Source organism: Rhineura floridana, chromosome 11 (assembly GCF_030035675.1).
Source record: "Rhineura floridana isolate rRhiFlo1 chromosome 11, rRhiFlo1.hap2, whole genome shotgun sequence".
NCBI lineage: Eukaryota > Metazoa > Chordata > Lepidosauria > Squamata > Rhineuridae > Rhineura > Rhineura floridana.
The window spans coordinates 33944066-34053218 of record NC_084490.1 but is presented as its reverse complement, the minus strand read 5'-3'; the positions used below and the strand labels follow the sequence as shown (position 1 = coordinate 34053218).

General features: G+C 42.0%; 9 protein-coding genes across 11 annotated transcripts; 4 read left to right on the top strand and 5 right to left on the bottom strand.

Annotated features, from left to right (window-relative positions):
• The first annotated feature begins 11345 nt into the window (after nucleotides 1–11345).
• Nucleotides 11346–12287, top strand: LOC133367860 (olfactory receptor 6N1-like). The gene has a single exon (XM_061591950.1). It carries the CDS (start codon nucleotides 11346–11348, stop codon nucleotides 12285–12287), a length of 942 nt encoding a protein of 313 aa, XP_061447934.1.
• A 9467-nt stretch (nucleotides 12288–21754) lies between these two features.
• LOC133367859 (olfactory receptor 10A4-like) lies at nucleotides 21755–22723 on the top strand. Its single transcript, XM_061591948.1, has one exon. It carries the CDS (start codon nucleotides 21767–21769, stop codon nucleotides 22721–22723), a length of 957 nt encoding a protein of 318 aa, XP_061447932.1. The 5' UTR covers nucleotides 21755–21766.
• A 9442-nt stretch (nucleotides 22724–32165) lies between these two features.
• LOC133367858 (olfactory receptor 5V1-like) lies at nucleotides 32166–33116 on the top strand. Its single transcript, XM_061591947.1, has one exon. It carries the CDS (start codon nucleotides 32166–32168, stop codon nucleotides 33114–33116), a length of 951 nt encoding a protein of 316 aa, XP_061447931.1.
• Nucleotides 33117–36916: 3800 nt separating this feature from the next.
• Nucleotides 36917–46749, bottom strand: LOC133367857 (olfactory receptor 5AR1-like). The gene is made up of 3 exons (XM_061591946.1): nucleotides 46645–46749; nucleotides 39332–39466; nucleotides 36917–37912 (listed from the first exon to the last, which is right to left on the bottom strand). The coding sequence occupies exons 1-3, from the start codon at nucleotides 46747–46749 to the stop codon at nucleotides 36917–36919; spliced, it is 1236 nt and encodes a 411-aa protein (XP_061447930.1).
• A 6874-nt stretch (nucleotides 46750–53623) lies between these two features.
• On the bottom strand, nucleotides 53624–62138 carry LOC133366597 (olfactory receptor 5V1-like). Of its 3 annotated transcripts, XM_061589861.1 has the most exons (4): nucleotides 62088–62138; nucleotides 61477–61623; nucleotides 59842–59914; nucleotides 53624–54661 (listed from the first exon to the last, which is right to left on the bottom strand). In XM_061589861.1, the coding sequence occupies exons 2-4, from the start codon at nucleotides 61612–61614 to the stop codon at nucleotides 53709–53711; spliced, it is 1164 nt and encodes a 387-aa protein (XP_061445845.1). In that variant the 5' UTR covers nucleotides 61615–61623; nucleotides 62088–62138; the 3' UTR covers nucleotides 53624–53708. The 3 variants fall into 3 exon arrangements, with proteins under 3 accessions (XP_061445845.1, XP_061445846.1, XP_061445847.1); XM_061589862.1 differs by lacking the exons at nucleotides 61477–61623; nucleotides 62088–62138 and adding an exon at nucleotides 61209–61284; XM_061589863.1 differs by lacking the exons at nucleotides 61477–61623; nucleotides 62088–62138 and adding an exon at nucleotides 56139–56186 and having other exon boundaries at nucleotides 59842–59912.
• Nucleotides 62139–69926: 7788 nt separating this feature from the next.
• LOC133366412 (olfactory receptor 5V1-like) lies at nucleotides 69927–70853 on the bottom strand. Its single transcript, XM_061589470.1, has one exon. The coding sequence runs from the start codon at nucleotides 70851–70853 to the stop codon at nucleotides 69927–69929; it is 927 nt and encodes a 308-aa protein (XP_061445454.1).
• Nucleotides 70854–78643: 7790 nt separating this feature from the next.
• On the bottom strand, nucleotides 78644–85280 carry LOC133367856 (olfactory receptor 5V1-like). The gene is made up of 4 exons (XM_061591945.1): nucleotides 84656–85280; nucleotides 81397–81425; nucleotides 80308–80326; nucleotides 78644–78897 (listed from the first exon to the last, which is right to left on the bottom strand). The coding sequence occupies exons 1-4, from the start codon at nucleotides 85278–85280 to the stop codon at nucleotides 78644–78646; spliced, it is 927 nt and encodes a 308-aa protein (XP_061447929.1).
• A 5894-nt stretch (nucleotides 85281–91174) lies between these two features.
• Nucleotides 91175–92110, bottom strand: LOC133367855 (olfactory receptor 5V1-like). Its single transcript, XM_061591944.1, has one exon. The coding sequence runs from the start codon at nucleotides 92108–92110 to the stop codon at nucleotides 91175–91177; it is 936 nt and encodes a 311-aa protein (XP_061447928.1).
• A 9733-nt stretch (nucleotides 92111–101843) lies between these two features.
• LOC133365988 (olfactory receptor 11L1) lies at nucleotides 101844–108676 on the top strand. The gene is made up of 3 exons (XM_061588554.1): nucleotides 101844–102097; nucleotides 103394–103496; nucleotides 107598–108676. Exons 2-3 carry the CDS (start codon nucleotides 103405–103407, stop codon nucleotides 108622–108624), a joined length of 1119 nt encoding a protein of 372 aa, XP_061444538.1. The 5' UTR covers nucleotides 101844–102097; nucleotides 103394–103404; the 3' UTR covers nucleotides 108625–108676.
• The last annotated feature ends 477 nt before the right edge of the window (nucleotides 108677–109153 follow it).

Sequence of the window (109153 nt, the reverse complement as noted above, 5' to 3'; positions counted from 1 at the left end):
TTCCATTTGTTTCACAAGTCATTTTCAGGGTATTTCATTTCATCACATGACATAATAATTGACCTATGCTCAATACGTCACTCTTTGTTGTTTCTTTAACTGAGGTATAGTGTTCAAATTCATTTTGGTTATGAACAATTCACAAATTGCATTTGGAAGGGATGAACAATGATTCGGAGAGTCTACTACAGTAGCACCATTTTAGGAAATAATTTAATATGTCACTTACTTTCCTTTAATTTTGAAGAAAGCAGAAACCTCACCATAGTGCTTCCTTTCTTTCAGAGCTTTTCTGGAAAATATTGTTAAGGAGATGAGAATGTGCCAATCTTCTTTGGAAAGCAGCCAGAGAACTCAGGAGCCTAAGGGCAGTTCTTGTGGGTGTTGGTCTTGCTTCATGAATATTGATAACTGAAGATGTTGTTTCGAGAATGTCATGAAGAATTAACACAGCTCCTTCTAACTCTGTCAATGTGAAGGGAATGTGGTAAATATAATAGGTTTCATTATGTGTCTCAATTCTTTTGGGAGGTTTCAGTCCACAGAGGACTTTTCCTAGGCTTGGTTAATTAGTAGGCTCAGCTTTGGGGAGGGGAGAGGTACTCTGAAGTTTGTCCACCTCCTTACAGAGAGGCACCATATCTGCATTTTCCCCCTAATCTTGTGATCCAATACATGTCTGCTTGGTCCCCCGGGGTTCAATGGACCTTAGATCCAGTTAAATTGATATAGGACTGCAGCCTAAAAAGAGGTGGTGGTGAGAAATCACAGAAATAGGCCTCCATGCAAGTACTCAGTTCATGGCTACCAGGCTGTCTGTCATAGAGGAGTGGGCAACTACATATAAGACATAACATATGAAGAAGTGCCACAATGTTGATTCATGTTGTATCATATACATAGTTGGCCATTCTATGGTAGTTAGGAATGAAGACCAAGTATTTAAAACAACTGAGATTCCCACCTTGTAGTATTATCATATGAAGGCACCATAATAGGTGTTTCTAACTACAGATGAACCACAGAGATTCTTTACCTCACCCTGACATAATAAACTCATCTTAAGATGCCGTAGTGGGAGGAGAAGGAGAGCAGCTTGTTCTGAACACAAATAGTAGCAGCATAGGACAGGACTTGATTTGAAAGGAAAATCTATCACAAACCCTAACTTCAAAGTGAGCAATTACTGCCCAACATGAATTTCCATAGCAGGCCAAGTTAGCCCATCTGGCTTGCCAAATCTTCAGGAAAGCTCACTGTCATGGCATAACCCCATGCCATTCTGATGCTTCCCATAAGCCCCTTTCAAAACAAAACCTTACAAAACTTATAGTCCTGAACTCAGAAACGCTTGCTTAACAACCCTCTCAATTTTCATGGCGATACACAAAACAGACAGAGAGAACAGAGAGTTCAAAATCTAAAAAGGGGGGGGGAACCCAAGAGCCCTTTTGGACATTTTTTCCCTGAGAGTTCTCATAAACTGTTGAAATTCATTAAAAATCAGCCATGCTCACAGAGTACCTGTAATCCTGATACTGACCTTGTCCCATACTCTGACCTTCATCTTTTGCAGTTTAAAAGTTTAAAAAATGCCTGGCTGATTTTTAAATAATTTAAGAAATGTTGGCTGGAAGCCAATGATAATGCGGGGCATGCTCAGTAAGAACCAACTGTCAGTGTTCTAAAAGCCTCACAGCTGCTGGGCTTGGCTAATCAGGGGGCCACACCCACACCAGACTTTGATTTCACTTGAGACAGTCATGGCTTCCCTCAGAGAATCCTGGGAAGTGTGGTTTGTGAAGGGTGCTGAGAGGAGACTCCTATTCCACTGACAGATCTCCAGTGGCCAGACTGGTTTAACAGTCAGCCACTCCGATTGAAGGTCTGTGAGGGGAACAGGACATTTCCTAGCAACTCTCAGCACCCTTCACTAACTACACTTCCCAGTATTATCTGAGAGAAGCCATGACTGTCCAAAGTGAAATAAAGGCCTGGTGTGGATGTGGCCAGGGACAACTTTGGTTTAAATTTGGGTAGGAGGCTACATGTGCCTGATGTAGAATAAAAATGTGAGGGAAATGCTGAAAAGCAACAATACTGTTCACAATGTTTTCCTTTTGGAAAGGGTTTTCCTCTCTGCCCAGTGCCCAATGTCCTTCCCTTTTCCTCCCTGCCCCTTCCCCGGGGTCAGTGTTGAACTATGAACTGGGAGACCAGGGTTCAAATCCCCACACAGCCATGAAGATGACTGGGTGACCTTGGGCCGGTCACTGCCTCTCAGCCTCAGAGGAAGGCAATGGTAAAACCACCTCTGAATACCATTTACCATGAAAATCCTATTCAAAGGGTCGCCATAAGTTCAGTTGATTTGAAGTCAGTCAATTTTCATTTTCAAACATGATTGCACAGAAATACTTCTATTGAACTCAAAAAGTATGCAAATGATCAAACTAGGGTTGCCAGGCCCAGTCTCCAAGAGGTCTTCTGTATCTTTAACAGTTGTGCAGGATGAAGGGAGAATTTCACCTTGTGGTTTTTCCCATTACAGTGTTGCAAGAAAACCTGTACTTGGCTGAATTTTCTCAGGCCCTGAGCCTGGCAATCCTAGATCAAACCCACCCTCCCTTCTCCCTCCTATCTCCTCCCTCTTGCCCCTTCCTTCCCACTTCCTTTGCCCCTCCCTCCCCATCTCCTTCCAATCCCCTCCTTCCCCTTCATCCCCCTCCCCTTCCTCCTTCCCATGGTCAGTTTTACCTATCTTAAGCATGATTGCACAGAAGTAAATACCATTGAACTCTATAAGCATGCAAATGATAAAACCTGCCCTCCCCTCCCCCTTCCTTTGCCCCCCTCCAGTACACTCCTTCCCCTTCCCCCCTCCTCCCCCATGGTCAGTTTTTCCTATCCTAACCATGATTGCATAGGAGTAAATACCATTGAACTCAATAAGCATTCAAATGATCAGACCTGCTTTTCCCCTCCTTCCGCTCTCCTCTCCCTTCCTCCTCTCCCCTCTTCCTTCTTACTCCTCTGCTGCCCACTCCAGCCCTCCCTCCCTTGCCCCCGGTCAGTTTTACCTATCCTAAGCATGATTACACAGGAGTAAATAGCACTGAACTCAATAAACATGCAAATGATCAAACCCGTCCTTCTCCTCCCCTCCCTCTCCTGCCTGCTCCCATCCCAGTCCTCCCCTCTGCCTTTCCTTCCCTCCCTTCTCCTCTTCCTCCTCCTCCCCTCCTCATCCCTTGTGGTCAGTTTCACCCATCCTAAGCATGATTTATTTATTTATTGTATTTGTATACCGCCCCATAGCCGAAGCTCTCTGGGCGGTTTACAGTAACTAAAAACATTAATAACAAACATACAAATTTAAAACACATCTTTTCAAAACAATTTAAAACTCAATTTAAAAATTTTAAAACAATTTAAAAACACATTCTAAAATGCCTGGGAGAAGGGGGAAGTCTTGACCTGGCACCAAAAAGATAACAGTGATGGCGTCAGGTGCACCTCGCCAGGAAAATAATTCCATAATTTGGGGGCCACCACTGAGAAAGCCCTCTCCCTTGTTGCCACCCTCTGAGCTTCCCTCGGAGTAGGCACCCAGAGGAGGGCCTTAGATGTAAGGGAAGTAAATTCCACTGAACTCAATAAGCATGCAAATGATCAATCCATTCTCAGCAAACTTGCACAGGATCCCATTTCTTACCTCCTGGATGAAAAAGCAGGGAAATTCACTAATAGGCAAAAAAAACCCTTGTGGTTTAAGAATGTACCTATAGCCCACAGCTATTTCTATCAAACTTTAAAAAGCAGGGAAATTGGGCAGCTATAGTGAATGCACCAGGGGAGCAGGAGACCTGAACTCCTCTCTGAGATATTGGACTACTACAAAGTTGTCAAACACAATTTGGGTTGGTCTTTCATAGTCCAATCCACTTGCTGTGTAACTTGGAAGAATTTGGTAACATGTGCCTCTGAGCATATGGTGAGTGGTGGCAATCTGATCTGCCCAGACCTATGTGGGGATCAAGGCAGGCCTTTGCTATGGAATCCATGTATTGCTGGATTCCCTGTCTCTTAGAGATTTCATTATAAAGTGTTTCAAGGGCTGCCTGTGTGTCTTCTTTAAAAAACAATTTCAGCTGCCAAAGTTCAGTTAGATAGCATGCAGGACTCCTGCAACTGTGCAAGCTGAAATTAATGTAGCACACCCCACTGGGAGTGGTGGGTCTTGATGATGCTCCATCACTCTCAGCAGGAATTTTATACAATTTATTCTACATACATGCAATGCATTTTATGTGCTTTTAAGAGCAATCTCCCCAAACAGTAAGGGAGAATTGGATGTAAGATATGTAGAGTGCACATAATATGTATAAAATTACATCTGAGAGTGATGGCACATCATCAAGACTCATTGCTCCTTGTGGGACTAGCTGCTTTGTTTCCACAGTGTGTGGTGGCACTAGCTGCTCTTTCAAGCCTGAAATCACTTTTTTCAAAACAGCGAAAGACAGACAGCCCTCAGACCATCTCATAAGCGTCCATAACTTGGGCCACCCTGTATATGTCCCCCACCCAATTTTCCCATTAAAAATATGGATGGATTTTTAAGGATTTATATGAATTTGTCCTTTAAAACATTGCATGGAAATAGGATATAATAGACTTTTTTCCTTTCTCATGATGAACTGGCCTTATATCAAATTTGTCCTAGTTGCCTCCAGTTGTTGCTGAATGGCAGCTCCCATCTTCCCTGAATATTGGCCATGCTGGCTGGGCCTGATCAAAACTGGAGTCAAACAACATCTGGAGGGCCACAGGTTCCCAATCGCTTGTCTAGGCTGATGGGCTCTACAGAGTCTCAGCCAGGGTGCGCAGTCCATCTCTTCCTGGAAATACCAGGGATTAAATCTGGGACATGCTTCATGTACAGCATGCATGCTAACACTTAGCTACAGCTCCTCAGGAGGCACAAAAATTCAGATGAATGGATAGTTGCGTTTTCCCCCTCTGAAAGACTTTCTTATTAACCCAAATGCAGCTAGAATATTTTTAAAACAGGTGAAACCATTTGTTCATGTCTGATATCATTAGGAATAATAAAAGCACACATCACTTTTTTTTGCTTAGTTATAGCATTGTCATCTTTAAAATATTAAAAGGCCCCTTGAGAACAGATATGGCAAAACTGTACAAGCCTGAATCATTTTGTAATTTCAGCTACTAGTATTCTAAGAAGTTATGTCAGCAGAGAATAAGTCCTTTAGGTATTCCCAGATGAAAGCAGCAGCTTAACCACAGCCAGAAAGATAAATTACTACTAAGGGAATTTATTAGTCAGGGTGGAATCTCAGGTTTTCATTGTGTTTTAACCCCAAATTACCCATTCCCCCTTGCTCTTCTAGATATAGTTGTGGTCAGATGAATTTTGGACCTATGCTGACTCCTTTGGTCACTATGCTAGTTGAAGAAACCTTATTTTGTCATGTGTTGAATGAACATAAACTGAGTGAATGAACACTGAGTGAATGAACATTGAGTACAGCCTCTCTAAAAAAACCCAGACAAGAGTGTGTGATTAATCTTCAGGAAATAAAGATTCTAATGAGTACAAGAAAGTTTGAAAGAAAGGTCATTGAAAGAACATTTCCCATGGAGAGGCAATAGATGCAAGGAATTATATAATTGTCATTCTGCTGTCTTAGCATATGAAAAATCTTATTATGGTATCTTTCCTCTGAGGATCCTCGTTGTATGCAACTGTTTTGTTTATTAAACTCATAAAGTAGCTCACATTATTATACACTGACCACCATGGAAAACTGCTTTAAGTGCATTATCTGAAAACATTCAAATTGACATTATGATAAATACAAAGACAGGCATGGTCAGGCATATTTATATTGTAATCCTATGCATGTGTGCTCAGAAGTATGTCCAAATGTGGTTAATGGGACTCCTAGTTAAGTGCGTACAATGGACATGTGTCCTATTTTGGTGATGACAGCCCTGTATTTCAAGGACCAACTGACTCACATCCAATTTGAAGATAAAGAATCATAAGATGGGATGGCAGGTGCCAATCAAGAATGAGCAATTAGCACCTGGACAGCAGACTGAGCAGGCACACAGATCAGCTGGTTACAGTCTTCCTCACTATGCTGAGATGCATCTTGATTTAAATTATAGTAATTGTCTCTAAATATTATTTTATACAATAATAATAATATGCATCTGTTCATATACATTATCACATGCAAATTTTAGGTGTGTAGGACTATTGCCCCCGAACTGTGGAACAGCCTCCCCGAAGAAGTATGCCTGGCGCCTACGCTTCTATCTTTTCGGCGCCAGGTTAAGACCTGGCTATGCTCCCAGGCATTTTAAGTGTTAATGTTATAATTTAAATTTTTTCTTTTTTCTTTTTTTCTTTTGTTGCTGCTTGTGTTTATTGTTTGTTGTCTGATTTTATTGTTGATATTTTGTATTTTAACCTTTTTGTACACCGCCCAGAGAGCCACTCGCTATGGGTGGTCTATAAATGAAACAAATAAAATAAAATAAAAATAAAGTGTCATTAATATTAATCAGAGAGAATTGAGCACATGCTTAATCCTGTCATTGACATGAATGGTATTTAAATATGAGTATCCATTATGGGATTGCATCCATTTTTTTAAAAAATGTGAACACATTTTAAAACATAACTAAGAACAAAAATTTGGTTTTTCAGGTTTTAAGCAGCAGAAAATCCAATATTTAGGCATTGGTGAGTGTGGTGAAAGCCTCTCTGCTTTTTTCCTCTGAGTGTGGTACCTGCACTGTGGAGTAGGTGCTAAGGAACATCAGGCTTCCAGTGCCGATTGGGCTGGCCAGGGCTGGCCCAAAACATTTTGTTGTCTGAGGTGGAACAGCAAATGACCTTCTGAACCCCCCACTCTCACCAAGTCAAAGTGCATAATACTCAAGGCTGGTCAAGTTATTTTGCCACTTGGCCCAGAAAATTCCTTAAGCGCCTTCCTTTGGGAACTAAAATGCAACTATAATGCATGAAATAACTATTTGCTGCCCTTCTGCATCATTCCAAATCAGCCGCCTGAGATGACTGCCTAACAGCAAGGCTTGTCCTGAGGCTTTTCGGTTGTTGAAATATGGCCCTGTATGTGCTCTCTGTATGTGCTATGGAGTCCTGATCTGGTGATGGTGGTGGTGGGGTCTGACTGATTGAAACTTAGGCACTGAACCTGGGACTTTTTGCAAGCAATTAGCTGCTCCACCACTGAGTTCCGGCCCTACCTGGAAAATGCCATTTTATTTATTAGGATAGTTTTAATCACACTTTTCTTTTTCATTTCTAAAATACCAAAGGCAACATACAAAACCCCAAATACAAAAGAACTCACAAAGGAAAAGGAGCATAGGAAACTGCCTTACACCGAATCAGACCATTTGTCCATCAAACTCAGTATTGTTTGCATTTACTAGCAATGAGTCTCCAGGTTTTCAGACAAGGGTCTGTCCCAGAATGACCTGGAGATGTCATGGATTCAGCCTTGGGTCTTTGCATGCAAATGCATGGTTCCACCACTGACCCATGACACTTCCCCATTGTGAATATGAAAACAGGAAAATCAATATATATGAAAAGAGTGAAACGGTGTACATAAATCATGTTGGGGGGGTTAATACATTCTCAGCCAGCTAGACCCCGTAAGATTGTGAATTGCAATTAATTTTATCATATTGTTTTGATGTCTGCCATAGCTCTGTCACCAAGTAGTTTTATGTTAATATTTTTATATTGTATTGTGGTCGGTTGACTGAAATAAAATTATTCATTCATTCAATCATGTTAGGGGGTTAATACATTCTCAGCCAGCTTGGCTGAAAGCTTGTTGGAACAGTGAGGTCTTCCAACTGTGCTAAAACAGAATCAAAGATTGAAAACCGACCCATTTTCCCAGCAGAACTGCCATGGAAAAAGCCCCCCCCCCTTGTAGAGCTGGGCCACAGCTTCTCAGAAGACATATTTCTGAGAAAGTTTCTGAGTTTTTTCTTCTTTTTCTCAACACCTCTCGATGACTTCTGAGTGGATATGTATAGAATTACACTGTAAGACATACACATGCACAGAGTGGCTTTTATAAATTGCTAAGTCAGCTAGTAACATTTTAACTTGTATTAGATACATTTGCTCTGTTTTCACATTAGGATGGATCCAGACTAAGTTAGCTCCACTTAGGTCACATTGAAATCAATGTGAAAAGTTAGCTAAGATGCCTTACTTGTTGTATTGATTTCAATCAGAACTAAGTGCAACTGTCTTTGCATCCCACTCATTGAGTTTTGCAGGTGAAGGTGTCAGTTTATCAACTCCCTCTTTAAATGTAGCCTGGGGCAAATGTCATGAGAGGGCAAAGGCCTTTATTATGCAACTTTCATAGGGCATTAATTGTATCATGAGACAGGAGCTGCATGAACATATAACCCTGTATGGGTGTGTGCTCTATTTGCGTAATCTTCCTCTCTGTGGTCATGGAGAGCAAGAATTGTAGAAATGTATGCAAATGAATATAACTCCTTTTTTTGGTATTTTACATCATGCTCATGACTGCTGGAGTTCATGCTGTCACTGACCATAGCTCTTCCTAAAATGAGGGAACACATCTAAACATTTAGCTTGAATTAACCCTTCTTCAGTTAGATAATGGGCAGCCCTCTTCTCATTAACCATACTCCAAAAGTCTCATTGGCTTCTGAGGGACTTCTCAGAGCAATTAAAGATGGTGGGGATATTTTCCACCACTTGTATGAGCACTGTTTACAGAGTCTCGCTGATAAGGATGCCTAACTTTAAGCTCTAGAGTTTGATCCTTTGGAGATCAGGTTCCCCTGAGTTTGGATACACTGATGAAACAGGTTCAATGTATAAAGTACATATACACATCTTCATGAGAAAAGATAACAGATACTCTCTTTGGGGCAACATTTGAGCATCTGTCAAACATCCATATCCCATTCCGCTTTGACATTTGTTACAGCACTCCTTTTTACTTAAGACCAACTATTTTCAGACTCATGGTCTGCATCATTTGTGAGTATAGCCACATAGTGTTCTTTTTAGTTGGAAATAAGATCGAAAATCTGCAAAACATTTTAAGATGTACTTTTTTTCTCTACAAGGTTGTTTTCTCAAGAAACATTTTAATTTGTATATAATTTCTTGATTTTAATTTCGACTGACAAGAATGAAAGAAATGATTTTTTCTTTCTTCTGTTCAGCCTTATTTTCAAAGCATAATACATGTAATATCACATGAAATAACATAAATATATTTCCAAAGAAATGTATAACTCCAGATGGATTGTAGTAGTTATTTCTAGTGCTGGGGAGAACATTCAGTCCAGTGGTGTTCTTTTGAGCTGTTGGGGGAAGAGTAAATACACAGAAGGAAATAAGGTGGACTTATTTTTAAAAGATGATGTGTCCATTTTTTCCCCCAAAGCATACCACAAAGAAAATATGGGTACGGGTCTTAGCATTTTTTCCCCCTTAAAATAAAATAAAAATCAGAAAACAGGGATGGGTGAATGTGTTGGTTTGGGTTTTGCTCAGGTTCTCATTTTTCCATTCTTAAATTCAGTTTGCCACATTTCCACATCAGTTTTCAAATTCATTTTTTAAAATTCCTCATGAAATCTTTAGTGCACATGTCTCCTGATAGGCTCCATTTGCAAGCAATTTTCCTTAATATAACTTACAATATGCATTTTTATGCCCGCTTCCCCCTAATATGAAGTTGTACAACACTTTGGCAACCTGCAAAATTTGGAAAAGTGCACATTTTAAAGGATAGCTGTATTTTGATCTGCGTACTATTTCAGGGAATGCAAATTAGGTAGGCTTGCTTTAAAATGCAAACAAAACCAAATCTGAGGCTGCTTTACGATAGAACCCAGCTCAATGAGATGCTGAGTTTTTTCATCTGCTCTTTTCTCCCAGAACTGCAAGCTTTGTCTAGCTTCAGCTGGCAGGCTAGCCATCAAGTTAACTGAAGATTTTTCCCACTGTAAAACAAAACGGGGGGGAAAAAAAGACACGCTGGCCACCCATCTTTAAATGTAAACCACCTGAAAGTATTGAAGATTTGCCTACTATTCCCTTTAGTTGCTATCTTTTCTCCATATTTGGTGTGAGCAATAAATGACTCAGCAAAAAGGGAGGATTCCACTCTAATAATTCCAAATTATTAGGGCAATATTTACCTAAGTCATACCCAGAGTAGAAACAATACGATCAATGGTCTTAAATTACGGAGGTTACTTAATGGGTCTATTCTGAGTATAGCTAGTGTTGGATAGCACTCTCTGCATGTTGTTGAATTTTACAAACAAGGGGTGTGTGTGTGCATTTTAAAACTTTATTCTATTTTTTTTTTAAAAAAAATTCTTACTTTTGGGGTGGTGGTGGTGGATGGGAATCCCAGTAGTTATTTCTTTACTTCAGCAGCAAAGTATAAAATTCATGCGGAGGACCTAGCTATGAAAAAAATAAAAACATACCTTATTTTTCCTTAGCTACACACACACACAAAGGAAATTTGGGGATAGTATTACTCCAGATGGTAATTTGTGAAATCAAGAATATTTTATTATGTCCTTCAGGACAAAATGATTTCTGGCACACTGAAAGTGTTGAAAAAAGAGATGGCATAACCAATGTACAGCATAAGCTTATGTACATTAATTCAAATATGTGTCCCACTCAATTCAATAGATTTACTCCTAATTAAGAATGCATAGAATTGTGGCATTAGGCAGCAATTCTGTGAAGTCATCACTGTCACTGAAATCATTGGAAGAGGCATGGTAATAGCATTCAGGATGCTCACCAACATGACTAGAGAAATGCAAAATGTAATTCCACTGGCATTTTCCCATTCCCAAATTCCATTTCCCAAATACTGTCATTCTACCATCAATAAATATAAATGGAAATAAATGTATATCCTGACCGGAAATATAGTTTCTTTACTCCATCACACAAGGCTACAGCATTTCTTAAGCAGGCTGCCAGCTTTATTTTCTTTTGACTGCCATGAGTGAAATCAAGTGTTGGCACTTAATTCTTTGATTATTTATTTCAAACATAGATTTCTTGGATTCCATTGGTTTTGCCTTACATTCTATTCCTGAAAAGTTTCATCTGAAACACTTTCTGAGTTCTTGTAAAATATCATAAGAAATGTGCAGATAGAATGCTTCCACTTCAGGGGGGATAACAAAGCTTATTTACATTTTCCCCCTTCCACAGAGGAACAACCAGTCATAAGATGGATCTCTCCAACCATACGACGGTGAGTGAATTTATTATCACAGGATTCCCCAACCTGGAAAAGAGCAGAGTTCCAATATTCCTCATAGTGTTGATCGTGTACACACTAACAGTGACAGGAAATATGGTTATAGTCTTCATCACCAGGTATGAAATCTCTCTTCGCACCCCCATGTACTTCTTCCTGGGCAATTTTTCCTTGCTGGAGATCTGTTTTATCTCAGTCACAGCCCCAACAATACTGGTTGACCTCATTAGAGAAAAGAATGTTGTGTCCTTCAATAACTGCCTTGCCCAAATCTATTTCTTCCATGCTATTGGTGGTATTGAGTGCCTCCTTTTGGCTGTCATGGCATATGATAGATATGTGGCTGTGCGTTCTCCTCTAAGGTACAACACCATTATGAACAGTGTTGTCTATGGTCACCTCGCTACCTGGTCCTGGGTCACTGGCTTGGTTCTGCCATTAATCCCAGTAATTCTCATATCTCGGCTCAACTACTGTGGGAGTAATGTGGTGGATCACTTCTTCTGTGACATCTTGCCATTGCTGAGGCTGGTTTGCAATAGAACCCAGCTCAATGAGATGATGAGTTTCTTCATCTGCTCTGTTCTCCTTGTTGGCTCATTCATACTAACTGTGGCTTCTTATGCTGCCATCATGATCACTGTTCTGGGCATTCGTTCTTCAGATGGACGCAAAAAGGCCTTCTCCACTTTTGCCTCCCATTTGACAGTGGTTGGTATCTATTATGGAACAATGATGTTCATCTATGTCAGGCCCACCCGAAACCTCTCCTTCAACATGGACCAGGTGGTGGCTGTCTTCTACTGCCTGGTCACTCCACTCCTGAATCCCATCATATACAGTCTCAGGAACAAGGAAGTGAAAGAAGCCCTCAAAAAAGTGCTCTGTAGAAAATGGGAAGAACTGAATTGATGAACAAGTATTCTGGAAGACCTAAAGAGCTAGAGTAGAGGAACAAAAAGTAGATTGCATAACACACCATATATATATATATATATATTGCAAGCACATTTATAACATTCTGACTAGTAATATTAATGTGACTTTCATTGTACTATGGACATTTACTGAAAAGTGAATCTACCTGTAATCAATACAGAACTTAAGTACACATGTGTATCTTTTAATATCCAAAAGCTTCATCATGTGTATGTTTACTCAGATATAAGTCCCTATGTAGTTCTAAGATATGAGGATTAAGATTTCAGCTTTCAAGATATACATGAACTGCATTGTTATTAATGATCCATTAGACACAGTATGCTTCTGAATACCAGTTAATGTAATCCATTGTCTGGTCTTTGACTGTAATAAACTTTTACATTTACATATAATCCATAGGAGGGGAGAGTGCTCTTGCACTCAAATCCTGCTTGTGGGCTTCCCACAGACACCTGGTTGCTCTCTATGAGAACAGGATGCTGGACCAGGTGGTCCACTAGTCTGATTCAGCTGGAATGTATTACTACGCTAGACTATGTATTTCAGTATGAGTTTTGCATGCAATTAAAAGCATAATCTGTCTTCTATTTCCAATGCCTACACAAAGTGCAAAATTTTTGAAAATAATATCTGCAGCCTCAAGAAGGTTGTGTAGTTTCCTTTCATCCCTATACTTACACATACACATTTTGCCAAAGTTCTAAGCCCCCAAGGATTCATTAGTGGAACATTTCCACGTGTTACACTTAAAACTTAAGATGCATTAATCATACAAGGACATAAATGAAAATACCTTTTCTGGCTACGTTGCAGTGTGCTGCTTTGAAACAAGAAACATTTCTTCGGTGGCCAAAATGTGATTTGTGTTAGTCGGATTATAAAGCCATGAGAGTGGCTGTATACTATACCCAGTGTGGAATTTTCACATTCCACAATGTTAAATTGAAAATACCCCCATGACATTCTGATGCTTCCCATAAGCTCCTTTCAAAACAAAACCTTACAAAACTTATAGTCCTAAACTCAGAAATGCTTGCTTAACAACTCTGTTAATTTTCATGGTGATACACAGAACGGTCAGAGAGAATACAGAGTTCAAAGTCTAAAAAGAGAGGGGGAAAAAACATGAGAGCCCTTTTGGATTTTTTTTTTCTGTCAGAGATCTCATAATCTGTTGAAATTCATTAAAAATCAGCCATGTTCACAGAGTACCTGTAGTCCTGTTACTGACCTTGCCCCATACTCTGACCTTCATCTTCTGCAGTTTAAAAGTTAAAAAAAATGCCTGGCTGATTTTTAATTAAAATGTAAATATACTGCCTTCAAGTCAATTCCGACTTATGCTGACCCTATGAGTAGGGTTTTTCATGAGGCTGAGAAGCAGTGACTGGCCTAAGGTCACCCAGTGAGTTTCATGGCTATGTGGGGATTCGAACCCTGGTCTCCCAGGTTATAGTCCAACACCTTAATCACTATGCCAGACTGGCTCTCACAATTTTTAATTAATTTAAGAAATTTTGGCTTGAACCCAATAATAGTGTCAGACATGCTCAGTAAGAACCAACTGTCAGTGTTCTAAAAGCCAGACTCACAGCTGCTTGGCTTTGATTTCACTTGAGACAGTCATATACAGCTGGTATAGCTGGTATAGAGCCTGGCTGGGAGTCCAGAGTCTGTGAATTCAAATCCCCTCTCATGTCTCCTGGGTGTCAAGGGCCAGCTAAAGACCACCCCCACAGTGAGTTGCTCAGGGGTTACGTGTCCTGCCACCTATTCAGCCGTGGGCCAGCTGCATCATCCCAAAGAGCCCAATTGCCCCCCAGCTGGCAGTTATGTACAAGGAAGCGTCGGACTTGTGCAGCTGTGGGAAGCTGAGCAGGCCCTAGCCAGCCAGGGAGGACTAGCCTCAGAGAGACGCAATGGTAACCCCCCTCTGAATACCACTTACAATGAAAAACCTATTCATAGGGTTGCCATAAGTCAGGATCGATTTGAAGGCAGTCCATTTCCATTTTGAGACAGCATGGCTTCCCTCAAAGAATCCTGGGAAGTATAGTTTGTGAAGGGTGCTGAGAGGAGACTCCTATTGCCCGAAGAGCTTCAGTGGCCAGACTGGTTTAAGAGCCACTCTGATTGAAAGTCTATGAGGGGAACAGGGCATCTCCAAGCAACTCTCAGCACCCTTCACTAACTACACTTCCCAGGATTCTTTCAGAGAAGCCATCACTGCCCAAAGTGAAATAAAGGCCTGGCGTGGATGTGGCCAGGGACAGCTTTGGTTTAAATTTGGGTGGGAGGCTACATGTGCCTGCTATAGAATAAAAAGGTGGGGAAATGCTGAAAAGCAATGATACTGTTCACAATGCTTTCCTTTTGGAAAGGAAAGGGGCTTCCCCTATGCCGAGTGCCCACCCACCCAATCTCCTCCCCTCCCCCTCCTTCTCCCCTCCCTATCCCTCCCCGGGTCAGTATTGGACTATGACCTGGGAGACCAGGGTTCAAATCCCCACACAGCCATGAAGCTCACTGTGTGACCTTGGGTCAGTCACTGCCTCTCAGCCTCAGAGGAAGGCAATGGTAAATCGACCTCTGAATACTGTTTACCATGAAAACCCTGTTCATAGGGTCACCATAAGTTGGGATCGATTTGAAGGCAGTCCATTTCCATTTTCAAACATGATTGCACAGAAATAAATTCCATTGAACTCAAAAAGTATGCAAATGATCAAACTCACCCTCCCTTTTCCTCACTCCTATCTCCTCCCTCTTGCCCCTTCCCTGCCCTTCCTTTGCCCCTCCCTCCCCATCCCCATCCCCTTTCAATCCCCTCCTTTCCCTTTCCCCTCCTCCCCTCCTCTTTCTCCTCCCCATGGACAGTTTTACCTATCTTAAGCATGATTGCACGAAAGTAAATCCCATTGAACTCAATAAGCATGCAAATGATCAAACCTGTCCTCCCCTCCCCCTTCCTTTGACTCCTCCAATATGCTCCTTCCCACTTCCCCTCCTCCTCCCCCATGGTCAGTTTTACCTGGTTGGCAATCACTCATGGCCAAGTAAGATTGTCTTCCAAGATAATTTGGTTGGAAGATGCCTGTGCATGAATTTGTTCTATGTGGGGAGATCGGCGCACGATGATCAACACACAATCTTGACAAAAAAAGACTTTGATCCAACGGCATGGGTACCACAATGATTGGAAGTCTTTTATCTGCTGCAGCCTTCATCCACCTTCACAGCTGTTGAAACATATGCATTGTTATCCTCCGCCTGTTCTGCTGTTGAGGATATTCTTGGATTGTTCTTTGTCTGGTTCCTCTCCCTCGATCTTACCACCATGGGTGACCGTGCTGGGAGCACACGACTCCCGACGGCATCACTCACAAGGTTCATTGGAACATACAAGCCCACTCACCACTACAAGGTGACGATCCAGCGAGGGGTCAGTTTTACCTATCCTAACCATAATTGCATAGGAGTAGATCTCACTGAACTCAATAACCATGCAAATGATCAGACCTTCCTTTCCTCTCCTTCCCCTCTTCTCTCCTCTCCCTTCTTCCTCCCCTCCCCTCCCCACTTCCTTTGTCCTCCTTCCCTGTCCACTCCAGCCCTCCCTCCCTCCCACACACAGTTTTACCTATTCTAAGCATGATTGCACGGGAGTAAACCTCACTGAACTCAATAAACATGCAAATGATCAAACCTGTCCTCCTCCCCTCCCCCTCCTGCCTGCTCCCCTCCCCCTCCTCCCCTCTGCCCTTCCTCCCCTCCCTCCTCTTCCCCTCCCCATCCCCTGTGGTCAGTTTCACCTATCCTAAGCATGATTGCAGGGGAGTAAATCCCACTTAACTCAATGAGCATGGAAATGATCAATCCATTCTCAGCAAACTTGCACAGGATCCCATTTGTTACCTCCCAGATTAAAAAGCAGGGAAATTTACTAATAGGCAAAAAACGTTGCGGTTTAAGAATGTACCTATAGCCCACAGATATTTCTTTCAAACTTTAAAAAGCAGGGAAATTGGGCAGCTATAGTGAATGCACCAGGGGAGCGGGAGACCTGACCTCCTCTCTGAGTTATTGTACTGCCCTACACATTTTGGGTTGATCTTTCACAGTCCAATCCACTTCCTGTGTAGCTTGGAAGAATTTGGTAACATGTGCTTCCCAAGAAGCAGATGGTGTACATAGCAAGGAAGAGGACAAAAAGGAAGCTCTTTCCTTCGGTAAGATTCAAAAATCCCAGGAGCATGAATTCCATGGCACATGTCCGATTTTCAGTGTAGGGCAAGCTCATGATCTTTAATCTGAATAGTATAAATAGATGAGTGATGTTTAATTTTTTTTCCAGAATAGTATGTCATAATTACTGCAGTAGGCAATGTGTGTAACTGTAAATAACTGTGGTTAACAAAACAGAGGTTTTTATTTTACCAGCAAAATGTTTTGGCTTCCACCTTCATCAGTTGCTTAGATGGAAATGCTGTTTTTATAAATACTATAAAAATCTGTTTTGTTAATCACAATTACATGTATAAATTTTTAGGTGATTAACAGAATTGGGATCTTATTGGGATCCAGAGGAAATATATATTCAAGACATAGAAGAAACTGCAGTGCTATGGTGAATTGGTTTTTGGACCATTCTTATGTGTTAGCATTAACATGATTAATGCCAGCCCCTTAGCTCCTAATGTGGTTCCAGAGCCCATCTCCTCAGTCTGTGGCCTTTGAGTTCTCTTGACCAATGTCTGTTAGCCCAGTATTCTTTTTGAATATGAGCTTGTGCCTTGGAATGGATTCAGACTACAGTGCTTCATCCTTTGCACCACTCCTTTTGAATATAAAAACCAAGATGCAAGCTACTGTATGTTAGTCCCTAACTACTATCCCGAATGATTTTTTATCTCAGCACCCTGTGTAACACTGGACCCTCAAACATGGAAAATTTCTAACATTATTAGTTCTACAATAATTTCCTCAGTTTCACCACACAGATAAAGAAAAGCAGGGCTGAACATCAAAATTGACAGAACCTTCCTTCCTTAACAGTGTACCTCAGGTACAATTCTATGCGCCATTACATAGGAGTAAGCCCTACTAGGACTAAACTCTGATTAAACAAATCGGATTGGTGTGTGCATTTATCAAAGAAAGGAACTTTGACAACTGAATACTATTGTTAGGGGCAGGGATGAACAGATCTGTCAATTGCAGTTCTCCAGTTTCTCATTTTTCCAGTCTCAAATTCAGTTCTCCACATTTTAGCATCAATCTGCATTTTCTCTGTAGAATCCTCACAAAGATTATTCAGCATTTTAGTGTGAATTTGTCTCAGTAAACACATTTTTGTATGCATTTGGCTAATATACACATATTCACAAGCAATTCCTTATTTAATGCATTTTGTATGCTTTTTCACTAATAAATTCATTTTTATGCCCATTTCCCCCTAATATATGCATTTTCATAATCATTGGTTGGTTGGAGGACTGCATTGCAAAATTCAGATAAGTGAGAATTTCAAAGGATGGCTGTGCTTCAGGTAGCATTGTTTTGGAAAGTGCAAATATGATAGATTCAGTTTAAGCGCAGACTGAATCTATTTTCTCCCATATCCCTAGTTAGGAGCATCCCAGCTGTAAGATTGTTTCTGTGCTTATTGAGATTCATTTTTGTTTTTACAACTAAGAAGGTACAAGCTCAGAAACAGAAAATAAATAAAATGCAAATAATTCAAAGCAGACACATGATTTGGCCTTGGCATCTCTCTTACATTTTATTATGCCTGCAAAGAGGTTGACCTTAGAGAAGGACACGTAGAGGGTTACACCCACTCTGCACAAGTAGAATTCTGCTTATGCAGAGGGACTTCACCTTCCTCTCCTCCTCCTACAAGTCCCCAAACTCTACTCCAGAGTGTCCCACTTTTCTCCACAATAAATTTGCAAGAAGGGTGAATTTTTTATTGTATGAGTAAACTTCAGCTTAAATGGGAGATTGATGTGAGCCAGTGTGATGTAGTGGTTTAGAGGGTCAGATGAGGACTTGGAAGACCAGGGTTCAAATCTTCACTCAGCCATGAAGGTCACATTGGGACAGTCACAATCTCTCAGTCTAACCTACCTCGCAAGGTGGTTGTGAGGATAAAAATGGAGACGAGGATAACTATGTATGCCCCTTGAACTTCTTGTAGAATATAAATGTAAAAAAAATCAAATAAATAAATAAGCAACTAGTAATTCCTCACATTTCTCAAGGTAAGATCACTTATTTTCATCCACTGTTTCATCATTAATATTTATGGGGTAAATATTTTGTTACCATTCTTGTCCCTGTGGATTTATCAATGGAATAGTCCCAAGGACTTTCCTTAAAATTTAGTTTCATCAAGGGTGAGACAACATAAATGTGCATAGATTAGTTTACAACATCACAGTGTACTGCTTTGGAGAATGAAAGAGTGGCTATTCCTTGTGCAAACTAAGATTTTGTGACAGTGAGGTATGTTTGTTGCACCTTTTAATCACAGAGTTTCAGTCTAATTTGTGGGTAACGAGATAAAAACAGTCTTCCTTCCTTCATATTAGAATGAGTAGAGAACCAACTTGGCCATATATGTGCACCTTAGATACAATGATATGTGCTATTACATGGGAGTAAGTCCTATTGAACACATGGAGATTTAACTTCTGAATAATGCAAACAGAATTGATTGTAGAGTAGTGTTGGTATGCGTGTGTTTATCTGAGGGCTCTTACAGACTGTTGATATTTTGGTGTGGGATTTGATCACATACTGGAAAATTCCGTTTGATAATAGTTGATTGGGAAATCTTGGCAACCTGCTTCCCCTAAATATTTGCCTTTTTATATAAGGAAAGAGATGGGGAAATGTACTGGAAAGTGTGGGATAATACTTGCTTTGACACAAAGTTTGAGGTTTAGTTTTTGTTTTAAATTTTGTATACTAATTTGTTATCATTGTAAGACACTCTGAGATCTAGATGGTGAAAAAAGCAGATTATTCATTTGTAAAATAAATAAATGAATGAAGGTAATCTGACCTCAGCAGCTTTTGATACCATTGACCATTGTACCCTTCTGGGCCGACTTGGTGAGATAGAGTGGGCAGGGAAGGAGGAAGAAGGAAGAGGAGGAGGAGAGGAAGAAGGAAGAGGAGGAGGAGAGGAGGAAGGGATGAGGATGGTAGAGGAGAGGGGAGGGGAAGGGGAGAGGGAGGGGAAATGCAAGTCTGATGATTTGTATGCTTATTGACTTCAATGGGATTTACTCTGATGCTATCCTGCTTAAGATAGGTGACATTGACCATGGGGGAGGAGGAGGGGAGAGGAGAATGGAGGAGAAAGGAAGGGCAGAGGGGAGGGGAGGGGAAGGAGAGGGAGAGGGGAGGGATGAGGAGATAGTTGGGGGAAGGAGAGGGGGAGGGGAGGGGAGGGATGTGGGGACAGTTGGGGGAAGGAGAGGGGGAGGGGAGGGGAGGGATGAGTGGACAGTTGGGGGAAGGAAGGGGAGGGGAGGGGCAGGAGGAAGGGGATAGGAGGGAGGAGGAGGGAAGGGTAGGCTTGACTATTTGAATGCTTATTGAGTTCAGTGGGATTTACACCTGTGCAATAATGCTTAGCATAGGTGAATCTGACCTGGGGGAGGGGCAGGGATGAGGGGTAGGGGGGAGGGTAGGGGTAGGGAGGAAGGTGAAGTGGAGATGGTGGACAGGGAGGGGGAGACTGTGTGGGTGAGCACTGGACAGAGGGAAAGCCCCTTTCCTGTACAAAAGGAAATTATTGTTTACAGTATGATTTTGGGGGGTTTCCCCCACCTTTTTATTCTACTGCAAACACGTGTAGTCTCCCAGACAAATTTAAATCAAAGCTGTCCCTGGCCACATCCACATCAAACCTTTATACCACTTTAAACAGTCATGGCTTTCCCCAAAGAATCCTGGGAAGTGTAGTTTGTGATGGGTGCTGAGAATTGTTAGGAGATGCCCTATTCCCCTCACAGAACCAGAGCTTGGAAAAGTTACTTTTTTGAACTACAACTCCCATCAGCCCAATCCAGTGGCCATGCTGGCTGGGGCTGATGGGAGTTGTAGTTCAAAAAAGTAACTTTTCCAAGCTCTGCACAGAACTACAATAATAAGAATTCCCTGGGAAGAGGGGTTGACTGTTAAGCAACTCTGGCCACCAGAGCTCTGTCAGGAGAATGGGAGTCCCCTATCAACTCTCAGGACCCTTCATAAACTACACTTCCCAGGATTCTTTGGGGGAAGCTATGACTGTTTAAAGTGGAAACAATATCTGGTGTGGATGTGACCCTCTGATTAGCCAAGCCAAACAGCTGTTAATCTGGTTTTTAGAACACTGACAGCTGGTTCTTATTGAGCATGCCCTGCACCATTGTAGACTTCAATGTTAAATTTCTTGTATTAATTCAAAATAAGGCATGCATTTTTTTAATTTTTAAACTGTAGAAGATGAAGGTCAGAGTATGGGGAACGGTCAATAACAGGATTCTAGGTACTCTGTGAACATGCTTGATTTTTGATTAATTTCAACAAATTATGAGACCATGGACAAAAAACCCTCCAACAGGGGTCTGGATTTTTCTCTCTTGTTCTTCACTTTGAACTCTAAATTCTCTCTGAGTATTTTGTGTATCACCATGAAAGCTTAGATGGTTGTCAAACAAGCATTTCTGAGTTCAGAACTATAAGTTTTGTAAGGTTTTGTTTTGAAATGAGCTTATGGGAAGCAGCAGTATGGCATGGGGGGTATTTTCAATTTAACATGGCAGAATGTGAAAAATCCATGCTGGCTATAATATACAGCTGAGAGCATCCTGATGATTTGCATGCCACAGTAAGAAAAGAGCACAGCATATGAATAAGCATGTAGTTATCTTGACAGACCTTGATCAATATCCACTTCAATTAATATAAATGAGGTCTTAGTCATTTACAAGTGGCAATATTAAAAGTACCTAAATATTTGTTTTGCAGTGGAATAATCAATTTTTCAATCTGAAATCACTCTGAAAATCGCAATGCTTATCCTGAGTGGGCAAGTAGGAGAGTGGATGTCTGGAAAGCCCTTTACAGAAAACCTGAATAATCTTAGTACATGGAAATTACCTTCCATGTAACCTTGATTACAGCTTGTAGTTACTCTGGAAGGAGCAAAAAAACAAGTCTTAGTTCAGATGACATGCTAAGCCAAACCATGGTATAGCCTAGCATGGTGCTGCAGCAAACAACCAAGAAGAAGTGAAGCAGGCACAGTCTCCTCCCAGAAACCTGCATGCTTGTGTATTTGCACTAGGACATGTTTTGACAGTGTGAACTAGTCCGGTATCTATATTATCCTTATCTGATCTAATTAATATTCAATATCTATGTCTTCCTCTCCCATCCAGGCGATCCGTCCTATGGAAGAACTAGGTGAGAACCAGACCAATCTAAATGAGTTCATCCTGGTAGGGTTTTCATACCTAGCTGAGCTGCAAATCTTGCTGTTTATGGTTTTTCTGGTGACTTACATGATCACCTTAGTGGGCAACATGCTCATTATTCTGCTTGTAAAACTCAACCCTTCCCTTCAGACTCCCATGTACTTCCTCCTGGCGAACCTGTCATTCTCAGAAATTTGTTACACCACTAGTGTGGTGCCCCAGATGCTGATACATTTGTTAACAGAGCGTAAAAACATTTCCAAAGCTGGATGCGCAGCCCAAATGTATGTCTTCACCATCCTGGGACTGACAGAATGCTGCCTCCTGGCAGCCATGGAATATGACTGCTATGTTGCCATATGCCACCCTTTGCACTACACAGTCATCATGAACTGCCAGGTATGCACACAGCTGGCAGCTGCATCATGGATTACTGGCATCTCCGTGGAAGTTGCTCAAACAACATGGATCTTTAGCTTACCTTTCTGTGGTTCTAAACGCATCCAGCACTTCTTCTGTGATATCCCACCACTGGTGAAAATGGCATGCACAGACACCTCTAAAAATGAGATTGTTGTCTTGGCAGTGTCCATCCTTTTTATCATGACTCCATTCTTGATGATCATCCTCTCATACATTTGTATAATATCAACCATCCTTAAACTTCCCTCAGCAGAGGGTAGGAGGAAAGCCTTCTCCACATGCTCCTCGCACCTCACAGTGGTGACATTATTCTATGGTATAGCCCTTTTCACCTACCTAAGGCCCAAGTCCAGCAACAGTCCAGGGAGTGACAAAATGATTTCTCTTATGTGCACTGTTGTGACTCCGGTTTTAAACCCCATAATATATACCTTAAGAAATAAAGAAGTGAAGGGAGCATTTAAGAAGACAGTTGTAAGAATCTTCTCCGCAGAGGATCCAGCTAGTTGAACATTTGAATAACAGAGCAGGGAAGCAAGAAATAAATGGACACAGGAAATATACTTGCTGATTAAGGACACAATCCAACTTGTATTCACACCAGGCTGAGGGGAGTTGGATATGGCGGACTGCTGGCTGAGCTGGCAGGGTCCCGGCTCAGCTGGGCTCTGCTGGCAGAAGCCCCTCACCCTGACTCAGCCACAGTGAAGCTGGAACTCTGCCAGCTCAGCTAGGGGTCCACTGGGAAAGCCAAGCCCAGAGGAAGGGATGCTGTCGGAAGCTGGTGTAAGGCCCCAAAAAGGGGCGTTCTGAGGACATGTCAGAGGAAGGATTGGAGGACTTCCTCCTGATGGGAGGAGGGGCAGGATATAAATCAAATGGTAAGTAAGTAAGTAAGTAACATCCAGTTCTTGTTCAGAATGCTCCTATGGGTCTCAATCCAGGCCAAAGTTACACTGAGAAAAAGGTTGGTCTAAGAAAATAATTATAATGGAAGTCTATGGAGAATGCTTACTCCCCAGTGGGGGTATTCATGAGAGCTGGCTTTTACTTTCTGGTCCCCATGTGCAGCTACCAGCTGAGCCTGTATTCAGGTGGCCTGGGGGCAGATGGATGCCATGGACCTTCCTGCTGGCTTCTACTCTGCCTTCATCCCTTCCACCAGCTTCCCACGAGTTGGACTGTTCTGTAAAGAGTTCTAACTATACTTGTAAGTGCTAGCTCATAACTGATCTAATACAGAAATCCATTCTGATTCTAAGATGTTGAAAGGAGGAGAAATGTTGAGAGCTGTAATTTGATAGGGAGAAAAATCCTGAGAACTGTTAATAAATATTGAATGTATATTTACTCATAGACCTAATTCTGATAGACAGTAGATGAGTAGTAAAACTTTTCTTCAGATTGCATGAAGATTTCATACTGTATAAATATTCCTTGCATGATGAAAAAAATATTTTATTTATTTATTTATTTTATTTTTATTTTATTTATTTATTAGATTTTTATACCGCCCAACTAGCAAAAGCTCTCTGGGCGGTGAACACAAGAAATACAATAAAATCACATAATATAAACAACAAAGCATATAAAAAAAAACATTCTAAAATCAGTACAAACATTAAAATTAAGTTAATTTGAATTAAAATGCCTCGTAGAAGAGGAAGGTTTTAACTTGGCGCCGAAAAGATAGTAGTGTCGGCGCCAAGCGCACCTCCTCGGGGAGACTGTTCCACAATTCGGGGGCCACCACTGAGAAGGCCCTAGATCTTGTCACCACCCTCCGGGCCTCGTTATGAGTTGGAACCCGGAGGAGGGCCTTCGTAGCAGACCGTAGTGTGCGAGCCGGTTTGTATCGGGAGAGGCGTTCCGCCAGGTATCATGGTCCCGCGCCGTATAAGGCTTTATAGGTTAATACCAACACTTTGAATCTAGCCCGGAAGCATATTGGTAGCCAGTGCAAGCGAGCCAGAACAGGTGTTATATGCTCAGACCGCTTGGTTCTTGTAAGCAATCTGGCCGCCGCATTTTGCACTAGCTGTAGCTTCCGAACTGTCTTCAAAGGTAGCCCTACGTAGAGCGCATTGCAGTAGTCCAGGCGCGAGGTTACTAGAGCATGTACAACTGATGTAAGGTCCTCCTTACTCAGATAGGGACGTAGCTGGGCTACCAACCGAAGTTGGTAGAATGCATTCTGAGCCACCGAGGCTACATGAGCCTCAAGTGAGAGGGAAGAGTCCAAAAGGACTCCCAGGCTACGAACCTGCTCCTTTAGGGGGAGTGTAACCCCATCCAGGACAGGGTATATATCCACCATCCGATCAGAGAAACCATCCACCGACAGCATCTCAGTCTTGTCAGGATTGAGCCTCAGTTTGTTAGCTCTCATCCAGTCCATTGTCGTGGCCAGGCAGCGGTTAAGCACATCGACAGCCTCACCTGAAGATTATGAAAAGGAGAAGTAAAGTTGCGTGTCATCAGCATACTGATGACAACGTACTCCAAAACTCCTGATGACCGCACCCAACGGCTTCATGTAGATGTTAAAAAGCATGGGCGACAAAACCGACCCCTGCGGGACCCCATATTGGAGAATCCACGGTGTCAAGCAATGTTCCCCAAGCACTACGATCTGAAGACGGCCCGCCAAGTAGGAGCGGAACCACTGCCAAGCAGTGCCTCCAACTCCCAGCTCCGCGAGCCTCTCCAGAAGGATACCATGGTCGATGGTATCAAAACCGCTGAGAGATCAAGGAGAATCAACAAAGTCACATTCCCTCTGTCTCTCTCCCGACAAAGGTCATCAAACAGGGCGACCAAGGCCGTCTCAGTGCCAAAACCAGGCCTAAAACCCGATTGAAATGGATCTAGATAATCAGTTTCATCCAATAGCACCTGGAGCTGGCCAGCAACCACTCGTTCCAAGATCTTGCCCAGGAACGGAACGTTCGCTACTGGTCTGTAGCTGCTGAAATTTTCTGGGTCCAAGGAAGGTTTTTTCAGAAGTGGTCTCACCGCCGCCTCTTTGAGACAGCCAGGGACCACTCCCTCTCGTAAAGAGGCATTTATCACTTCCTTGGCCCAGCCAACTGTTCCATCCCTGCTAGTTTTTATTAGCCAAGAGGGGCAAGGATCCAGTACCGAGGTGGTCGCACGTACCTGTCCAAGCACCTTGTCCACGTCCTTGAGCTGAACCAACTGGAACTCATCCAATAAAACATGACAAGACTGTGGTCCGGACACCTCATTAGGAACAGCTGCTATAAAATGGGAGTCTAGGTCCCGATGGATGCATAAGATCTTATGTTGGAAGTGCTCAGCAAACTCATTACAGCGGGCCACTGATGTATCTACCATGTCCTGTGGGCCTGGATGGAGTAGCCCTCGGACAACTCTAAAGATCTCCGCTGGGCGGGAGAGAGATGACTTAATTGTGGCAGCGAAATGTTGTTATTTTGCCACCCTCACCGCTCCTACATACAGCTTGGTAGAAGCACGAACCAGCGCATAATTGCATTCGTTGGGAGTTCGTCTCCATCTCCTCTCAAGCCGCCTCCTATCTTGTTCCATCGCTCTCAGCTCTGGAGTATACTAAGGAGCTGTATGAGCTCTACAGAGGAGAGGGTGCGCAGGAGCAATCGTGTCGACAGCCCGGGTCATCTCTGCATTCCACAGATTAGCCAGGGCTTCAACAGGAGCGCCAGTCTTATCAGCCGGAAAGTCCCCCAGAGCCCTTTGAAAACCTTCAGGATTCATTAGTCTCTGGGGGCGGACCAATTTAATAGATCCCCCACCCTTGCAGAGGGGAAAGGCCACTGAAAGTCTAAACTTCAACAAGCAGTGATCTGTCCATGACAAAGGGAGAGATGTAAGACTCCCCACATCCAGATCAGTATCCCCATGTCCAGTAGCAAAAATAAGGTCTAGAGTGTGCCCCAACATATGTGTTGGACCACTAACATATTGGGACAGCCCCATGAAGTCATGAAGTCCTGAGCTGCCCGGACAAAGTAGCCTCAGCATGGATGTTGACATCCCCCAGTACTAATAGTCTGGGGGATCTCAACAATACCTGCGAGACCACCTCCGTCAGCTCAGTTAGGGAAGCCATTGGGCAGCAAGGTGGGCAGTACACCAAAAGGATTCCCAGCCTGTCCCTCTGGCCCAACACAAGGTGCAAACACTCCAGACCGGTAACTGCATGGACATGGTGCTTGGTGAGTGAGATGGAACTCCTATAGACAACAGCAACCCCACCTCCCCGACCCTCAGATCTACCATGATGCTGAACCAGATACCCCGGTGGGCAGAGCTGGGACAGACTGACTCCTCCCTGCTTGCCCACCCAGGTCTCGGTTACGCATGCCAGATCGGCTGCTCATCCACAATCAAATCGTGGACAAGGGAAGTTTTATTATGTACCGATCTGGCATTTAAAAGCAGCAACTGGAGATCCGAGAGTTGGCTGAGAGGACAACCAGTGACCCTGCGGGTATGGGAAGGACCGGAACGAGGCACAGCCACTACATGTCTGGGCCGCGTTCCACTTACCTGGCCCGTCCTTCTCATAACACCATACCTCCCTCTGCCCGTCACTATGGCAATTGGGGCCCCCTCAAGTCTCCCCGCTTGATGGAAAAACCTCTTCTCCAGGCACATAATAAAACTAAAAATACAAAAAACATATATACACAAACATACACACTCACTCACAGCACACACTCATACACGCAGTCACTCATCCAATTCGAGCCAACACGACAGATATAGTGCACACAAACGCCAGCTCTAAACCTCTGAACCTCTCTTCTTCCCACGAAACGCCACCTGGGGCCTGGTCCTGCCAGGCAGAAGTCCCACAGGAAGGGTGGTGGAGGTGGTGATCCGCAGCAGCAGCAGCAGCAGCAGCAGCAGCAGCAGCAGCAGCAGCAGCAGCAGCAGCAGCAGCAGCAGCAGCAGCAGCAGCAGCAGCAGCAGCAGCAGCAGCAGCAGCAGCAGCAGCAGCAGCAGCAGGCTCTCCTTCCCTGGGGGCGATGTCCTCTTCTCCCTGCAGGTACTGGGTCTCCCAGGCCACCTCAGCCAGCCGGCTTATGTATCCCTCCAAAGAGGGACAGGTGGTGGAAATCAGTCCTAGCTGGCTGGGTACCTGGGGCCTGGTCCTGCCAGGCAGAAGCCCCACAGGAAGGGTGGTGGAGGTGGTGATCCCACAGCAGCAGCAGCAGAAGCAGGCTCTCCTTCCCTGGGGGCGATGTCCTCTTCTCCCTGCAGGCACTGGGGAGAAGAGCTCAAACCTAACCTTTTATCTGACCCGCTTATTATAGAGATTTTGTTTTACTGCAAAACAACATTCATCTATATGAACCCAAAAGTTGTCATCTGATGCATCACCTGGAAGTAGAAGGGGTGCATTCCAGATAAAGGTTTTACTTCCTAATATTCTCTTTATGAGAACTAGGCTATAATATCTGATACATCTCTTCACTATTCCTAACCTGCTCCTTATGACTTTCCCTTGCAAAATTGCATTGTGTTACCGTGGAAACAGAAGATAAATTATTAAAGAATGCACTTAGCTTGCATAGCTCTTTTTCATCTCATGATCCGATTAGGGAAGGGCGAAAATTTCGATTCAGTTCGCATTTCAAGCAGAATTTATCAAATTTGCACTTTCCAAAACAATATAAGAACTGAAACATAGCCATCCTTTGAAATTAGCATTTATTAGAATTTTGGGATGCAGTTCACCAACTAAACAATATTTACAAAAATACATATATTTGGAATATGCACAAAAATGAATATATGAGTGAAAATAACAGGCAAAAAGTCATGATGTGATGAGAAATGGCTTGTCAAAACTGCCTACAAAATGTGCTTATTTGGAGGAATTCACACTAAAATGGTGGCGAATTTTCATGAGGATTTTGTTTTTTTAAAAAATCACAGATTACTGCAGAAATGTAGAGAACTGAATTTAATATTAGAAACGTAAGAAACAGACAGAACTGAAACTGACAGATCTTTCCATCCCCAGATCTGATTTATTTAAATATATGCATATTTCAAATTGTTCTATTTCCTAGCACTGAGAATGATCATAACAGAAGGAAATAAGCATCAAGGACACATTCCACCCAGGTAAAAATGCTCATGGTGGTGTGGACCAGGGTCATTGAGGGTGTAACCTGAGGACAGTTGGTATGACTGGGAGATGATGTGGTGCAGGGAGAGGGCTAGATAGAGAGGCCTGGAGGGCTACATTCTGCCCTGGGCCTGACCCCCCCATAGGACTGCACAACTAGTGATCCACAAAGCCAAATACATCCCATCAGCCAGAGATGGTAGTCCTCCAGATACTTGATATTTATTTATTGTGAATATTATATATTTTCATCCCAGCCTTGTCTGAAGGTGCTCAGGAAGGTAAAAAAAAAAAAAAAGTAAGCAAAGTGCATCTCCCCACACACATATCTTCACAATAACCTCACAAGGTAGACAGGACTGAGATTCAAGGCTTTGATCTTTGGTCATACTCTAAAAGAATAAACATTACACCACAGTGTTTTGTGATAATAGACTACTAGGGACTTTTTCCACTCACTCCGCAGGGGACTATACAAACAGAAAATTTTCCAGCACCTAACATACCAGGACCATATGTTGTGCTCGCCTTTTTGGGTTACTAATTGAGTTGATCCAATCTGTTTGATTGCTTATAGCAAATAAATACTTTGATAGGCTTTCTAATAAAGATATTGGAGCATGACAGTGTATACTTCAGAGCAACACAAGTTCTAACAGTTATGCATTTATTTATTTGTTTATCCCACCTTCCAGTCCAGTAAGATCCCCAAGGTGGTCTACATTAACAATATATCAAATACAATTACACTAAGGCTACTTTTATCATGTCCCAACCCTGCCATTTCCCGGGGTAGTATCCTGCCCCACATCACCTGAATTATCATAGGGATATTGTCAGGGTCAGCCTTAGGCATGCCAGGGCCCTTGGGAACAAGCCTGCCCCGGTCCTTGGCGCTCCCTTTCCATGATTCATGGCAGGATAGCTGCCACATATCACAGGGCAGGAACATCGGAGCCCCCACCATTCTCTCGCTCAACCTACCTTTCTCGGCTGTGTTGTGTGGCTGTGCATGCAGCGTGCACAGTGCTGCCTTTAACCAACATGGCAGCTGAGGTTTCCCTAAGGGGCTGAAGCCTCTGCTGCCATCTTAGCTGATGGCAGGGTTGTGCATGCGTAGCATGCATGTGTGCCATCAGCCAAGATGGCAGCAGAGGCTTCAGCCCCTTAGGGAAACCTCAGCTGCTATCTGGGTTAAGGGCAGCACTGTGCATGCTGCGCACAGAGCTGCACAACACAACCAAGAAAGGTAGGTTGAGTGAGGGAATGGCGGTGGCTCTGAAGCTCCCACCCTGCTATATGTCACAGTGATCCTGTCGCAAAACACAGAAGGGGAGCAGAGGGGCCCCTCAGGAGCCCCTGTAGTCCCAGGGGCCCTTTGCCAGGGCCCCACCTGGCTGACCTTTGGAGCCGGCCCTGGATATTGTGGCTGTTCCTGTGGAATTCCAACCCATCTCACTCCACCAAGTGATGGCAGTTAGATGTTCGATTTCCTGGTTGTGTGCTTATATCTCCCTTCCTTTCAGGATGCCTGGTCATTTCACTCAATGTCATAACAACTTTTAATTTATCTGATATTTCAGATGTTCAGTTTTGCTCAAAATCTATTCAAGACAAGCACTTCGTCACATTATCCAGTTTACTAATGTAGGGATGTGTAGAACCCTAGAAAATTGGCCTCCAATATTGGCATCCCTTTATTGTTAATCATTTGAGTCCCTAGGAGAAGCAGAACTTTTACATCCAAACCAATGATTTCAACATCTCTGGGTACAATGATATGTTTTGAATAATGATAGTGGAGAATCATGTCTTCAAAATCCTGTGAGATGAGAAGCAGTATAAAAACACACACATACACACACACTATGTCTACTATTTATATATATCTTCAATTGGATAGCCATAGCTATGTCAGAACTGCAAAAACACATGATAGGAAAATAGGATAGGCTGACCATATATTTTTTTTACCTACAGTGATCATCAGTCCTGCAAAAGTAAGAGCTTGTTTCTTTCTATTTGAAACATGATTTAAAAAATCAGTAATCAATATCTTTATTAGATGGACTTCAATTATATTGATGTCTATACAGAACTAATCCCCAATAAATTCAGTGTGGCTTATTTCCAGGTAAATGGATATAGGATTGTGACTTTAGGCTTATCTGGGGGAATCAGCCCCATTGAAAACAGTCGGACTTCTGCGCAGGCATATATAGGGTTACACTGTTAATTGCTGAGCTATTACACAGCAACAACCCTCTGGTGCTGAAGCAGGCTTTCATATGTGGAACTCAGCTGGGTGATGATATAACAATGTACTACAGGCATTGTGCAGTTGCCATTCCTAAAGCAATACTGCAGGATGCATACAGGCCCTTTAAAAGTCCATTCCTTTTCATTTTCACTGGCACACAGTCATAAATCTGTTCCATCCTATTTGATGTGCACTGTTTGAAAGAATACATGAAAAGTTCATATTTAACTTGTATGCATTATAGAACAATTTTTTCCAGAATATGTATTTTTCAATATTTCCCCATGAAGGTTGGATTTTACATACATTTTAACAGTAAAATGCATGTTTTGGGGTACACTTTTTGCACAAACTGCATCTGGACCTGAAAAAGATTAAAGGAATGGGGACAATTGGACAGCTTTCAGTGCAATCCTAAGTATGCTTACTCAGAAGTATGTGCCTCTGTGTTAAGTGGGACTGACTCCCTTGTAAATGCATTTAGGATTGAAGATTTAGACATAAATTGACAAAGACTGAACTTAAGATTGCATAGCAACACTGAGAAAGAAATGAAAGTTCAGGCATTTGGCGAATCGTGGTAGTGTGTGCTTCTAACAGAATTATGCACAATGTCATTTCTGCCTTTACCCGCTCTCTTATACAAAGACGACTTAGGAGAATCTCTCCTGAAAGGGGGGTGCTTGCAAGAGGTCACATGGTGGGTTTTACCCTATTACACAGGGGTAGAGCAGGACTTAAAAGCCTGCTCCATCCCTGCCTCTCCCGCTTTTGCACTCTTTTTCTACTTGCCCTCCCTTTCTCTATGTAGTACATGCCAGTTGCTGTATAGGGGCTGAGTAGGAGTTTTGTTGATGTTAGATTCGGCTTTTAAGGCTCCTTCTCATTTTGCCTACTTCATACTGCAGGGGTTCTAATTCCAATTGGCTTTTGAAGGAGCTGGGTGCCTGCTTTTGGCATGGGGTTTGGGCAGATGAAGAAATTGGTGGGTAAACAGGAAGTATACTGAGGCATTTGGGGAGTTAAGGGGCACCCATTAGGCAACCACCAGTGCTTTATGCCTGGGGGGAACTGAGGGGGGTGCTCTCATGGAATGATTTGCATAATAGGGTGAATGCCAGGATAGTGGGGCCATGGTGTGCAGGTTGGGTGCATACCCTGGGCTCACTTAGCAAGGAGGGAGGATTATCTTTCCCATATTTGCTAGGGAATCACAACCTTTGGCTGAATTACATATCCAGCGGGCTGGAGGGATATTTCCCTACAGAATGAGACTAGATCCTCATCTGCCTGTACAGTTTGAATTTGGTTAATTTGGTTTAATTGGTCTGCAGGTGCTTCAAATTTGTTATATTTTAATAAATATAACTTTATTCCATCTTTTCTGTCTCAGAAGTTTTCTTTGAGGCGTGGGGGCAATAGCTGATTTATGGTAGTCAATGCATAGTAGCTCTTCAGCTACAATCATAAAGGAGAAATGTTGTTCAAGGGCAAATGCTGCATAACACATAATAAATGCTCTTGTATTTATAATATTCAGATTAAACATCATGAGATCAACCTACTATGAAAATGAAACAGTTATCTTGGAATTTATGCTCCTGGGATTTGTAAATATTACACAAGGAAAGAGCTTCCTTGTCATCCTCTTTTTCACTATATATATTGTCTGCTTCTTAGGAAACTCACTCATAATCACTATGGCTGTGTTCAATCGGACTTTCCACACACCCATGTATTTCTTTCTTGGCAACCTCTCTTTCCTAGACATCTGTTACATCTCTGTGACTGTACCCAAAATGATAGCAGATCTATGTGCTGAATCCCCACACATTTCCTTCATGGGCTGTGCTGCACAGATGTATTTCCTTGTTGCCTTGGTGGGCACTGAGGGATTCCTTCTGGCTTCTATGGCTCTGGACCGCTATTTTGCCATATGCTGTCCATTGGGTTATACCAAACTCATGAGTAAAAATAGCTGCCTCCAGCTAGCTATGATATCCTGGGTTTGTGGCTTCCTCAATTCTTCTCTTCACACAACACTCACATTTCATCTGTCTTTCTGCCAATCTAATGGGATTAGTCATTTTTTCTGTGATACTCCTCCATTGCTGAGTATTTCATGCTCTGACACATCAGCCAATGAAGCTGCCCTTCTCACAGTGGGTGTGTTTGTAGGCCTCAGCCCTTTCTTCTTCACCCTGGTCTCCTACATTTTCATCCTTCATGCCATTTTGAACAACCACCGGAAAGGACAGCGACACAAAGTCATATCCACCTGTGCATCCCACCTTACAGTTGTGATTCTGTTCTATGGGTCTAGCATCTTTACATATGTCTGTCCTACTTCGAGCTATTCCCTGGAACAGGACCAGCTTGTGGGGGTTCTATACAGTATCTTAACCCCAACTCTTAACCCTATCATTTACAGCCTACGGAACAAGGAAATGAAACTGGCTATGAGAACATTTCTCCCAAGAGCATCCTTCCTCAGAAGTTAGGGACTGAAACTACATGTTTTGTGTAAAGACTTGAAGATCAATGGGAGAGTATGGAAATTTTCATTAAGCATACTATTTTGATGTACTTTATGTGGTGGCATGACTTGAGGAACTTACTTAACACTGCATAAGGACAAATGCCTCTATGAGCTGCTATGCTTTGCTTAATTGACATTTTTTTTAAAAAAAAAAATCTCCCCTTGGAACTACTCTGATGTTCTGGTCTTAATGGGCACAGATTTCCAACAGCCCCTACAATAAAATAAATATTGTGCTCTTCCCTGATATTTCTATTCCCAAATCTGCTAGTATTCATCCTTCATGCCATCATTTCAATCTCTTCTGCTCTTTCTTCGAAGACTGTTGTGAGCTTATTATCTGCCTTGAATTCCTTTCCAGTACTGGGTACCCAAACATGCCTTCTAACACTGGTTTATTGCTCTGCCGCTGAGGTACATTCCAGCTAGCTTTTCATTTTGACTACTGCAAGGAGTGGGATTTTCAAAAGAACCTCTGAATGTATTTAATCAGTTTCCCCTCACTTCATTTCAAAAGGGAAATACCTGTATGGGATGTTGTAGAAATATCCTACAGCAGAATCACTTGTAGACTAAAGTGACTGTTGCTATCTGGAGAGGTGCAAGATCACATCGAGTTTCAAGGCTATTGAAAACAATTTTAGCTTGTCTGAAAACTTATTGCTGTTTTTTCCTGAGTAGAAACCTTCAAATGTGCCACAGAATATCAGGATTTCATTTCAGACAAAACTGGTTAAATGATAGGGTTACTCATGTATGCATGCCTAACAGAAGCATATTTTGGGAGCTATTTCATATAACTATCTCCAAACAGGAAATACTTACTGTAGTGGAGAGTAGGTGATTCTATATTTTAAATAAAAATAACTAATAAAGCTTTTGTATCTGGCTTTACACTAAAACAGGAGAGAGAGGGACACAGATTCAACACCCCTGAACTAAAAGATCTGTTCCAATGGGTGATTTGGCAGAAGACCAAGTTATGAGAATTTGAAAATCTGAAAAGTGGTGTGCATTGTGATTTGGTATGAAAAACAGTGGTCTGGGTAGCTGTCCTTAATTGTTCCCTTAGAATTTATTTCCTCAGGCATTTGTTCTTGTGGTGAAATTCTTCTGCAAAAATAGGCCTTTTGCAGATACAATCTCATAAGGAGGACTGTTTTGTATAATGAAGGAATTGGCCTTTATGGTGGTAGCACCTACTCATTGGAATTCCCTCCCATTACATATCAGACAAGCAGGGCCGGCTCCAGGCATGTGGGGGCCCTTGTGCATCAGCTTGCCCTGGCCCCCCAGTGTGTGTGTGCGTGTATGTGTGTGTGTGTGTGCACGCATGCACACGTGCATAGCCTCCCGCTCCCCCCCACAGCCCCCCTACCTGTCTGGGCATTAGCATTGCCCTTAATGAAGGTCTGTTTTAGCATTGCCCTTAATGAAGATGGCATCTGCAGTTTCCCTAAGGGGAATGAAGCCTCCGCCACCATCTTTGTTGATGGCACATGTGTGTGCTATGCGCGCACATCTCTGCCATCAACTAAGATGGCAGCAGCAGCTTCAGTACCTTAGGGAAGCTGTGGCCGCCATCTTCATTAAGGGCAATGCTAAAAAGCCAGCTTACAGGTAAGTGGGGGGCATGGGGGGCACAGATCGCAGAAGGGGGGCGGAGGGCCCCTCAGGGGCTCCTGTAGCTCTGGGGCCCTCGGGCCAGTGCCCAACCTGGCCACCCTTTAGAACCGGCCCTGCAGATAAGCACAGTTTTTTCAGCATCTATTGAAAATATTCCTTTTTCAACAAGCCTTTTAAGTGGAGATCGTTATCCCAGTCTTTATTTGTATTGGATATGAAATTCTTTATTATTGTTGTTGTTAGTCACCTAATACCAAATGGTTTCTAGATAACTTACAACAGATTTAAAACATACACAGATTTACGACATGAATCATAAACACACACAATCAATAAAACACATCAATATGTTAAAAGCCATACATAATAATCAATAAAAACTTAAAACCCAGAATGAAGAGGAAGGTCTTTGGCTGGCTCTTAAAGATGGATAGATAATATCCCAGGCATGCCTCCCTGGGGAGAGCATTCCACAGTCAGAGAGCAACCATTGCAAAGACCCATTCTCATGTTGCCACCATTTGAGATTCATGTGGACGGGGCACATGGAGAAGGAACTATGGTGACAAATGCAGGATACTGATCAGTTCCTATGAGGAGAGGCAGCCCTTCCTATATTGAGGTCCTGAGCTAATAAGGCTTTATAGATCAAAACCAGTACTTTGAAGTGAGCCTGGAAATGTATTAGTAGCCAGTGCAGATGTGCCAAAATATATTTGTTTTGTTTGTTGATGTTTTGATATATTTTTATGGCATTTTTATTTTTCAAAGCTTTGGGATGTTTCATGGGAAGCAATTCATAAAGGAAATGAAAATAAAAGAACATGCACATTGGTAGTTCACAGAGGAAGATGGTATATGTACGATAATGTAATATGTAAAATATATAAGCATGTGAATACCATATTTAAAATTCCAGTTTAAATATAGGAAGAGGGAAGCTTTGAGTTGTCACTGAACATTCAGGAACCAGAACTGTAAAATATATCAACATTATTCTACATATTACAAACGTATGGGTTATACTTGCTAACACATTTTTCACATCAACTTATGATAACGGAAGACACTCCTGCTCATGGCTGGAAGCTTTCCAGAAACATATCAGGATCCACTCTATGGTCAATGGAGGCTGAATGCCATTCATTATTGAATATGCTCAGTGACAGATGCTTTGACACCACATCCCTACAACACCAGTTTCATCTTTAGTTGATATTATACAGAGTATGCAAGCAGAAAAACCATATTGACCAAAATTGGGCAACATACACCACACTGAATCATATCTCTTTAATGTACATAATATGCATGGCTACACTGGCTTCATCCTCAAGCAGGTCACAGACAACTGAAGTTTCACTGATCACTGAACATCTACAGAAAAAGAAGGATCTGCAAAGTTGAGGAAAGGCTGTGAATAGAAACCAAGATGGTGTGGAGCAGATGACCAGGATCCCCAGGACCACTAGGAGCCTTGTGTCAGACCATGACATTAATAGTAATGGAGAGATGAGCCATGTAGTAGTAGTAGTGGTTCCCATAGCAGTCTAGATTTCTCAAGCCTGTATGACTTGTGACCCACCAATCTGAGCTCAGCCCATCAGACATCGACATATACCTTCTGCAGTGCCCACAGGGTCTCTTCCTCATGTTAAAATTAGATGTGAAATAAGAATTCTATTGCAGGCATTAGAATAGGCTGTGATGTGTGTTTGGTTGTGGTGTCCACAACGGATTTCAGGTTTGCTAACGTGCCCAAGGGGCAAAAACATTGGCAAATGCAACTTAGCCATTAAAATTATTACAAATATATTTTACATTTTGTACTCTACCAAAGCTTGGAGATGGTTTATTAAGCAAACAATACTTTTTCCTTGATCAAGCTAAGCAGATCTCAGGCTATTCTGTGCTTTGACAGACAATTCCCTAGGCGTTCCATAGAAGTTGCCAAATACTGTATATAAGTGTAAAAGTATTTAATTCTAGTTACAATATAGACAATAAATGACAAGTCTTTATCCATGTTTTCCTTGGATCACTTTTCATCCATTCAGCTAAACCCCTTTTAGTAGACTGAAATTACCCAATGAAAGGTAGATTTTGGAATATTGTTGAGCCAACTTTTATAAAGTATTAACCTCCGCTAAACCCATGCTTCTGTATCTGAGATGTTTGTTTTCCAAGACAGAATCTCCTAAAAATCATTTTTTCCAAAGCTTTTTTGACATCTTCATTTCTCAGACTGTAGATGACTGGGTTGAGCATAGGGGTTACCACACTATAGATAAAAGAGACCACCTTGTTAGTTTCCATTGAGTGCTGGCCTGCAGGGTTGACATATATGAAGATTACTGTTCCATAGTAGAGTGTTACTACAGTCAGGTGGGCAGTGCAGGTGGAAAAGGCCTTCTGCCGTCCCTTTGTTGAAGACATTCTCAGAAGGGTTGCCAGGATGCAGGCATAAGAAAGCATGGTCAACAGAAAAGTGCCTAATACTATGACTGCTGAATTGATGAAGATGATGGTTCTGCTGATGTAGGTGTTAGTACATGACAGGCTGAGCAGTGGTGGGACATCACAGAAGAAATGGTTGATGATGTTGCCACAGAAGTGCAGCCTGCTAACTAAGATGGTAGATGGGCAAGGATTTAGGAATCCAGTCACCCAGGAACCTAAGGCTAAGTAGACACATATTTTGTTGCACATCAGTATTGGGTATCTCAGTGGGTTGCATATGGCCACATAACGATCATAAGCCATGACAGCAAGTAGGAAACACTCTGTGGAACCCAGAAAGAAGAAGAAATATGACTGTGCAAGACATGCTGTAAGAGAGATAGCCTTAGCTCTTCCTAAGGATATTGCTAGAAGTTTAGGGAGAGTGACTGAGGTATAACCAATCTCCAGGACAGCAAGGTTGCTCAGGAAGAAGTACATAGGTGTGTGGAGACTTGACTCTGTCTTTAGTGTGATGAGCAGGATGATGTTTCCCGAAAGAGTAAGGAGATAAATGAGAAGGAATATTATGAAGTATATAACTTGTAACTTCTTGGTACCTGTGAATCCAGCAATGATGAAAGTTGTTACTTCTGTATAATTTAATTTCTCCAAGACTATGTCGTCTTCCATCTAGAAAACAAACAAGAATAAGCAAAATTCTGGAAATACATTGGCAGTGATAGTGATAGTGGGTCATATGAAAAGTAATGCTGAATAATACTGGCAATATTTAAAACTGTGAAAATGCTGTATGCACACCTTAACAGTTGCATTTCAAATGAACTTTTAATTATTATTATTATAAATGTATTTTAATGACATTTCAAGTGAAATGGTGTGAATTTGGAGGTTCTTGTTTGGCTGAAACATCTGAGAAATTACAAGAAGAACAATGAAGAGTTTTCAGAAGAGACTGTCCCAACCAAAGACACACACTCCTTTGAAGAATTCATTCTGCAAACTCACATAGTTGATCAAATAGACTAAATAGTTGATTGAATCAGAATGTAATAATGTTAGCTATGTCTGCTTTATATGCAATATATTGCAATATTTTGCTCAGCACAATAACAAATGTTGGCAATGATATCAGACAATGATGATGAGATCCTTTAAGATAGCATCTTTCCTTAACATCTTAAAAATAACATTTTACACTGTGCCAATCTCACCATTGCCTCCCCTCTCTCCCAGTAAGAAGCAGTGATTCACTTGCCAGGTGATCAGGTAAGTATCTCCACTCCACCTCACCATCCACTACTGGCCAGAGCCTTTTCCATATGCATGTAACCAAGGCTTTGCAGGCATAACACCATAGCTAGCTCCTTCTGCTGTATCTCCTACTACTTGAAATCCTTTATAAAAATGAGCACCTCTGAAGAAATTGGCTACTAAATGCCTCACTATTTTTCAAAAAAGAAGTGACAAAAAAGTTCATCTCCCTACAACAATAATAAAATAAATTGTAATATCTACAAATGCATTAAGCAAAAGCATAGATTATGAACCGCTCACACGTCAGTGTTCAGTTTACAGAAGGGAAGAGCAACCCAGGGTGCTTAAATCTCCAAAACTGTCTAGATCTCCAGGTTCAAATATCAGGCATGAGAGAAATAAACCTACTCAATATCTTTCAGCTGTTTTCCTGTAATATGACAGAAATACAGCTCCCTTTATGTTCTGTGAACTTTATTCAAAATGATACAAGGTATGCAGTGCTGGCTGTAGAATTTTAGGGTACATTGAGTAAGGCAAGGTATCTCAGAGGGGTCTTTTTACCTGAATGAGGTGGGCCATTCAATTCTTTTAAAATTATTTTACACTGCTCGCAGCCCTCATGGCTGAACTGTGCAAAGTCACAATGGCAGCAGTGTTTGGGTGACTGATCTTTTGGCACTATTAAGGCCTGAAGATCTTTATGCTGTTTTGAACCAGCCATGACCAGAGGCAGGATGCTATATGTTAAACGGCCAGTTTTGTAGAGGTGATACTAAAGAGCTTAGGGTGGCAAATGTCAATGGACCACTATTGCTGAGAAACAAAGCATACCTTCTTTGGACTGGGCTGCTTAGCAGCAGAAAAACCAAATATCACAAGAACAGTGGTTTTCTCACTTTGTTCTCTGTAATGTATTCCACCTTCTTGCTGAAGCTCTGCCTTGCATGGACTGAAGATAAAATTCATCTGGAACAAAAAATGTCTTTAATGGTTCCAAAAGTATATGTTAATAATTCATGGGGGAGATGGAAAGATTTTTAAAAACAACAACAGATCTAGTAAATTAATATAAAATGAGTGCAATGAATGAATGAATGAATGATTCTTTATTTTTACCCTGCCCTTTTTCCAAAACTGGAACTCAGGGCGGCTTACAAATAAAAACTACACATAGGTAAAAAACATACAAAAATATGCAATTGAAACAGAATTAAACTATTCGTAACATTAAAATCATGAAACATACACTTAAGATACTAAAACAATTTAAAACATTAAGAATAGGACCATAGAACAATACAACAGACCTTATGAAGCCCTATCTTAAACATCTTCTAGTCCAAAAGCCTGTCAGAATAAAAAAGTATTTGCCTGCCGACAGCAGGATAGCAAGGAAGGGGCCATTCGTGCTTCCCTAGAAAGAGAGTTCCAGAACCTGGGGGCAGCCACCGAGAAGGCCCTAGAGATAGGGCCCCACCAATCACGCTTGCGAAGGTGTTGGGACTGAGAGATGTCCTCTACACTTTCTTTCAGTCTGATTGGGTGCTTGTTTGAAGTTTACTGAAATATCTCAGTATTTTTGTTTATCTCTCCTGAGAGCCAATAGATTTAGCAGTTGAGGGAATAAGAAAAAGAAAAATATAATTGAGCTAGCATAGAGTAGTGACTGAGGACCAAAACCAGATTCAATTGCATCGCTTCCATTAACTTCTTAGTCTTTATCAAAATTGTTGCACCATGTCTGAACATTCCATTCAAAAATTCCCAAGGTAGGTAACATAATAAAAATCCAATATAATGTATTTAAAAACAACAGGACAACATAAAATCATCAGCAACTCAAGAAGATGTTAGACCAATTGATATTAGGAATAGAAATACAAATTAGAGTCCAAGAAATATAATTACCATCATATATAAGCAAGTTCTCCCCACATATAAAGAAGAACAGGGAATCTTGTTTTAACACTGAACCTAGGGATGGAGGGAGAATTCATTTGGTGATTCTGTCTGACATACTTAAACTTGCTTACTGATTGGAACACAAGCCCCAATCAGTTTGCACACTTCTCTGCATTTTGCAATGTATTTAGTAGTGTTAAAAGTGGACAGATATATATAGATATAGATATAGATATAGATAGATATAGATATAGATATATATAACAGATGCATATTTTGCTGGTGAATGCTTTAAAAACTGTGTTATTTAAGGCACAAATGTGTGTTTCCTGTAACAAGTGCAGAAAACTACTTACAAAATGTGTGTAATGGTACAGAATTAGACAGAATGGGATGCAATGCCACACAATGGGAATGGAGCTACAAATGAGTGTTAGTGAGACCAAAAGGAAGGACATTAGTTATTTTGCCCATCTATAAGCAAACCTTCTTCTTCCTGTCCCTTCCTTTCCTTCAGTCCATTGCTCTGATATTATACAGCCACAAGAGTGGTTGTATACTATACTCGGCATGGATTTTTTTGCATTCCGCAATGCTAAATTGAAAATACCCCAATGCCATTCTGATACATCCCATAAGGTCATTTCAAAACAAAACCTTACAAAACGTATAGTCCTAAACTCAGAAACACTTGCTTGACAACCTTCTACATTTGCATGGTGATACGCAAAAGAGTAAGAGAGAATTGGAAGTTCAATGTGTAAAAAGAGAAAGAAAACCCCCAGACTCCTTTTGGACTTTTTTCTGTCAGATAATTTGTTGAAATTAATTAAAAATCAGCCATGTTCACAGAGTATCTGTAATCCTATTACTGAGCTTGACCCATACTCTGACCTTCATCTTCTGCAGTTTTAAAGTTTAAAAAATGTCTGGCTGATTTTTAATTAATTTAAGAAATTTTGGCTTGAACTCAATGATAATGTTGGGCATGCTCAGTAAGAACCAACTGTCAAGTGTTCTAAAAGCCAGACTCACCGCTGCTGGGTTTGCCTAATCAGGGGGCCACACCACCACACCACTATTTCACTTTAGACAGTCATGGCTTCCCCGAAAGAATCCTGGGAAGTATAGTTTGTGAAGGGGGGGGTTCCGGTTCCGGTTAGCAGCGTTTGGTGAGCTCTTCGTCTCTATCTAGGTAGCGGCAGTAAATTTACTCCTTAAATATATTTTTCAACTCTAAAACTTGCACTTTCAAGCTATAATTTTTCGTCTTAGAAGATAAAGACTCTTTATGACCTCTTTTCCTTACTTTACGCCCACGCATAAAAGAAGAATCTTGGCGATTAACTGCCTCACTTTGATGCCATTTCCTTCATTACCTTGTCTTCTCTCAGACAACATAGTTGAGATAAGACGTAATGGTATTGACAAGAAATGTGAGGAAAACTCTAATTCCCCCTCCTCCCTTGGAGTGCTTAACTGAAAATGACAAGCCAAAGCCAAAGAAGAAAAAGAATAAGACAATACAGATCCCCTCTTCGTCATCCCATCCGAACGTAGTTTCTTCCCACAAGATTAAGGGGCAACAAACAATTACCAAATATTTTATACCTCTATCCCAAATGCGAGCTGGACAATTTTGCCAACAAACCACATATCCTCAAATGGACTGGTCTTTACCACTTAAAGGCTTCTCTCATAGCCTGAAAAGTGATTTGCCGATAACGAACTTGGCTGAAGAAATAGCACAGGCAGACAACCAAACATCTACAACCTTAACTCCATCTACAATCCTTAAAGGGGAAACGTTGTGCCCAGCTGTTCCTTATCAAAACAACTTTCTGAATGCAATCTCTCAAGTGAAAATGGGAAAGTTATATGAGTGCCATCCAGAGCCAACTGTTTCCCTACCCTGTGCTAAGGAAAATGAAGCTCCACCTAACAAAAATTTGCAACAACAGGATACCCTTGTTTTGGATGATACTACACCCTATCCAATCTTAAAGGAGGATATCAATGGCCTGTCTCTGAGAGGTTGGCTTCTAATGTTGGCAACAGACCTTGAACATATAAAAGTCTATATGATCGAATGCAACTCACTTTTAACAACGGTAGTCACTTTACAAAAAGCTCTTCAAACAACAGCCTTGCCTATTACCCAGACGCACATGGATAAATCTTCAGGTCACATAGTTGCCAACCAACAGAAAACTGCCCAGACTAAGAGACGTCGCCCGATTTGCAAAACAAAAAAGACCAAAAACATGAAATCAAAAAAACTGTCACGCAATAATGGGATGAATTTTAAGAGACTCTTTAACTTACTAGACAATCTGGATGAAGAGAAACGAACTAAAACAAAACAGAGTCAAACAAAACGCACTGAAAAGGAGTGCACTAAAACAATTCCAGATGATGACTCACGAGCTGTTACATTACAATTTAAAAAGACGACACAGGACACTTCCCCTCTCCCTATTCCAACGCCTTACATCCCTTGCCAGGATCCCTGGATGGATGTTTTATATGAGGCACAGTCAAAACAAAATCATTCGTCTTTAAAGTTGCAGTCCCAATGGAATCTTATTCTTGTCAGAAATAAGTTGGTCCTTGAAAATTATCCTAAGCGACTTCCGGGAAGGGTGACTTAGCCTGTGCCTGCTTTTGAGACGGGCTCCTGCCTCAAAAGAAGCTTATTCAGATATATCAGTCAGTTTTTTCTTTTTTTTTTTGACTGATTAAACTTCTCCCGGGTAGGGAGAAACGAAGAGATTAACCTCAAAGCCTATTTTTGTTGGGACGACCAGATCTCATTAATTTATGGGACGAGGTCCAGCCGACGAAGGTGGGACGGATTTTTAACAGCAAGCTCTATCTGATAAAGCGAACGTTCACCTTATCTTCTAAGAGAGAACGCACTAACAGGCAAGCACCCTTCTTTCTATATTTTTCTTTTACTTGACTTAAATTGTTGCTGTTTAAAAGAGATTTGCCAGATTGATCAGTTTTTGACATCTCACTGGGGAGCCATAACTTCTCTCTGCTACGCACTAATTAATAGCTTATCTCTGTTTTTGTTGCAAAAAGCTGTCCTGGATTTGCATTCTAAAGATATACACAGAAGAGGGATTTCTATTCCAGATTTTTATTTTGAAAAATATTATACTGTTTTGAGACTACTCTCTTTTTGGTCTATTTTATTTTGACGAATCTGTTTCTTGACGATTGCCATTAATTGTTTCGATCCTGGGAACTGCATTTTGTTTACTTAACTATTGGAGAGATAAGGCTGTCTGCTCTGTTTATACTGTGATGTCACCAAGTTTGGAGTATTAACCCAATTGTTGCTGAAATAAGAAGTGGTTTTCCTATATTTTTCTTTTAAAATGGCAATTAAGAAAGTGGCTGAAAATCTGGAAATAACTATGTTTCAGAAAATAATGGATGAGATTGAGATAATGAAAATTGAATTGAGTAAAATGAAGCAGGAGATTAAAGATATAAGGGTCCCTGTGAGAGAGGTGACCCTGGAAGGGGTCCCTGTGAGAGAGGAGACCCCGGAGATTGGAACAGGGGTCCCTGTGAGAGAGGTGACCCTGGAGACTGGAATAGGGGTCCCTGTGAGAGAGGAGATCCCGGAGATTGGAACCAACGTGGAACAGGAACAAGATTTGGAGTCTATGGACTTTAGAAATAAAATCTATTGTTTGGAACTCAATGTTATCTCTGAAGAAATGAATGAAGATTCTAGAGATAAAGTTATCAATGGCATGGATAATCTTCTGGACTGGAATGATGTGATGGAGCCCAATATAGAGAAAATCTATGGAATTAACTGCAGCCATGTGACAATGGAAAAACTTTTAAGAGATGACCCAGTGTATTTTGAAAAAAAGAACAGAGATATGATTTTACAGCAGTATTTCAGCAACCTATTCAGAATGGATGGCAAGAAAATATTTGGGATAGAGGTAATCCCCATCAGACTCTTACTATATGACTATGGCTTTGACAGCAAGATTATTATGGAATACTGATAATGGAAGATTGGATATTGAAATTACTGGACTTAACAAGACTACTGAAGATGGAAGATGGAAAATGGAACTAATAGAGATAATAGAACAATGGCTACTGAAATTATTGAACCTAACAGATTCTGATGTGATGGATTAATTGAAATGTTTATTTTGACTATGGTTATGACAATAAGATTATCATAATTAGTAATGAGATGGATTAATCGATATGCTTATCTGGAAAAAAAAATTGATAGATATATTTCTTAAAGAATTGAAACCTCTCTTTGACTTTTTGTGGAAAGAATAAAGTAATGTTTATGAGATTTGATGATTAAGTAAGATAACTACTGGAGGAAAGTGATTTTATAATATGACTTAAGAGACAGGATTGTTATATATTATAGACTTATAACTGATTTGATCTTTGACAAATGGGAAGTCAATATTTTACTCTTTATTTTTTATTTTTGTTTTTTTTTTCTTTTTTTCTTTTTGTTTAACTATTTTTGATTTTGTTTTTTGTCTTTGAATGTTTTATGATTTTGTCTTGTATGTTTTATGAAAATCTGAATAAAAATTATTGAAAAAAAAAAAAAAGAAAATTATCCTAAGCCTTGGGGCCATATAAAGCCAACTGCTAGAAAGCAACATCTGATTGATACTTTATATTACACGCTACCTCAGCCAATAAATATATATATAAATATACAGGACATTGACCATATCGATTATCTCTATTTTAACAACATTAAGGCTCGAGCGGTGGTTACTTTCCACTCTCAAGGAAAAGCCAACCTGATTTGGTCTAACAAAGAGGCACTAGCAAAATTGGATATTCGTATCCTTCGCTTCTTCAAAAATTTAGCATCACCCATGGCTCTACAGACACATTCCTATTTTACTCAAGGACAATTCCTCCCACAAGACCATATGCCATCGGATCCTCTGATAACTTTTAATGCTCAACCTAATTCTGAAGAAAGAATAACCCTCCAAAATGATACAGATTTCCAGAGTCTGATTAAAGAAGAGCAGAGCCCTTTTTATGCTCATAAAAGAGTCTCTCTGATACAAAAGAGTCTACAAAATCTGACTCCTAAGTTGGAGGTGATCGAAATAGTTGACTTGCGTGAGAATGACCCCCCTGGAACTTCTCGGTTAAGTTCCAGACATACTTCTACAATCTCACATAACAGACAGAAGGATGTACCGTTTGACCCTCCTCTGGACGAGGAACAATCCTTAATCTAATCATTCGGCTTTCTCCCAAGTCTAGAAAGGGATAACATTTTAAATAGTTTGGTACAACTTTCTCTTCGCCTATCAGTCATCCACGAGTATTTAGAAGGGTCTCCTCACAACTCCTCAGAGGATATAAAGGAGGAAGCTGAGAAACAGGAAATACAAAAGAGAATGGGCCATCCTCTGTTTCTAACTCATCAACCGGCTTTGGTATCTAATATTGTACCTAACATGTCTTCACCAGCTCGGACATCGTTTGGACCAAGGAGGGAAAACTGTTTAAACATATCAAATAATTCGATGTTAACATCTAATACAAACTGACAACTTATGCTAGTGTCATGGAATGTTATGGGATGGCTTAACAAAATAAGTGATGATGATTTTATTTCTTTTCTTCAACAATTTAAAATAATATGTTTGCAAGAAACCTGGATAACTAAGGATACACAGATGTCTCTTCCCGGCTTTCGAGCCTTTTCCTTACCGGCAAACAAACCAAATTCCAAAGGTAGAGGAAGTGGTGGCCTCTGTATTTTTATATCTGATGACTTACCTGTGAATATCAATGTCTTAAGTCCTGACTGTGATTATTTAGTTCAGGGGCTGAGGATTACTGGTCCGGTGACAGGTGCTCTTATTATTATAAATGTCTATCTACCCCCGCATAAGGCTAGGATTATAAATACGGATAATATATGGAATCAACTATCGGCCTTTCTAGCGACGCTGGAATGTTTATTTCCTACCTATAAAACGATTCTTTGCGGGGATTTTAATGCTAGGAAGGGCCCTGGTTGTCTAGATGACTTTTCAACTAATCACAGACCGCCTCCTTCCCCCTCTCCAAACGCTAGATCTTCTTGTGTCCAGATTACAAATAAACAAGGCCTGAGGTTAATAGAATTAATATATGAACATCATCTACTGTGCCTACATGGTTCTTATTTAGACCACTCTAATGGTACACTTACCTACCTTAACAGCCGAGGAGCCAGCATGATCGACTATATAATGATTTCGACCATGCTGGCCCGTGTAGTTCATAGGTTCTCGTTTCTTGATAGAACCGAAAGTGATCATTTTCCTTTGCTATTGGTATTACAGCTGGTTCAACCTCTGTCCCTACCGGCTTTGCCATCTTTGAACGGCCTCCAGTTAGCAGAACGTAGAATTCGGTGGTCTCTAAATTTACATACTTTAACGACCCAGTTATTCAGAAATAACTTTCTTGTTGAAATTCGTCAAGCGGTCATAGACTCGAAGTTAGACGCCCTTGAAGCATACCACCAGATTATAGTATTGTTTAAACCTTTACTAACCAAGGATGCTTCTGTAAATACCACTCACCATAGAAAGGAAAATTGGTTTGATTTTGACTGCAAAATAGCGAAACGCCAGTTATCTAAATACACACAGATTACGATAAGAGATCCTTCTCAATTTAACCATGATCATCTCCGACGCCTACGAACCTCATATAAGGAGCTAATTAGACAAAAAAAGGAGCTGTTTGCCAGAGCCCAGTGGCTACGGCTCACTCAAGCACAGTTGGAAGGCAATGACCGTTTGTTTTGGGAGCTGGGAGCCAGAGGTACTGGTGATTATAAACAATACACCACAAGCCAAATATCTCCTTCAACGTGGAGTGACCATTTCACCAAACTCTATGAAGCACCGATAACTTTTAACGTGCTTCCCCAATTATATAAAGAGGTCAAAAATACTACCTGGCCCCCCGTTACGCCAGCCCAGGTTAGTTCACTTATTGCCTCCTTAAAAAGAGGCAAGGCTCCCGGAGAAGATATGATCCCTCCTGAGCTTTTTACCAACTTTCCCGAGTGGTGGGTCCCTATCCTGGCTAAATTATTCACAAGAATTAATAACACAGGGGTCATTCCAGCTGGCTGGAAATAGAGCATAGTCATACCTGTCTTTAAGAAAGGAACAAAAGACGATCCAAATAACTACAGACCTATTAGTCTACTTGACATAGGAGCCAAACTATATAATAAGCTCCTATTAACAAAATTAGAAGACTAGGAAGCAGAAAGTTCAATTATAGCACCAGAACAAGCAGGGTTCCAAAAGGGACAATGTACTTTAGATCACTGTGCTACCCTACTTTTCCTGGCTAGACAGTCAATAATGGGTCCTACTAAACATCTTTACGCCGCGTTTGTCGATCTCGCAGCGGCTTTTGATTCTATTGACAGAAACCGGATATGGACCAAGTTGGCCTGTTCTAATATAGACAAACGCCTCCTCTATTTAATTAGAGAATTGTACTCCAACAATTCCCTTAGAATCAGGATAGGCAACAATCTAACAGACCCAATAAGGATTAATAAAGGCGTTAAACAAGGTTGCCTTCTCTCACCTTTGTTCTTTAACCTATACTTGAATGACATCGTTACCGAACTTAAGGGCCCAAAATTTTTCCCTTCTTCAGCCGGGACCAGGAAGATCTCTATGCTCCTTTATGCCGATGATATGACCCTCCTCTCCCTTACCCCTATAGGCTTGAGAAGGCTTTTGTCGAGTTTAGACATCTATTGTAAAAAGGAAGGCCTCTTCATAAACTATAAGAAAACAAAAATAATGGTATTTGGTAAGAGACACCAAATGCATAAATGGTCTATTGGATCTCATGTAATAGATCAATGCCGCTCTTTCAAATACCTAGGTATACACTTTCAAGATACTCTTGCTTGGACAAGACATCTGATAGCCACCAAATTAACAGCTGCCAGAGAGGTAGGGAAAATCCTCAGATTCTACAGGACTTTGGGGGGGCACCTCATGGCCCCTGCCTTAAAAATCTTTCAAAGCAAGGTAATGCCTCAGATTACCTATGGAGCAGCAATCTGGGGATGGATAACTCCTTCTCTATCACAGTTAGAAACGATCCAAAATAACTTTTTGAGACGTCTTCTTTGCCTACCCCCTGGCATGCCTGCCGCTTTTTTAAGAACTGAAACTGATTTTCTCCCAGTTCGTGCTCGAATACATAAATCCCTATTGTCATACTGGACAACCTTATCTAACTCAAACTCTAAGATTTTGGCGAAGGCTTGTTTTGAGGTGGCTATATATGATAATTTCTGGTCCTCTAAATTCTGGGCGATCCTAGCTGAATATCATATTCCAGCAATGTCTATTAAAGCACTATATAAGTATAATATTCATGAGCAGCTAACATGTCACTGCGCTTGGCGGGATGACTTGAAAATTTCTAACTCAAAGTTTTCAAGATGGTATAGCCTTTTTAAACTGGATCACAAAAGGGCAAACTATCTAACTTTCCATCTATCTGTCCACTTAAGACAGGCCTTTACAGCCCTGCGACTCCAAACCATGCCCAGCGCTATGCTAACCGGGCGCTATCATAATATTCCCTATGAACAGCGGCTTTGTATTTGCCAAGGAGGGAAAGTAGAAGACTTGATCCACTACTTATTTGATTGCCCGATCTACGAGCACCCCAGATCTAGATCTAGATAATAACTAACCGGATCGGTCCTGGAACGGATAACCAATATATTTATTATCTTTTAGCTGATAAAGACTACTGGACCACTTATCAAGTGGCCCACTATGCCCTCGCAGCCCAAAACCTGAGAGTTAAATATTTAGTTAAACATGATGCCCAGGTCGGCTAGAGTTCATTATTTTATACAGCTTTACACAGTTTCACATAGTTTTGCTATGTCATTTTAATCAATTTTATTATAAAGTTAATTCTGTAACTGTAAATTTGTTATATTGATGTTGTTTAACTGATTGGTTTATATGTTGATTGCGATGGCCTATGGCCTGCAATAAAACTTTGATTGACCTGTTAGTTTGTGAAGGATGCTGAGAGGAGACTCCTATTCCCCTGACATAGCTCCAGTGGCCAGAGTGGTTTAACAGTCAGCTACTCATTCACTAACTACACTTCCCAGCATTCTTGGGAGAAGCCATGACTATGTAAAGTGAAATAAAGGTCTGGTGTGGATGTGGCCAGTGACAGTTTTAGTTTAAATTTGGGTAGGAGGCTACATGTGCCTGCTGTAGAATAAAAAGATGGGGAAAACCCTGAGAAAGAATGATACTGTTCACAATGTTTTTGTTTTGGAAAGGAAAGGGGCTACCCCTCTGCCCAATGCTCACCCATCCAATCTCCTCCCTTCTGCCTTCCTCTCTCCTCCTCCCCTCTGCCCCTCCCCTAGGTCAGTTTCAACTATCCTAAGCATGATTGCACAGGAGTAAATCCCATGGAACTCAAAAGGCATGTAAATGATCAAACCTGCCCTCCCCTCCTCCCTTTTATTTCCTCCCTGTTGCTCCTTCTCTTCCCCTTCCTTCACCCCTCCCTCCCCTCCCCCTCCCCTACCAATCCCTTCCTATCCTATCCTCCTCCTCCTTTCCCTTTCCTCCCCTTCCTTCCCCTTCCTCTTCCAATCCCCTACTTCCCCTTCCCATTCCAATCCCCTCCTTTCCCTCCCCATCTTCTGCTCCCCTCTCCCCTCTTCCTCCTTCCCTCTCCTCCCCCCTTCCCCATGGTCAGTTTTACCTATCCTAGCCATTATTGCATGAGAGTAAATCCCACTGAACGCAATATGCATGCAAATGATCAGACCTGCCTTTCCCCTCCTTCCCATATCCTCTCCCTTCTTCCTCCCTTCTTCCTCTCCTCCCATCATCCTTTTTCCTCCTCCCCTGCCCACTCCATGCCTCCCTCCTCATGGTCAGTTTTACCTATCTTAAGCATGATTGCATGGGAGTAAATCCTACTGAAATCAATAAATATGCAAATGATCAAACCTGTCCTGCTCCTCTCCCTCCTTCCTGCTCCCCTCTCCCTCCTTCCTGCTCCCCTCCCCCTCCTCCCCTCTCCATCCCCGGTGGTCAGTTTTATTCCACTTTAAACAGTCATGGCTCCCCCCAAAGAATCCTGGGAAGTATAGTTTGTGAAGGGTGCTGAAAACTGTTAGAGAAGATTTCTGTTCCCCTCACAGAGCTACAATTCCTGAGAAGACGAAATGACTATTGAACCACACTGACAAATTGTAGCTCTCTGAGGAGAATAGGAGTCTCCTAACAACTCTCAGCACCTTTCACAAGCTACACTTCCCAGGATTCTTTGGGGGAAGCCATGACTGTCTAAAGTGGAATAAAAGTGGAATAAATGTCTGGAGTGCATGTGGCCTAAATCTGCTATCCAAGTGCTAACTGTTGGTGGGCAACTTCAAGGCCTTTGTTCTCCTTTCTTATATTTATATTTATGAGAAGTGGAATAAATGTCTGGTGTGAATGTGGCCTTAGCAGGCACATAAGTCACTTGGCCAAGGCCTTAGCCACTATGCTCATATGTAGTTTATTTATACTGAAGGAGAAATTAGGGCTGTACTCCCTAAGGAGTACTTGATGGACCAAATGAATTATGAAACTACCATTAAGAGATGTTGTAGGAGATAGAGCTACTTTACCAGATATGTCATAAAGACACCAAATGACTTATAATGCTTTATGACAATAACAGGTTTCCTATTAGAGAAGATAAAAGCTACTTAGCAGAAGATATAACTTGTGTTCATGGTATCTCCAATGGAAGGATGTTCATATTGCACAATATACTCTGAAAAAATGTACAAGCAGAGAAAGGAATATCAAAAGTGTGTTTTTTACATCTTACCTATATAATTTACATAAGTAAATCCCTTTGCAACACCTGATAATTGTTCATTTCATGGTCCCGTCATAATTTCCCCAAGTTTTAATTTCACATTTTCTCTTATGTTGGAGAAGCAGTTTTAAAAATGTGATGTGCTGATCAAGTTCATTTTTTAAAAAAATATTTCTGGATAACACAGAGACAGCAGATATGAATGAATATAATTAGAAGACAGAATGGTACTCTCCCTAATCATGGGAGGGGGGAATTAGACAAAACACACGTCAAAGCAAGGTGGACATAAGCTACATATACAAAGGAAATATTTTTGTAGCAGTCCCATGAAGGTAATGATGGTGATCGAATCTTCAACCAGTGATGTCACAATGCCACTTCATTGTTGGATGCAAGGTCAAGTTCAGAGACAAGAGAGCGATAGTTTTCATTAGCAGGAGATGGTCTATGTTTGTTTGCATTGGAGTATGTAGCATCTGCAGGTGAACTAGGATTGGGAAGATGAATTGCAGATAATTGTAAAAACAAGTACACTTTGAGAGCCAGTGCAGCCAGTGCTCTTCTTACATTTCTTTCTTCTTGACATCATTTTGGAGCACAATGAATATTGTGTTTCCCATACATGCACACTTAACATAAGAACATAAGGAAAGCTTGTTGGATCAGGCTAATCGTCCATCTACTCTAGAATTCTGTTGTCACAGTGGCCAGTCATATGCCTATGGGAAGTCCAAAAGAAGGATCTGAATGAAATAACATTCTCCCCATTTGTGATTTTCAGCAACTGGCATTCAGGAGTACACTGCCTCCGACAATGGAGACAGAGCATACCCATTGTGGCTAGTATCCATTGACAGCCTTATCCTCCATGAATTTGCCTAATCTTCTTTTAAAGCCATGTCTGGCTTTAGAGAACAATCCCCCTTATCCTACATAAGCCCCATGAGAGCTGCACAAATGCATCACTGAAGAATGAACTACTGCTAGACTGTAATTCAGATATGTTTATTCTTTAACAAATTCCATCAATTTAATGGCTCAACTATCAGAGAAGGCAGATTCCCAATAAGCACGTTTGAAGCCATGTCATTTCTACTACATACTTCACCTCCCAATAAGCACATCTAGAAGGTAGACATAAAATGGAGTCATGCCAACACTGTCATGCCTTGTATTCACACATGTACAGAGGTACAGAAGTATTTTAATTTAACCTCACAAACCTATTATTAGTAATTTACCTGCTGGTTACATAAAATCCATTCCAGCTGCTATCAGTTTCAGATGGGGTAGATTCCTTATGATGTGGTATAGAATTGGTAGCAACAATTGCATATAAACTTGGAAGCAAATCAATTCTGCCCCCAACAGCCAAGGAAAGTTTGGAAAGACAGCAGTAGCAGGCTGGGTAAGGAAGTTCCATGCTGTGAGGGACTTTATGATCTGGCTGCTTTGACAATCATTTCCAGACCAAGATTTTTTCACTTCTTTTTCATCCCTCTAAGGGCTATTTCAGATGACTGGTTTATTAAAAATGTAAATGTACTGCCTTCAAGTTGATTCCGACTTATGGCGACCCTATGAATAGGGTTTTCATGAGGCTGAGAGGCAGTGACTGGCCCAAGGTCACCCAGTGAGTTTCATGGCTGTGTGGGGATTTGAACCCTGGTCTCCCAGGTTGTAGTCCAACACCTTAATGACTACATGACACTGGCTCTCAACTGGTTTATTCAGTATTACTATAATTTTTTCAGAACATTTGTGTGGAGGTTAGCATCATCCTACCAGATCTAGCCAGCATAGCTAGTAGCCAGGGAAAAATGGGGGTTGAAGTCCACCAAATCTGGAGGTCACCACATAGCCCCTGCCATAATTTGTCTTGAGTAATCTCTGAGGCTTTCAGAGTTAGACTAGTTAGGTAAACCTAGGCTTTTGTGACACAACAAGCTTATTTTAGCAATGCAATCCTATGACGATCATGAACAGACATGGACTTGTCCATGGAGCTGTATAATATGGTTTGAATACATAGGATGCATACAAAAATATTAAATGGGAGATCTGTGTAAGAATTTGTTGGAGGAGATATTCATAGCAAGCATTTCATCCATCCAAATGCACAAGTTTATCAATCAAGAAGTTGCACAGTGACAAAGCATTCCCAAATGAATATGACTGGCATATGAGTTTTATGAACAAGGAATGGTACACAATGAGATACCCAACAAATTGGAAAACAGTTGGTAATTTTCAGAAGTTTTGATTAATTTAATTCATAGCAGAGTTAAGGTGTGAATATGAAATTCTAAAGACAAAAATAAGTGTGAAAATAAGTATGGCTAATCTCTGTGTATGTTTCTCCCAAAATTCATCTCTTTCTAATCATACTTTTCCAGGCTTTCTTTACATCCTTGTTGCGTAAGGTATATATGATAGGATTTAAGAGTGGTGTCAAGACAGTATATATAACTGAGACAAGCCTGGCATGATTTGAGGAGTGGCTGTTATTTGAATTCAAGTAGGTGAAGATGGAGCTGCCATAGTACAAAAGGACCACAGTGAGGTGAGAGGAGCAGGTGGAGAATGCCTTTTGTCTCCCTTCTGAAGAGTGCATGTTTAAGACAGTTGAAATGATGTAAGTGTATGATAGAAGGATGCAAAGTAATGGGGTCCAAGCTATAAAAAGGCCAATGGATAAGAGAATTTGGTTAAGGGAAGTGTCTCTGCATGATAACTTCAGCAGTGGAGGGATATCACAGTAGAAAGCATCGAGGTGGTTCTTCCCACAGAATGGTAGCTGGAAAGCAAAGGTGGTGTGCACTACTGAGTTCAGGAAGCCCCCAGCCCAGCAGGCTGTGGCCAGCTGGAGACAAATTTCTTTGCCAATAATCAGTGTGTAGCGTAAAGGGTTGCATATGGCAACATAGCGGTCAAATGCCATCACTGCAAGAAGGAGGCACTCAGTGCCTACAAAAGAGAAGAAAAAATAGACCTGGAGCACACAGCCCATGTAGGAAATGGTGCTTCTCTCTGAGAGAAGGTGAGCCAACATTTGGGGGATAGTGGTGGTAGTGTAGCAGATATCAAGAAATGAGAGATTACCAATGAAGAAATACATGGGAGTTCTGAGCCTCTGGTCCACTAATGTCATTACAACAATGAAGGTATTCCATAGCACAGTGAATAGATAGGTGATTAAGAACCCATTGAAGAGCAAGAGATGTGCCTCCTGAAGATTTTTAAAACCCAGGATGATGAACTCAGTCAGGTCAGTTTCATTTTGTGCCTCCATGTCTGGACAAAGAAACAGAGTCTGATTTTCTGTGGGGAATAGTGAAATGAATTGTGATAATGTAAATAAATTTTATGACATTGGCATTAAATATACAAGATAACCAAGGTGTGATAGATCTTTCCTTTCAGAGGACATCATTCTTTTGTCTGAAGGATAACTTTCCTGTAAAATCACTACGGATTTATCACATCAACAAGGAATCATATCACACCATCTTATACAGTAAGACTAACCTCTATTTTCAAATGAGAGGGAAACTAGAGTGAAGAAGTGGATCAGTGGGTACATGTCACCATATACTGGCAAGAAGGCTGTCAATATGATGATGGAGTGCATGTGTTGAGCTTTTATACTCCAAGGATGGAATCTTTCCATACAGTCACTGGTTTCACTCTGCTCCAAGTGACAGACATTTGATGTTTCCAAGTGATTGGAAACACCTTAAAAAATATTTGAACAAATAGTGAAACAGTGAAAGGCATTACCTGCTCTTAAACATATTGGAGAGAAGTTGATTCTATAATTTAAATTAAAATAACTAATAACACTCTTGTATCTGGCATTTCACTAAAACAGGAGAGAGGGGGTCACAGATTCAACACCCCTGAACTAAAAGATCTGTTTCATTGAGTTATTGGCAGAAGACCAAGGCCTGAGAATTTGAAAATCTGAAAAGTAGTGTGCCCTATGATTTGGTAGTAAAAAACAGTGATCTGGGTAGCTATGCTTAATTTATCCCCTTACAATTTATTTCCTCAGGCATTTGTTCTTGTGGTGAAATTCTTTTGGAAAAGTAGGCCTTTTGCAGATACAATCTCATAAGGAGGACTGTTTTGTATAATGAAGGAATTGGCCTTTAGGGTGGTAGCACCTACCGTTTGGAATGCCCTCCCATTACATATCAGATAAACACAGTCTTTTCAGCATCTGTTGAAAACTCATTTTTCAACAAGCCTTTTAAGCGGAGATTCTTATCCCAATCCTTCTCTGTATTAGATATGATGTTATTATTACTATTATTAGTAGTAGTAGTAGTAGTAACTTAATACCAAATGGTCTCTGTGCAACTCACAACAGATTTAAAACATACAGAAATGTAAAACAAGAATAATAATCAAACACACAATCAATAAAACCCATCAATATGTTAAAAGCCATAAACGAAAATGGAAATGGACTATCTTCAAGTCAATCCTGACTTGTGGCAATCCTATGAATAGGGTTTTCATGGTAAGTGGTATTCAGAGGGGGTTTACCATTGCCTCCCTCTGAGGCTAGTCCTCACCAGCTGGCTAAGGTCTGCTCAGCTTACCACAGCTGCACAAGCCAGCCCCTTCCTTGTCCTCAACTGCCAACTGGAGGGCAACTGGGCTCCTTGGGACTATGCAGCTTGCCCATGGCTGCACAGGTGGCAGGGCATGTAACCCCTGAGCCACTCACTGTGGGGGTGATTTTTAGCTAGCCCTCTACACCCAGGAGACATGAGCAGGAATTTGAACTCACAGACTCAGGAGTCCCAGCCAGGCTCTCCTCCCCACTGTGCTATACCAGCTGTAAAAAAAGCCATACATAGCAATCAATAAAAACTTAAAACCCATCAAATAGCAAAAAAAAAGGAATAACTCAGACAGCATACATCAAGGGCCAAAGGACAGAATGAAGAGGAAGGTCTTTGCCTGGCACTTAGGAAAGGTGCCAGGTGTGCCTCCCTGGGGAGAGAATTCCACAGTCAGAGGGCCACCATTGAAAAGGCCCATTCTCACGTTGCCACCCTCTGACCTCCTGTGGAGGGGGCACATGTAGAAGAACCTATGATGACAAATGCAGGGTCCTGGTCAGTTCCTATGGGGAGAGGTAGCCCTCATGGTATTAAGGTCCTGAGCTGCATAAGGCTCTATAGGTCAAAACCAGCACCTTGAAGTGAGCCTGGAAACTTAGCCATTGCAAGTGTGCCAAAATATGTGTGTTTTGATTGTTGATGTTTTGATATATTTTTATAGCATTTTTATTTTTAAGAGCTTTGGGGTGTTTCATGGGAAGCAATTAATAAAGGAAATGAAAATAAACAAACATGCACATTAGTAGTTCACAGTTGAAGATGGTATCTTCACTATGAAGTATGATAATGCAATATGCAAAATACGTAAGGATGTAAACACTATATTTAAAATTCCACTTTATTAATACAGAAAGAGGGAAGTTTTGAGTTGTCAGTGAACATTCAGGAGTCAGAACTCTAAAATATACACTCTACATATTACAAACGTATGAGTTATACCTGCTAACTCAGATTTCTCATCAGCTTATGTTAATGAAAGGCATTCCTGCTCATGGCTGGAACCTTTTCAGGAATGTATCAGGATCCACTCTAAGGCCAATGGATGCTGAATTTATTTTTATTTATTTATTTAATTTAATTAATTAAATGGCATTAATTATTGAATATATTTTACCACCGCATCCCTACAACACCAGCTTCATTGTTGGTTGATATTACACAGAGTATGCAAGTAGAAAAACCATATTGACCAAAATTGGGTCACACATACCACACTGAATCATTGATCTCTAATGTACATATTACTGTAAGCATGACTATATTGGCTTCAGCCTCAAGCAGGTCACAGGCAACTGAAGTTTCACTGATCACTGATCTTGCACTGAACATCTACAGAAAAAGAAGTACCTGTAAAGTTGAGGAAAGGCTGTGAATGGAAACCAAGATGGTGTGGAGCAGATGACCAGGACCACCAGGAAACTTGTGTCAGACCATGATATTAATTGTAATGGAGAGATGAGCCATAGCAGTAGTAGTTGGGGTTTCCATAGCAGTCTGTATTTCTCAAGCTGGTATGACTTGTGACCCACCAATCTGAGCTCAACCCACCAGACATGTGTTTTGGCTTTACTGGTGCAGGGTGCATACAAATTCCCCGCACTCAATCCCAGAACAGCATCAGCAACTGGAGATCTAATCCCACAGTGGTCAACCACATATGACTTGGTGGGTCACGAGCTGTGCAGGCCTAATTTAGAACATATATGGCTTACTAAAGATCATGTATTATATGATCCATTTAATAGTAAAAAAAGTTAGCTGATAATTTTAGCTATGTTCAGAATATCTTCTGCTCCACATGATATCTGCAATTTCAGTCACAAACCTGTTTGATTTCATTTCCACAATTATGTGGTTATGCGAAAGCAAAGTAGCCCTTTCCATTGCAGATTTTTGCTACTTTTGTCATGTCTACCTCAAGCTAGACTAAGAGTCACCAAAATGGCCCTCACAGATGAACAGGTGTCCACAAATACCTACTGCAGTGCCCACAGGGTCCCTTCCTCATGCTAAGATTAGACTTGAAAAAAGAATTGTATTGTAAGCAATAGAAGAGGCTGTGGTGTGTGTTTGGTTGTGGTGCTCACAACAGTTTTCAGGTTTCCAATGTGCCCATGGGGCAAAAAGGTTGGCAAATGCAGCTCAGCCATTAAAATTATAACAAATACCTTTTACATTTTCTATCCCACTAAAGTTTGGAGATGGTTGATTAAGCAAACAATACTTTTTCATTGTTCAAGCGAAGCAGATCTCAGGCTATTTTGTGCTTTGACAGACAATTCCCTAGGAGTTCCATAGAAGTTGCCAATATATGTATAAAAGTATTTAAAGGTAGTTACAATATGCACAATAAATGGCAAGTCTTTATCCATGAATCCCTTATTTTACCAAGGCGCTTTTGTGCAGAAAAGCCCATTGCATACCTGAATCCTGCAGGTTTGCATCCTGGGCTTCTTGGCTGTTGAGCCCAGGAGCAATCCTGGGGGATGGAGGTTTACAAGGTACTTTCCACTTGCAAACAGCCAGGATCACTCTCTGGGAGGAACAGCAGAAAATCACCCCCAGGATTGCTCCCTGGGCTCAACAGCCGATGAGCTGAGGGAGTGAACCTGCACACAATTGGCCATGCTGGTCTCCTTCCCCCTCACTCTGTAAGTTACTTAGTATTTTTAATCATTAGCCCTGCCTCCCAAATCTATTTGGGAGTGGCTCCAAGCCAAGGCGGGTAGTCTTCAAGTCAACCCAGGGTGGGTTCACCTAAAGCACTCCCCTCCAGATTGGAGCCATGGGGTAATTAGGAGGGTCTGTGCACAGCCCTAATCAAAATAATTTGCTTTATATCACTGTCACTTTTCAGCCATTCAGATAAACCTCTTTTGGTAGACTGAAATTACCCAATGAAAGATATATTTTGGAATATTGTTGAGCCAACTTTTATAAAATATTAACCTCTGCTAAGCCCATGCTTCTGTATCTAAGAGGATTGTTTTCTGAGACAGAATCTCCTAACCATCATTTTTTTCAAAGCTTTTTTGACATCTTCATTTCTCAGACTGTAGATGATTGGGTTGAGCATAGGGGTTACCACACTATAGATAAACGAGACCACCTTGTTAGTTTCCATTGAGTGCTGGCCTGCAGGGTTGACATATATGAAGATTACTGTTCCATAGTAGAGTGTTACTACAGTCAGGTGGGCAGTGCAGGTGGAAAAGGCCTTCTGCCGTCCCTTTGTTGAAGACATTCTCAGAAGGGTTGCCAGGATGCAGGCATAAGAAAGCATGGTCAACAGAAAAGTGCCTAATACTATGACTGCTGAACTGATGAAGATGATGGTTCTGCTGATGTAGGTGTTAGTACATGACAGGCTGAGCAGTGGTGGGACATCACAGAAGAAATGGTTGATGATGTTGCCACAGAAGTGCAGCCTGCTAACTAAGATGGTAGATGGGCAAGGATTTAGGAATCCAGTCACCCAGGAACCTAAGGCTAAGTAGACACATATTTTGTTGCACATCAGTATTGGGTATCTCAGTGGGTTGCATATGGCCACATAACGATCATAAGCCATGACAGCAAGTAGGAAACACTCTGTGGAACCCAGAAAGAAGAAGAAATATGACTGTACAAGACATGCTGTAAGAGAGATAAACATGGATCTTCCTAAGGATATTGCTAGAAGTTTAGGGAGAGTGACTGAGATATAAGCAATTTCCAGCACAGCAAGATTGCTCAGGAAGAAGTACATAGGTGTGTGGAGACTTGACTCTGTCTTTAGTGTGATGAGCAGGATGATGTTCCCCGAAAGAGTAAGGAGATAGATAAGAAGGAATGAAATGAAATATATAATTTGTAACCTCTTGGTACCTGTGAATCCAGTAATGGTGAAAGTTGTTTCTTCTGTGTAATTTAATTTCTCCAAGACCATGTTGTCTTCCATCTAGAAAACAAATGAGAATAAGCAAAATTCTGGAAATACATTGGCAGTGATAGTGGGTCATATGAAAAGTAATGCTGAATAATACTGGCAATATTTAAAACTGTGAAAATGCTGTATGCACATTTATAGTTTCTGGAAATGCATTGGAAATTCTGGAAATGCATTGACAGTGATGATAATAGTCACATGAAAAGTAATGCTGAATAATATAGGCCATATCATTTAAATTGGTGAAAATGCTATGCACACCTTAACAGTTGCATTTCAAATGAATTTTAATTATTATTATAAACATATTTTAGTGGTATTTCAAGTGAAATGTTAGTGTGAATTTGGAGGTTTTTCTTTGGCTGAAACAGCTGAGAAATTATGAGAAGAATAATGAAGAGTTTTCAGAAGAGACTGTCCCAACCAAAGACACACACCCCTTTGAAGAATTCATTCTGCAGACTCACATAGTTGATCAAATAGACTAAATAGTTGATTAAATCAGAACATAACCTTTGGTCACTTATCTAACATTATCTGATTTCTGTTATATGCAATATATTCCCATATTTTGAGTAGCGCAATAACAAATGTTGGCATCAATATCAGACAGTGATATCCTTAAGATAGCATATTTCCTTAGCATCTTAAAAATAACATTTTACACTGTGCCAATCTCACCATTGTCTCCCTTCTCCTTCTCCCTCCCAGTAAGAAGCAGTGATTCCCCTGCCAGGTGATCAGGTAAGCATCTCCACCGTACCTCACCCTCTGCTACTGGCCACAGCCCTTCCCATATGCATGTAGCTACTGTTTTGCAGCATAACACTAGAGCTAGCTCCTTCTGCTGAATCTCCTACGACTCGAAATCCTTTATAAAAATGAGCACCTCTGAAGAAATGGACTACTAAATGCCTCACCATTTTTCAAAAAGGAAGTGACAAAAATAGTTCATCTCCCTAAAATAATGATAATAATAAAAGAAATCAGAATATCTACAATTGCATTAAGCAAAATAATTAATTATGAACCACTCACACTTCAGTCTTCAGTTTACAGAAGGAAAGAGCAACCCAGGATGGTTAAGTCTCCAAAACTGTCTAGATCTCCCAGTTCATATATCAGGCATCAGAGAAATAAACCTAGTCAATATCTTTCAGCTTTCTACCTGTAACATGATATACATATACAGTAGCTCTCTTTATATTCTGTAAACATTTTTTACAAAGTTGTAAGGCATGCAGTCCTGGCTCTAGAATTTTGGGGTACATTGAGTAAGGTAAGGAATCTCAGAGGGCCTCTTTACCTGAAAGAGTAAAAAGCTGAGAATATTTTTACACTGCTGCTGGCCCTCGTGGCTGAACTCTGCAAAGTCACAATGGCAGCAGTGTTGAGGTGACTGGCGTTTTGGCACTATTGGATCCTGAAAAATCCCAGATCTTTATGCTGTCTTGAACCAGCCCCGAGCGGAAGCAGGATGCTATATGTTAACGGGCCACTTTTGTAGAGGGGATACTAAAGAGCTTGTGGTGGCAAACATCAATGGACCACTATTGCTGAGAAACAAATCATACCTTCGTTGGACTGGGGTGCATAGCAGCAGAAACACCAAATATCAGCAGAGCGGTGGTTTTCTCACTTTGCTGTCTGTAATATGTTCCTTCACCTTCTTGCTGAAGTTCTGCCTTGCATGGACTGAAGATAAAACTCATCTGGAACAGCTACAAGAAATGTCTTTAATGGTTCCAAATATATAAGTTAATAATTCATGGGGGAGATGGAAAGATTTTTAAAAACTACAACAGATCTAGTAAATTAATATAAAATGAGTCCAATGTCCTCTGCACTTCCTTTCAGTCTCATTGCGTGCTTGTTTGAAATTTACTGAAATATGTCAGTATTTTTTGTGTCTCTCTCTCCTGAGAGCCAATAAGTTTAGCAGTTGAGGGAATAGGAAAAATAAACTTAATTGTGCTAGCATGGAGAAGTGGCAGAGGACCGAAACCAGATTCAACAGTGTCTCCTCCACTGAGTACTTAGTCTTTATTAAAAATGTTGCACCATGCCTGCACTTTCCATTAGAAAATTCCCAAGGCAGTTTAGATAATAAAAATCCAATATAAGTGTCATGGCCCCTTCAGAGGACTCATCAGATGAGGATGACTCGGGAGTAACAGCAGCATACCTGGAAGGAGAAACCAAGGAAACTCCTTAGAACCCAGCTCCTTCTCCCCCTCAGCTGCAGAGCACCCCAGACACAGCTGAAGCCCTTCAGCCAGACCCAGACAGTGAACAGGATACTCCCTCCTCACCTGCAGAACATAAACAACAGAGGGTCAGGCACAAGAGGGACAGGCCTGTCCACTTAAGGCCAAAAGGCTGATGGCTCACAACTGCTGACAAACCTGCTCCTTAAAAGACAAACCTTGGCTTCAGCTTGTTGCTGACTACAATGTCAAGTGTGGCTTCATGTGTTTCCAGATTCCCTGAAGCTTATCTTGGACTGACCTCTTAGCAATTGAACCCAGACTTCTACTGACCTCGCTTCTGGACTTCTGGCTTGGCATGTAAGCTTGGAAAGGGCCTTGCCCTTATCACGCTTCATCTTTGTTAGCTTGACAGATTTATGACCAAGCTGCCAGCTAAGGACTTTCCAGCTCTGGTAAATACCCAGGAATTTCCAGTCCCGCCTGCACTACCGTCTCAGTGCAGAGCTGACAATAATGTATCTAAAAACAACATAATGAGTCCAGAGCTTGGAAAAGTTACTTTTTTGAACTACAACTCCCATCAGCCCAATCTAGTGGCCATGCTGGCTGGGGCTGATGGGAGTTGTATTTCAAAAAAGTAACTTTTCCAAGCTCTGACAGCAGAAGCTAAGTAAAATGTGAAACCAATTAATATTTGGAATAAAAATACAAATCAGAGTGCATGATTATATAGGAACTGTCATATATAGGCAAGTCTTTCCTACATATGAAGAAAAACAGGGAATCTTGGTTTAACATCGAACCTAGGGAGGGAGATAATTAATTTGGTCTGGTTTTCACAGTGGATCAAATCTATTTGACATACTCATAATTGCTTGCAGATTGAAACACAACCCCCAGTGAGTTTGCATACTTCTCTGCATTTTGCAATATATTTTGGAATGCAAAAAGCACACCGAAATATTTTTTTTCATAACAGATGCATGTTGTGGCCAAGGGTTGAAATAAGACAAGGACACAGCAAGCTTGGTTGATCAAAGGGCCACTTTATTAAACTATAACAAAACCCCTTAAACTAACCTGCAGAGGGAAAATACAGGTGCAGAAACTATCGATAAGCAAGCAGTTGAAATACAGCTCTCGGGTGACCAGTCCCTGCTGGGACAAGGGCAAGCCATTCTGCTTACCCCTTACCCCCACCACACCCTGTAGGCGAGCAGGGGAGCCTTCCCCCATCACCACCACACGGGGCCCTACAACTCTGGGTGGATGAGGTAAGTTGGCCCCACAAGCAGCCCATATCCTGCCCTTGGGCTGTAAAGCCCTGACAGACAGTCCTCCAGAACCACCAATCACTTCCCTACAGGGGCCACCTAGCTGTCCTTACCTACTTCCCTTCCCGCACCTTAGAGCACAAGTGACCAGACAGCCTAAACCAACTCAGGGAACTATTTTAATCTTATTGAATTAGCCAAATTAGCTGAAATAACCTAATAACCACAACACCCCCTAACCTGATTCTATTCCACCACCACAGTGTGGAGTAGGCAAAAAACCTGCTGGCCAACAAGGGTGGGCCATATAAAAATTCCTACTTGGCCCCGAAGCGACGCAGATCATACCATAGCAATGGGAGGGCAGGGTGGGCATCACACCCAAGAGGACTAAGATGGGTGGTACGGGCTTAAATACATCCTGACACCCCACTCTCCCATGCAGCATGTCACGAGCGCACTTTGTGTGTCAAGTGTGACTGCTGACCTTACCCTCAATGGTGACCAGGGCTTCGCTGCCTGGCCGCAATTCCACCCCACCCACCCAGGCTACGCTCAGGTGAGCGGAGTGGAACTTGCGGATGAGGGTCAACATAAGACAAGGGACACAGCAAGCTCGGTTTATTTTATTTATTTATTTATTTTATTCGATTTATTAGTCACCCATCTGGCTGGAAACCCAGCCACTCTGAGTGACGTACAAAATACAGGCATATAAAAATCAAACATAAAAGTATATAAACATCAAAAAACAAGCAATAAAACTAAACAACAAAGTAGAAGCTATACCCCAACCCACACAGCCCAACCCAAAGATCAGAAAGTCCTCCTAAAGAAGCTGCGTTTGAAGGCTGGAGGGTGGGGCAAGGCAGGTGGAAGCAGCCTCCCCTGATGGCAACAGAGTCTCTCTCCCCTCATGAACAAAGGGCCACATTAATAAACTATAGCAAACCCCCTTAACCTAACCTGCAGAGGGGAAACATAGGTGTGGGAACTGTCTATAAGCAAGCAGTTGGAATACAGTTCTCGGGTGACCAGCACTTGCGGGGGCAAGGGCAAGCCATTCTGCTTACCCCTTACTCCTACCACACCATTTGAGTGAGACGGGAAACTTCCCACATCACCACCCCCCGGGCTTTACAACTCCAGGAGGATGAGCTGGCCCCAAAAGCATCCTATATCCTGCCCTTGGGCCATAAAACCCTGACTGACAGTCCTCCAGAGCCACCAATCACCTCCAAAGGTGCCTAAGGGAGCCACCTAGCTGTCCTTACCTACTTCCCTTCCAGCATCTTACCACCACAGAAGGGGGCAAATTTCTATTTAGTCCCCCTTCACCCCACTGCCGAGAAGCACCTCTCACAGACATTACCTGAATCTGTCAGATGAACTCATTAGGTACATCTGTCATTACCTGCATCTGTCAGGTGAATTCCATCCACCCTATAATGCTCAACCCAAGAGTGCTGAATAAGTAGATGATGTAAAGCCAACCCCTGTGTGCCAGAACAACCAACTGAATCTGCCAGTTGACCTTCTTATGTGCCCTATCTATCCCCCTCGTGTCCACCAAACAATACCAGACCGGGTGGGGAAATATGTCTGACCATATCAGATGAACACTGGGCCAACTTTGCCTCACAAACTGCATGTCCTCACATGCCTGTAAACTAAGGGCCTTGCCCTTAAGCAAACCAAAGTCATTCCCACCCAGGTCAATAACCATAACCTGTGGAACTGTCTGCACCAAACCCTGCTGGAACAAAATGGGTAGGAGCCCATCCCAGCACATTCCCCATTGGCCAAGCCACTGAACCATAGGCCACTGAGTGTGGCCCAGCTGAGAACCACAATGTAACTTCATGGCCCTACAGCCCACCCAGAACACCAAGCTATGGCGGCAGATTAGGATGCCCGTCAGCTCCGTCCCCATCCAACAACCTGCCAAAAACAAAATAATTTCAAAAGTTAGGCTCCCAGACCTTCAGGCTTGCCAAAAGGGTGAATATAACCTTTTTATGCACCAGATTTCCATCTGCCAATGACCTGCAGCCTGTCCTGTGAAAACCCTTGCTGCTGTAGAAGTAGATCCAATCCTAAAAGAGTGGGCCATGAATGCTGAGGGGTCCACTCCCAAGCCCTGAAGCACTAGCTTAGTAAGCACCCCAAACTGAAACTTCGTGAGGGAGATCCCCCCTCCTGAATAAACAAATAACCTGGATTTAGGCCCCTGCCCCCCCCCCCAAACATTGTAATGCCCTTACAGGACAGATGCCCGGTTCTGTGGCAGCGTACAAAACCACGGTCCAACCCTTGCTCTGTTGCTCAGTCTTGGACCATCAAACCTGATCCTAGCACTGCTAGGATCTTTTGAGGGGTCAAAACTAACATCTGACAGCAGGAGGGTGCTTGAAGAAGAGTCCAGGTTGGACCTGGCAACCACCTCCCCTATCCGGAAGGCTCCAAAAACAGTGTCAGGGCCCCTGCATGAAACAGCTGGACCTTGTATTGTGATGAACATATGTCAACCCATCGGCCTAACAGGCCCATCAAGAGGTTGGGTGAAAAGGGGCAGCGGGGATCAGGGGTAGCAGTACACTCTCTAGCCCACCCACCCAGCATATGGCAGACCCTAAAGTCTTCTGAATGGTCCTGAAAGCCCCCAGCCTTAGCCATAAAGGATAGCCCCACCCGCTTACCTCGCAGCATCCTGACTGAGAGACCCTTCCTCCTGTCTTCCACCAGGAATTCCAACAGGTGACTTACCAGAATAGGCCACTCTTCCATGTAGCCCCTGCTGGCCCTGAACTCCTGGAGCTCCATACCTGCTCAATACGTGGGACAAGGTGTTCAACATCGGCTGCTATGCTGGGAATTTAGCTCCCGGGGTGTCTGTGCCCACAACCCTTGCTGTTTTAGGCATGAGTGCTTGATATGTGGTGCCTCGCTGTCATGCACCAACTGCCCATGGGCCAGGCTTTTTAGGGGGGTCAGCAGAAACCACCAGAGGGGTAAGAAGCAGCCAATAAGAAGGCTCTGAAATTAACAAAAAAAAATTCGACACAGATTTCTAGGATGAATAATGACAGAAATATAATTTTCTAGGTTAGATTCTCTGTAGAAACAATAGTAAGACAGGAAAGAAGCAAAGAACACTATCAAACATACAAGAAATGAATTCTCCATCTTTGGAGATATAGTTCTGATTGCAGGTGTTGCCACCACTCACCATATGCTCAGAATACCAAATTCTTCCAAGCTACACAGGAAGTGGATTGGACTGTGAAAGACCAACCAAATTGTGTTTGCATTTTTACAAATGTGTAGGGCAGTACAATATATCAGAGAGGAAGTCAGGTCTCTTGCTCCCCTGGTGCATTCACCATAGCTACACAATTTCCCTGCTATTTAAATCTTGATAGAAATATATTCTGCCTTTCCTCCCAAAGGAGCCCATTGTTCCAAACAACAAGCAATAAAACAATTTTTTAAAAATCTTAATTCCAATACAGATGCAGACTGGGATAAAGGTCTTTACTTAAAGGCTTGTTTAAAGAGGAAAGTCTTCAGAAGGCACTGAAAAGATAACAGAGACGGCACCTAACATTTAAGGGGAGTAAATTCTAAAGGCTAGGTGCCACAACACAAAAGGCCCCATTCCACAATTTCTTATGCATGGAGAATTTTGTTCCTGCTCTCAAGCAGGGGTGGATTTGATCTTGCACACACACACACACACACATGTTCCATGGGAAGATGACTTAAGAGTTTAACTCGCAAAGAGAAGGGGTTAAGGGGTGGCCACATGGGCTGAATCAGCCAATAAGGAGGGGGTTGGAGCTTGCTATATAATTGTGCTCTACTCTCAGCCATTCATCTTCTCTCTTTTACTGTGTTCTCCCTCCTGTATGCTGTGTTGGCTTTGCTAGTGTTCTGTAAGAGGGCTAAGTAGGATTCTTTTGGTGGATTGCCTGTTTTGTTTCTCACATTTTTTTGCCTCCTCCACACTGTTGGGGTAAATTCAGTTGGCTTAGGGAGTGGTGTGGTTGATCGCCCTGAGAGGGCATGGGGTTCAGGCAAGTGAGGAACACGGGGAGAAAATCTGTAGGTATACTGAGACATTATTGGGATCTTAAGGGATCTGCCAGAGCTGCATGCCTAGGGGCCTTGGGGGGCCATCTACCTGAAAGACACAGTTCAGGTGAAAGTGGGTACAGTGGGGCCTGGCTTCACATGTTGGGCTTTTATTCAAGGTTCACCTAGCAAGGTGGGAGTGATTTCCTCTCCATCCTTATCTGGGGAGCCACAGCCCATGGCTGTAGTACATGCCTGGGGTCCGTAGGGAAGCATCTCTTACAGAATTAGAAAAAAAAATCCTCACTTGCCCATGTCTTCTAGATTTGGATAATTTGGTTATTTGATCTGTAGGTCCTCCAGGTTTCTTACATTTTAATAAATGTAACCTTAATCCAATCTCCTGTCTCATGAGTTTTCTTTGAGGGTGTGGGGGCAAAAATCTGGACAGGTCTATCCATCAGTAGCATGCAAATCAGTGACTGAGCAATGCTTAGATACGTCCGATGACACTAGTGTGGTCTTTATACTGGAATCTCCTAGGGTACTGAGGGGAGCATTGCTTGTGCCTGGTAATGGCTGCAAATTGTTGTTTCAAAAGGTACAATGCATTTTGTGACATTCCTTCTGGTTTCACGTCCAAGATACCTAGAATGTGGGCTTGGCATCTGACCTCATGCATGCACATGCACTCTGCACTGGCATTGTGAGAGTAGAGCTGGACGTATGGCTAATCAAGCCTTTCCTTCAGCCTTTTTCAGGGTTTTGTGAAAACCACTCCCACTCTTTATTCAGTACACGCATTGCACTATCTTGCCTTCATATTTTCCTATGTGGTCACAATCTTCTTATCACATCAAAGCAACAAGAACGTGAAGCAAAACTAAAACCAAGGCAAGGGTGGATGTGTTTACTTGCCTTGTCGAGTCAGAATTTTCAAGCATTGTTTTCAAAGTTAGCACAAAGAGTTCAGAGATTTACTGCTGATGTCACAGTGGACCTTAAGTCTTTACTGTGAGAGGATTTTCTTCTTCTTCTTCTTCTTCTTCTTCTTCTTCTTCTTCTTCTATTATTATCATCATCATCATCATCATCATCATTATTATTATTATCATCATCATTATCATCATTATTATTATTATTAATAATAATAATAACAACAACAATTGTATATTGCCCATAACTGAAGCTCTCTGTGCAGTTTACAATTGAAAACATTAAAAACAAATGCATAAATATACAACTTTAAAAGCACATTTTTTAAAAAAAGAAATTTAAAAACACATGCTAAAATGTTCTTACTATGCAGTTTGTTTCTCAGTGAATATTGAGACAATTAAACTGATTTATTTATTTAGAAAATGCATATATTATTTTCAAATAAAAACATCACATCACCTACTTTCTGGAAAAGGAGTATGCAGCAATATTTGAATTGGTCCCAAGCTTTGACCATTAGCATTCTGAGTGTGAATCTTCTATGGTTTTTCAGCTAATGTTAATGTTTTAAAATGAGGTAGACAAAGCAACTGGTTACAACCCAACTTTTAGTATATTATATGCATTATATACATGCTATTGAAGCCCTAGCAGCCCTCTAGTTCGTATTTAGTTGTGCAGAACTGGTAATAAGAACATTAAAAGAACAAGAAAAAGTAACTTCATCTGGGAAGCATAGATAGCACAAATCAGTTTTGGAAAAACACACACACACCACACACACACACACCACACACAGAGAGAGAGAATATGGACCATCTGAAGAAAAGCAGATGAAAAGAACTACAATATACATGAATGTGTAGATTGCATGAAAAAGCTTAATGTGTGTGGTATATATTTAACATAGAAGCTAAAATGATGAAACTGAAGTTATACTATGGACACATAACGGGAAGACATGATTCTCTTGAAAAGACAATAATGCTGGAAAAAACAGAAGGGAGTAGAAAAAGAGGAAGACCAAACAAGGGATGGATTGATTCCATAAAGGAAGCCACAGACCTGAACTTACAAGATCTGAACAGGGTGGCATATCACAGATGCTATTAGAGGTCACTGATTCATAGGTTCGCCATAAGTCGTAATCGACTTGAAGGCACATAACAACAGCAAATCACACCTCATTTTAACTTAATAGCCACCAAAACCAACTTATAAAGCTGGAGGAGGAGGATAATGATGATGATAATTTATCCCAAATCCACTAACAACAATCACAAAATGCAATCATTAAAAATAAATATTAACATGGCAGTCCAAAATACAATAACACAATAACATGGTCAGTGATCTAAAACTAAACTAATAGAGTCACCTTTATTGTACTCCAAGGATCTGCAGAAGTAAAACAATCTGTGTTCTGCAAAAGAAAAAAATATGAGAGAGACTCCTCCTTAAGGTGTGAATTAGGCCCTAAAATACTTGCTTTTATATTCAGAAGAAGTGAGGTATTTATTACAAAAGTTATAATTTCCCCATCATGCTTTGCCAAGCTTGTTTCACATCCTTGTTGCACAAGGTGTAGATAATAGGATTTAACACTGGAGTCAAGATACTGTACATCAGGGGGATTAGCTTTGTGTTAACTGATGAATGAATGGACATGGGTCTTGAGTAGGTGAAGATGGCACTACCATAGTATAGATGAACCACTGTGAGATGAGAAGAGTAGGTGGAGAAAGCCTTTTGCCTTCCTTCCGAGGATTGTATTTTCAAAACAGTTGAAATGATGTAAGCGTAAGATAGAAGGATGCTTACTAAAGGTGTCCAAGCCATGAGCAAGCCAATATACAGTAAGAGCATCTGGTTGAGGGAGATGTCCCCACATGACAGCTTCAGCAGAGGTGGAATGTCACAGTAGAAAGCATCAATTCGATTATCTCCACAGAAAGGTAGCCGGAATGCATAGACAGTGTGTATGACAGAGTTAAGGAAACCACCAGTCCAGCAGGCTGAGGCCAATTGGAGACAGATATTTTTGTTGATAATTAGTGTGTAACGCAGAGGGTTGCAGATGGCAACGTAGCGGTCAAACGCCATCACTGCCAGAAGGAGACATTCTACACCCAAAAAGGAGAAGAAAAAATAAAGCTGTAACACACAGCCCATGTAAGTGATGTTGCTTTTGTGGGAGAGGAGATGATCCAGCATTTGGGGGATGGTGGTGGTGGTGTAGCAGATGTCAAGAAAGGAGAGATTCCCCAGGAAGAAATACATGGGGGTTCTGAGCCTCTGGTCCAATATAGCTATGATAATGATAAAGGTGTTCCACAGTACAGTGAACAGATAGATGATTAGAAACCCTCCAAAAAGTAAAATATAGCTATCCTCTAGAGTTGAAAAGCCCAGAAGAATGAACTCTGTCAACTCAGTTTGGTTTTCCATGTCCATGCCTCAGTCACAAAGGTGATAGCATTTCTGTACAAGAAAAAAGAGGGTTTTTTTAATAAAAAAGTGGAATAAACAGTGAAGGCTTTAATGGATAGTATAACATTTAAAAATAAGATGAATATTAAGAAGCTTACAAACCTAACCCTACTTTCCTGGGAACAAGCCCCATTAAAATGAATGGGAATCTCTTCTGAGTAGACATGTTGAGGATTGCAACCTAAATCATTACCTGTGATGCATTATAATAAGATAGCATGAGTCTGACACATATTCCTGAAGTTATTTATTTTCACAAGTCTTACTTGCATGGACAAATGTTGAATGTTGAAGCCCATTCAGTGACCAAATAGACTTTTCTTTGGCTCACCTGTGACATAAATATGATTCTTCGTATCTGTGACATCCATTGTTTGTTGTGTACTCATTGCAGCATTTTCTATCCTTATATATGCTGCCAGCATCCCTTTGGGAATGTCTCCTAAAGGGCATACAATTATTATATAAACAAAGAGTATATGGGTGAGGAGTTGCATCACTATCTCCACAATTAGTTCTCCTATTCCTATCCAGATCCAGATGAATAGCCAAGATCTATGGTTTGACCAGGGGTGTAACACTCTAGGTGCTCAGTATCCAAAGGCACGTAAGAAATTGTCCCTGGAAACGGAATTGCTGGGGAGATGTAAGGGAAAAAATGCAGTCAGAGATTTGTCCAGTTGCTCCCTTAGAACTAAACTTGTTCTTGCCATGTAATGTTCTCTAATGGCTAATGAATGCAAAGGCACTGAGATAACTGACAAGTACTAAGCCCTTACTTTGAAATTGTATACATTTTATTTTTATTAGATTTTAAAACAATGACACGAAATAAATGTATTAGGCTGCTTCTATTTTCCGGCTGTCTTGCAACAATCCCAATAGAATGTCCTGGGCCACACTCAGGCATGATTCTGACTTTACATAGAGAACTCAGGAAAGTCGGATAGTGGAAGAGAATTACATGCCCCATCTCTTTCAGGTTAAGAGGTTCTGTGGAGGATGCCTCGTCTAAGAGCCCCCCCAAATCCAGTTGCTAGGTTTATCTTTCAAACCAGGGAAGGGAAACCTGTGGCTTCAACCCTAGTCAGCATGGTTAATGATTGGGGTTCCATCCATTCTCTGTAATACCCTCCATGTGCTGTTTGTGAGGCAGAAACAGTTTGCAAGTTTTACACACCTCCTGAAGAACTATCTATTTAAACAGGACTTCCCTGGCTTCTAAGATAAATCACACTGCTATTTTATTATTTATTGGAATATAGCAATGTTTTCTTGATGGATTCTCTGCTTTTACTGACATATTTCTTTGTATAATGTTGTATGTATATTCTTTTTATGACATTATGGTATTTTATGTAAACCACTTCAGCATTTTGCATATTAAGCAGTATATAAATATTATTATGAATGAATGATGAAGTAGATAGGATGCAAGTTTATTCTCTTCTCATCTGTGCTTCTGGTGAGTGACCTCATCCTCACCATTTCTCTAAATACAGCTAAGAATGAACCACTGCAGAATTGCTCCAAGCTCAAATGTTATAATCTCCAATTAGTCTTTAGCACTGGAACATCTTAGTAAAGCTCTAGCTGGAAGAAAGTGGTAGTGAGACCAGGCAACATCTGCAAGGACAGCCTTTTGTTTTCACACCAGGCCGTTATGAATGCAAAAAGAACTATGAAGGCTCTACTATCCTTTTATTACAACAAAGGGGGCCAAATCCCCACTGCAGCTATAAAAGTTTTTAGAGCAAAAATAATTCCACAATGACTATACGGCTCACAGGTAACAACCTATGAGAAGTTTGCTCCATTGGAAGCAGTTCAAAATACTTTTCTCAGGTCTATACTTGCAGTTCCCACTTGTGTCCCTAGTTTTATTTTAAGATTGGAAACGGGATTATTGTCCATAGAAACCCGTGTTTGGTACTTTAGAATTAACACATGGCTCAAGCTGATATTCAGTCCAGTAGGATTGGCTTCCCATATCCTCCAGGATAAATTCCATTCAACATGGGAAATGATGATTATTGACAAAATAGCAAAAATGGGATTTTCAATTCCTTTAATTCTATCAATGGGTTTTGTAAAAGCCAAAGAGCATATTCTTCAAAGAGTTAAAGATATTGATTTCCAGCAACATTTGATGATGGTTAAAAAACATATGTATAATAGTAATCCTCAGTATGCTATGCCATATTTATCTAATTTATTTCTACCCAAATATCGCAAGGTGTTTACGTTGGCAAGATTAAATTGCTTGCCATCTGCGATTTTGGAAGGCAGATATAAAAAAATATCCTATTCTGACAGAAAATGTCCTTGCGGGGATGGCGAGATAGAGTCAATAACGCACGTCCTACTTCATTGCCAATATTATAGAGAAGCTAGATCTCGGTTGATTAGCCCTCTAATTACTCATCTTCCTGGAAGAAATGAAGCTTTCTATGTTAAATATTTCCTTGCTGACCAAGAAGTACATATAACGGAATCTGTTGCAAAATATTGTGCTACAATTATTAGTACCAGGAAAATTTTAACTTCATTTATCTAAAACCTTTAGGAATATTGTAGGTATTTTTAAGGTTTTAAGCTTTCCCTGGTTGTGTTGTTTCTTAACTTTCTGTATATTTCTATGTGTTTTAATGTTCAATGTTTTAATGTTTTGTTTTATTTTGGTCTGCGACCGCAATAAATTCAACTCAACTCGACTCAGCAATGAACCCCTCCTTGCACCCCCTTAAAGAGGGTTGGCTTTCTTGTGAAGTCTTTGGATCCTCTTTAATGACTGTAGAATGTCCCGCTTCTGGTCTGGCACATGTGGGGTGAAGGGGTCTGTTTCTCCGCCTCCCCCTCTAAGTGTGATGGGCAGTCAGTTGGCTCAGTCATAGGAACTTGAGGGATGCCAGGCTGGGAAACCTGAGGTGAAGCAAGTGGTGCTTCCTCTACAGATGCAGGCAGGGGTGGTGCACCTCACAGATCAGGTTCCAAAGGAGCAGTTACTGACAGTCCTGGTTGCGCTTTGGGGGGGCAGGAAAGGGGGAAGCCAAGGTGTCAGTGACTGGGATTTGTGCGCTCTGTGATCTTTCCCAACTGCTCACCCCCTCCCCCAGTTCATTGTCATAGTCTTCAATGTCTGAGGCTGACTCGTCAAATCCTCCCCTCCCAGCCTGGGGCACGACATTGACAACGGCTGTGCTAATTAATGTGACATTTATTTAAATACCAGATCATACCTCAGCATTACATTAAGACCCTTCATGGGAGATAGAGGGAGGTCCCCCTTCCCCATAGTATGGCAGGGATAGATCACAGTCCAGCAGCCTACACTACCCTATCAGGCTGTACCACTGATGTATGATGGTTGATGTCTCCTATCTCTCTGTGTCCATTGTCTGTGTGCTGTGTCTTTATAGCCAGCAAGCAGTGAGTAAGTCAGCAGACCAGCACACCAGCCACAGCTAGTGCTAGCTCAGCTGACTTCCCTTTGTCTGATTTTGAAAGAGAACTCTTACTTCAGAGCAGAAGCATACTTGTTGAATGAATCATACTGTCACTTCAAAGGATACATGAATCATCTTCTCTAGTCTTGCAGCAAGTGACTTAATAGAGAAAGGATCTCCTGTGAGAGAGATCACAATTTATAAGCTAACTAATACACAGCTCTGCAGCTATGTACTTTCAGACCCCCAAAATGGGCTACAAATGGGGCGGTAAATGGATAGATCCCTTTAATATGTATACCACATATTAACAGACAATGCAATGTCATTTTACAGTGCAATGGTGCTGGGTGTCAGCTGCATGTCATGTTAATACATTGCTTGGAAGAACCAGCAATATTAATGCATACCCTTATTTGGGGGATTAGGTTGATAGTGAGGTTTTTGGAGTCTAAAAATGGTGTCACTGACTTATGAAGTCTCTCTTGAGGATGTTTAGTTTGCCATTTGTTTTGAATCCAGAAGCATACAGTGAACAGAGTAAGAACAATGAACTCCTGATCAAAATATCCTCTCTTTTTTGGGATGGGGGTGGGGAGAGCAATTTAGTGTTTACATTGAATGTCCAGTTCACCTAAAGCATTTTTGTCAAAGCAAGAATCAGTGTGCAAACACTTCCCCAGCATGCAATGACAATACCATCTGCTCCAAATGTTTACTGCCTACATTAAATTACTGAACATATTTCCATCACAAATATTTTTTTAAAAAAAGTTAAGCCATTGTTTTTGTAATAAAGGATCTCTTCATCCCATATGGATGAAGTTTCTAGGTGGTCTGGTTCCCAAGATATACACCAAAACATCAGCCGCCCCCTGTGACTGTTAAATCTGTTTAACAGATCTGTTATTATAGCTCCTAGCAGAGCTTGGAAAAGTTACTTTTTAAAAACTACAACTCCCATCAGCCCCAGCCAGCATGGCCACTTGATTGGGCTGATGGGAGTTGTAGTTCAAAAAAAATAACTCCCAAGCTCTGGCTCTAACCCCTCCCTTTCAGGATTGTAGCCAATTAGTGAATCCAGGGTTGTGATTTGTTGATCCAGGCAGTCCCTAGACTTCTCAGAAAATGGTGGTTTTGAGATCTTCAGTTTGAGTAAGAATATGGCTTAAAGTTGTTGTTTTTTTCTCTTGTGTGCAAGAGTCAGACCCTGGGCTGTTGGAGAGGGCAGTGCTTTGAAAACCTTGGCAATATGAAAGTATTTAATCTAATGCTTGCTTTTCTGGGAGTAAAGCAATGTTAATCGCATGTACCTGGAATAAACCCCATTGAATTCATTAGGACTTACTTTTAAGTAGACATGGTTAGGATTGTGCTGTAAATTAATGGGACTTTTGAGTAAACATAACAAAGAATTGTGTTTGTGTTGTAAATCTTTCCCTTCCTCTCCAATCCTATTTTTAAAGCAATTAGGCAGGGTTTACCTAGGTATCACATTTTTTATTATGTAGGAAACTAATACTGATTTAAAAAAAATGTTCTGCAATGACCAACTGGTTTGACAATAAACTATTATATGGGGTGTATATTTACGTGTGTGTGTGTGTGTGTGTGTGTGTGTAGTCTTTCCAACAACCCTGTGAGGTAGGGTTGGTGATTGGAAAACAAGGCAGCTCACAATAAGAAATAAAGCCCTTTAAAAACCAATAAGCATAAAACAAGTATAAACAGTTGCAAAACAGCTTAAAGTGGCATGATTCTGAATTTTGGGTTGGGTGAATGAAGTTTATTTATATATTTTAATTATTATTTGATTTATATCCCGCCCTTCCTCTCAGTAGGAGCCCAGGGCGGCAAACAAAAGCACTAAAAATACTTTAAAAATAATAAAAACAGACTTTAAAATATATTAAAACATCTTTAAAAACATTTTTAAAAGCTGTGACTCCAATTTTTTTTATGTATTTTATTTACAACAGTTATATACTGCTTTATTGTAAAAAAATCTCAAAGCGGTTTACAGAAAAAATTAAAACAATAAAATTATTGGCAAAAAAGAGTAGACGTACTGAAAAACATTCAAATTAATAAAACCAACGAGTTAAAAACAGATTTTAAAACACAATAACTTCTATATGTGTGGATAGGCTTTCCTAAACAAAAAAGATGTTAGCAGGTGCTGAAAAGAGGCGTCTGCCTAATGTCAATAGGCAAGGAGCTCCAAAGTGTAGGTGTTAAGATTTCTAGCTTAATTTCCAATCAGATTTTTTTAATTGTATGCTCCAAGCAACTGTGATTGATGCTTCATATATCATGCTTAATGATATCACTTGGGCCTGCCCCATGACATCACTCAGGCCCGCCCCCATGACATCACTCAGGCCCACCCCATGACATCACTCAGGCCCGCCCCTAAAATCTCAGGTGCTTCTGACCTGGCAACCCTAATGATTACACAAGATAGCCTTTTCACTGGCATCACCTAAATTGTGGAACTCCAAGGTATATTTATCGGGCTTCCTTATGTTGGGTGTTGAGGATGACAAGCTTAGATTTCAGAGGCTACAATAGTCCCTAATTGGCTATGTGGCCTTTCATTGGGGATGTGTGAACCCTCTCACCTCACCTAGAATAATAACCTCACCCTACAGCACTGTTCTTTAACCTTGGGTTCTCAGATGTTGTTGGACTACAACTCCCATCATCCTTGGCTATTACCTAAGCTGGCTGGGGTTGAAAGGTTTAGTGCCCTAAAGTGCCTGTTACCCTTTTTGTTTTCCCAAAGAGGCTCTTTTGGCTTCAAGGAAGGAGGTAAGCTGAGCAGAGACAGCAGAGGTTGAGTGCATTTCCTATTTTGAGTCAGGCACAGTTTGAAGTGGGTTTCACTTGACTCAAAATAGGATCAAACTATGTGTTTTGGGAGGAATCCACATTTTGAACTCCTCTGTATGTTTGTCTTTGGGTTGTTTTCATACATGTATGCATACAGGCATACCCCGCTTAACGTCACTTCACTTAACGTCGCCTCGCTATAACGTACATGCTCCCTACGTCCCCATACCCTGCTTAACGTTTGTGTGCTTCGCAATAACGTACACCTTATCGGCATGACGCTGCTGCCATCTAGTGGTGATTGCGTGCAGTACAAGTGAAGACAATTGCTTCACTTAACGTTTATTTTTGCTTACAGTATACTCTCCAGTACCATTGTGAACGTTAAAGCAGGGTATGCCTGTATATACTTTCATGAGCCTCAAGGAGAACATTTGGCTGTATTGGGAGAATGGGGAGGGTGTTGCAAATTTTGGAGAAGGGTCTGTTTACACCGTGGAAGAAATGCTTCTCAAAACCCATATCAATCCTGTGTTCAGTGGCCCTGTTAGTGTTTCTGCTGAAGAAGGCCTCAGCAGCCCTCCCCCAAACCTGCAATGGAGAATGAGGAATGTAGTCTACCTTCATCCCTGGAACCTAGCCTGGATTTATTTGTTGAGCAGCCAGGTCTTACTGAATCTGCTGGATAATTCCAGAGAGATAGGGAGGGGAAATCTCTCAGAGTCAGAGGTGACAGTTTCCCCAAGGTCACGGAGACGGGAGAACAGATGGTTACAACTTGAGAAATCATCCTCTTTTCCCAGGAGAAGCCCATGCCTTGCTTCAAAGACTGGAAAATGCTAGATTTAGCTTGTGCAGGTAGAGTGCCAACCTCCCCTTCTTTCATTTGCAGTGTCTTGGGAAGACAGCTTTCTTGTGACACCTTTCCTTTGCTCCACAAGCCTAAATGCACTTGCTGATGTTCTGTATGCCTAGTATGTTTTGAAGTTCCTGTGCTAACCTCTGCAATAAAACCCTGTGCAAAGTTAAGTATTCAAGTCCTGAGTCTGCTTCTCTGGTCAGGATCCAGAGGTATTTTACCTCTTTCCATCCGTCCAGTTATGCAGTATATCCTGGACACTGGAAAGTGGTAAAAGTATTTTAAATAAATATATAATAAACCAATGCAATGATACGTTTCGTCATTGTTTCAGGAGGATTGGCTCACAGAAGTGCCAGTCTAAATTAAATTTGTGTCTGTCTATCTGTACAGGGTTGTCAAATTCTTATGAATGGAGAAGAGGAATGAAGATAATGTTGAAACTATTCATTCTACGTTTGCTTTAAGAAATAAGTTGTGATGTTTTAAATTGTAAAGTACATTAAAGCTTTGTGGCTGAAAAATATATAAAGAAAGAAATGTTTCAGTAATGTATGAAATAAAACTAATTGCTGATTACATTAAGATGTAGCCCAAAATGCACATTTATAGAATAGTCAAATCTTCCCCATTATGCTTAGCCAAGCTTTCTTCACATCCTTGTTGCGCAAGGTATATATAATAGGATTCAACAGTGGAGTCAAGATGCTGTACATCAGTGGGATCAGCTTTGCATTCACTGATGACTGGGAGGGGACAGGCCTCAAGTAGGTGAAAATGCAACTGCCATAATAGAGAAGGACCACAGTGAGATAAGAGGAGCAAGTGGAGAAAGCTTTTTGTCTCCCTTCTGTAGAAGACAGTGGTATTGATGTAAGCATATGATAGAAGGATGCAGAAGAGTGGTGTCCAAGTGTCAGGCCCAGGATGTGACTCAGGAACCAGACTAACGGCTGTAGTTAATTCGTGTTTTATTAGGGTAATGTCCAAACAAAGACTGCATTTTCTCATGAAGCAATACAGGGATACAGGTCCTGCGGCATTGGGAGAAAGTTGACAGAGCAAGGGACTTCTTCCCGCCTGTTCTTTAAGAAGGGGCCAAACGGGTGCGCAATCTTTCGCTCCTCCTTAACTGCCCCTCAGGTACTGCCCGCCTTCCCCCCCCTTCTCTCCTGTCTTTTCAGCTGTCTGCGTGTGCGCGGTGAGGGGGGAAGCATCACCCCCTCCTCTTCTGAAGTTTCCGATTCCAGGATGGGGGATAGGGGAGGGGCTGATGGTAAACTGCCTCCCCGCTTTTCGGCTGTGAGCAGCCCTCCCTCTTCCCCCTCTTGCTCTGAGCCTGAAAGAGGGGGAGGCGTGAGAATGTCCAGTGAGGGCTTAGGCTCCCCGTTGCTAAGCGACCTTATCACTGGCAGTTCCTCTGTTTTGTCTTCGCTCCAAAGGGGGGAAGTTCCTCCCCCTTCCCTCTGCCATCCATCTGAATACTCTTCTCCCAACTCTCCGGGATCCAGCTCCCCGGGATTGGGACCCCAGCTCTGCCTTCCGACACCATCCCCCCTCCCAGGCTGTGCCCCCCTCCCCTTGTCTGGCTTGGGACGGTGGGGAAAACGTTGATGGAAAAGTTTTACCATTTCTGGAGCATGCACATCAGCTGCATCTTCCCATGATCTGTCAGCCACCCCATAGCCTTTCCAGTGAATCAAGTACTGCAGCTTGTGGCGTCTGATCCTGGAATCTAAGATCTCCTCAACTTCAAACTCAAGCTGCTCATTTACCAGGAGTGGAGCTCCGGGAGGTTCCTCCGGCCGTAACTCACTGGGAGGGGCGGCTTTCGTTAAGAGGGATCGATGGAACACAGGATGTATTTTAAACGTGTCAGGCAGCTTCAGTCGGTACGCCACGGGATTGATTTGAGTTTCTATTTTGAAAGGACCCACCCTCTTGTCTTGTAATTTTCTACATTTGCCCGGCATCTGGAGGAAGCGGGTGGACAGCCATACCTGGTCTCCAGGTTGAAGGGGGGGGGCTCCTTCCTGTGCAGGTCAGCAACTCGCTTGTACTCCGTTTTGGCTTCGTTTAACTGCTGTTTCAGTGTCTGTTGCGCCGCTTGCAATTCCTTAAGGAAGTTCTCAGCTGCCGGTACCAGCATTCCTTCTGAGCTGCTTGGAAAGACTTTAGGATGGAATCCATAATTAGCGAAGAACGGGGTTTGTTGAGTGCTGGAGTGCAGAGAATTGTTGTAGGCGAACTCTGCAAAATGCAAATATGATACCCAGTCAGTCTGTTGATAGGACACATAACTTCGTAAATATCTTTCCAAAACGGCGTTCAAGCGTTCCATCTGCCCATCTGTCTGGGGTGATGGGCGGAGGAGAGTTTTAATTCCGTCTGCAACTGTTTCCACATTGCTCTCCAAAATTTGGCTGTGAACTGAGTTCCTCGGTCTGAGACTACGCTGTTTGGCAATCCATGCAGCCGGTAGACTTCTTTTATGAATAACTTGGCCGTTTCTTTAGCCTCTAAGGCCCCTGCACAAGGAAGAAAGTGTGCCATTTTGGTAAGTAGATCCACCACTACTAAGATGGCTGTCATTCCTTGGGACTTGGGTAGATCAGTTATAAAATCCATGGAGAGGTCCTTCCAGGGTTCGTGTGGGACAGGCAACGGTTGTAACAGTCCTGCTGGTGTCCCTGTTTGTGTTTTTGTCCGCAGACAGACAGAGCAGGACTTTACATAACTCTCAATATCCCGACGCATTTTAGGCCACCAGAAGTCCTTGGCCACGTTCTGAATGGTCTTGTAAATCCCAAAGTGTCCCGCTGTGATGGAATCATAACACTGGCGTAGGATTCTGAGCCTTAATTCCCCTTCTGGCACATATCTGGCGGTTTTGAACCATAACAGTCCATTTCTCCAGTGAAAGGTTACTTCTGAGTCTTGACCTTGTCCCGTCTCCTGCTGATATTTTAGCATGTCTGCATCTTCTTGTTGTGCCTTTTTGAGTTCCTCTTCCCATGAAGGCTGGCATACTCCCAACGTTAATTTCTCTGGCGGGATTACGTACTGAGGCTGGTCCTCGGATTCACTTTCTTTGTATTGTGGCTGTCTGGATAAGGCATCCGCTCTCTGGTTTTTGGCTTGGGCATGGTAAGTAATCTGGAAGTTAAACCTAGTGAAGAACTGGGACCATCTTATCTGTCTCTGGTTCAGCTTTCTGGCGGTTTGGAGGCTTTCAAGATTCTTGTGGTCGGAGCGCACTTCAGTTCGATGAGAGGTCCCCTCTAGGTATTGTCTCCAGTTTTCAAAAGAGTCCTTGATGGCCAGCAGCTCCTTCTCCCAAACTGTGTAGTTCTTCTCTGCAGGCTTTAACTTCCGAGAGAAGTACGCACAGGGGTGCAGCTCCTTCCCTTCTTGGTCTAATTGTAGCAGGACCCCCCTGATGGCAAAATCTGAAGCATCTGCTTCCACTACGAAAGGGCGGTTCGGATCAGCAAAGCGCAGAATGGGCTCAGTAGCAAACCTTCTCTTCAGCTCCTCAAAGGTCTCGGTGGCGTTCTCTGTCCATTGAAACTTCTTCTTCCCCCTTAAACAGTCAGTCAGAGGAGCTGTTAATTTGGAAAACCCTGGAATGAACTTTCTGTAATAATTGGCAAACCCCAAAAACCGTTGTACATCCTTTTTGGTGACAGGTTGGCCCCAATCCAATATGCAGCTTACTTTCCCTGGGTCCATCTACACGCCTTCCGCTGAGATTCGATATCCAAGGAAGTCTAGAGACTTGAGGTCAAATCCACATTTCTCTAATTTAGCATACAGGTGATTTTCTCTCAGTCTCTTCAACACCGTCTTCACATGCTGGTCGTGGTCTTCCTGGTTCTTTGAGAACACCAGGATATCATCTAAGTAACAGATTACATACGTGTCCAACAAGTCTCTAAACACGTCGTTCATGAATTTTTGAAAAATTCCTGGACTTCCACAAAGCCCGAACGGCATGACCAGGTATTCATACTGTCCGTAAGCGGTCAAGAATCCTGTTTTCCATTCATCTCCCTCCTTCATTCTGATCAGATTGTACGCTCCTCTCAAATCCAACTTCGTGAAGATTTTTGCAGAGCGCAGTCGGTCCAGCAACTCTGAGATCAGGGGCAGCGGGTAGCTGTTGGGGATGGTGATCTGGTTCAATGCGCGATAGTCGTTACAGGGTCTGAGTTCCCCCCCCTTCTTTTTCACAAACAATAGTGGTGCTCCAGCAGGGGATTGTGAGGGGCGTATGAATCCTCGCCTCAGGTTTTTATCCAGGAATTCCTTCAGGGCCTCCCTCTCATTCTTTGTGAGAGAGTAGATTCTCCCTGATGGGATGCTGGCTCCTGGCACTAGGTCAATCGCACAGTCGTAAGGGTGGTGGGGGGGTAAAGTCTCTGCCTCCTTTTCATCAAACACATCTTTGAATTCTTCATACTTTGGCGGCAGGGTCACTTGCTCGATCTCTTGCACTGCCCCCGCTAAGGTGTTCTTGATTCCTTCAGGTTGACAGTTCTCCTGGCAATACTGTGAGGTGAACCACACCACCACCTCCTTCCAACTTATTTTGGGTTCATGCTTTGCTAGCCAGGGCATTCCCAGAATCACCTCAAAGTTCGAGAGATCTGACACGTATAGCGAAATGAACTCTTCGTGCCCAGGGATTTGAAGTTTCACTTCCTCCGTGGCTTGTGTCACCCCTCCTGACTTCAGGGATCTCCCATCGATAGTCTCCACAGCTAGGGGAGCATCCAGTTTCCACCGGGAAATTCCATGACGCTTGACTAACTTTGCATCAATAAAATTTGTGGAGGCTCCACTGTCAATTAAGGCAGTGGAATTAAACACCACTCCTCTGGAAGTTGTAATCCGAATAGGCAAGTCCAACACCCCGTTTGAGGGAGGTTGGATCGTTGGGGGGCCTTTATACAACGCTGCCCCCAGTCCACCGGCCTGCACGTGGACTGGGTGTTCTAGTTTCCCGACGGCTTGGCTTTCCCCCCTTTCAGTCCACAGTCTCTGGCCACATGGCCCGGCTTTGAACAATAAAAGCATAAACGTTCCTGGCATCGTCTTTCCTTTTCTTCTTCCGACAGTCTTGGCCTAGCCCCTCCCTGTCCCTCAGTTGCATTACCTGCCATCCCTGCAGTGGGAAGGGTCTTGTTGCAGGATGCTGAGGCTGAGTATCTCGGGACCTCCTGCTTCCTTTCCAGGCGCCTTCCTTCCATCCGGTGATCTATCTGTAGGCATAGCCGGATGAGCCCTGGTAGGTCAGCGGGGGGGGAGGTCCTGGCCAACTCATCCAGGATTTCAGCATTTAATCCACTCCGGTACATAAACATCAGGGCGGCGTCATTGTAACCAGTTTCCTGGGACAGAATTTTAAAAGCGTTAGTGTACTCAGAAACAGTCCCTTTAGCTTGCTTCAGAGCGCCTAGTTGCCGCGCTACTGTTTCAGCCCTTTGCGGGTCTTGAAACATCTCGGTCATCTCCTGTATAAATCCTCTGTACCTTCCTAAGACAGTATCCTTTCTCACGAGATACGGAGTCACCCATTTTGCAGCTTCTCCCTCCAGGAGGCTAATCACGAAAGCTACTTTAGCCCCATCGTCTGGAAATTCTGTGTGCCTGACATCCAGATATAACTCACATTGAGCCACGAAGGTTGCCAACTGATCACTTTGTCCCACGTATTTTGGGGGCAATCCAATGGGAACCTTTACTACGGCAGCTGGAGGGGCTGTTCGCATCTGGTCTATCGTGGCCTTCAAGGTTTGATTATCTGTCTTCAGCACCTTGACTGCTGCTAGCAGGGCTTGAACATCCGTCTGCAAATCAGCTACCTTAGTCCTCAAGAGTTCCACTTCTTCCATCTCAGAAGTGGGGTTCATCCCCCCCCCGCTGCTCCCTTTGACATCTTGTCCCAGTCAAGTGAAGAGAGCGTTGAGGGTGATTTAGGTGGCTCTGTCAAGCTGTCAGGCCCAGGATGTGACTCAGGAACCAGACCAACGGCTGTAGTTAATTCGTGTTTTATTAGGGTAATGTCCAAACAAAGACTGCGTTTTCTCATGAAGCAATACAGGGATACAGGTCCTGCGGCATTGGGAGAAAGTTGACAGAGCAAGGGACTTCTTCCCACCTGTTCTTTAAGAAGGGGCCAAACGGGCGCACAATCTTTCGCTCCTCCTTAACTGCCCCTCAGGTACTGCCCGCCTTCCCCCCCTTCTCTCCTGTCTTTTCAGCTGTCTGCATGTGCGCAGTGAGGGGGGAGGCATCACCCCCTCCTCTTCTGAAGTTTCCGATTCCAGGATGGGGGATAGGGGAGGGGCTGATGGTAAACTGCCTCCCCGCTTTTCGGCTGTGAGCAGCCCTCCCTCTTCCTCCTCTTGCTCTGAGCCTGAAAGAGGGGGAGGCGTGAGAATGTCCAGGGAGGGCTCAGGCTCCCCGTTGCTAAGTGACCTTATCACTGGCAGTTCCTCTGTTTCGTCTTCGCTCCAAAGGAGGGAAGTTCCTCCCCCTTCCCTCTGCCATCCATCTGAATACTCTTCTCCCAACTCTCCGGGATCCAGCTCCCCGGGATTGGGACCCCAGCTCTGCCTTCCGACACCAAGCTATGAATAAGCCAATGGTCAACAAGAGCCTTTGGTTGAGGGAAATGTTCCCACAAGACAGCTTCAACAATGGTGCAGTGTCACAGTAGAAAGCATCTAGGCGGTTGTCTCCACAAAAAGGTAACTGAAAGGCAAAATATGTGTGTATGGTGGAGTTGATGAAACCACCAGCCCAGCAAGCTGCACCCAGCTGGAGGCAAACATTCCTTTTGATAATCAGTGAATAGCGCAGAGGGTTACAGATGGCAACGTAGCGATCAAAAGCCATTACTGCCAGAAGAAGACATTCAATGCCCACAAAGGAAAAGAAAAAATACAGTTGGAACACACAGCTCATGTAAGAGATGCTGCTTCTCTCTGTCAAAAGGAGATCCAACGTCTGGGGGATGGTGGTGGTGGTGTAGCAGATGTCAAGAAATGAGAGGTTCCCCAGGAAGAAATACATGGGAGTTCTAAGCCTTTGGTCCACCACTGCCATGATGATAATGAAGGTATTCCTCAGCATGGTGAATAAATAGATGATCAAGAATCCACTGAAGAGCAAGAAGTGTATCTCCTGCAGATTTTTAAAGCCAAGGATGATGAATTCTGAAAACTCAGTTTGGTTTTGTACCTCCATGTCTGATCCCAAACCAGATGTGATCTTCTGTAAGCAAAGGTGAATGAATCAAAAGCTGGGGCAGATTTTTTTTAAAAAAATGCATTGTGCTTTATGAGCAAGCAAAAAATTGTTTTGTTAACAATGTAAGAAGATCATTGTTGGATCAGACTAAGGATCCATTTCGTCAAGCATTTGTTTTTTCAACTCTGACTCACTGGCAAGGACCAGAAAGCTCACAAGTAGGACATGTGTTCACTGTCCCCCCTCCCATTGCATTTAGTTTACAGAAGAGTACTGCCTGTCATCAAAATGGTTCCAGAAAATTCTTTTGTGAGCATTCTGTGTAAAATTCATCAGAGATGGATGAAAGAGGACCATAGTATGGAATGAAGAGGGGAGTCATGAAGCTATATGAAAACATAAGAACAACCTTACTGGAACAGGGCAAACTCTCATCTAGTGCAGGATCCTGTTCTCACAGTAGCCAAACAGAAGTCTATGGGAAGCCTGCAAGAAGGACCTCAGTACGACAGCAGTTTCTCTGGACACCCTGCCTCTAACAGTGGAAGTTGTACATAGTCATTATGACTATTAGTATTATCCTCCATGAATTTGTTTAAAACCCTCTTAAAATAATACAAGTAGGTGGCAATCACTACTTTTTTATGATGGTGAATCTCATTGTTTATATGTGCTGAGTGAAGATTTCATCAAGTCTGTCCTTATCTTCCAGCATTCATCTTCATTGGATAACATGGGTTCTATGGAGAAAGCTTCCCTCCATCCATTTTCTCCACACCATAAATAATCTTATACAACTTTATCATTTCCTCCTTTACTTGCCCTTTCCCCTAAACTAAAAAGCCCAAAATGTTGCAACCTTTTCTCATGTGGGAGTTTTTCCAGCTCCTTGTTAATTTTGTTTGCGCTTTTCTGAACCTTTTCCAGCTTTACAATATCCTTTGTAAGGTGCAGAAAACAGAACTGTACACACAAATCTAAGTGCAGTCATACCACAGATTGATATAACGGCATTATGATGACAGTTTTATTTTTTCAATCCCTTTCCTAATGATCCCTAGAATGGAATCCCCCTTTTTCACAGCTGCCCCACAGTGGGTTAATGCATTCATTGAGCTATCCACTCCAACACAAAGGTCTCTTTCCTGGTTAGTCACTGATGGTTCACATTCTGTTAGGGAATGCAAAGTTAAGATTTTTGCCCCAATGTGCACTACTTTACATTTGCTTACATTGAATAATATTTGCTTTTGTAATCCCAATAAACCCAATTTAAAGATATGATTTGGGATCTCTTTTTTTTTTTGCCATCCTGAACAATTTGGCATCATCAGCAAACTTGACTACCATGCTGCTAACCCATAACTTCAGTTCATTTATGAACAAGTTAAAATAGTGAGACAACAAGAAAGTTCAGAAAGAGAGGATGGGTTCCTGGAGTTTTTTACCATTATCCACAAGCTTTATTGGCCATACCTTTTTGGACAATGGTTAGATGATGCAGCGTCTCCATCTGTAGAGTTTGCATTGGATGGCCTCATGATGCAGGATAGTTTGTCCTAGCGACATATTTGGAAGGATGCTCTTAGCCATCCTCCTAAGCTTAGCTACAGGCACCACATCTCATTTCCTTCTCTCTAGTCTTTGTCTTCAGCCCTGTTTCACCATACCATCCCTCCTTCCTCTTAGACGTTACCTGGGAGTTAGTAGCTTTTATCTCAATGAGACATACTTCTGAGTAATCATGTATAAGATTGTATTGTCTTGGCCCGCTGAGTCCATTGGATCAAGCTACTCATGACTTAAATAATATTGATTTCAACAGGAATTAGATGCAACTAACTCATCTGGACTGCTGGATCCTATTGAGTTCTCAGTCACATTATATATGCAGTTGAAAACTCAGATGAGTTTGTCAGAGAAAAGTGAAACGTCACTCTTTATTGGACTGTATCACAAATAATGGGTTATATTTATTAATATAGATTACCCATAAAGCCATTTCTTCAATATGAACTGATTATGTGTCCCTCAAAAATATGCCACCCATAAAAAACCCTCATTTCCTTACCTGTGGGACAAACCTTCATGTCAGTAGAATTTGCTGTGTGCTGTGGATTTCAGTTTTCATATACTGTATATGGCAATATGCCTTTGGGATTTCTACCCTAGGAGCTCTTCCAGGCAGGTACATTCCCAAAAGTGTTTCAAAGACCTACAGCTAGTCAATTATATTATAACTAAATCATACAGAAAGCTCAGATGTGTTTTTTTAAAAAAACATTTTGAATTACTTGGATCCAGTTGTACCTAAAATTGAATTCTTTTGTGAGAAAAATTGCATTGCTCTGCAAGAAGTGTTTGAGTTAGCAAAAACAGATGTCTTTCTATGAATGAAGAATAAAGCTGATTTCAGTCAAGTTGTGGGTAATAAAAGCTTGATTAAATACTATGCATAAACATGGGTGCTGGTACACACACACACATACCCCACATGTTTAACCAGAGTTATGTATGTCTATGTTTGCCAGAGAACTGGTGATAACACTGATCATTTGTTAAGGAACATAAGATTAGTTTTAGTCAATTTCTGCTAAATGTTTGATTGGTGCATTTGTTAATTCCTTGTCAGAGCATAGCCCTAGCTGGTGGGTGCACATTTTGGGCCAAATGGTTTATTCAGATCTATTTGTGCAATATGGTTTGTGTGCTCTGGTCAGTTATCTATTTCCACATATAATGGCTTCACAAGGATGATTTGAGGAGTGGCCCATCATTTGCTTGGATGTGTAAGATCGTGAAGAGCATAAAATATACTTGCTGGACCTCTTTGACTACCACGAAGTCCAATATCCTGTTGTTTCAAGCAACAAAAGAGCCCAAGAAGCTCAGAAACAAGCCATTCATTCTCCCTACAACTTCCAATGGGGAATTTATTTATTTATTACGTTTATACCTCTCCTACTTCCCCTTTTTGTATTTGTTCATAAAAATAGCTTGAAAAAGTCATTTTAAGTGGAAATGCAATTGAGCACAATGTTGTTTTAGTCGAGAGATAATAATTACATCTGTCTGTCTGTCTATCTATCTATTTATTTATTTATTATACTATGTTTCTGCCAAGTCACAGCTTAAATAGAGGCTGAAAGCAAAACAAAATAAACAACAGCATCAACATGCATGCATGTAAATGTGTATTATAAGCAATTTACAGATATAATAAAACAATAAAGCAGCTACATATATGAAAACAGTTAAAATGATTGAATATATAAAAGTAAGTTTAAAACCCCACATATTTTGGGTTGTATCCAACTAAGTCCTACTCGGGGTAGGTCCATTGAAATTAATGAACCTAAGTTAATCATGAACATTAAATTATCTTGGTCTACTGTGAGTAAGACTAGTGTTAGATACAACCCATATATAAAAACAGTTTAAAATAACAACAGCACATACACAGAAATAATTTCAAATTCAATACAGATACCAAATGGGATAGAGGTCCCAGTTGTATATCACAGTCCTCTTTTCACAATTGCGGTCAATGGGCAAAATAATACGCAGACAACAGCAGCTATGGTTGAATAAAGGACCACTTTATTAAATTACAAACAAAATTTTTAAAGAGACCTGCAGAGGTGAAACCTAAGTGCGGGAACTAACTATAGGCAAGCAGCTTGCCCTACAGCTCTCAGGCAACCAGCCCCTACTGGGGCAAAGGGCAAGCCCCTTTTGCTTACCCCCTGCCCCTGCCACACCTTGTAGGTGAGTAGGGAGGCCTTCCCACATCACCAACCCCCCGGGGCTGTAGAACCCTCAAGTGGATGAGGTAAGTTTGCCCCAAAAACAGCTCATATCCTGTTCTCGGGCTGTAAAACCCTGAGAGATAGGCCTCCAGAACCACCAATCACCTCCAAAGGTGCCAAAGGGGGCTACCTAGCTGTCATTACCTATTTCCCCTCCCGTACTTTACCGAATCCGGGTCCCAAACATGCCACATTAGTATTTTGATTTGAACCAAATTAGCCAATTAGCCAAAATAAACCTATTAATCACAACACCCCCTAACCCAGTTCCCTCCATCCCCCAAAGTGTGGAGTAGGCAAAAAACCTGCCCGCCAACAAGGGTGGGCAGGATAAAAATTCCTACTCGGCCCCGAAGCGACCATGGGCACACCTTAAAAGAGGGAGGGTGGGGTGGGTGTTGCGAGCCAAGAGGAAGACGGAGGGGGTGGTGTGGGCTTAAATAAGCCTTTGGCTCCACCTCCTCCGTGCTGCACATTGCATGTCATCTCTGCGCGACGTGCAACATTGCCCTTCCTTAAAATGGCTTCTGCGGCTTCATCCTCAGCCGCAACTGCGCTGCTGCTCCCCAGCTTCGCCCAGGTAAGCGGAGCTCCATTAAGATTCATCAGAAGGAAGTCAACAGAGAAGAATGTTCCATGAGTTGATTTAATCATACTTTCATTCTAGAAATGTCAGAAATAGCTTCCAACCCTTCAATAAGACATTGTTTTTTTATCTCCTTTTCTTATCAAATGAGTAGGTAATGTGTGCAACCACCCTTTAATATGAATTTGACATTTTCTACTTAACCCCCCAGTGCTTTCCATAATTGACATACTAATTGGCTATCTCACTGCATATTTAAGTGTCACCCAAACTAGGTACAAGTTGTCTCTGAGCATGTACCATTAACTGTTCATTGGATTGAGTTTGTTTATATACTATTGTGTTTTATGATATGATTATAGCAATAAAACTCATAAACATTGCCATTTTAACACTTCCAGGATGCATCATTTTGGATATAATATAACTGTCTCTATATAACTAATATACCACTTACAAATCTCCTTAAAATTTTAGAGTTTAAGCCAGATTTGGGCATTGTTGGGGTCCACTGAAATCAATGTGACTTAAGATAGTCAAGTTAGGAATATAAAGGTTAGCAAGGAATAAGACTGACAGGTCTGATAGGTTAGCCTTAGCCCTATTATATTATCACTACATCTAGAGTTTTAGATAGTAAAGTAAGTAGAAAAAGTCAGTTCCTGAAATGTGAGCCCTAATATGCTATAATGATAAAATCAATATTAACAATATCATAAGCCAGCAAAAGTAGTTGGAAGTATTTCATTGTTATCTTTTGGGTATTGCATGAATTAATGTTGTGCCAAAAAAAAATCTTTTTTTAAACACTCTTGATTAATTAATGAACGAACTTCATTCAAAATTTAGCTAAGAGAAGAGGAAGTTTCAGTAAAATAAATATAGATGGGGTGCAGAGGTTCTGATGTGCTTATCTTACTTTTGAAGCAGCTAAAGGATGTTTATGAGTGTCCTTTCATTCTACAGATCATATTAGAAGTATTCAGTGGTGTGGTCAAAATCCCACACCAACTGAAATTGTAAAGAAATTTGCAAGGGTCTGGAGAATGAGACAGAAAAAAACAGAAGTTTCTTTTGTGGAGGAGGAAAAACTTCAAAAAACTGGAGGAAACATTTCAGCACCGCACTACTCTGAATATCTTCAGCACCCTCAATCTTCTCAGTGTGAACAGAATACACCAAAATCCTGGACCCTAGCTACATTGTTCTAAAGTCACCCTGGAATCCATGAGGCTTGTTCACATGATACACTGTATCCAGATACAAGCTGTCCCTATGCATCTACAAGTGTTGGTGTGAAAGAGTGTACACTTGTTGATTTGTACAGCTCAATTATTGTGTACACAGGTGCATAGACAGTACATTTTTAACTTTATATGTGAATAACTGTATGTGTATGAAGCTTAAATACTTGAATGTAACATGTGGATGCTTCTAGCCTCTTGCACTGCTAAAGAATAAAACTAAGGATTTCTTGACATCTGTGTTTGTCTTTCTCAGAACACGAATTCCTTCATCATTCTCTTTTGCAGGACCCTCTTCACATCCTTGTTTCTGAGGGTGTAGATGAGTGGGTTCAACAAAGGGGAGAGAATGTTGTTAAATAGGGCAATCATGCTATCCTTGCTGAGTGAGTAGCTAGAGACGGGCCTGACATATGTAAAAAGTGCATTGCCAAAGAAAAGTAAGACAACAGTGAGATGAGAAGCACAGGTAGAAAAGGCTTTCCTCATCCCAGCTGAGGAGCGCATTTTCAGAATCCTCAAGATGATGTGAAAGTAGGAAAGAATGATACACATGCCGGGGCCAAAGCCCATTACAGGACTAGCAGCCAACATGGCAGTCATATTGCCAGAGATGTTCCCACAGGATATAGCTATAAGAGGAGGGATGTCACAGTAGAAGTAGTTGATCTTATTGATACCACAAAGGGGTAGGTGGAATGTGAAAATGGTGTGAAGGGTAGCATTGAGTGAACTTGTGAACCAAGAAGCTGACACCAGTTGGGCACAGAGTTTGTAATTCATGACCACATTATAGCGGAGAGGGTTGCAGATGGCAACGTAGCGATCATAAGCCATGGCAGCCAATAGAAGCATCTCAGCGCCAACAAATAAGATGAAGAAAAAGAGTTGCATCTTGCAGCGTTCATAAGAAATGACATTTCTTCCTGAAATCAGGTGCACTATTATCTGAGGAATGGTGGTTGTAGTCTGGCAGATATCCAGAAGGGACAGGTTGCCCAGGAAAAAGTACATGGGAGTTCGAAGGCTTGGTTCCAAGGAGACAAGGATGATGATTAAGGAATTCCCCATCAGTGTGAAGAGATAGGTGATGAGCATAAAGCCAGAGAAGAGGAAACACCGTTCATTAAGGTTTGAGAGTGCCAGAAGGATGAATTCGGATGGAGCAGTTTCATTATTGGCATCCATTTTATTAGCTTCATAGATTGATTTTTATTTTTATCTGTAGACAGGTGATGTATTGCCATGGAAACAAAACTGTTTGCCGTTTCTTCTTAGTGCAGAATCATCAAAGATACCCAAACCCCAGGTAAAGATTGCATAATGAAGCTAAACTGTTTTGGGGAAAAGAAAAATAGATGAGGAGATGACAGTTTGAGATTCTCTTGCTTCCTGGAGCATAACTTTTTATTTTTATATATATATATATATAAGGAAAAGTGGCATACATGGTCCCAACATGTATAATGTATCTCTTTAATCAATACACCATTTTCCCACTGGACCCCCCCTCAAACAACCCCCCTGCTCTTTCCCTTAAGCTGTTGACCAGTGCTAAGCATACTTTTAAAAACTGTGCTTAAAATAATTGTGCTTAAAATAACTCTCATCAGCTCCAGCCAGCATGACCAATGGTCAGGGATGATGGGAGGCCTAATCCTCCAAGAAATGAAGCACTGCAGGTTCCTTCACTCAATAAAAAGTTAATAGAAAATTCACCATGGACAGTAATAAATATGAATAGCTGAAATCACACTTCAGGGAATGTCCAGATTAACATAAATGTTTTAAGAAAAGCTCTAATAGTTGGCAGCGTAGAGTCTGGTCTGATATTAATCCGGAGGGAGTTTTACAAAGGCAGTGTTGCAATGCTGCATACCTTGCTCCTTACAACAGTGAAGCGGACACCAGGAGAGTAAGGCACCACAAACGGTGCCTTCTCCAATGACTGCAGTGACTGGTCAGGGATATAAGGAGTTGAAGCTGGGTTTCTAGCATTTTTATGAATGTTAAATCTGAGTAAAGTGATATTTTCATATCAAGTCATTTCAGGTGTTGAACAATTCATGGAAGTTAAATCTATGATAACTGCTAGCCATGATGACTATCTTTCTACCTCAACTGTCAGAGGAAATATACTTCTGAAAACTGGTTCATGGGAACTAGAAGAGAGGAGAGTGGTATTGCACTCAGGTCCTGCTTGGGGGCTTCCGCTGAAGATCAATTGGCCATTGTGAGAACAGGACGTTGGACTATGATGGCACTTTGGCCTAATCCAACAGGGCTCTTCTTATGTTCAGCTTCTCCTTAGGAAAGACTATCTGTTTGAAACTCAACTGGTATCAGCTTGGCATTCACGATCATTTTTGCACTCAGCGGGTTTTTCCCTCTAATTCTGAAATGACTGTAAGACAATTAAGAAACCTTTAAAGCAAGCTAAAAATTTGGGTAAACAAATGGGAAGGGATAGTTCTTACCTAATACCTTCTGTGGGTGCCAGTTTATCACAGTAAGTTAGTGAGAACTTTCAAGTAAACACATGCTGCATGGTGCTTTTATATATTTATGAGCAAGCCAGCTGGGCCTCCCCAGTGTAGAGATGTATGTAAGTGTCTGGGGATGGCTGTAAAAATCAAGAGGCTATGAAAAAGAGAGAAAGCCAGGAAACAAATCCAGCCGGCTGAAATATAAGGAACAGCATTACTATTTTTTTATTTGCCTGAGTCCCAGGCTATGGTCTGCAGGCAGATGAGGCCACCACTTTGCTGAAGCTATGCAGGTCTGGGTTGGGTCAGTGCTTGTATGGAAGGCCATCTGTGAACCACATGTATGCAGCCTTGTGTTCCATAGTGAAAGGAAGGTGGGGTATAAATGTAATAAATAAATATATTTTAAAAACCTCTTTAAAGCTTCATTCCTTAATCCTCCTGCTTGCAGGGTTCTGTAATAATAATAATAAATTTAATTTCTTCGTCGCCTATCTCGCCAATGGCCACTCTAGGCGACTTACAAAATTGTTAGAATACAATTGATAAAATACAGTAATACAATATAAAAACAATACATCTGCAGCAACAATATTAAAACTGGGCAGGAGGCAATTACAGTTATAACAATTAACCCTCCCCGGATACCCTGAAGGCCTGCTGAAAGAGCCAGATCTTTAAGGCTTTCCGAAACACATTTAGGGAAGAGGCGTGCCGGAGATCTTGTGGGAGGGAGTTCCAAAGAGTGGGGGCCACCACTGAGAATGCCCTCTCTCTAGTACCCGCCAATCTGGCTGTTTTTGTTGGCGGGATTGAGAGAAGGCCCTGTGTGGCCGATCTTGTCGGGAGCCATAATTGGTGGCGTTGAAGGCGCTCCATGAGATAAACTGGGCCGAAACCGTGTAGGGATTTAAAGGTCAATACCAACACCTTGAATTGGGCTCAGAAAACAACTGGTAGCCAGTGTAGGTCGAATAACACTGGTGTGATGTGATCTCGGTGGCGACTATTCGTAAGTAGTTGAGCCGCCGCATTTTGTATCAGTTGTAATTTCCGGACCGTTTTCAAGGGTAAACCCACGTAGAGCGCATTACAGTAGTCCAAATGAGAGGTGACCAGGGCGTGTACCACTAGTGGGAGCTGGTGAACAGGAAGGTAGGGTTGTAGCCTTCATATGAGGTGTAGTTGGTACCAGGCTGCCCGGCTCACTGCCGAAATCTGAGCCTCCATGTACAGCCTGGAATCAAGCACAACCCCAAGGCTGCGGACCTGGTCCTTTAGGGGTAGACTCACCCCGTTGAACTTCAGGTCAATGTCGCCCAACCTTCTCTTGTCCCCCACAAGTAGTACCTCGGTCTTATCAGGGTTCAACTTCAGCTTGTTCCTTCCCATCCATCCACTCATGGATTCCAGGCACTTGGACAAGGTCTCCACAGCCAACTCTGGTGAAGATTTAAACGAGAGATAGAGCTGAGTGTCATCCGCATATTGATGACACTGCAGCCCAAATCTCCTGATGATTGCCCCCAGCGGCTTCATATAGATGTTAAATAGCATGGGAGAGAGGATAGAGCCCTGTGGCACACCACAATTGAGAGGCCAAGGGTCTGATACCTCCTCCCCCAACGCTACCTGTTGGTACCTGTCGGAGAGAAAGGAATGGAACCACTGTAATACAGTGCCTCCAATTCCCAATCCCTCCAGGCGAAGCAGAAGGATACTGTGGTCGACAGTATCAAAAGCCGCTGAGAGATCGAGAAGGACAAAAAAGGTGGATTCTCCCCTATCTAATGCCCTCCTCAAATCATCTACCAGAGCGACCAAGGCTGTTTCAGTTCCGTGACCAGTCCTGAAACCCGATTGGTATGGATCCAAATAATCCATTTCATCCAAGTGTGCTGACAACTGGTTGGCCACCACTCGCTCAATGACCTTGCCCAGAAATGGTAGATTCGAAATTGGGCGGAAGTTATCGAATACTTGGGGATCCAAGGAGGGCTTCTTTAAGATGGGCTTTACAATTGCCTCCTTGAAGGCTGATCGCATCACACCCTCTTTCAAGGATGCGTTTACCACCGCTTTGATCCCCTCGCCCAATTTCTCTCTGCAGCTCACAAGGAGCCACGAAGGGCAAGGATCAGTAAGACAAGTGGTTGGCTTCACAGATGAAAGCACCTTGTCCACTTCCTCAGAAGGGAGAAGCCGAAACCGATCCCAATTTACCGGCATGCAACTGGCCAACTCTGGTTCATCCACTGTGTCCACGGCGCACGGGATCGAGCTCCGTAAGTGTTCGATTTTATCGGCGAAGTGTTTTGCTAATAAGTCACAGGAGGCCTTTGACTGTTCCAAGGGTTCCTGAGCAACTGGACTGACCAGGCTTCGAACCACCTGGAACAGCCTCCTGGGACAGCACTCCGCAGACGCAATAGAGGCAGCAAAGAAAGCCTTCTTTCCTACCTTTATTGCCACTTGGTAGGCAGCTACTGCTGCTCTAACCTGTGTCCGGACATCTTCGGAGCGGGATTTCTGCCACCGGCGCTCTAGTTGTCTCACCTCCTGTCTCAGACTATGCAACCGCGGTGTATACCATGGTGCTAGCTGAGTTCTATTCAGGGGGAGAGGACGTTTCGGAGCCACCCGGTCTAATGCCCTGGTGATCCCCACGTTCCACTCCTTCACCAGGGTTTCGACCGGGTGACCTTCAGCAGGTTCCAATTCCCCAAGCGCAGTCAGGAATCCATCCGGATCCATCAGGCGTCTGGGGTGGACCATTTTAACAGGTCCTTCACCCCTGCGGAGGGGGCATGGCAATGAGAAGTCCATATTTACCAGGTAGTGGTCTGACCATGACACAGGAGTGGCAAGAATCACTCCCAACTTCAGACCACTTCTCTCCTCTCCCAGGACAAATACTAGGTTGAGAGCATGACCGGCTACATGGGTGGGCCCAGTATTACTTAGGTACAGTTCCCAGGAAGCCATGGTTTCCAGGAAATCCCGAGGGGCTCCTATGAGAGCGGCCTCGGCATGCACATTAAAGTCACCCAGAACTAACAGCTCTGGGGACAATGCCCGTACAGCCGAGACCACCTCCAACACCTCGGCCAGGGAATCTGCCGTGCAGCGGGGTGGGCGGTACACCAGCAAGATCCCTAAACTGCCCTTCGGGCCCAACCTCCAGTACATACAATCAACAAATTGAGTCCTATGGAGGGGAGGTCTGGCAAAAACCAAGGACTCTCGATAGATGACTGCTACACCCCCTCCCCGCCTTCCCACCCTCGGCTGCTGTGCGTAACGGAAACCTGGCGGACACATGGCCTCAAGAATTGGAGCAGAGACTTCGTCCAGCCAAGTTTCCGTAATACATGCCAGGTCTGCGCGCCCATCCAAGATCATATCATGGATGAGCGAGGTTTTCTGAGCCACAGACCTGGCATTACATAACAGCAGTCGAAGGTCGGTAGGAACCTTGCGTCCCCCTGTATGGTTTTGTCTCTACACCTAATACTCAGTGATATTTTAATTGTAAACAAACTTAGTAGGATTCCATAAGAGCATTTATCAGAGTTCACTAGGCTGCATACATACACCACAGATACCACTGTTTTGAACCTACCTGTTTTCTACATCTGCATCAGAGCATGAGAACAGAGAAAAAGCCTGTTGGATCAGGCCAAATTTAGTCCAGCATCCTGTTCTCACAGTGACCATCCAGTTGTCCATGGGGACAGGGCCGGCTCCAGGAATGCCGGGGCCCTTGGGCATCAGCTTGCCCTGGCTCCCGGCATGTGTGTGCATGTATGGGCATATCGTGCACACGCACATGCCCCCTACCTTTCTGGTGTCTTTTACCATTGCCCTTAATGAAGATGGCGGCTGCGATTTCCCTAACGGCATGATGCCTCCGCCGCCATGTTTGTTGATGGCATGCGTGCATGCTATGCGTGCGCATCTCTGCCATCAACTAAGATGACAGCAGGGGCTTCAGTACATTAGGGAAACCGTGGCCACCATCTTTGTTAAGGGCAATGGTAAAAGACAGCGGAAAGGTAGGTGGGGGTAGGTGGGGGTAGGTGGGGGTAGGTGGGGGTGTGGGGGCCTAGGGGGCCTGTGGATCGTGGAAGGGGAGAGGAGGGGCAGCTGAGGGGCCCCCTGTAGCTCCAGGGACCATTGGGCCAGTGCCCAACCTGGCTGCCCTTTAGAACCAGCCCTGCATGGGGAGCCCACAAGCAAGATTTGAGTGCAAGATCACTCTCCACTCCTGCAGTATGCCTCCTCTGATTATGTTTTTTTTTACAATAATTTTTATTCAAATTTTCATAAAACATACAAAACAAAATCATAAAACATTCAAAGACAAAAAACAAAACAAAACAAAAATGATTAAACAAAAAAATAAAATGTTGACTTCCCATTTGTCGCAGATCAAATCAGTTATAGGTCTACAATATATAACAATCCTGTCTCTTAAATTATATTATAAAATCACTTTCCTCCAGTAGTTATCTTAATTAATCATCAAATCTCATAAACATTACTTTATTCTTTCCACAAAAAGTCAAAGAGAGGTTTCAATTCTTTAAGAAATATATCTATCAATTTTTCTCCAAATAAACATGTTGATTAATCCATCTCAATAATAATAATAATCTTATTGTCATAACCATAGTCCAAATAAACATATCGATTAATCCATCTCATCAAAATCTGTTAGGTCCAATAATTTCAATAGCCATTATTCCATTATCCCTATTAATTCCATCTTCCATCTTCAATAGTCCTGATAAGTCCAGTAATTTCAGTGTCCAATCTTCCATTATCAGTATTCCATAATAATCTTGCTGTCATAGCCATAGTCATATAATAAGAGTCTGATGGGAATTTCCTCTATCCCAAATATTTTCTTGCCATCAATTCTGAATAAGTTGCTGAAATATTGTTGTAAAGTCATATCTCTGTTCTTCTTTTTTACAAAATGCACTGGCTCATCTCTTGAGAGTTTTTCCATTGTCACATGGCTGCAGTTAATTCCATAGATTTTCTCTATATCAAGCTCCATCACGTCATTCCAGTCCAGAAGATTATCCAAGCCATTGATAACTTTATCTCTAATATCTTCATTAATTTCTTCAGAGATAACGTTAAATTCCAAACAGTAGATTTTATTTCTAATATCCATAAACTCCAGATCTTTTTCCAATTCCACATTTGTTCCAATCTCCAGGGCTTGTATCTTCCCTTTATTTTTTCTTTTCTCATCTCTGATCTCATTCTCCTCTCTCACAGGATCCCCTATTTCTTTAAGCTCCTGCGTCATTTTGCTCAGTTCCATTTTCAGCTCCTTACTGCCCTGTCGCAGGGTTTGTTTTGTTATCTCAATCTCATCCATTATTTTCTGAAACATAATTACTTCCAGATTCTCAGCCACTTTCTTGATTGCCATTTTTAAAACCACGAAAGCAAAACAAAACAAAAATAAAGAAGAACCACTTCTTATTTCAGCAACAATTGGGTTAATATTCCAGTCTTGATGACATCACAGTATAAACAGAGCAGCCTGCCTTATCTCTCTATGTTCAAGAATACAAAACAAATTTAGTTCCCAGCATCAAAACAGTTAGTGGCGTCGTGAAGAAGCAGATTCGTCAAAATAAAATAGACCAAAAAGAGAATAGTCCCAGACAATATAATGTTCCTCGGAATAGAAATCCCTCTTCTGTTTATATCTTTAGAATGCACTTCCAGGACAGCTTTTTGCAATAGAAACAGAGATAAGCTGTTAATTTCGTGAATAACAGAGAAGAGTTATAGCTCTCCCAGAAGTTCTTTAAAGCTGATTCATTTGACAAATCTCTTTTTGCTGCAACAATTTAAACCAAGTAAAAAAAAGAATAGAAAGAAGGGTGCTTGCCTGTTAGTCCGTTTTCTCTTTGAAGAAAAGATAAACGTATCGCATTAATCAGATAGAGCTTGTTCGGAAGTCCGTCCGGCATTGCTGGCTGGACCTTTTCTCATAAATTAATGAAATCCAGTCCTCCCAACAAAAACAGGCTTTTGAGGTTGATCTCTACGTTTCTCCCTGCCCGGGAGAAATTTCATCAGTCAAAAAAAAAAATGTTCTGACTGATTTATATCTGAATAAGCTTCTTTTGAGGCGGGAGCCCGTCTCAAAAGCAGGCACAAGCGAAGTCACCCTTCCCGGAAGTCCATGCCTCCTCTGATTATGGATGGATAGGTGGGTTGATGTATGTATAGACAGATAGATCTGATATAGACATAGATGTAGACTGGCTGGTCCAGTGCAGATGTTCACTAACAAATTGCCTATTGCATCATGGCCAAAGTGAGTTCTATGATTAGGCAGATAGCTATGTGAGGCAGGCTTCAGATCCTGAGAAAGTGCCAGTGAGGTGCTGAAGGGAACAATTATATGCTACACAGGCAGACAATTATTCAAAATGTCCCCCCCCTCAAGGAGCAAAATATGCTCCAAAACAGCCACCACACAGAATTTTAGTCAAAATGACTGCCCCCACGAAGGAGCAAAATGTGCTCCAAAATGGCCACCACACAAAATGTGCTCAAAACTGGCTGTGCACACAAAGGAGCACAATGTGCTCAGATATGGCCACTATACAAAATGTGTTCAAAATGGCTGCCCATACGAAGGAGGAAAATGTGCTCCAAAATGGCCACCACCCTAAGGAAAGGACAAATTGGCAGGAAATAGCTGAATGGGCTAAATAGTCACCCTCTATGCCCCCAGGAGCTACAGAAAACAAGCAAAAGCCCACTTAACAGGGGCCAAATGCCGCCTCTAGTCCCTCCAGGAATGTGGCCAGGACCCAACTGCCTTCAGCAACCCTGGGGCCAGGCTGAACCACTGTCTCCAAACTGCAATAAGTCCCCTGTCAACTGATCTCATGCTGCTGCTGCCACCATTCAGCTTCCCTTGCTGCCTCAGCCCATGATCGCTACTGCGCTCCACAGAACGCAGCCTGTGCTGCTGTGCTGCCACCACCCAGCTGATCCTCCAAGCTGCCTCCGGGCTCCTCTGATCACAGCCTGTGCTGCTGCTGTGCCGCTGCTCAGTTGATTCAAGCCATGCTAAAGCTGATCGTGCCACAGCTGATTGCAATCAGCCTCTCTCCCCCTCCCCATGCTTTAAAAGAACAGGCCTCCAGCCAATGCAAGTGGGAACCTGCTTCTCTGGTGTTGCATGGGGCCAAAAACAGCCACCCTGCTCCACCCCCTATGTGACAGGTGCATGTGGCCAAGTCGCACCAAAGGTATGGGTTTTTTTGAAGTCATGCCACGTCTTCCCCAGCATGGCTGCAAAAGCCAACCATCGGCAGAGCCCTTGGGGCTGACGATGGTGGGAATTCCCATGACATTTAAGCTAGACTGATGCCATCAGGTATGATGCAGAGCATTGTCCTGTCTCCAGTATTGAAACAAGATGCAATCGACAGTCTGATCAGCTTCTATAAATAGAAAGGAAAGGGGCATCTTGCCCTTTGCCCGATGCAGAAAAATGCCTATCGCTCACTTTATGTCTTCAGAACCAATGTTGTCATACTAAGTTAAAAAAAAAATATCACAGTTAGCAACCAGGTTGAGAAACAGATAATTGTGTCAACACTGGGCCAGTGTGACAAAAATCCATAATAACAGGTATAGTTCACTCTCCAAAGGGTATCCAAGAATCCAACAAAACACATTTCCATGAATATCAAGTGGTGCTGCATCTTCTGTCTATAAAACTGATGCAAAGAATCAAGTGGTTCAGTGTGGTGTGGTGCAGCAGAGCCAATCTGATGCTCCTGCTGCTGTGTGATGCACTGTGCCAAGCTCCCCATACCTCCACCTCTCCCTGAATGCACACATTGTTATATACCTCAAGAACACTTTTTGTTTTTATTTTTGCATGTATAGTGATTTCATGGCATTTCTTTTATACTCCAGGAATAAAGAAACTACTCTTTAAACAGTGGTGGAATTGTATTTACATTTAACCCAGTTCTGGGGAAGAAAATCATTTTTGCTTAAATTCTAAAAAATATCAACCATAGCTTATTTGTTTATTAGAAATATTTAATAGAAATAAAAATAAAAATCCAACAGTGCTCATAATTTTATAATCCAAGGCTTGCTGCTGCTGCTGCTTGGCTACCAACACCCTGCAGGTGCAGGTTGCCACATCCTGCAGGACCAGGCCCCAGGTACTCAGCCAGCTGTTGCTGATTTCATCCACCTGTCCCTTCCCTAGAGGGGATACATAAGCTGGCTGGCTTGGGAGATCCAGTGCCTGTAAGAAGAAGGGAACTGTCATTGCCCAGGCAAGAGCAAGAGCAAGAGCAAGAGCAAGAGCAAGAGCAAGAGCAAGAGCAAGAGCAAGAGCAAGAGCAAGAGCAAGAGCAAGAGCAAGAGCAAGAGCAAGAGCAAGAGCAAGAGCAAGAGCAAGAGCAAGAGCAAGAGCAAGAGCAAGAGCAAGAGCAAGAGCAAGAGCAAGAGCAAGAGCAAGAGCAAGAGCAAGAGCAAGAGCAAGAGCAAGAGCAGCCTGCCTGCCTGCCTGCGCTGCCAGGCTATCAGGCTACCACCACTGCCCTCGCCCTTGCCCTCGCCCTCGCCCTGTTGGACTTCTGTGCTGCAGGTTGCCACACCTTGAAGAACCAGGCCCCAGGTACTCAGCCAGCTGTTGCTGATTTCATGCAGCTGTCCCTTACCTGGACAGGATACATAAGCTAGCTGGCTGAGGTGGCTCTTCCTTTGTAGATTTCCTGGCTTTTTGTGGGCTCAGTTTGTTTAGGGTTTTAAAAAAACCCACCCACTTTACTTTGGGTCTAGAAATCAACTGGGAGTCAGTGAAGCTATTGTATTTTCTTGAGCTTCATAGATCAATAACAAATAAAGGGCCATCTTCTATCATACAAGACTGTCCAAACACTGCATTCATCAGCTAGAATTCTCAATACCAATTTAGGTTGGTAGTGACTGAAAGGAGGGCATTTTTAATCAAGGGATGTTCTTCCCACAAAGTCTTAGCTGAAGGTAACTGAGATGACATTTGGATGCCAGATGAAGACATTTTTATTTCCCTAGGCTTATTACCTTGAACATCACTGCAGTGTGTGATTTTATTTAAAAAAAACGTTTTTCTGTACCCCATTTATTTGTATCCTGCTTCTCTGCTCGGTAGTTTCTTTTGTTTGTTCTGTAGCTTGTTTTTAATGTGAGTTTTATAATGATGTTTTATCATTCTTGTAATTTAAGTGCAGGGATACTCATTTAACAATCTAGTTGTCCCTTTCTGCTATGCATAACAAAGTAAGTGATACAGTCATCTGGAGATGATGTGAGTAGATATAGAACTGGAGCGCAAGATGCTTTTTTTTCAATGAAAGGTACTGGAGATGAAGCCTGCCTTGGACCCAATACTCTAACCAGGGGTAGGGAACATTTTTTCAGCCCAAGGGCCACAATCCCTTATGGACAGCCTTCCAGGGACCATGTGCCATTCATGGATGCAGCCAGAATCCAAAGCATGCAGAGCAATGAATGTGAATTTTGCTTGTGTACATTAAGCTAGTTTCTTCACACTCATGCTTCATTCTCTATCCCCTATTCAGGCAAGCAAAACGTTTTATCAGAACTTAGGGACACATTCCAGGCAGGCACAAATGCTCAAGGGGGTACATGAAAAGGAAGGCTGGTGAGAGGTATGGCTCAGGTCTGGCCTGAGCACCAAGAACCAGGGAGAGAGGCATGGATGTCCACATTTGACTCTTAGGCCTGAGGCTCCCCATCCCTATTCTAAGCCATTCTCTGGTCGCAGCATAGAAATAGCAATTCTCCTTTGTACCTCTGCAATTTTGCCACCATTGGCCGCTTTTGGGAGGAAGGGTGGAATATACATTTAATAATTAATTAATTCTTACCACTAGAATTAATATTTTGCTTTGTGCCTTCCCCTTGTTAGTTTCTTTGGGCATGGCTTCTCTATTAATACACCACAGCTGGAGTCTTGTTTTCCCTGTGGACCCTGGAGGACCCTCTGATGCTGTGGAGACAGAATCCCCAAGGTATTTTCTGAAGCTTTCAAGTCCCTCCGCTTTTGCTTCTGTTACCAGAAACGCACCATGCTGGAAAGCAGTAAGACAAAACAAGCTCCACCTTGTTCTCTTTGTATCCTTTGTCTACTTAGCCCAGAACTACTATATCAAATGAGGTGCACATTCATATGGATCTTTGAAATGCAATGAAATCATTTTGATCATTCACTTGCTGTTTTCTGTACTACTTTAGAAGACAATTGTCATTTCATTGGTGAGTTATTTGAACTTTGCAAGAAGTATTTGAACATGTACTTGTACCTGAGAAAGGGGGTTGTGTTGTGATTGTGAAGGCAGCTTTGACATTCTATGACTTTACTGAATGTTTTTTTCTCTGTATGAACCCTAGAATCCTTTGGTTTTCTTTGAATTCCATGTTATGCTTCAGCAGATGTGCTTTCTTTATTTTAAATGATGGATGTTTTATTCATTAAGGTCCTGTTTTTGTTAAGAGTCTTGAACTGAAATATAAATATAGTTACATAGTTACTTGTGCAATGTGCTTGTTTTTTGTATTATAATGGTCCTTTGGCTATAATAGACAATAAATGGATAAAGCAATTCATTAATAGGTGTACCCAGCTCTCCTTTCTTTTGTACAATCAAGTCCGAGAAAATGTAATGTTCTACCCTACGGACTTAAAGTGTAAGCCCTAACGTCAAATGCAGACATCTTTCTTATAATTTTAGCAATTCAAGAATGCTGTAGGATTTCTACCTGCCTGAGCTGAATTCTTGAAAGCACATCTATTCGTACAAGTGGGTGAGGCTCCTTTACTTTGGATTGGGGGAGGAGAAGAGCTCTTCATCCATTATCTGCTAGAATCCAATAGGACTTCTTTGAGAGCACTTCAGACAGTCACCTTGCTCAAGTTAAGCAGTTCTTTGTCTGGTGAGTGCCTGGGTTACACACTGGCCTGGTTCAGATATAATGCTAAGCCAAGCCATGGCTTAGGACAGGAAAAGAAGAAAATATTTGATGTCCAATGCATTGCAGACCTCTCAGGTTCTTCAAGGAATTTCAAACATATCCAGTCTTTCTTTATTCTACTGTTTCCTCTTTCCTTCAGTATGGCAAAGTGATATTGAACCTCTGTGTTTAAAATTCCCTGATGAAGGACCTGAGAGGTTCAAAACACATTGGACACTAAACTTTTCCTTTTAACTCTTTATTTCTGGCTCCCCCCCACACACACACACAATTGGCTGGGGTTCTCTTTTGCTGCACTTAGTACAGGTTAGCAAACGTGGTGCCCTCACCATGTTGTTGGATTGCAGTTCCCATCATCTCTGATCATTAGCCATGTTGGCTGGGACTGTGGGAACTGTAGTCCAACAACATATGCAGGGCATCATGTTGGCTATCCCTAGCTTTAGAATAAATGAGTGGGTTCTTGGAGAGTAGATTGTAGCTGCTTTGCTCCTCCACAGTCCTGCTGCTGAAGTGTTACTGTGAGTTAAGTATTACATAAGAATCCAGGTTCATTGTTATATCTTCCAGACAAACCACATGTGATAAGCCATAGAACAAATACTGGGCGTTTCTCCTGGTGTGTCTTGAATGAGATGAACCATGAGCACAGGACATGGCTTAACTCATAGGAGTATGGCAGCAACTGGACCAAAGAAGGAAGAAAGTGGCTACAATTTTCTTTCTGGGAAACTTCACGTTTGCTCATTCATGAATCAGGTCACTGTCTAAGAACCACATATGCACTTCCTCAGGTTCCATAGAGAAGAAAAATAACACAAATGTGCTACATAGAATTATAAGATCATAGAGGGGGAGCCTTGTAGGTCATCTGGTCTGACCACCAACTCAGAACAGGAATCCCAGAGCTAGTGTATCCCTGACAGATGGCTGTCCAGTTTTTGCTTGAAGTCCTCCAGTAAGCGAGAGCTTACCACCTCTCTTGGTAATCCTTTTGGCTATTTTATCCCTTACCAATCTTTAATGTATGTGTTTGTATTGTTATACTATTAAAATGTTCTCTTGCATTATTTGATTGATGCTCCAATGTACCACTAGAAGTTGTAAGGGCTTTGTTTTGAAGAATGACTTGTTCATCATACCAGCAACCCCTTCAGATATATATCAAATAGGTCCATAGTCTAAGAGGGTCGGACTGTGGTGAGATTAAAAGTATAGTAGGTCATCAATATAAGACTTCAGAGTGTTGTTGCAAAGGAGCAGTAGATAAGCTGTACAGTGGGAATTAGACAATAGCACCCATCATTCCTGGCAATCAGCTATGCTAGCAGGGATTGATGGGAGATGCTGTCCAACAACATCCAAAGGACTACAGGTTTCCCATCCCCAAAATAGAGAATTTGATTTGTCTTAGAGGACTGGTGTCCCTCAAAACTATTTTAATATAAATACAGTATATGAAAAATGTATGATGGGAAACACACTATTAGATATGCTGTTTTTGGGAAATCCATCATTATAATTATTCACTAATTTATTTATTTTATTTATTTTATTATACTTGTATACCACCCCGTAGCTGAAGCTCTCTGGGCGGTTTACAGTAACTAAAAACATTAAAACAAATACAATTTAAAACAGATCTTATAAACACAATTTAAAAATTTAAAACGGTATAAAAGGCAAAAAACCTTGTGGTTTAAGAATGTACCTATAGCCCACAGATATTTATATCAAACTTTAAAAAGCAGGGAAATTGGGCAGCTATAGTGAATGCACCAGGGGAGCAGGAGACTTGACCACCTCTCTGAGATATTGTACTGCCCTACAAATTTGTCAAAATGCAAACACAATTTGGGTTGGTCTTTCACAGTCCAATCCACTTGCTGTGTAGCTTGACAGAATTTGGTAACGTGCCTCTGAGCATATAAGTTCAAGACTATAAGGTTTGTAAGGTTTTTGTTTTGAAATTGGCTTATGGGAAGCAGCAGAATAGAATAGGAGGTATTTTCAATTTAAAATTGTGGAACACAAAAAACCCAAAACTCTTGTGGGTGTATAATCCAGGTGTTATAGTAGAATTGCATTATATTTGTGAAAACAGCAAATATATGGGGTGGTTGTAATGTTACAACGTCATGTAAAATATAGGTTTTGCGTGTTTTCTGTGACATGGTATCTGTTGTTCATGTCACTGAGATGTCACAGATTTTACACAGACAGCTTCCCTTTAGAAAGTGATATGAGGCTTGTTCACACATTACACTAAACACAGGAAAAAGCTGTCTCTATGCATTTATAAGTGTTTGTGTGAAAGAATGTACACTTACTGGTTTGTATAGCTGAACTACTGTGCGCACAAACTGTGCACTCATTGAATCTAGAATGTGAAGAACTGTACAAGTGTACAGCTCAACTAGTTGTGAGCACAGTCAGACAGGTTGTACACTCATGTGACTATCCCTATGGTAAGTGACAGTGAGCTAGCTTCACTATCGCAAAAACAGGTAGTGAACCTGAACATTGGCTCTTTGTCATTTTTTGGGGGGAAGGATATAGTAGAACTGCAATTCTTCCTGAGTGTTTCTGTTGTGTTCCATTTTCTTCCAAGCTCAGATAAAAGCAAGGGCTATTTCACATCACATCGATAACATGAAATTTACCACTGGAAGATGTGGTGATAGCTATTAGCTTAGATGGCTTCATAAAAGGATTAGCCAAATTCATGGAAGATAAGTTTATATATGGCTATTATCTGTGAGCCTGTCATGCTCCAGGTTATTGGACTCTAACTCCCATCAGACCCAGCCAGCATTGCCACTGGACAGGGATTATTGGAACTGTTGTTGAAGGATATCTGCAGGGCATAGGTTTCCCATCCCTGCCTGAATGTAACACCCTGAATAGCAGGTGCTGAGGATACGTCATGCCTGTAAACTTACTAAAGAAATTTGTCTAGCTCTTGAACAATATGGAGGCTTATCTGATACATCAGGGCTCTTTTTACATCCCCACCATTCCTACTTATTTAAACCTATGTTCTTAGGGTAATTGTATGTACATAGGATGCAAATAAAATAACTACAACTGATAGTGTTATTACAGCTATCATACACATTATATTCTCTTCCTTCTTCTAGGAAAGAAATCAAACAACCCAAATTTTTAGTCATGACAGATGTTGTGACTGAGATATACCCGCAGGAGAGCTCACGGTCAGTGAAGCAAATGGCAAACTACAGCACTGTATCTGAATTCCAGCTTCTAGGGTTCCAGAGCCTTCCAGGGTGGCAGACCCTACTCTTCGCTATATTCTTACTTATCTATGTCCTAACCATCACAGGCAATGTGGTCATCATCTCAGTAGTCAAGCTGGAGCCACACCTTCATTCTCCTATGTACTCCTACCTCCAAAACCTCTCTTTCCTAGAGATCTGGTACACCACCACCACTGTGCCCAAGATGCTCAGCAGTCTCCTCAAGGAGAGCAGGACAATCTCCTTCAATGGATGCATGACCCAGCTCTACTTCTTTGTCTTCTTTGGGGCAACAGAGTGCTTCCTATTGTCTGTGATGGCATATGATCGGTACCTGGCAATCTGTGACCCATTGCATTACACAATAGCCATGAACACATATTCCTGCACCCGCTTGACAATAGGTTCTTGGGTGATTGGTCTTTTCACAGGGTTGCTGCCTTCTTTGCTGATCTCTAGATTGCATTTCTGCAGTTCTAGCCAAATCAATCACTTCTTCTGTGACATCCCACCTCTGCTGAAGCTTTCCTGCTCCGACACTTCCATCACTGAGAAGACTATATTTGTGCTCTCTGTATTAGTCATTTTCACTTGCTTCTTTCTTACATTGATGTCTTATGCATTTATCATCAAGACTGTCCTGAAAATCCCCTCTGCTTCTGGAAGGAAAAAGACTTTCTCCACCTGTGGCTCACACTTGGCTGTGGTGTTGATATATTATGGCACCATGATCTCCATGTATGTTCAACCCAGTGCTAATATCTCATCCGAGCTAAATAAGGTAGTTTCCATCTTCTACACTGTACTAACACCTCTTCTCAACCCTGTTATTTATAGTCTGAGAAACAAAGATTTTAAGGATGCCTTACAGAAAATGGTCAATAGGAAGCGTGCCCTACATAGCTTTTAAAGCAATGAAAGGAAGTCCATTAACTTTAGCTGATGTTAAGGCTGAGTTTATATGCCTGCTTTTGACATAGTGTTTGCATCTAGCACTTCAGTAAGAATAATAATGAGAACAGCCAAGGATATCACAAGCTTATAGGGTAATTGCTAGCACCTTCTTCATGTGTATTTCTTTGGGTACTTATTGATTCATGTAGGTGAAAATTTTGTTATTTATTAACAAGTATATGCCTCCCCATAAGGGGAACTCTCAGGGTAACTTGTAAAACATGTTAAAACGTAATACAAATACAGCATAAGCAGTAAATAATAAAATCAATCGGGACAGCAAGACTCTCAAGCAGCACAAGACCATGTCAGATCTTAATAGCTTCAGAGTTTCAGAACCCTTCAAAGGCTTCTACTACCCCTCAAACCTCTTTTAAAAGCTTGGGACAAAAAAAAAGTCTTCACCAGGCACAAAAACAAATGCATAGTAAGTACCAGGTGAACCTCTCAAAGGAGGCTCTGGAATTACTTAATACATTTTGCAA

Excerpts from the sequence above, each read along its gene's own strand:
- LOC133367857 (XM_061591946.1), bottom strand. The coding sequence starts at position 46,749 with ATGATCACTTTCGGTTCTATCAAGAAACGAGAACCTATGAACTACACG. Across the intron at positions 39,467-46,644 it reads CTGGCTCCTCGGCTGTTAAG|ATGAATTTTATCTTCAGTCC; the intron begins GTAGGTAAGTGT and ends TTTTTGTTCCAG. Across the intron at positions 37,913-39,331 it reads AGCAGCCCAGTCCAAAGAAG|ATGGAAGACGACATAGTCTT; the intron begins GTATGCTTTGTT and ends TTTGTTTTCTAG.
- LOC133366412 (XM_061589470.1), bottom strand. The coding sequence starts at position 70,853 with ATGGACATGGAAAACCAAACTGAGTTGACAGAGTTCATTCTTCTGGGC.
- LOC133367858 (XM_061591947.1), top strand. The coding sequence starts at position 32,166 with ATGAGATCAACCTACTATGAAAATGAAACAGTTATCTTGGAATTTATG.
- LOC133367860 (XM_061591950.1), top strand. The coding sequence starts at position 11,346 with ATGGATCTCTCCAACCATACGACGGTGAGTGAATTTATTATCACAGGA.
- LOC133367855 (XM_061591944.1), bottom strand. The coding sequence starts at position 92,110 with ATGGATGCCAATAATGAAACTGCTCCATCCGAATTCATCCTTCTGGCA.
- LOC133366597 (XM_061589861.1), bottom strand. The coding sequence starts at position 61,614 with ATGAGTTTTATCTTCAGTCCATGCAAGGCAGAACTTCAGCAAGAAGGT. Across the intron at positions 59,915-61,476 it reads TGCACCCCAGTCCAACGAAG|ATGGAAGACAACATGGTCTT; the intron begins GTATGATTTGTT and ends TTTGTTTTCTAG. Across the intron at positions 54,662-59,841 it reads CACCATTACTGGATTCACAG|AAAATCAGACTCTGTTTCTT; the intron begins GTACCAAGAGGT and ends TATTCCCCACAG.
- LOC133365988 (XM_061588554.1), top strand. The coding sequence starts at position 103,405 with ATGGCTTCTCTATTAATACACCACAGCTGGAGTCTTGTTTTCCCTGTG. Across the intron at positions 103,497-107,597 it reads GTGGAGACAGAATCCCCAAG|GAAAGAAATCAAACAACCCA; the intron begins GTATTTTCTGAA and ends TCCTTCTTCTAG.
- LOC133367856 (XM_061591945.1), bottom strand. The coding sequence starts at position 85,280 with ATGGAGGTACAAAACCAAACTGAGTTTTCAGAATTCATCATCCTTGGC. Across the intron at positions 81,426-84,655 it reads TGGCTTATTCATAGCTTGGT|CTGCACCCCTGTGCGTACTT; the intron begins GTCGGAAGGCAG and ends GAAGGGAAGGAG.
- LOC133367859 (XM_061591948.1), top strand. The coding sequence starts at position 21,767 with ATGGAAGAACTAGGTGAGAACCAGACCAATCTAAATGAGTTCATCCTG.